At 33.0% G+C, this 144,179-nt stretch overlaps 1 protein-coding gene across 2 annotated transcripts; it reads left to right on the top strand.

Moving 5' to 3' along the window:
- The first annotated feature begins 41,912 nt into the window (after window positions 1-41,912).
- Window positions 41,913-112,874, top strand: LOC149568977 (agamous-like MADS-box protein MADS1). Of its 2 annotated transcripts, XM_089817669.1 has the most exons (9): window positions 41,913-42,204; window positions 42,356-42,579; window positions 77,100-77,184; window positions 110,904-110,965; window positions 111,044-111,143; window positions 111,258-111,299; window positions 112,275-112,316; window positions 112,411-112,592; window positions 112,669-112,874. In XM_089817669.1, exons 2-9 carry the CDS (start codon window positions 42,398-42,400, stop codon window positions 112,670-112,672), a joined length of 699 nt encoding a protein of 232 aa, XP_089673795.1. In that variant the 5' UTR covers window positions 41,913-42,204; window positions 42,356-42,397; the 3' UTR covers window positions 112,673-112,874. The 2 variants fall into 2 exon arrangements, with proteins under 2 accessions (XP_089673795.1, XP_089673797.1); XM_089817671.1 differs by lacking the exon at window positions 112,669-112,874 and having other exon boundaries at window positions 42,064-42,204; window positions 112,411-112,596.
- The last annotated feature ends 31,305 nt before the right edge of the window (window positions 112,875-144,179 follow it).

Below are 144,179 nucleotides of genomic sequence, written 5' to 3'. Positions count from 1 at the left end.
GAAATTTTGAGCAATTGTCGGCCTTGCTTAGGATAGTATCTTTGGTTTCCACTGCAGTAAATCATTTAGGTGCATGAATAGGCTTAGAGATAGTCAGGGTATATTTGTTAAGAAGGAATCCGTAGGTAGCTATAAAAGTCAAAAATCACAAAAAGAGAAAAATCCATCAACCATTGAAACCATACCAAGCAGTGAAGTTAAAATCTAGCCATTCTCTTAATTTACCTCTCCTACTACACCTTTTGAAACTGCTAAACAATTTGCAAAGTCATAGGAAATTAGGTGTAGTAAGCCTCCAGAGCCTCGAGAACAACCCTTTAAAACATATTTTACACCTTGGGCAACCAAAGTTTTAGAAGAAATTATGGCTGACAACGTGGAAAATAATAATGTAGCGGGAAATAATGTTGAAAACAATAGGAATGAAATTTTTCAACATAATACCATGTTGAAATTTCCTATTTAGCCTCCCCTTGATGATGCCCCTATGAAAAATATCCCTCACTCAGCACTTCCTATATTTCAAGGGTCAACCTTTGAGGATCTTGATATGTTCCTATTCGAATTTGATGTCCTTTGTAATAGCTATGATTATCAAAGTGATGCACAAAAATTAAAGCTTTTTTCAGCTACTTTGAAAGATGCTGCATTACGATGGTTTATGAGTCTTAGGGACATTAGGACATGGAACCAAATGAAAGATGCTTTTCTATCAAAGTATCAAGAGTACTATAAGACCAAGGAAGTATGGGATGAAATCTTTCACATGACTCAATGAGAAGAAGAGTTAGTTGAAGATTTCTTGGAACATTTTTCCTTTAGCTAACAATGCTCAGGGCATCCTAATTTAAATTTAGAAACCATCAAGATGCTTTTCTTAAGAGGAATACGCGATGAAACCATGGATGCCTTAAATTTAATTGGAAAAGGTGATATTTCTAAAATATCCTTTGAAGATATTTGCGATATATGTAGGAATTATTCACGGTCTCATCGATCTATTTGCAAGAATTCAAGTAAGTTTTCTACTATGGGTAATGCATCAGGTATTTCCAAGCGTGAAATTGGTAATTTACTTGAAGATCATAAAACTAACTTATTAAATCATATGGGCAAACCAATTGACACATTGTATTCTTGCAGGAAACATGAGGAAGCTGAAAAGGCCTTAGCCATATATTGTCCAACTTGTCATAAGAGGCATGGACCAGAGGATTGACCTTATAATTGGACCCATGTAGCATCACTTGAAGAAGCTAGTAAGACTTCAACGCTATGAACTCTTCCTGAAGGGATGATTCCTATGGAATATACCTTAGCAATTCTCTAACCAAGGCCCATGGTATGGAGGTTATCAACAACCTCAACCTTATCAACAATGACCCCAAAGCTTTTAGCCTAGTACACAACCATGGCATCAAACATGGAGGCCGCAACCTGCATATCCACCTCCTCAATCATCATATCAACCTTCACAACTATGCACCTTATCTTCCACAATAGTCCTTTCCTCCACCACCATTAATAAGCCCCTACCAAAAACCTCAAAAATTCCTTCTTCCCATACCTCCATCTTCTTCGAACCCACCTTCAAATCCACCACAACCACCTAAACCCACATCCATGCCAACTCAACCAAATCCAAATCCCAATAATAAACCTCCTCAACCAATCTATCACACTGAAGTGACTAATTTTCCCACCTATCATGTTAACTCAGTTGATTTGGATGGTGTACAGCTTAGATTTGGGAAAGCTCTTAAAGGACCTACTATCATAGAGATCCCAAATGTACCTGAAGAGGAACTAGAAAAAGAACCACCCTTTCCTAATCGATTCATTCATAAGCCAGAGCCTAAAGAGCCAACACATCATGAGTTTGATATTTTAAATGAATTACGCAATGTTAACATCAAAATTCCTCTTTTGCAGGCTCTTAAGGATGTACCAGTATACAATAAGACGATACGGGAACTATGTATTAGACGACCGAAAAAGAAGGATCCAAAAATTGTGGAAGTTATTGGACAACTTGTAAAATTAATGTTGGGAAATATTAGCATCCCAAAATATGTAGATCCTGGCAGTCTTGTTATCCAGGTAAGTATCGATACAATTGTTATTCCTAATACACTTTTGGATTTAGGTGCTACCATAAATGTAATGAAAAATGAAACAAAAATAAAATTATACTTAGAGGGACTTAGACCTACTCCTACAGTGCTTCAAATGGCTAATCGCTCCTTAGTCAAACCCAAAGGGGTTATAGAAGATGTCATTCTTTCCATTGATAGTTGGGATTATCCAATTGATTTCATGATCCTTAAGCCTAAAGCTAAGTTGGGGGGATATCCTCTCATTCTTGGAAGACCTTGGCTAGCAGCCACCAATGCCCACATTAGTTGTCGATTAGCTAACATGATTATTTCTAATGGTGAGAAAATAAGAGAATTAACCTTATATCCTCTTACTCAACCATTATTGGATACCGAGGACCCAACATGGGTTAGCAGTGATTCGGATGACTATGTTCCAGTCCTTACCATTGGGTAAGTACAATATTTTGAACACCCAATTGATGAGGCCATTTTAGTAAATTTTCTTCAGAATAGGTATGAGTCTAATTATATCCTAGAAACTATGGTTTTTCCTTCTCACGTGATTGTTGACTATCCTTTTGGGAATTTTCCTTTAGTTAGCAATCCTAGATCCATTCAACACTTCCTCACATTACATCAGCTTTTGCCACATTCATGTTTATATAGTCCATTATTATCTTTAGAAAAACTAGAAACATCATCAAGACCTACCTCATCTAAACCTATGGAAATCCTACCTAGGTGTACCCTTAATACTAATCCACAATTAACACCAGGTCAGGTTAAGGATCTCATAAGTATGCTTAAAGAACATAAAGATGCTTTTGCATGGGAATATCAAGACATGCATGGTATTCATCCTGACACTTGTACCCATCACATTTATATTGAGGAGGGAAGTCACCCAGTCCGACAGCTGCAACACCGACTCAATCCTTCCTTGCATAATATTGTCAAAGAGGAACTCCAAAAACTTTTGAATGTTGGATTTATTTATCCAATTTTGGATAGTAGGTGGGTATCTCCCTTGGTTTTCATTCCAAAGAAAAATGGTAAGTGGCATATTTGTGTTGATTATTGAGCTTTAAATAAGGCTACTAAGAAAGATCATTTTCCATTACCTTTTATTGATCAAGTTGTGTTTCTCTTGCAGGGAAGTGATTCTTCTCCTTTTTGGATGGATTTAGTGGTTATAACCAAATTCGCATTGCCCCAGAAGATCAGGACAAAACTACTTTTAATTGCCCATGGGGAACCTTTGCATACAATGTTCTTCCTTTTGGGTTATGTAATGCTCCTGCAACATTTCAACGTGATTACTAAGCATCTTTGCTGATCTAGTTAATGATTGTGTAGAAGTCTATATGGATGACTTTACTGTTCATGGAAATACCTTTAAAGAAGCCAAAGATAACTTAGAGAAAGTTCTCAAACGATGTATTCACACTAATTTTTCTTTAAATCATGAGAAATGTCATATGTTGATGACAGAAGGAATTGTTTTAGGTCATTTAATCTCATCAAAAGGTATAGAGGTTGATCACAAAAAGATCCAAATAATTCAAGATCTCCCCACACCTTCAACACAAAAAGATGTTTGGAGTTTTCTTGGTCATGCCAGATACTATAGGAGATTCATTCAGAACTTTAGTAAAATTGCTTCTCCTTTGTTTGCCTTGTTAGCTAAAGATGTTGTTTTCACTTCGTTCCTCGAATGTCAAGAGGCCTTTGAAACCATTAAGAACAAGTTAGTAACTACTCCTGTTCTTAGAGGTCCTAATTGGGGATTACCATTCCATATCCACACTGATGCTTCTGACTTCTCAATGGGAGCAGTACTTGGACAAAAGGAGGACAATCTCTTCTATTCAATCAACTACATTAGAAGGAATTCCATTGGCGCTGAGGTAAACTATGCGATAACTAAAAAAGAATTTTTAGTTGTTGTTTATGCTATTAATAAATTTTGGCACTACATTACTAGTTATAAGGTGTTTGTTCATACTGATCATTCAAAAATTCAATTTTTGATGAATAAACCTATGGTAACCGGTAGGGTTATTAGATGGTTGCATTTATTACAAGAATTTGATGTCACTATACTTGATAAGCCTAGTCGAGAAAATATGGTTGCAGATTTCTTGTCTCAGATACCTCAATCAGATAATGAAGTTGTTCCTATTGATGACTCGTTCCTTGACGAACACCTCTTTGCAATCTCTGCCAACAGTTTGTGGTATGCCAATATTGCCAACTATTTGGTTACATGAAAATTTCCATCGCACTTCTCCCCTCATGAGCATAGTAAGTTGGTGGGCCTTAATGGATAGTATACTTGGATTAATGGTCTTCTATTTCGAACTGGCATTGACAGTATCATGGGCCACTGCATTCCTGAGGAAGATGTCTTTGACATTCTTCGTGCTTGTCATACTGAACCTTGTGGAGGACACTATGCTACTCAACAAACTGCTCACAAGATTCTCACTGCAGGTTATTACTAGCCTACGCTCCATAAGGATTGCAGACGTTATGTTCAACATTGTGACCAGTGCCAATGCATGGGTCATCCTACATAATCAAATGAGATGCCACTTCACCCTCAGCTTTCTATTGAGCCTTTTGAAAAATGGGGTCTTGATTTTGTTGGACCTATTAACCCACCTTCCAGAAACAAGGAATATATTCTTGTTTGTACAGATTATGTCACAAAGTGGGTTGAAGTAGTTGCACTAAAACATGCCAGGGACACCAAAGTTGTTGAATTATTATATTCTAAAATCTTCACTCACTTTGGTGTTCCACGAAAAATCACTACCAATCAAGGACCTCAGTTCACTTCAAACCTCATTTCTGCATTAATCAAGGAATATGAGATCTGCCACAGAAAATCATCACCTTATCATCCTCAAGTGAATGGACAAGTTGAGGTAACTAATTGAGAACTAGAGAATATCCTTACCAAAACTATTACACTTCATAAGCGTGATTGGGCCACACGCCTTCCTAAAGCTATGTGGGCCTATCATACTATGTGGAAGACCACCACTAGTCTAACCCCTTGTGAATTGGTTTATGGTAAGAAGGTTTTACTTCCTATTGAGTTCGAGATTAAGACTCTTTGAACTACACTTGAACTCAGATTGAGTCTCTTTGATGCTCAAAAGGAATACCTAACACAACTCCACTCCCTTGATGAGTTACATCAAGAGGCACTTCTTCATACTAAACTTGTTCAAATTCAACGAACATTGTGGCATGAAAAACACATTTGTCAACGTTATTTTCAGCCTAGCAATTGGGCACTTTTATACGACTCCCGATTCTAGGATTTTAAAGGAAAATTTCATACAAGGTGGCTTGGACCTTATGAAATTGAACATGTGTATGACAATGGTGTGGTCCAACTTTGCACTGTGGATTCTGAACATCGCAAGCTTCTTGTTAATGGTCATTGATTGAAGCTATATAAGAGGCCTCTCTCAAAGGACACCTTCTTTTTAGAGATTGCCAAGGAATTCACCATGATTCCCTTTGGTCTCCTTCAATATTGATAGTATATATATATCCTATACTATATATATATATATATATATATATATATATATATATATATATATAATTAAAAAAAAAAAAGGAAAAAAAAAAGCAAGATCCAACAATGAAAACCAGGTCTCTGGCATTGTTGGCCAACTACTTGTTGAAAACTAGGTAATCCAATGACTTGTAGTTGATCGACTTCCTGGACATGAAAACTGGTTTACCAGCACTTCCAGGTGGCACTTGATTGAAACCCAATTTTTTGGCAGTCTTGTGTCGTAAATAAATTCAAAAAAAAAAAAAAGGTGCTAGTTGCGATAGGAGGTTTCCTTGTTCCTGTCACACTTCTTTTTTCCTTGTTGGTGGTGACAACAGGTTTTTAGCTCCTGTCACCATTCTCTTGGTGTTCCTCCAAAATGGACCTCTTGTCGCTTTGCATTCTTCGGTGGCCTACAATGCCATGTATCTTTCCATTATGGTTCCTTGCAAATCTTTTTATGGTGGATTTTTCTTCCGCCTCACGTGCCTATTGTCATTTTCCTCACGGTTGGCAGCTCTGTCCTATTCTACTGAGATGATCTCCTTGGATTTGTTGATGCCTTCACCTTTCCTTCCTCACTGTCACCACGTCAGGAAGTATTTTTTTACCTTCTACTTTATTTTATGTATTTTATTTTATTAATGATTATTTGGCATGCTCGGGACAGATCAGCTGCTTAAGCTGGGGGGGGGGGGGGGGTTATGTGCCATGTTATCATATGCCCTTATTGAGTCATCATTTCCACACCATTTATTACACACTCCTCTCTATTATTCATGATTCTGCACCACATCACTTATACACAAGCCTTTTGTCCTTACCAACTAATTATATTTATCATGCCATTATTACTACTTTTTATGGTATTATCCTCATTTCCCTATTGCTAAATCTATTTCATATTTCCTGCCATTTTCATTTTCGCCGTTGTTTTTTGCTTATTCTCCACTGTGATAAACCTTTCAAATTATGTTGCTTGTCATGGGGGTAAACATCTTCTCTTTGAGCCAGAATCTTTGGATAAGTTGTATGCTAATGAGGAAGCACTAAAATTGTTTACTCATGCTAGATGGACAACCTTCTTCAAATGCCTGTGTCGGTTTGATGTGACCATAGCCATAGAATTTTCCTGAGGATTTCAAAAAACTCATGCTACTATTTGAGGATTACAGTTTCCTGTGAACATAGGGATAGTTGCAAAAGTCACTAGTTTACTCCAGATTGGTGACCTTTTCTTTCCTACTCCATCATCTAGGGTTACAAATTTGAAGCCTCACAAAAAGCAGTTTTTACAGTGAGGAGAATTAGTTGAGAACGTCCAGGGGCAAGGGGTAGCAAGGAAATCACTTCCAAAGCCATGGGATTTTGTTGCAAAATTTTTAATTCATTACATCACCAGCGAAGGGCGCTTCAAGTATGTATTTGCCCACCATTTCTGCTTAATGTTACATTTTTGATATGGTGTTCTTGTCAATTTTCCCTATTACCAATTTTTTTCCCTTAAAATGGTCCTATGACCAATACAATGAAGGGCATACTAATTCCTTGGCCCACCATGAATTAATTAAGCTCATTGTCAACCATAACCTTCACCTAGCTCAACCAGCTCTTGAATGGGATACATTTGTGAATCAGACCCCTATATAAAATCCTCATCATCCTGCCACTGATGATACCCTTGAAGCCAGTTCTTCCAAAAAGCGGTGTTTAAAACCCTCAATCCTACCAAAAGAGAAAACCTTAAAGCTTAAAGGAAAAGTGGAAAGGGAAATCTTGAAACTCAGCCCTCATCCCATGATTACATGAAAGAAACAACATACCCCTAATAAGTTTCAAGGTTTAGTTGAAACAATAGAATTTGTAGATGATATGGAGATTTTGAGAACAAAAGAACCCCAGGCAAAGAACACCCAACTTTTAAGAAGGCCAAGGAACCAGCAGCATAGAAATAAAAAACAAAAATAGCAAAAAGAAGATTCTACCCATGAGAAACCAATTTCTAAAGAAGAAGAGCCACTTGAACAAAAAAATGAAGAAGAAATTGCACACCAAGATACTAAATTTAGTGAAGTATTTGGTGAAGAAGTTGGGGAGGGCACTAATGTTGAGATTAATAAAGAAGAGGGCACTATGGAAGATCAACAAGAGGATCTTGACACTACAAAATTACAAAAAGATGTCCATGAAGAACATGCTCAACAAGAAGAGATCATAATGCAAGAACACTCCAATACCCATACTAATATGATCCTTTATTAGGGTATAAATGTTGAGCATCCTCTTCCTGAAACTATCGTTGCAATGGTTGATATCAGTAAAGATAAACTCCCTGTTGCTCTTACAGTTCAGAATGACCCTAATCCAATTGCTACAAGAACAAGTGGAATTTATGACATTCCTGATGCTAAATAGGGTATGTCACTCTCTTCTAATGCACAATTATGGCAAATGGTCACTCAACTCCAACAATCTAATCAACAGTTGCAGTTACAGTTACAAGCACTCGTCTCTCAAGAAAAGGGAACCACTGGTGCAACCAGAGTTGAAGCAGATACAAAGATACTTAATGTGAAGCCTATTGGATCCAGCCAAACACCTCAATTGCATGAGGACATGCAAAACCTTTAAGCTGGGGGGAATGATGGGTGTGCAAACTGCTTTTGTTTTTGTATACTCTTTATAACTTTTGCCTTGTCTTAAGCCTGTCTAAACCCCTGTTATGCCATTAATTATTGAGGAATATAATGAATTTAATAAAGTCTTAAGGTTTGAAATATTTCTTGAAAAGAGTGGATGTTTAATGTATACATATTGATATATTTTGATCTATTATGCTACAGGAACTAAAGATGTGAGAATATGGAGTTGGCCATTCAGTTGGAAGAACAATTTTTGAAGTTGTCGTTTTGTTACATTAAGTAAATAGTTTCAAATGGCTCTATTTTGGCCATATGTTATTTTAGCCAGATTGTTTTATAAATTTTTATGTGTGGCCAGCGGCCAAAACAAACTACTATCCATGTTTAGGAAATAGGCCAGCGGCCATTCTAGGTAGTTTTAATATGGTTAAAGATTTTAGGCTATATAAGTGAATGTGAATTAAAAGACATATCATTGATAATGTATAAAAATACTCTGTTCCAGATTACCTCTGAATTCTTAAAGCATGGTTTTCAATTAGCAGTTGGTGTTTTATCTCTCACCTTGTGAATTAGAGGAGGGCCCCCTCTCGAGAAACTTGGTGAGACTCTAGTAGATTACTTTGTAAGTATTTCAGTATTATTGATTGCGCGCGTTTCTCTCATTTTTGATTGTGTGCATTTCTAATAAAGTTTCTATATATGTTTGCTAATCAAGTTCACATAGAGCTTGTTGATTAATCATGAATTCAATTGTTTGATGGAATTATTTATTGCAACAGTCTCATAAAGGAATTGTTTGATGTTAATACATAAATCTGTTATATAATACTATTTGTTCTGTTCTTCCTACCACTCCCACTTAGCCTTGGTACTCATAATATCATCTTCTGTATTCCCCTTACTGTATCCTTTTGGTCATTAAACCATAATATTTATCATACTCCCAACTTTCTGTCGCCATTTACAATATACCCCATTACCCTTTATCAACTTCCTACCGCATCTTGTATTTGAAACCAGCCCTTTGGAAACAACTTCCTATCGCAGTCTAAGAAGATTACATTAGACAAAAACTCTACAACAAGCATTCGTTAAGATTAATTGTTTAAAAGACTGTAACTAATTTTTAATAGTATTTGGGATCAATTAATTAAGGGAGTGTTAAAAGTATTTGTGATTAATTGTTTAAAGTGTGTTGATAATATTCATAGCATTCATAAAGACATTGTGTTTTGTTTCCAGGTGTGAACTTTAGATTAGAATCCATTTTCAAAGGTAGTCTTAGATCTGTGCTAATTTAGATAGTTCAATTTATCGACAAGTATTAATTGCATTCATAAACCTCTTGATTTATTATCTTCACCCCTTGAGCAAACAGTCGTGATATCTCTCACAAGTCCACGATTCTTGGATTGACATTTTAGGGGTAATTTTGTATTCAAATATATCCATATAAAGACCATCCAATTGAACCTTAGTTTTACCCAACACCTATCATATTACCTTGGCCAAATTTCCAACAACTTGTGGAGAGTTGAGAACACCTTCAAAATGGTGGAAATAAGAAGGAAGCAATGTACAATACCTCAAAAATTTGACCAATTCCACCCTAGAAATTCTATGGATTCATATATTTGGATAAATGGTAAAAAAAACCATGAAAATCAGCTTCCAACCTCATTCATTATGTTAGAAATAGGAAATACTGAGGGGGAGTGAATCATTATTTACAAACTTTTTCCCAAAACTGGATATGTTAAACAAACTTATAACTTGCATATGAAATTAAACTAATTATTTTGGACAGTAAACACACCCATAAACTAATTTAACTCATAAAACCATATTTTCTTAACTAGAAACTCTAGCCAAGGAAAAACCCCGATTGGGGTGGTACCCACAAAATGATCTACTCATCAAAGGTATCTTGTGAAAGATATTGACCCTATCAGAAATCTGTTACATCCATATAATGTCTTAGTCCTTGTTAGAAGCCTTAACCCTTTTAGGAGTTGTTATTACAACATAAAACGTATGCAAGATGAGCCCACTATCCAAACATGCAATATACAATAATATTTTGTAATACAAGAGATAGATACGAAAACATCTTCATTGTGGTTGATATTTCAAATATTCAATTTAGCCTTTCACTTGTCTTTACAAAAATTTATCAAAATTCACACTACTCTAATATTACATCATAATTCTCATCACAAACATATCATTATACACACTTCAAAGTTCACACAACTTCATATTCAAAATATTTTCCCTTATACCTTATTCCTTTAAGTTGTCGGCCTTCTTCACTTTACACACTTGCTAAAATACAAAATCAGATAATTCCCACTTAGGTTTAACATATAAGATATCATCCCTAATTGTTTCAATAATTATTTTGATAAAAAAAAAAAATTCCTTATTACAAAATATTTGATTCCATACCTTTTACTATGTTCTGTTTGCTCAACATTGTCACTGTAAAACAAAATACCATTGTTTGTACTAATTGTAAATCTTTATGCTCATGCATAGATCATCCTTACATTCTTTAATACCTCCATATAAGAGAACATGTGTTGATCTTCCCTTAATGAAGCTCACCACTAAAACATGTACCTCTACTGATAGGAAAACTAAATAAAACTTAGACAATTCTCTAATTCTATGTATGCTTCTGGGTGTGATTGTGTGTTGTTTTAACAGCATCACAGCGATGCTGTTAAAACAACACACAATTGCACCTAGAAGCATACATAGAATAGCATGGATTGTGGAAATCTGTTACAATTCTCTAATTCTTTAAATCAACCTTTACCCTTAAGATGCTCACTCAATCTTGATTATATGTTTCCATAAATAAAAACATCATATTGAGTAACCTATCCAAATTTACAATAATCTCTCCATTTGGAATTGATGGAAACATATGGGAAAATTAGGAAAGTCCAAAAACCAAAACTTCAAAACTTGTAACATCAACTACATGGCCATTACAAATTTTTCAAAATTTTTTGGATCATCATTATTTACACCATTTTTTCCCTTATATCTCCTAGTTATAATATAACTCCCTCTTTGATTATAATCCTCCTCTCTATTACAATTTCTACTTTACTCCCCCTTACATGTATATACATGCAATTTTTCTCACTTACTCCCACTTTGAAATCAACGAAGAAGGTGTCAAAATTGTGCTAATACTTTTACCTTCATGGATGTTAACTAGATATCCACAAGATGCAATTAGAAAAGTGTGTCTTCAAAATGGAAAAATCCATATCCCATTTTTCCTTTACTGCATCTGAAATGTTGAGTAATGCACATAGTGCATATGAAGCGATCTCTACTTCTTCCAAGTTAGTATAAGAAAACTTCTCATAGGAAGCCTTGGCTATTAGGCATTCCTTCAAATGACTCTATACAAGGTCAATTTTGGGGGTAAGGTGATCCCTTAACATTCAAAATATTTTTAATGTCCTTTCCTTGTGTGGATCTAAAATCCCAATTTCATTATGTCTCTTTCTTATTTTATTCTTCAATTCCACAATTTGTACAATAGGATTTTTCAACTGATTTACAAGAGTCTTTAACTCTTCAAGTTTAACATTCAATTCATCTAGAATATCTTTGAAAAACATGTGTGAAAGGGAACATTTACCATACACTTCCTTTCCTTCTTCTGATAAAAAATTTTCAAATCTCTGATGTTTTCACAAAATTTTCTAAACATTTCTATATCATGCAAGTTTTGTGCCTTAGTAGTTGCCACTTCTAATAAGTGGGTAAATTTAGTGTCAAAATCCTTGATCACTACTTTTTCAATATCCTAGGGTCTAGATTTAGTCATTTTCCCTGATATAATGCTCTATAATTTATCTTTCACTTCTATCAATGAGCTTTGAAGATATTTTACCTTTTTTCTTTTCTCAATAATCTTTCTTAGTGATGAGATCAATTCAACTTGATCATTCTCATCTAACTCAATTCCTGACAAGATCACCAATGTAGATTCAAGTAGTAACCTAGAAGAACTAGGTTCACTTTCCTTTGTTTTCTTATTGATTTTTGCTTCTTCTTCTTCTTTTATTCCTCTTCTTTTTCTTCCTTCATTTTCTTCTCTTCTTCTATCTTATTTTGATCTTCTTCCCTCTTCTTTCTTTCTTCATCCTCCTCCTTTTTTTCTTCTTCTTCTCTCTTCTTTTTGTCTTCCAACTTCTCCTTTTCTTCTTCCATCTTCCATATTCCTTCTTTATTATTCTTTTTTCTTTCTTCCTTTTTAATTATTTTTCTCTTCTTCTTTATTCTTTTCTTCTTCCTTTTCATTCTTCTTCTCCTCTTCTTCTTCATTAGAGTTTGGGTATTATACCAAATTGTCAATAATGTTAGTGTTGAAAGGAGATTGTTGAAGTAAAGAAGATTGATGAAATCTATCATGGAACAATCATTATTTTGTCACTGATGTCAAACCTAGTACTTGTTGGTAAGAAAATTTCTTACTTTGGTCTAAATATTATCAATTGATTGATTGATGAAGAGGATTTGAAAAGAAAGGATAACAAGAGAACCTAGAGAAAAGTTGAGTTATATGGTATATACAAGGAGAACTAAGACCAAGTAAAAAATTGATGATATAGTGTATTGTTTATTTAATTAAGGATATAATGAAAGGACACATGAGAAAAGACTAGAAGAAGGCTAAGTAAAGAAACGTGTCTACCAAGCTTGACCAAGCAAACAGTGCAAGTCAAGAAAAGTTAACGCAGGCTAAGAATAAAATTAGTTGAAGCCAAGTAGTAAGTTTAGTAAGAGCCAAGCAAGAGAAATATAGTTGGTGCCAAGTGAAGAAAGTTAGTATGTGATGACCACCAGTAAAGACTTAGTGGATGATGAGCAACCTAGTGTTGGTTGAGCATCAAAAGACAATGTCTGCCAAGAAAACAAAGTGTTATTATCGACTGCCAATAAAATGTGTGGAGGTTGTGGAAGATAAATATGATGAGCTGGTGGCATAGAATTCAAGACAAATCATTTTGAGGTGAATTAAAAGAGGATTGTAGAGGAAGTATTAATGTGAGCATGGTATGATATATGATATAAGAGAGGGAATATAGGACCTATCCTTAATCCAAATTTCCAGAAGGAAAGATCCAAATGGATTAATCAAAAAGAAGTGATTAATGCACCAATGAATCAAACAATGGAGAATATGAAGAAAGGAGGAAATCTTATAATCTACTATAGAAAGTATGTACTTGAAATATTGAATGAATAGAAGAAAAATACTAACCTCAAAGTAGGGAAAATCTAGAATTTGCTTATTTTTTATGTCTGTGCACATTTTTGGGGAATTTTGAACCCTACACTAGACTGGAAGTGTCGAGACAGAGAAAACCCAAAAAAAAATTATCCTTCTAAGGTGAGGTTAACTTTGTGTTGGATACAATTGATTAATTGTGTGTTTTCTTTGATGTTACACAAATGTCATATCAGTTGATAGTTAGTGTATGCTGAGCTCACTTGGTCAATGAAGACAATTTTCCCAGTCTACTGAGCATTCCTAAGTTTACTCTGTACAGAAGGTAGTTTCTACTGAGCTCACTTAGGTGTTGAAGGAACTTAAGCAGAAAAGAGTGTTAACTAAGCTCACTCAGTTAACAAAGGGAAATTTGAACAGAGTCAATGTTAACCAAGTTCACTCAATTACCAAAGGAATTTTTTAATTTCACAATGTTAATTGAGCATCTATTGGTTAACATAGGAAATCACTTCAGAATTAGTTTCTACTGACCTAGGTCGGCTATCAAAGGATTTTCTTATTTTGGCATATAAAGCTTAATTAATTTACCTACTGATTCTAGTTGGCTAAGGTGATGAATATTGGTTATTCTAATTTGTAATTCAGTCGACTTGACAATCTGAAACATATAAGTAAAAGGTCAAGTTATTATTTCAAGGTGTGCAAGATGAAAGTTGAATAAGTTGGAAGAGATAAGAAGAGGAAGTGAACTTGAAGGATAAGGAGATATCCTTATGGTGCAAAAAACTATTATTCAATCAAGAAGGATCAAGTATAAACTATAACAGAGATCTATAATTAGAAATTTAGTTGCATCACAATCAGGTCATTTCATTGTTACTCTCTAACCATTGTATTAGTGATCTAAAATCTCTTAACAAAGTTGGATTAACAACCATTTGTAAATCCTCTAACAAGGTGGCAATTCCATTGAATTGTTTCAAGACCTTTTTGAAGGCCACTCCTAACAAGGTGATTAAATCCTTTAACAAGCTCACACCTAACAGTGTATTTTGTAACCTTTAACAAGGTTGTCTCCTAATAGGACTCACTTCAAAAAAGTGAAAAATAGTAACTAGTTACATTGGTGGTTTTTCCCAAATTGGGTTTCCATGTTAAATCCTAGTGTCTCATGTGTTCATGTTGTTTCTTTCATGCTTGCAAGTAATTACTTATAACATCTTAAGATTCACTAAAGTAATTCACACTTTGCATTTATCGAGTTACAACAATTTCTATGTGTTTATCAAGTAACAATAGTAATTTGTTTTATCAGTCTGAATTTTATAGTTGACATCTAAGGGATTTGGAATATATTTCTGTGGTAACTGATTCACCCCTATCCCCCTCTTAGTTACTCTTATATTTCCAAAAATTGGTATAAGTGCATTTGGTGCTTGTAGAGAAGGTTTTAAGGACCTAAGCAAAAAATAGGATGTCTTACAAGAGAGAGATTCCAAAGCTAAATAGAGATAACTTTGTAGCATGGCAAGGATTTATGAGGCTTCATCTGGCTACCATCAATGATTTAGGATGCAAACATCTTGATGAGGAATATAAAACTCCCACTAGAACATTATTAGTTGATGATATTACTGAGAAGAAGAACCATAAAATCATGATGATTAACATTGCATCTGCTCTCAGTTATGTTGGATTTGATAAAGTCAAAGATTGTAAAACTACTTTTGATATGTGGAACAAGCTAAAAGAAATCTATGGAGGTGATGAAAATGTAAGAAGAGCCAAAGCATAAAGCCTTAGAGGACAATTTGATCAAATGAGGATTAGAGAACATGAAAATGTTGCAAAATATGTGGAAAGAATCAAAGCCAGTGTTAGTGCAATCAGAGCATCTGGAGGAGATATCAAAGAACAAAATATTGTAAGTACTCATAAGTTTTCTTCCTATCTATGCAATTAGAGTATCTACTATTCAAGAAAATAGATGTGATCCAAATCACAAGTTAAGTTTGGATACCCTAGTAGGAAGATTGACAGCTTTTGAACTAGACAACTTTGACAACTATGTTCCTACTTCCAAGACTATTGAATCTACATTTTAAGCTAAACTCTCACTCAAAGAAAAAGAAAAGAAAATAAAAGATAATCAATCAAAAAGTGAGGAAGAAACTGAAGAAAGTTCAGATAGTGATCTTGAAATTTTTGAAGCTTTACTTGCAAAAATATATTCTAGGAGTAGAGGAAAGTACAAAGGTAAAATCCCTCTAATATGTTTTTCTTGTGAAGAAATTGGTCATATTGCTGCTAGGTGCCCAAACAAAGAAGGCAAGGAAGAGAAGAAAAGCCACAAGTACAAAGGCAAGAAGGAATTCAAAGGTCACAAATCCTACAAAGACAAAGGTAAGAAAACTTGTTTTATGGATAAAGATTCTAATAATAGTGAAGATGAAATAGTATATATTTTTGTAAAAGATGAATCTAATGATGAAGGAGATAAGATGGCACTTCTCTCTCATGTTAGCAAAAATGACACATGGATCATAGATAGTGGATGTTCTCATCATATGATTGGAGACAAAACTAAGTTTGAACATTTTGAACACTATGGTGGAGGTAGTATAAGGTTTGGAAATAATGAACCTTGTTGCATAAAAGGGAAAGGCCAAATCTCATTAACCAATGAACTTGTATGTGACAATGCCTATTGGGTTGAAGGACTAAAACATAATTTACTGAGTGTGGCACATCTGAACAACATTGGATTCAAGGTAGAATTCATGAATGGAAAGGCATGATTACTGGATAACTAAAGAAATCTAATTGGATCAGACAAGAAAACAAAAGGTAACCTATTTTATCTTGATCTTGGTGATTGTTCATGTTTTATTGCTCAAGTAGAAGAAAGTTGGTTATGCACAAAAGACTATCATCTAAACTTTGATAATATGGTCAAGATCAACAAACTTAGAAGAGTAAGAGATCTTCCTAATTTGAAGAAACCTGATGTTGGATTATGCAAAAATTACCAAATTTGTAAAATGGGAAAGAATAGTTTTAAAAGAAAAAAACTATCAGTTAGAAGATGTCTTGGAAATTGTGCATATTGATTTGTGTAAACCCATTGGAATAGAAACTTATAGTGGAGAGAAGTTTTTCATTCTTTGTGTTGATAATTATTCTAGAATAATGACTGTTATGTATCTAAGCGAAAAACAAAAGCTTTTGAGAAATTTAAATGGTATCTTGCTAAAGTAGAAAAGGAAACTAGAAAAACATTGAAATGCTTAAGATTAGATAGAGGTGGTGAATTCATCTCAAATGAATTCAAAAATATTTGCATTGAAAGAGGAATCAAAAGACAAGTATCAGCCCCTGGTACACCTAAGTAGAATCGAATAGCTAAAAGAAGAAATAGATCCATCATGGATTGTGCAAGGACACTAATGATTGAGAAGAATGTTGCTATCAAATATTGGAAGGAAGCTATCAGCATTGCAGTTCATACTTTGAACTGATTTCAGTTGAAGAAGGACTTGAAAAAAACTTCCTATGAACCATGGTATGGCTACAAACCATATGTAAGTTACTCGAATGTATTTGGCAAAAAATGTTATATCTTGAAAGAATCAAGAAAAGGAAAATTTGATGTAAAAGGTGGTGAAGGAATATTTCTAGGATATTCCTATAGAAGTAAAGCATACAAATCTCTAAATTTGTCTACTCACAAAATCATAGAAAGTGCACATGTGAGAATTGATGAGTTTGCATAAAAGACTGAAGAAGAAAGAAAAAAGGAACCAAAATATTATAGAAGATTTGTCTACTACGAACTTGATACATTTCCAAACACATCTAAAAAAAAGGAGACTTCATTTCCCAAGCTCTCCAAATCTCCATCAACTATCAAGTTGTAGGAAGTTTGAACTGAGTCATAGGGACCTAAGTCACATTTAGAAACTAGCGAGTTAGTGCATAATGAGTCTAAAGAACCTAAGCCATAGATAGAAGGACCCAAGCTAGAAGTTAAAATTCAAAATGAAGACAATTTAGTTCATTCAAGAGTCAAAGAACCTGTATTGGCTAAATATATTATAAGGCATCATGCATCTGATCAAATAATTGGAGACAAATCAGATGGAACAATGACAAGAAGAAAACTAAAAGGTACATGTTTACTTGCTAAATTTGAACCTAGAAGTGTTAAAGATGCATTGGAAAATGAAAGTTAGATTGAGGCTATGAATGAAGAAATAGAATAGATAGAAAAGAATAAAACTTGGACTCTAGTACCTAGGCCCAAAGATTTAAATGTAATTGGTACAAAATGGGCATTCATAAATAAGCTGAATGAAGATGGAAAAATGTCAAGAAATAAAGGTATGTAAAGGCTATTCTCAAGAAGAAGGTATTGATTATGGTGAAAAATTTGACCCTATTGCAAGATTATAAGGTGTTAGTACTTTACTTGCTTATGCAGCTCACAAAGAATTCAAAGTATATTGGATTGATGTTAAATCTGCATTCTTAAATGGAATTCTTGATGAGGAAGTCTACATTGAACAACCAGAAGGTTTTGTTGATCCTGACAAAAGGGACATGGTCTACAAATTACACAAAGCTCTATATGGTCTTAAAAAAGCTCCTAGGGTCTAGTATGAAAGACTACATAACTATTTCATATAGATTGGTTTTCAAAGAACAAATGATAACAATAGCCTATACATCAAGGAAGGACTAGACAAGAAGATTGTGTTGGTATAAATATTTGTGGATGATACTCTATTCATAGGAAATGATGACTTATGCAAAGCATTTTTAGAAAAAATGAATAAAGAATTTGAGATGTCCATGTTTGGTGAAATAAAATTCTTTGTTGGATTGCAGATACAACAAAACAAAAATGGTATCTATATTACTCAATCTAAGTATAACAAAGAGATACTTAAGAAATTTGGAATGGAATATTCAAAACTAGTTAGAACCACCATGTGCACTAGACTTAAGCTTACCAAAGTTAATGACTCCAAAGAAGTAGATCAGACCTTATATAGATCAATGATTGGGAAACTACAAAATGTAGTACATACAAGGCCTGACATTGCCTTAGCAGTTGGGATAGTGGCAAGATTCTTAGCTAAACCTAGAGAAAACCACATGATGGCAATAAAAAGAATCTTAAAATATCTAAAAGGTACTAAAGACTATGGCTTATGGTACAAACTTGGAGAAAACCTTGACCTAAATGTATTTATTGATGTTGATTGGGCAGGAAATCTTGATGACAGAAAGAGCACCAGTGGTGGAGCATTCTTTCTTGGTAAAAGGCTGGTATCTTGGACAAGCAAGAAGAAAAACTACACATCTCAATCTACAATAAAAGTAGAATATGTAGTAGCAGCAATGAATTGCTCTAACATTGTTTGGTTCAAATAGTTGTTGGATGGAATGAAGGTAGAAATCAAAGAACCAATAGTAATGTATTCTGATAACACCAATGCAATTAACATATCAAAGAATCCAATGATGCATTCGTAAAAAAAGCACATTGCTATCAAATATCACTTTGTAAGAGAATTAGTTCAGGACAAAGAAATCAAATTGGAATATGTGCATACAAAAGAGAAAATTGTAGATATATTCACAAAGCCATTACCTAAGGATGCATTTTTGTATCTAAGAGGTAAGCTACAGGTCATTCCCCTATATGAAGCTCACTAAATAAAGTTTAGTGATGCATCAACATGAACCAAGTTGAAGATCAATCAATTGATGCAATATTGACAAGGACATATTGCAGATGAATATGTACTCAAGGTACATTGACACTAATCAAAATTGTCTTTGGCAAGTTTTGTCAAAGAGGGAGAAGTTTACTATCATATCTTTCTAAAATTTTGCAGAGGGAGAAGTTAAGTAGTTTCTTCACAAAGGAAGAACACTCTAAGAAAAGTTTTCTACATAAAATGAAAGAGACAGAAACTTGTTCTCAAAATTTCATTATGCTATGACATTTTGTGTTTCCATCAATGCCAAAGAGGGAGATTTTTAGATACAATTGATTAATTGTTTTTTGTCTTTGATGTTACACAAATGTCATATCAATTTACAATCAATGCATGTCGAACTCACTTGATCAGTGAAGATAGTTTTCCTAGTCTATTGAGCATTCCTGAGTTTACTTTGTGCAAAAGGTAGTTTCTATCAAGCTCACTTAGGCGTCAAAGGAAGTTAAGCAAAAAAGAGTGTTAACTATGCTCACTCAGTTAATGAAGGAAAAGTTGAATAGAGTCAATGTTAACCGAGTTCACTCAATTACCAAAGTAATTTTGTAAGTTTGTAGTGTTAACCAAGCATTTGTTGGTTAACATAGGAAATCGCTTCAGAATTAGTTACTACCAAGTTGGGTTAGCTAGCACAGGATTTTCTTATTTTGGCATATAAAGCTTAATTAATTTACCTATTGATTCTAGTCAACTGAGGTGATGAATATTGGTTATTCTAATCTGTATTTGAGCCGACTTGATAATCTGAAAGGTATAAGTAAAAGGTCATGTTATGATTTCAAGGTGTGCAAGATGAAAGTTCAATAAGTTGAAAGAGATAAGAAGAGGAAGCAAACTTGAAGGATAAGGAGATATCCTTGTGGTTCAAAAAAGTATTATTCAATCAAGAAGGATCAAGTATAAATCCTTGTGGAAATAAAGTAAATGGAACTATTCACCTTTATTATGTTGAATTCCTTTTGGAGGATTCGAAACCTCAAATCCACAAGTATGGATGCTCCAAATGAATGTAGACTTATGTGTAGGATGTCTCAAATAAATGGCATTAGATCTTCAACACCAATCTTGAATGAATCTTATCTTAGGAAGAGGCTTGAATGAATGTGGATGGATAAATCTTCAACAAGAGGGCTCCATAGAGATTGAATCCTTCAATGGATAACAATGGATCTCCTTGATGAATTGAATCTTGAATAATTGAATGCTTGATCATGAAATTGGATTGTTTTATATCATAATGTTCATTCTTCTTATTTTACATGTTCTCATTCCTATTCTTGTTTTTTGTTAGAGAAAATGAGAGGAGGCTTCCTTATATAGTGATCTAGGGAAAAAAATTATAGAGAGTCCAACATTGGAGGATTAAATCCCAATTAACCTTAACCCCTAGAAATGGACCTTGATTAAATGAAATTCAAGAGTTTACCATTCAGAAACCCAAAACAGCTGATCCGAAAGTGGGAAAATGAAACTTTCTGAAATCTGATATACTAAAACCTCTGAAACCTAAAATTTGGACTTGGGGTCAGGATTGAGGTTGGCTCTACCCTAGGTTAGAGTCAAGGTCATCCTTAACCTATGTTAGGATCAAGGTTGACCTTGACCCTTCATGTTATCATTGACCCAAAAAGTCAAAGTATTTATTTTCTTAGAGAAAGTTGTTAGGAAGAGGCTAGAAACATGGGGAGAAAAGAAGAATAGGGGGGGAACAACCAAATCCATTCAAAGACCTATTCAAGGCACTTGGCATGACCCCAAACCACTTACTTGGAGGGCTAAATGTTCTTATCATGGAAGTTCTTCCAATTTAAGATGATACATTAAGCCCCCACTTTAGCAATAGTATGGACTCAATGCAAACTCATGGTAAAGGAGATCACAATGAAAAGATAATATTATTAAAATCAAAGGGACAAAGAGATCATCAATCCCCCAGGGACTCAAGTCTTTTTCAACTCCAAGATCACAATAAGAGAGAAATCTCTAGAAAAAGAGAAAGAGTGTGGTTATCTTGCCCAATGAGAACTTGCATCCCATTGTAAACTACACAAGGAAATGGTGCAACTAGAAAGATGGATTTGAACCACCTAGTGAATGTGGCTACTCACTAGGAAAGCCATCAAGAATTCACCCTTAAGAATATTCTATTCCACAAGAGTAAAACCAAAAAGAAAAAGAGATCTAATCTTAAGAATAGCTTCGATCTTAAGGGATCAATTTTTTTGGAAACTGGATTGATCAAGAGATCCTAAAATATAAATCCATGCTTTAAGGATTAGTCACTAATCCAAAAAGAGAGAAAAGGTATCTTGAAAATTAATATATGTGCTTTGAAAAGTGTTTGTGTCCAATAACTGAGAAAAGTGTATGCCCCCTGTTAAAGTCATTGCTAAAACTTTAACAAGAGAAATGGCTTCAACAAAAATGTAAACAACTCGATTGATTACATTTCCACTATGAGATGCCCCCAAACAAAGAGAAATCAAGGGAAATACCACATAAAAATATAGAGAACACAAGGGATTTATATATATATATATATATATATATATGATATTATTGGAGACCAAAAAAATTAGTGGTACCAAATTTTAGATCCAAGCAGATTACACAAGGAAACATTTATGAACAATAGCATAGGTACAACATAACATAAAACAACATATGGAAGAATAAAGATACATATGGAGGAATAATACAATAGGTTTAATTCCTTTATCACCTTACACCAACAAAGAAACAAGTGTTGTATAAAAGAATCTAACAACATTTAGCAAATACATCATGATAGAAGCACAGTACAACAAATAAACATACAAAAAAATACCATAAAGGACAAGCCAATCAAGTGTGTTTCTTACTCTCCCTATCTCTCCCTATATCATTCTATATCATTTAGGGAAGGTGGGTAGCTCACAAGAGGGACTATATCCAACATTGTAGGAATGATAGTCAGTTCCAAACAAGGATACTCTTGAGAATCACAATGTTCAATACTAGGTGTAAGTGTCAATTGGAAGGAAAACATATTAGGTAAACCAATGTCAATGTCAATAGTTTCATATTCATCATTAACATTATTAGTATCATCAAGAGTATCTTCTTCATCTATATTAATCTAAATAGGATCTAAGATACAAATGGAATCATCCTAATCATGCATCTTAAGATTATTATTAGCAACAAATTCTTCTAACACACCATGCATAGGGTTATCTGAAGAAGGTAATAATTTTTGAGGAATAGAATTATGAGCTTTAGCTTGAGCATGATTCTTCTTACAAAATTTATTAGAAAATTGATTACATTTTTTCTTGTTTGAAATATGTTGCGAACTAGGAGGATAATTTATTGGATCCTTCATAGGTTCTATAGGAGGATTAATAGGATTATCTGTAGATGCACAAGTAATAGTAGGAGCTTGATTTAAAAATGTTGAAGTAATAAATAAAGGAGGTATAGAACCTATAGGAAAAAGACCATGATTAAGTTCCATAGGAGGTAAACTTAACTCAAGAATCTTCTGATGCTTATAGGCTTGATATGAGTAGAAAAGATGATTAGGTTGAGAAGGACATGAATTAGGTAATGAAGGCTAGAAGAAATCAAGGGTAGCACAATCTCTGGGCCTAGAAGGTTGATATAAACTATGATTAACCATCTTTAGTTCTTCATCATGAACAAATTTAATACATTTATGGATAGGTGAAACAACAACATGCATGGGGTTTAACCATGGAAAACCAAGCTTAACCTGAAATTGATCAGAAGTAGGAACGACAACAAAGGTAGTGTTTACAATTTTATCACAAACTTCAACCAGTAAATAAATAGAACCAAATGATGGATAAAGAAAAACATTACAAGTTTCAATCCACAAATTAGATGTATCATAAAAATTTTGTTCTAAGTTTTTTATAAAAATATTTTCTTCAGTAATAACACTGACTAAAGATGTAGGATCAACAAGACAACCATGAGTAGGTGTCTAATAAATCCTAGCATTAATATAAAGGGGACCATCAGGAGCTTTAATAGTCTTAGAATCATCAAAGGTAATCAAAATTTTCTGAGGTCTTTTAGGTTATTTTCAATGTTTAGGTTGAGTCTTCAATTTTGGTTTAGATTTTAGTTGAGATTGAAGCTGAGGTTGAGGCTGAGGTGGAGATACAGATTGAATAAAATGCTCCACTTGATTGACAATTTGATTAAGATCATCCATCTTTGAATCATACACAATATCTATAGAAGATTGTTGAGCAATGGTATTAGTATCATGTTGAGGTAAATGACTCATATAGATTTGAAGATTTTGATTAGGAGAAACATATTTGTTTCCACTACCATCAAAATTATCAATAGATAAGGTATTAGAGTCAATTAAGTCTTGAACCTTATATTTTAAAGAATAACATTTCTCAGTATCATGACCATTTTGATGATGATATTGACAAAAATATTTAGGATCAAAGGATTTATATACAATCATAGTAGGTAAAAGAGGTCAAATAGGAGGTGAAGTAATCTTATTGGTAGTTAACAACCTATTCATAATAGAATGCAAAGATTTAGAAAGAGGAGTAAATGTACAATTTAATTGAAAAACAATGGATGTAGATGTGGCATTATGAGATGCAACAACAACTTGATCAACAATTTCATTCGCTTGTTTTTTTTAATCTTTCCATAGTTGTTCAATTTTTGAAATTTTTTTGAGTTAGGAGTGGCATCACTTTTATCAATAGGAATAGGAGCCATTGGAGTGTTGCTCTCAAATTGACTCACTTGTAATTGATAACGATGGAGCGGTGCACAAAGTTATTGAAAAAAGGTAAATTCAATAAGTAGAATCTTATCTCTAATATCCTTTTGCAAAATTTCAATAAATATATGTTGAATATCAATATCAAGATCACGATAGGAAATCTGAGCATGTAAATGCTTAAATCTCCCAATAAATTGAATCAATTTTTCCTTAGCACTTTGTTTACAATGCATCAAATCAATCAAAGACACTTGTGGGCCAATGTTATTTTGAAATTGTTGAATAAAAGCATTGGCAAGTTGTGGAAATGAATCAATAGAATAAGGAGGCAAGGAACAAAACCATTGTAAGGTCTTGTCATGAAAGGTTCTAGAAAACAACATGGTTAAAATTCTATGGTCATGAGCATAATCACTACAAAGGATTTGAAATGTTTTAACATGATGAACAGGGTCTCCCTTGCCATTGTAATTCTCAAGATGAGGCATATCAACTTGCTAAGGAATGTGAGTAAGAATAATATCATGGGACAAAGGAATTCCCACATCACATGTAGGTACTAAACTTTTTTTAAGTCAAGGATGCAATTTTTTGTTGTTAAGATGACACAATTTGAGCTAAACTAATAATTGTTGAATCATTAGAGGAAATAGGAGAATGAGAAACATTAGAAACACTAGGTAAAGTATATGAAGTTGTAGGAATGGAAGACACAACTAGAGAAACACTTGGAACTACAATTGGTAGAGGATAAGTAAAAGGAATATTATGATAAGAAGGTTTTGATGTAGGAAGGGGCACATGAGGAATGCTCATAGGAATATAAGAGGGAACCATCATAGTCACCAAAGAAGGAGTATAGGTAGGAATACTAGGTAAAGGAACAGAAGAAGGTTCTACACTAGTGATAGGAGGAATCAACCCTAAATCTTGAGCTTCCTGAGATAAAGGTTGAACGTTTGAATGCACAAGGTGAGTAATACCATGCAAGAGATTAACACCTTGATTAGTATCATGAAGAACTTTCTTAAGAGCCTCTATGAAATAAATAAAATATTGATTATGGTTTTCTTGTATGATCCAATTACCCATTTTATCAAGTTTGGTTGAAAATATTTGGAGTTGTTCAGGAGGAACTCTTAAAGCATCATCCTCATCATGAGATGAGTGGGAAGAGTTTTTCTCCATAATAGGACTGCATCATGATTATTCAAATCATCATCTAGGATCCTAAGAAAAGGAGAAGAAGACTCAAGATCAAAGGCACCCATAAGTCAATGACTCAGTCTAACTAGAATATTATATGTAGGACTACAAGTAGTAAATCTCATAAACCAATGCAATACAAATGAACTAAACTAATGAAACATAAAGCATGAATATTTTTGTATTTGGAAAGAGAGTTTGCAAATTTTTTTATTTTTATTTTTTGAAATATAAATACAAGAAATCTAATTAGCATGCAATATTTAACATAAAAGAAAAATCTAACACCAAGAAGATAATATAAAAGGAAATCTAATACCACAAAATACAATAGGGCATCTAATTCCACAAAAGAAAAGAGGGTAAGTGCATCAGGTTCACCAAAATGAATATGATAAAAATGTGAGTGTGGTATGATATATGATATAAGAGAGGGAATATATGACCTATCCTTAATCCAAATTTCCAAAAGGAAAGATCCAAATGGATTAATCACAAACAAGTGATCAATGCACCAATGAATCAAACAATGGAGAATATGAAAAAAGGAGGAAATCCTATAATGTACTATAGAAAGTATGTAATTGAAATATTGAATGAATAGAAGAAAAATATTAACCTCAAAGTAGGGAAATCTAGAAAATGCTGATTTCTTATGTTTGTGCACAGTTTAAGGAATTTTTGCAACCTGCTCTAGACTAAAAATATCGAGACAAAGAAAACCCAAAAAAAAATTTGTCCTTCCAAGGTCAGGTCAGCTTTGACCCAAATAGTGGGGCTCAATCTTACCCCTCACTAAAGGTCATGCCTGGCCTGAATAGCTCCGACAAAAAATATGTTCATGGATCTCAAAAGTTTGCTAAAAAGGATATCCAAATCTAAACTTCAATTTGATGTCCTATACCTATACCTACAAGAAAAATGATTTTTTTGTTTGGATGGGTAGTATGCCTTGGTAAAACCCAAATTTGGAATCAACCTTGAAATTTAATTGAATTTGCAATATGTATAAAAAAAGTAAATGGAACTATTCACCTTGCTTATGTTGAAATCCTTGTGGAGGATTTGAATCCTTGAATCCACAAGTTTGGATGCTCGAAATGAATGTAGAATTATGTGTAGGATGTCTCAAATCAATGGCATTAGATCTTCAACACCAATCTTAAATGGACCTTAGCATAGGAAGAGGCTTGCGTGAATGTGGATGGATAAATCTTCAACAAGAGGGATCCATAGAGATTGAATCCTTCAATGGCTAACAATTGATCTCCTTGATGAATTGAATCTTGAATTCTTGAATTTTTTAATGATTGATCATGAAAGTGGATTGTTTGATATCATAACATGCATTCTTCTTATGTTATGTTCTCCTTCCATTTCTTGTTTCCAATTAGAGAAAATGAGAGGAGGAGGCTTCCTTATATAGTGATCTAGGGCACAAACTTCGAGAGAGGTTGAAATTGAAGAATTAAATCCAAAATTAACCTTAACTATTATAAATAGACCTAGATTTAAAAAAATTAAGATTTTACCATTCTACAACCCAAAATGGCCAACCCAAAAGTTAGAAAATGAACTTTCTGAAGCTCGGTATCTTGAAACCTTAAGAACTTGAAATTTGGACCTAGGGTCAAGGTTAAGGTCAATTCTACCTTAGATTAGAGTCAAAGTTATCCTTGAGCTAGGTTAGGATCAAGGTTGACCTTGACCCTTCAGGTCATCATTGACCCAAAAAGTCAAAGTCTTCAATTTCTCAAAGAAAGTTGTTAGAAAGAGGCTAGAAATAGGGGGAGAAAAGCAAAACACGGGGAAAAAAACCATATCAATGCAAAGACCTATTCAAGGAGCTTGAGATGACCTAAAAACACTTACTCAAAGGGATAAATTTTTCTATCATGGAAGTGCTTCCATTTTAAGATGATACACCATTCAGCCATTTCTTATAGTTACCTTTGAAATGTGTCTTAATGCAATTATCTAGAATATGCCCATCCTCTCCACAATAATGTAAACTATACCATGTTTTATAATCCCAATTGTAAGAGTTACCTTTCTTAGAGGCATGTGTTTTCTTTTTAGATGTCCAATTAGATTTTTCCTAGATCTGCATTGATCAACTCTATGTCAATATTTCTGATAGTTATAACAATGTACTTCAACTCTAAGTGTAGTGGGTGCATCACTTTTCTTTGATCTACATTCATGTGATTGGTGTCCTTTCTTCTTTCTATTAAAATAATTACCAATACACTTAGGTTTATGGTTTTACATACCATTTTTTCTCCTACATATGTTAACAGTGTGTCCAAGTTTACCACAATGATGACGAGTAAGTTTGTCTTTGGATTTTGTATTTCTTTGTTCTTCATTCTTTGATGACTCTCCTACCTCAGTAGATGTAGAGTACTTTTCATTTCCTAGACCAAAAATATCACTAGAAAACCTTGGTTGTCTCATTAGTTCTTCAAAGTATTTGATAGCTTCACTTGGTTTATTCATTATTTCTAGCATTTCCTTTCTAGATCTCAAATCATTTCTTAGTTGGTCATTTTTGTAATCTCATTTTTTGATCTCCATGTCCTTTCTATTCAACTCCTAATTTTCAAGTAACAATTGGTTCATCATCTATTCAACTCCTAATTTGTAAGTAATAATTGGTTCATCATTTCCAACTAATTTTTTTGAGATCTTTTGTACCTCAAATGATCTTTCTTCAATTCTAATAGCCATTTATCTTTTGTCTTCCTTAGTCATGGATTTTTCTTCTTCTACTTGCTTCTTTTTTTGAGTTACCTCACATAATCTTACTGATTAAATTTCTTTTTCTCTCTTGATTTCTTTGAATTCCTTTTTCAGAATGTTGTTCTTCTCTAGTAGATCTATTATTGTTGAATCATTGACATCAGTATTCCCATTGTAAAGTAATCCTTGTGTATCATCTTCCTTTTATTGTGTATCATTTTTCTAAATGGTCATTTATTTTCCTTTTCTTTAAGGATTTCCTTAACTCTTCTTTTGTGCCTTCAATTCATTCCAATATGATCTAGATTTCAATCATCTGGTTCTCAATGATTTTTCCCATTTTTTATTCCTCCATCTTCAAGATATGATCCTCTCAAGCTGCTAGAATTTTAAGAGATTTGAGATCAGATACCAATTGTTGGAAATCTTAATGAGAAACAAGATACTGAGAGGGGGGGTATATTAGGATCTATAACACTTTTTTTGATAAAATAATTCACACCTAATCCATTTCATATCTTAGATCTTATACCATAAAACATAAACATGTAATGCTAAAATGAAATCTATCTAATCATAACATCCATGAAAATCATCAACACACAACACAATGATTTTGGTTACCCATAAATACTTCAATGCAAAGGTAAAACTAGGATGGGGATGAAACCCACAAATCTTCACTATTGCAAAAACAAATTTAACATGGAAGGGTTACAATTTGATCATATCAGATGATCTACCCTATAAGGGTTTTTCTCTGTTAAAAGTGTTTAAGCCTGTTAGGTCTTACCCTCTTAAAGGACTTTACAATTACACCAAAGTAAGGACTTTTTTAGGAGACTTGAAATAGGTCTATTAGAACCACTCTATTAAGAGATTTTCCTTGACTCAATTTGTTAAAACTAATTTAGTACTTGACCCTTCAGTTTTCTCTAAAAGTTGATTATGGATCTCCTCTCTTCAAAATATCAATTCAATCTCCTTATCTAATATATATGGTATGTCCTTCACTGCTCTGGTTGCAATGTCTAAACTTCTTTCATACTTAGCCTTCTCTCTATGCTTAGTTTTTTTTCTCCTTCACTTCTCTTCCATACGCATACATGCACTCCTCAATTTCTCTCACACACTCTATTTTTCCTAGGGTAGGACCCCTTCTTAAATGGGTAATCCTTGAAAGTTCTAGATTAGGATCAACAATCCATATTTCATCTTTTTTCATTTTTCTCTTATCATTTTTTGATTGGTTAATATGCTTTCCTATGGATTAATACCATCTGAAAAAATGTGTAATCTCCTTAATTGCATCTTTGATCTTTAAGAGTTGTGTAGAGGTTGGATTGAATGACTTACATAAATATTTATGCAATTCTAAACTCATATGTCAAAACAAGTTTACTTGGCACCTCAATGTTCTAACACTTGGTTTCTAAATACTCAATATATTATGCCACTAAAAAATAAATGACTTATTACTTTCTCCATCTCAACTTAATTACTCAACTTGTATGCTTGTTGGGTCTCAACTAGGGTGCTCGATAACCTTTAACTTGCTTGGCATGTGTTTATAAATAAACACATCCTATGTAGCTTAGCTTTCTCTAGATGGTTTAGTTGTATTCATGACCATCCAACACTACCTTAGAAATGACTAAGTGTTAGACACTAATAGAAAACTTAGGATTATAGATCAACACATATTACATCAAAGAATGAAGAAACCAAGAAAGCAATAGATAAAGAAATTTGACTTCGAAGAATGAAGTACATAATGATAGCGGATCATGAATCCATAGAAAATTAGTAGTAGAACTAGATATTAGGAGAGAGAAAGATGATATCAAAACTCAAGATGAGCACTAATATGTTGAGAAAAGAAAGAGCCAAAGCAAGCAGATAGACCAAGAGAAAATAGATAGCCATAGGAGAAAAACAATTAGCAGCACTGACAGATTATTCCTACCCCCTTGGGATCAAAATTGAAATGTGATAGAGGAGATGCAAAAATATGTTGAAATGATAAAAATGAGATAAATAAAATTCCATGATGACATATAAAAGATTAAGACCAATTAGTGACCATCAAGCAAAGGATATATGCCCCAATGTGAGATAGTTTGGCCAAGTAAGATAAAGCATCAAAATTAGGTCAAAGTGAGAAGAAAGATTAAATGAAATTAAATTAAATGAATAGGAAGGATGAAAGGGAGTAGAAATGAGGAAGAAACGATGAATTCCTTAGAAATATTGAAATATTAAGCCTCAAGAGGTCATCCACTTGTGCAAAAGGAGGAAGAATTTGAAAACTATAATTTTGATTAGCAAGATGAACTCAATTTTTTATTTAGATCACAAAAATGGATTCAATACATTGAAATTAGGTAGAGGTTCAATTTTTGCACAAATATGAGAAGTTCAAAAAATAGGTTAAAACTAGGTCAAAATTTTATATAAGGGGTTTAAAGGATAGATATGGTTATGAGATTAACTCATTGTGATGACATGAAACAAAAGAGATGAGTGAAAGATAAGAAAATATGACAATTTTAAGAGAGATGAAGACATGGTTGAGACATGGTTGAGAAGAAACAAGAAGATGAACACAGTTAGCCAATATGTCTATGAAAGATAAGAGGACTTGCTCAACACACAAAATCCAAAGCTAAGCTAAAATGAACCCTAAAAATGAAAGCTAGTATGCAATGGTACAATTTCAAGATAATATAAGTAGGCCCTATATTTTATCATCTAGCCTTATTAGGGACATCTAAAGATCATAAATTCATCACTAGTATAACTATGAGGATATGAATATGATCTATATTGGATAAAAATGTGGGAACCTAGCTTGTGCATCAAAGACATAGAGCTCAAAATGACTATGCAACAAGATTTGCTAAGTTTAATATAGAAAGAGTGCACCTGTATCAAGGCATAGGTTCTAGGATAACCCCCAAGTGTAGTCTAGCAAAAAATAGACAAGGATGATACTTTGTATATCCTAAGTGTCAAGTAGGACATGCATGAATGCTCAATACAATTAAGATCAACAGAGTATACCCATAGGCAGAAAATAAAATAAAATATGCCCCATGCCCCCAGTCCTTTAGTTCATGAAATCCTTGAGATACTATTAGGGAGGGAACACTCAACAAAGAAATCATCATAGACAACACACAGAAAAATAAGCCAACAAGTCTCAACTAATTTTAGTGCTTAAGTGTGTTTGTGGAAGCCACATGACTATCTCTTTAGGACTCAAGCTTGTTAATGAGAAGTATCATGATGTCCTTGACTATACCTAAAGTATCTGAGAAGTGTTCATAAACACTCGATGTTAAGGGATAGTGTTGAAAAACTCTATCAAGAGAGTTTCCAAAGAAATATCAGTGCAACAAGGAGAACCTGATACACTATGTAGTTGGTGGCCCCTAGACCTAGATGAGAGTTAGTTTCAAGCTAGGAAAGGAAAAAGAAATATGGATTGAATGGTGTGTGATTGAAAAGTAAGACTGATAGATATAGTTGCAAGGGTCTTAAGTAGCACCTATTTCTAGGTTTTCACCACTTGGTAGGATTAACTAGCTCTTAAGAAAGATCACATCATTTTTCCCCGGTGTCAAGCAAGGTAAAGGGAATGATGGACTAGTAAGCTGATGGATAAATAGAGATGAAGAGGAAAGAAATATTAATTGAGTGAAAGTGATTCTCAAGGACTGACTCCTCAAGAATACCCAAGCTAGGGAAAGATATCCATATGAAGCATATTTTGGATAAGCCAAGAAAGTCATGAAAGGGGAAAGAAAGTAAGATAATAAGTTAAGGACAATAATATAAAGAACATATAAGATAAGAAGTAGGAACCAATAAGTGAGATACCATATAGGATAAGCAGTGAAAGTCAGCAAGAAAGATAGAATAAAAGTGTGTAATCTAAAAGAGTAGGCATGTCAAAAGGCCTATGAAATAAGGGGTCAACTAGATAGGATAGTGATAGGATAGAGAAATAAGAATGAACCTAGGTATGGAGGCTATAAGCGAACAATTTAGGATAAGAAAGCTCATGATATCATAAGAAATAGAGAATATAGCCAATGCTCATGGATAGATCACTATTCTCAAGATCAAGGAAGAAAGATGAAATAGATGGATGATAGAATAATGATGCATGCCACATTTGAAAGGTTTACATCATGGTAATAATCAAAGGCACCAAGGAGTTTCTTTCACCATAGGATGAAATAGTTTATGTTTACTTTTTCTACCAAGGTGCTTGTTTACCAAGTTTTCACCAAGGAATATTTTTCGTTTTAAAATTTTTCTTTTCTTTTTGAATGTTTAGAAAGAGTTCAAGATTTTTTGATTTGGATAGTGCTCCTATTAGAAGGAAATGTCATAATAAATCAGGGCTACATAAATGTATGCTCAAAGATGCTAATAGGGTGCTGGTAGAAAAGGTATATGGAGGATAAGAGTTTGTACCTTGGAAAGCTAGAAGGAGTATGGATACTAGGTAAGTGTAAGTTTGAAAATATTGTATAAGGGTAGGTGAGAAAGTGGGAAAGATCAATATTGACACACACCTTCAAGGGTGATGGAATGATCAAGGAATTGTGAATGAAATAGATTGAGGTTTTGATGTATGAGGTGGAAAGTTTTGCAAGATTTTGAGGAAGATATTTGGAAGAAAGTGGAGTGGAAGCCTTTGGAATCTTGAATGTCAACTTTGATTTATTTTCAAGTTTCAAGTCTTTCAAAAGAGACTTGGGAATCCCACATAGATTTTGATTTTTCTTTTTGTTTGGATGGTTTAGAATGTATTTCTTCAATAATGGATTTAGGAACCCATATTTGATTTGATTTTCCTCTTTGGTTAGTGGACCTTTGTGGTCTCTTGAATATTTTTTCTTTCTTTGTATTCACATGTCAATTAGATAGGACATATTGATCTTCATTTGTAAATGGATTCTAGTATTTATTCTTAAGTTGATCATTGAAATTTCTTCTAAAAGACTTGGTATTTGTGGATGAATAAGGATGAATCGACTGGTTCATATGGATAGATGAAAATTAGTCAAGGATGAGTGTCTTTGTCTTTGTCAATCTTGAGGTATAATAGGAGAGCTAGGAAATAAGATAGGAATGGAAGTAGGATATGGAGGAGCATAAGGACCCAATATCAATAAGAATTTTGAAGGATTTAGCTTAGATGGATAAGGAACAAGGATAGACTTAGGAGATGCAAAGAGATGAGAAACAATGATATCAAAATCTTTTAGAGTGAGAAATGTGACCAAGGCCATCAATAGACTTATGGATAACTTTGATAGGAGAAAAACTTTTGATAGAAGAATTTGAAGCTTCAGCATAGTTTTGAAGTGGATATAGAGAAGTTCAACAAGAGGGGATACTTTGATCTTGACAACTTATTGTAGATAGTATAGGCATAGAACTTTTCTCATGATTTTTAGTAAGCTCAATGGAAGTAGTGGAAGTGGTATCCTCATTGTATTTGGAAGGTGGGAGAGACATAGGACATGGAAGAGTGACATCTTGAAGGATATGATAGGGTGTTTAATCTTGATCTTTACCTTTTTGAGAGTCCTCTTGACATGGAGCCACTTCTAAAGACAAGGGATAATATGAGGTTTGCATGATAGACTCTTAAAGAGATAGTGATGGATTATTTGGAGTGCACATAGAAGGCATATCATTGCATGGCAATTTAGGATCTTTAGCCTTAGTAGCATTGAAAAGGGTTGTAGCCAAATGTAGATTAACTGTAGTTTCTGTTAGAGGTAGCCCTTGAGGGTATGCATAGTTAGTGCAAAAAGCATTAGGTTCTTTATTTGATGAAGGAATGTTGGAAAGCTTTGACATTTTAGGAGCTTCATGAGTGTTAGAAGAAGTGGAGGTGTCAAGGAAACCATCACTAGACATAGCTTTACCAACATGATCTTTCTCAAGAGAAGTATCCTTATCACATGAGTCATTAGGGTTCCAACATCAATGATCCCATTATCAATAAGATCTTGAATTTTATGTTTTGACTCAATAAAATATTTGATTTTATGACCTTTTTTTCTATGGTGTTCATAGTACAGCCTGATTTGTCTTGTAAAGCTTGAGTTGGCCTACTTGTGGAGAACTTGTACTCTTGAAAGAGAGGTCACAAGTTCAAATTCCACTGGGGGTAGGGTATGTACACCTCATTTCTAGTGTAGTTAGGTACCTCCTAAAAAGAAGTATGAGGTAGTCCCATATCTTTGTCACCGCATATAAACCCAAAAACTATGTCTATTGTCGTAGACTATAAAATCCCCTTTCCTTTCCTTTCACGATAGTGATAATCTTTGTACCATGGAGGTTTTACTTCAGGTTCATAAGGTCTAGATTTTTATGGTAAAGTAATGATCTTGTTTTCAACTAAGGTCTTAAGCATAGTCATATGAAAATCCCAAAGGAGTAAAAGTTCTCTCAAAAGAATGCCTAGGCTCTTTTTGTTCCTTCTCAAGTTAATAGCATGCATCGAAGTCTTCATCACAAAGGTCAAAGATAGGTTTTTCATGAAATTTTTGCATAGGCTCAAAGGATGTATTACTTACTTTCTCTCTAAAGAAGTCTTTTGATCTAAAAGATGAAGACAATTGATGTCTTGGAGTAGAATATGTAGACTTTGAAGAAGATGACTCACATTTATGTAAAGGTCTTAAGGAAAATTCATGTTAGGATTGTATTATTTCCTCTAACCTTTTCTCAATTTTATACTTCTATTATGTGCCTAGTGAGACAAAGGTAGGAAAGAGCATTTGTCTTGTCTAGTTCTTTATATTGAGCGTATATGTCTTGAAAAAATTTAGCAGTATGGAGGAGCTTATGATCATGTAAACTTAGTTGAGGAAAAATATAAAAGAATCAAAATACATAGTGGTAGATAGAAAGCCAAGCATGAAGGAGACTAGAAGAAGCTAATAACGTGACACAAAATAACTTGATGTCCAAACTAGAGAGTTAGAGTGTTCACTTACCAAGATAGGTAGAAATGAGAGAATGACTTATCAAGAAAAGTGTCCAAGCAACTTACAACACTAGAAAATTAATTCAAGGTCTAGGCAAGAAGCAAAAAAGCCAAGAATATAGATAAGAAAAAAAAAGTGAACAACTCTCCCAATTAAGTAGTGTAGTTTGGAGATCAAGGTAACCTTTTCAGCAAGAAGAAGGTCATGGCAAGATGACATAGACCAAGAATGTAGAAAATACCAAGAGTAGTAAGACCAAGAGATATTTTAATCAAGTTCAAGAAATAGAGACATAGAAGAAAAGGTCAAATGATGGAACTCCCCCTAGCAAGAAACACAAGAAAATTGTTTAGAATTAAAGTTTTGACTTGGAGAATTTTTTTTCGTTTTTTATAGTTTTTTAAGTTTTTTTTTAGTTTTATGAATTTTTTTGGATTTTCTAAATTAAAAACACAATGAAGTCATGAAAAAGAGAAAAAAAAATTCCCATAGTTCAATTTGATGGATGTGTCCTCATTTGTTCCAAGTGGGGAAGGTTTTAAACATTAAAGCACATCAAACACACCAATAACCTATTCAAGTTTTCTACAAGGATGCACAAGCTCAACTAGGGGATTCCCTCAATATACACAAGGCACATGAGGCCCAAATCCATAGATGAAAGAGAATACTACCAAATAGTTGGGAGGAAATGGTAAACCAACCTCTACCTATACTTCCCAAAGGTATAAATTTCTTTGGGGCTTAGCCAAGATTGACAATATTTCTACTTCCAAGAGGCATGTCTTTAGATTCAAGCCACACTATTTATACTCTGTCAGAACAAAGGAGTTGAGGTTGTCCCCTAGAGTGATCACTTCTCTAGGAAGGGCCCCTAAAAATAAAAATCACTATCATTTATTTATGTTTCCCTCAAAATCCTTAAGAAGGATGTAAGAAGAAAGCATAAATAAGAAAACCTTCGGGATTAAAAGACAAACGGGTTTATTTTAAGCCCAAATCCAAATGTGAATGATTGATTTTAAGCCCTTTTTCAAATGTTAGGAAGACACACCAAACAAGTTGACAAAATAAGAAAATTATTTTACAATGAAAAAGAAGGCAATTGATCACTTTTTATGATTCAAATGAAGAGGTTTGGAAAAATACACCTTGATTTCATGCTTCCCAATTTTTCTCCATTTTTTGCTCCTTTGACCTTCAAGTTGCCTTCACAAACTTCAATCAAGTGTACATGAAATCATGAAGAAATAGGAAAATTCAAATGAAAATACATTTAACTAAGTTATTCCATAATAAGTGATCACTCATTTCATGCACTGAACTTTATGCAAATAAAGTGCAATCCAATCACCAAAATGCCTCTTTTTATTCTTTCCTTTTTGACCTAGTCAAAAAGATTGGGTTTGTATGCCATGACCCTAAAAATGAAATTTCAAAGAAGACATCTATAGTAGAAATGAGTGAGATTTCCAAAAGTACAATACTTTTAGCAATATCTAAAAATTTGTGCCCTAGGGACACATTTTAATAAAATAGACCAGTTTTGATAAATTGACCTATGGAAACTTCATATTTTATCTAAATCTAAAACAAAACTTAGAACTAACCCCTTGTAGAATTCAAATAACTTTCCAAAAATGTAATTTTAAAAGAAAAAATTGCTGATTTGTGCCCAAAAAGATTTTTCATGAAAAAAAACTTGAAAATTTTTGAATTTTGGACTAAGACACTTCTAATTCCTTAGAAACTTATAAAAATTATTTCACATCCGAACACCAAGCCATTTGAGAGAATCGATAGAATCTTTCAAAACTTAGGGTTTTGGCCTTCAACTTGATTTGCACAAGGGTTAGCCTTAAAAAAAAAGTTAAAACCTTGCAAAACCACTTGATTAGACTCAATATGATGTTGTAAAAGAAAATAAAAAATGAGAAATACAACTAAAATTTTAGAAATTCAAACTACTAAAATCAAAATATGCAAGTAAATTGAGCTATAAACTTGGTTCAAGCCCCACAACGAGCATGACAAATGTATGTGAAAAATGTGGACACACCTCTATAAACCATTATACTAGAGAATACCCATGATTAAGAGAATATCAAGAGGTATCTTATACCTTCCTATCTATGACATGAAATAGCAATTAGATTGTGGCTCTCAAATGAACCTATCTTAAGTAAACCCTTGGAAGGTGCATCATAGAATGGAAGATTAAAATGGAGATGCAAACTAAATGAAATGTAAGATAGTCTATAATGAGATATGTAATGTAGGGAAATAAAAGTCTAATCTACTAGCAAGAAAGTAAATATCTATGTTAGAAATGAAAGAGGTATTCTATGATGAAGAATATGCTATGATGAGATGCAAGAAGGGCCAATTATACAAGAATGCCAAGAGAGTGATGATTGCTTCAAGTGCTCCAAAAGCTATATGAAAATCTATAACATGAAAATAGCATAAGTGTATGAGATATTAGAGAGTGAGGAGATAGCCCCTTTTAAAGAAAAACTGATAGTTGTGTTTAAGAGGCAAAATCCAACAGTAGAGAATAAGTCTTAGTTGATCCATGTGCATGCATCTCTTAAGAGGAAAAATAAATGAATGTGTTTAAAGGCAAAAGAATGACTAGTTGAAACTAATCTCACTTTAATTAAGATAAAGAAGAGGATTTGAATAAAATTTAATTTAATCCAAGTGGGGGATTTCTCTCATCTTTTATTTTTAGAAAAGTGATTTTTATGTGCACATGGAATAAAGGGCATTTTTGATTTAATTAAAAGGGATCAAGTTATTTTAATTAAACAAAGACTTAGGATAAGGTGGACAACCCATAAGCTATAATCAAATAAATAATAAAGTGATGATTTGATCAAAGATATCGAAATAGTTAGAAAGGGGGCTCATAGTCTAGATGACCATTTTTGGGTGATTACACTTATTTTCTTAGTCATTAGAAATTATTTGATATTCCATGTAGAATGGAATCTTAAAGTCTCATCTTGAATAGTTAAAAGGATTAATTTCATTAGTATGCATGTTGGTCTCATCAAGCTTCCTCAAAAAAATAGAAGACTAAAGATCAAAGGATCCCACAAGTCTATGACTTCTCCTTACTAGAATTATATAGGTCAGCCTCAACATAGTAAAACTCATGAACAAGAGAATAAGGAGAGATAAATATAATAAAAATGATTAACCCAACTTATTAAAAGTGGATATAAAAACCAAATCAAAATTTATTTAATAAGTTGGGTTAATCATGAATGTACAAGGCTAAATTAAAAAGAATGTATAGATGCATGTATCACTTCTCATTTTTATGAATTACAAATTTAGAAGGAATATGCCTTACTAGGTTCAAGAGGAGAATTAAAAGACAAGTGGGATAATAATATTCCTTATCTAAAATATGTGATTATAAAAATTAAAATGATGAAATGAAAATTATAATCAATAAATTTACTAAAATTTTTGTAAATAGTTAATTGATACAAACAAATAGAGAGCTAAAACGTAAAATAAATGGAAACTAGAAAGCATATCTTATCCATGGCTAAAATATGAGATAAGAATGCAGGGATCAAGATGATAATGGTAACATGTATTGGGACATGACAATAAAGGTGAATTATCCATAAAGTTTTCAATTAAAATTTTCAAGGATCATCTAATTATTTCTTACATCTTAAAAATACTTTATGACCTTGTAGCCTACTATTTCACACAGAAAAAGAGGGAACATCTTGTCTAAAGCATTTTTCCTTGGTTAAACCCGTCACCTTTCATAAACCATCATGAATGAAAGTAGAAATTATTCATAGCCATTGAGATTCTTGAATGCAGTTTAAATCTATACATTATACCTTTTAATGTGATGTAGAATCATAGATTCCCTCACAAATGCATAGATCTATGAATTTCATTCCTTAGATATGTTTGATAATTCATTAAAATGAAGGAGAGAAAATTTAGGTTGAAGAAATTTCTTTCTTGATTGAGAAATCCTCTACTTGGCTATCATGGGTGAGAAAAAATCTTCAACTAGATAACATTTTCTTTTACTTGTAAGATCTTCAATAATTGATGCTTGGAAGACTTGGTCTTGTATACTTTCCTTCAAAACATGAATCAAAATGCTTAGTTTCTCTTTATTGCTAAAAATTTTGATAGCTTGATCAAAAAATTCTTGAGTATATAATTAATATAAAAATGAGGAGAGATAGATGTATTTTATAATCAAAACATCATTTTGGGATTTTAAAATGATCAAGGTCAATAAGAAAATCAAATATCCCTCTAATAGCATGACATCAAGGCCTAAGAAAAATTTGGGCCTCAATCCTTAGAAACATGATGCCATTGGTGAGATGTGTTAAGGGCATTTCATTGTTAGTGATATGTCCCATGAAAAATGGGCCAAAATTTGGATGAGAGGTTATAATTGGTGAATAGGCAAGCAAATCATAATTAGCATAAGATCTAAAAATTACCAAAATGGTAATAGGTCCTAATATAGACTAAAATAATGGCTCCTAAAATTTAATATGGTACACTTCTCTAATTGAGTCTCTGATGAAATATTTAAAAAATAGGGATCTCCATTTATAACAAAGATTTTATCTTCTTCTTATATAATTTCTACTTATAGTTCACCCCTAGTATAGAGCCTAATAATTACCTTTTAATTGGGTAATTAAGTAGCTTTGTGGATAATTCAAAGGCTTCCCTTTATTTAATGGTCTCTTCTTCCCTATTTTGACTAGGGTTAATCCCCCTAGGAAATCCAAATTGAAAGCTTGAGGAAAGGATAAAGAGTTGGAAGAAATCACAACTTTCTCTAAGAATTCATCTTCCTCTTGGTGTATTCAATCAAAGTTTACATCATAAAAAATCAATATTAAATACACAAATTTGTATCCTAATATCCCTTACACTATTTCAACACCCTAGATCTATAAAGGTGATCTTTCTCTTACTATTCCCATGAGCCCAACTTTGTTGATGATCTCATAGTGTCTCCTCTCTTTGATAATTTCTTATCCAAACACATCGAAAAATCAAATTAGAAAGTAAGAAGCTATTGATGGGGAAAAGAATTAAATGAGAGGATGGTCTTATACCAATGTAGATAATAGTGTGTGGGACATTTTTGATGAACTATCTTGGAAGTCAGATAATTGGAAAATAAGAAGTTGTCCAAATGATCTATAGGATTTAATTCTCTTAGAGGAAGAAAAACATGAAATGCTTTGGGCTCTACACAATGTCAAAGCCAACCAAAATTAGATTAAAAAGAAGTTGAGATATGTGATCAATTTTAGCAAATTGATCATGGACAAAATGACTTCCTTCAACATTGTCAAGAAGGAATTAGAATAGGGGAAGGCTAAAAGAAGGAAGTGTGAGCAAATTACGTAGGTTTCTTAAAACTAGAGGAAGAAGGGAAACTTAATCTCCATTATTTTTAGTCTTGTATTTGTTTGTGTTGGTCTTTTTTTTTGTTGGTTTATTTCTTATTTTTTCTTGTGATTTAATTGGTTGAGTTCACTTCTTGTGAATTTCTCTTGAACTACCTAAAAGCTTGATGTGATTTTCCTCAATAAATTTGAGTCATTTCCTAATTGATCCTTTCAAATGAGTGAATGGTATATCTCATCTATTTTCCCTTGATACACTTTCTTTTTAGTTGTTTGGTGTTTATTTAAAAATAATCTTTACAGGGTTCTTGACTTCTTTTGTATTAGATTTTCTCCTTTGATACCAACACTCAACAATAACACTTACATGGGGTTTGAATTTTGATTATTGGAACAACATGACCACAACTTAACTAATGTGCTATTGCAACATTGACTTGAAATGGCTCTTTATCCTCACACATAAATAAATAAAATATAATTAATATTTTTAAAAACAAAATTTTTAGTTATATATCTTAATTTTATTCATTTAACTTAAAAAATTAATATAATTTTAAATTCATGCTCAAATCTATATGTTTATTTTATTTTTCAAATTGTAGATTTGTTATCCTTCTAATTATTATATAATAAGTACTTTAGCTTCAATGATCATATATATGTTATCATTTCACTTATTTAATATTGAACAAGTTAACATCAATGATCATATATACAAACAATTGCTAATATATGTACCATGTTTTCAAATAATTCAAAAAAATTACAACACTTCAACATCAACAATCACACATACAATTGATAATAATATGCATTATGCTCTCAAATAATCCAAAACTTTGCAATCAAATTATAAGAAACTGCCATTAATAATAATAGTTCTACACTTTGATGAATGTGTCATCCTCCTCCAAATATTTAGTACCCACTTATTTCAACCTAGAATCCTAGAAAACATCTAAAAGATGCTCTTTGCTTAACTTATATTGAAATTGATACACTACAAACATATAACTTCTAGACCCAATTTCAACTCATGGCAACAAAAGGTGAAATGTCACCTATGTATGAAATATACAACAAGGTTCTCGGTATGAATCTAATTACCTAGGAGGTCAGGCTCATAATGCTAAATAGACGGTTGGTGGAAGGACATGGATTAGAGAGATAAATGGATAAAAAGTAAGGAAGAGAAATGTCATTTGGTATGAATGATGATATTCTATAAGTGTAAAGGTTGCAGGTTCCAAATTTTTACTAGAAATGTAAAGTGGGGTCCTCGTTCACATGGGTTTACAGGTGGTGTCATTTTTGTTCTTGTGCAGTGCCATGGAAGTCGACTTACGAGTACACCATTCATTCATTCATTTCTCACGTAGTATTAACTCTCTCTTTGTAGTAATTCTCTCTTTGTGGGTTCAAAGTACTCTTCCATCTCCTCTCATTTTCCCTTTCCCCATTCATGGCATCACAGTTTGCTGCTATATCATTATCACCGCTTGGGAGGGTTTATGATCATTTTCTCCAAGCTCTTATGTATTGATATATAACAACTCTTTAACCAGCTGTGAAAACCCCAAATAAGATACTTCTGTGATAAAAACTCTCCCCAACATGTTTCCACATTGAATCAGTGGTCCTCACCTTGGCTGAGATTTCTTGATTTGGAGGTGATTAAATCGAGAAAACTGCCCACTTTAGTTGAACCCATTTAATGGATCATCTGAATAGTTTTACTTTTTTCTGTCATGGATTCTTCAGTTCTTTAAGTCTGGCCAGGTCTGTGGGTCAGTTCACTTACAGATTCATTTTCTTTTGCAGCACGTTTTTGAGTTGTGTGGGGCAGTTGAGTTGTAGAAGATCATGGGTCGTGGGAAAATTGAGGTTAAGAAGATTGAAAACATCACAAACCGTCAAGTGACATTCTGTAAGCGTAGACAAGGTTTGCAGAAGAAAGCCCAAGAACTTGCCGTTCTTTGTGATGCTGAAGTTGCTTTTGTTATCTTCTCCGCCAGAGGAAAGCATTATCACTATTCCAGTCACGAGTAACACTGTTTAACCCTTCTTTTTCTCCCTCTTTGCTGATTATCTATGAGTAAAGTAAATGTGTTTATATACCGATTTATTAGCCACTGTGATTTCTCTAGTTAATGATGAATTCAGTAATAGTAGTTCTTGATATTTATGTTCGCTTCTGGTTTGGTTTGAAGGCATGGCAGAATTTAGTGTGTATGCTGTTAAATAAGTGTGATCAGTTATTTTGCTTTGAGGACATGTAGATCGTTGAGTTAGCTAATGTATTTGAATTCAGTACTTCATCATGGCCATTTAGATAAAAACTGTGATATTGTTATTTTTACATTAGATTGTGTAAATTCTTATGTTTTTGTTACCTTTTTATGATCTTCATCATAGATCATTTGTTCTTGAATTAGATTTGTAAGTTTCTGTGTTTTTCTTTTACGTTTTTTTTATCTTTAAAGATTAGATTTGTAAGTTTTTGTGTTCTCTTTAGTTCTTTGATATCCTCATTATAGATCATTTGTTTGTGGATTAGGCTGTGAAAATTGTTATATTTTCTTCACCTGGTAGTTCTATTATTGTAATGATGAACTATTTAAGAGTATGATCTGTAATGTTGATGAAGAAACTTACACAATCTAATCTAGAAACAAAGATCAAGACTGTGATTCAAAGCTTTGGTCAAAAACACACACAGAGTTCTTATTTTGTCTTTCGCTCTCTATTGTTATTATGATGTTGGATCATGTGTATGTGATCTGAAATGTTGAAGGAAAAACTTACATGAACTAATCAAGAAATAAGAATCATTTGTGTGATCTGCAGCATTGATAGAAAACTTGCAAAGTTTAGTCTAGAAACAACCACCATAAAAATTATGAATTGTAAAAACCTGAGATCATTAAATAATCTATCATTAAAACTTAGCAACAAACAGATTAGAAGACTTTATGTCACAGAATGAATTTGAATTTAAGCTGTCATTGTGGTTGTTCTTGGATTAGACTAGGTAAGTTTTTATATTCTCTTTAGTTTTTTATTAACTTTGCAACTGATTACCTTTTCTTTTTAGAATAGACTTTGTAAATTTAAATGTTCTCTCTAATTCTCTATTCTTGTACTGATAGATCACTTGTTTTTGGCTTAGATTGTGTATTCTTCTAACTTTCTGTTATTGTGACAATGAATATTTTATTTCTCATTTAGATTGTAGTTATTATATACTATTTATTTCTTTTTTGTTCTCCTAATAGGTCGGAAAGTATAATCCCAACATTTATTAAAAAATGTATAAAGTGTGGTCTGAAATATTGATAAAAAGGTTCTCAGACGGTCTAAATGGTCAAACAATAGTGATTAACATATGATGACAAACTGAAACAAAAAGTTATGCATATTTTTTAATAGATAAACATAAAAAATTAAAAATAAGAAATGGGATCTGAAAAGCTTGCACACGATCTGATTAAAAAATAAGAATTATGAATTGTTAAGATTTAATATCAATAATTAATCCACCGTAAAAACTTAATGACAAACAGGCTAGAAGACTTTTAGGTTCTACTTTTTTTGTGTCGACTGAACCGCTGGTATGCTGGGCTCCGCTTTGACAGAAAATCTCGCGAGTATTCCGCTAAAAATATTCTACTATGATATACGGCTTACTTATTATTATTAGGTTAAACATTGTCAATACATTTCAACCGCTACAGTCCGGTAGGGAGCGGTATCGGAATTATTAGGTGGAATACCGCTTTTCGCATTTTACAGTATTCTACCGAAAACCACTAAGCGAAATACCGCTTTTATGTTTTAACCGTAAATCGCTAAAATTTGAGATCATTCTTCATTTGACTCTCTATATACGTATTTTTTCCTTTATTCAATATTTCAGATCTAATAGAAGATTCATCATCACAGTGAGACAATAAGAAAGGAAAGATAAATATATTCTTACTTTCAACGAAGTTGTATGATATATCTATTTCTTCTATGTCTCCCACTGTACAGACATGAATAATCTGTTGCTATTATGTCCTTAGTTGTATCACATATCTCTTTTTCTTCATATTTCAAATCACATTTTATAACTCATCATTAACGACTGGAACCAAAATCTGAATATTATATTATTTTACTAATATTTAAATTATCATTCCATATTCCATTTCCAGCTTCATCAACATAAAATTAAAAATTAAAAATTACAGCAACAACATTTTGTTATTTTGTTTATCTCATAATATTGTTTCCCTTTAATAAAAATGCGTATTTAACACAGTAGATATTTCATCTCTTGTTCCAGTTACAGAGATTCAAATATTTCATAAATACTGTATTATTAATTTCTTTTAAAATATTTTGTTATCTAAATAGATGATCTATCTGGTTCTAAATAATGTGTTAAGTACAGTGTTATGCAATCTTGTTTATGAATTTGATTGTGTATGTTTTAGTATCAATGTTTCCTATCACACTCTGTGATCCATCATCAGAATAAGAGAATATAGAAAGCTGATAATGCTAAGTACAGTGTTGTTTGGCTGTTTATCCAACAAAATCAAATAAACGTGAAATGTATAAAATTAATCTAAAATACAATTTCCTTATATAAAAACCAGCTGAAATTTTACTGGTAGATTTTGTTTTGCACAGGATAAGATAGTACTTACTGTTTTCGCCTTTCACCCACCTTTTAAAATTGATTTTGTAAAATAAATTTAGTTTTTAAAAATAAATATTGGAGAAGATGGTGTGTAAGACATTTCGTTCCAACTATTGATTATAAGAGCTTCACAAATGATTTAAACTACCTTTTAATAATTGTGCGTATAGACTTAAAAAATCAATATTTAGAACAAACAATTTAATATTAAATATTTGTGTTTTATATTATATAATAAGATAATATATGTAAAATTATAATTAATTGAATATATATGTGTGTTATGTTTGAAGTTATGATATACGATATATAATTTATAAATATGAAAAAGTAATTATAAATAAATATTTGATCAAAAGTTAAAATTAAAGTTTTAAAATTATTATTGTTTAGTAAATATAGATCTTTATTATTAATAAAATATTTATTTTATATTAACTAAATTGATTATTTATTATTTAATAATATACTATTATGTATATTTTGAAAAAAAATGTGAAAAGAATTACACTTATCTAAATTCATAAAATTAATAAAAACAAGTGCCATATAATGGCTTAGTACTTGCCATAGTTTTAGTAAAAATTTAGTTTTCTTTTAAAAAATTTATTATACTATATAGAATATTTAAATTAAGAAAAATATTATATATCATTTTTATAATAATAATAATATATAATAGTATTTCTTAAAAGATTGTATAATATATGTATATATATAATATTGTTAATTGAGTGAAAGAAAATTAATTTGTAAATTATAATATTAAAAATACAATACACTTAATAATACTTTAATTTGTTACAATACATCAACTCGACAACTAACTTCATAACTTTTTACAAAATTAATTTACAAAACTATATGTGTTAGCTTATTATTACTTGATGAAACAAAATTAAGGAACCAAATAGGCTTAAATAATAATCCAATCAATAATACATTCTACACTATACTAATAAGAAATCATTTGAAACTAAAGGTTTTCATAGTAATATCCAAACTTTACCTTCTCCAATCATTTCCATTTACAGTTTACAAATTGAAGGATAAAAACATTGATTATTAAGATAAATGACAATATGCAAACAATGTATTCTTCCATACTCATTTCTAATTTACAAATTGAAAGGATAAAAAAATTGATTCTGTGCTTTCTATTATCATATTTTAAGACAAGTGAGCCATAAATAGTTATAAAAATTTTATTTTTATTTAATAAATTTATTATATTATATAAAATATTTAAAGTAATAAAAGTATTACATAGTTATATATTTTTTAAAATATATTAATAAAGAATTTTTTTATTATAATTATGTAAATAATTACCAATTGTTAATTATAAAATATAATTAATTTAAATTTAAATTTAAATTTTATTTGTAAATATATTTATTAATAGATATTTTCTATTGCATATATGTTATAAAAAATTTATAATATCAAAACAATAATAAAATTCCTAATAATAAAATATAATAATATTTCTTAAAATATTGTATAATATAAAAGTATATATTATTGCTTTAGAATTTTTAATTGAATAACAATTTAGTTATTTCTAAAAAAACATGATCAAAATTTAAACTAACTTAGCACATTTACAATTATTAAATATTAATGAATCATATTATGATTAATAAAAAATATCTCTTTCAAAAAGGTATTATGTTTTAAAATTTATGAGATTGTGCCTATATAAGAGTGAAATGGATTCATCCAATCAAATCACATAAAAATATTTTGTAAACATTAAAAATTTAAAAATCTTGCATCTATGCTAAAACAATACAATAGTTTTATCAAAAAACTTTAAAATGATTAATTCTAACAATCAAAATGAAAAAATATGAATCATCAGTTAACACATGAAATCCAAAAGTTGTCACAATAGTACTTAGCCTACCGGCAAGTACTAATAAGACATTGAAAAATGATATTTCTACTTAAGGTCTCTGTACATATATTATTTTAAAGATAGAAATTCTATTAAAATTCTTTATATTCTTTAGCTATATACTATCTTATTATCCAAATTATTTAGCTATTTTAATAAAATTGTGAAAAATAATTTTAAAATATTTATTATTTAATAGGTAAAATTAAGCTATTACTGTTATAAAATTTCAATTTTTTTATACCTCAAATTTCTATATATCATTTATTTATAACATATTTATACATAAGTGGACGATACCATTATTTTCAGAAAGGGGTATATTCACGGGTATCATAAAAGAAACATCACCATTTTTTCGAATGCAAATAACTTGCACAGTTTAGAGTTCATGAGAATTGTGGAAGTTGATCAGGTAAACATGACGGGTGAGAGGAGCAGAAAGGAGCCGGTGGGGGAAGTTCAGAAGTGGAAGAACAAGGCCAAAGTTTGGAGAGAGCTGGAAAAGGGTGGGGTTACTAATTTCTTCGAGAAACTTCATGGCTTGGATCCTGAGATCACTAACAGCATGGTGAATTCGTGGAATAATGGTAAGGTTAAGGTGAACGGGGTCTACTTTCAAATTACTGAGGATGTGGTTGCTGAAGTCATGGGGATTCCGATGGAGGGGCATAAATTCTTCAGAGACAAGAAGATGTCTTCTAATGCAATCAAGGATTTTGTGAAAAACACTGAAGAGCTGAACAAGCTGGGCAAGAAATAGACATTTTTTGTAGCGGATACTATAAAGAAGCTCTGGAGGTATGTTCTCTACACTGTCATTGAATATATAACCCTAGACCCCAGGTTTGATAGGGTTAGGACTCACCATTTTGTGATTCTGAATCATTTTCGCCATGGTAGTAAGATCTCCTTCCCGTATTATCTTTTTAACTCGATGAACAAGGCCATTTCTAGTTTTAAAAAGAAAGCTACCGTCAACCCGGCACTGCATGAGGGTCTTCTGCTTCTGATTCATGAGCATTTCCACGCTCAAACCATTTGCAAAAACCCTATCCAGGGGGCAGATGTTGACAAGAGCAGCTCCAGTTTTTCCTCAGATTCCGACGATGTCGAGAGCATCAGCTCTGATGAGGTTTTTGAGCATTCAGGTAAGAAGACTAAAAGCCATAAGAAGGATTACCCCTCTATCAAATTACCCAGCAGAAAGAGCCCTAGAGGTCATACCCCAGCTAAAACTGGCTCTCCTGAGGTGGAGGAGGAAATGGATACTGATGATTCTGACAAGGTTTCGAAGGAGGAGCTGGATGAGGAGAAACTGAGAAAAAGACAGAAGAGGGAGGGAGAGAGCATGGAGCACTCCAGTAGTCAGGGAAAGGATTCTCTTCCCATTCCCCTCTCCCCTATACATCCTCAGCCTCCTTTGGAGGAAAATGACAACTCTGGACAGATTGAGGGGGAAGTGCAAGTTAATAACAGAAGGAAGGCTTGGAAGAACTTCAATGTGAGAACGGCCACTATGGGAATCTACAGAGAGGCGATGAACCCCCAACTCCTGGTGGACGACCTCGAGAAGCCTAGACTCAATGAGCTAATTGACCCGGCTATGGTGGCTATTTTTGATAATGCAAGAGAAACGGGCATGAATCTGTTGAACAATGCCCGCAATAGCATGATCGACAACTTCAGATCAATTAAATGGCTTTTCCATGAGCTTGAGGATGTCAGAGATAGGGTTTCCCAAATGGAAAAAATCAAGAGCAAGACAGGTGCAGAAAGCCAAGGCGACCGGAACAGCTGGGAGACTCTGATGGAGAGGAGAGTAAAAAATATTGAGAACTACAATCACAACCTGGCAAGTCAAATGATCTCCCTCCTCGCTTCGATCAACGACAACATCCTCTCTCTCTTGGAAAATCTCAAAGATAGGAACCAGATGGAGGAAGATGATAAACAGAACAGAGACAAAGATAGGCTGGATGTGGATAAAGCCAAGGATAGCACTATGGAGCAGGATTTGACAAACGCCCAAGATCATAAGGCAGAAGAGCAACAAGGGTGCGCCGAAGCTGCCCAGACCATGCTCGAGATGGAGAAGTAGTCTGCTAGGTTGGGTCTCTGTCCTTTGGTTTTTGTTTCTCCTGGCTTTGGCTTTTTGTCTGGTCTCTGTTTTTCTGGTTGGTTCTCTGGCCTTTTTAGTGGGCAGTTGTTTCGGGCTGGGCCTTTGGGCTTATTTTCAGCCGTAAGGCTTATGTTTTGGCTGGGCGTTTTTTCGCTTATTTTCAGCCTTTCTTGTTGTTAAACTTATGGGTTTCAGGACCCCTTAAAACCTGTTTACCTTATCAAAAACATATTTATACATAAGTTTATAATACATTAAATAGTCAAATTGTAATATATTATAGCATTAAATTAAGTATTATCTACTAATAAGATAAGTTATATTTATATACATATAAAATATTTATTAATCATATCATTAATTATATCCCTTAATATTTTATGTTTCCAAAATAAAATAAAACTAAAAGTAAGGGTCATGTTCCTTACCCTTGCATTTAAGTCTTAGTTTACCTTAGGGAAAGTCTGTAAAGGATACTAAATTATAGTAGCTATAGTAGATTAGATTAGTATGGTTGAGTTTTTTTTTGGCTAAATGGAGGGTGTTCCCATGACCTAGGCCAACAAATAGCAACTTGTATCTTGGGTATCTATGGAAGCTATAGTAAGACTAATTCCCCTCATTGGTGAGAGAATCCACTTGGAAGTTATGTCACCTCTTAATCTAATAGAAAATTCAAACCCAAGACCATGGGAGAAAACCCACAACCTCAAGATGGCTTCAATACTATGTGAACTTAAAAATTTAAAGATAGGGATGTACACCCTATGCAAAATGAATATATTCCACTCCACAATTTGAGAGTAAATCATGATACACAATCTTGGGGGCCTCTCCATTGTTGACACAATAGAGGGTAAGTATACAATAAAAATTTAATTTTAAGATGTACACCATTGGAAGAATGTAAAACTCCTAGAATCCATACGCTGCAGGTAAATAAAGATACAATAACTTATGAGCCCCATAGTTGTTGATATGATATAGAGTAACCCTGCAAGGTTTAGACTTTGGTTGTCAAAACTAAAGGAAAAAATCTCCACCATTTCACCAAAGAGTTGACTTGAAGAAAAGTTGATCCTTAATTGTAAGCTCTATAGGCAAGAAGCCTCACTCATTCACCAAGGGTCAATGGTAAACAATCAATTTCTAACATGGTAGAGAGCAAACTCATAGAGACTTAAAACTTATTTATTATTTGTAAAGGAAACTCCCACCATTTCACCAAGGGGTCATACCCTAAAAAAATTAAACCTTGGTTATGACTTCTATAGAAAAGAAGCAACACTCAATTGCCAAGGGTCAAGGGTAAAGGCTCACAATTTTTAACATGATAGAGAGAAAACTTATGGGGATATATTTGAAAAATATAGAACTACATAAATAAGTATTTGGTATAGTTTATATTAACATTTCAAGCAATTAGGTAGAAGTTGCTAGTCTTATTTGGGGTTTGGAGATAGCTATTGACTTGTGCATTCCAAGATTAGTGATTAAGGGTCACTCTCTTCTTGTCATTGAGGTCATTATAGGAGAACAAAAGATGAGTTGGCATGCCACAATGATAATTAGAGATGCTCAAACATTACTAAATAGATTTAATGAAACCAATGCCTAGCATGTGTATTGTGAGGGTAACCAAGTGGCTGACAACTTAATAGCATACAAGAATGGGGTTTTAAACTAGCAGTTTTAGGAAAGGGAATACAAATGGTGATTTTATTGCTTGTGAAAGAAGAAAAAACATTTAATTTAATGATGGTCAGTTCAAAGAGTGGATTGTGAGTGACAAAATCAATTTGGCACCTTACAAGGCGGATGGTATAATTATGTTGATTTCAAATCATTTCTATAAGTACCTTAATTATTCTTCTTTATGGTAAGAGTAGATCCATAACCCAAGGTAACATATGGGTTGATATTTTTCAATCCCCAATGACAAGACTTCAAATTATTTGTGGCCTAGTATGCATTATTTATTGCATAGATACAGAAAGGCTACAAGGTTGTGAGTGGGGAATATTAATTATTCCTTATTCACTTTCGATAAACCCAAGTGTTAGCATAAAGTTATTTGCCATTAGTGACAACACTTTTTCTCACAGTATTAACCGAGTAAAGAAGAACTCAGTGTTAACTGAGTTCAGTCGGTTAACATAGAACTCAGTGTTAACCGAGTTCAGTCGGTTAACATAGAACTTAGTATTAACCGAGTTCAGTCGGTTAACTAAGAACTCAGCATTAACCAAGTTCGGTCAGTTAATTAAGAACTCAATATTAACCGAGTAAAGACAGATGCAGTGTTAACCGAGTTCGATCGGTTAACATAGGACTCAGTGTTAACCGAGCTCAGTCGGTAAACAAAGAAGTTTGTTCTATCGAGTTTGTTTTGCTATTTGGCCGACTCAGTTAAATTTTGTCTACTTTTATTCAGCCGACTATTGCATGTAATTTTAACTTGGATGGTATATATATGTAATGTATTGTATCATTCTAAATGAAAAAAATGCGAAGTATGTGAAATATATGAAGTATGTGAAGAATGTGTGTGAAAGCATGTAAGCTGAATTTTGAAGGTTTTCAGCAAGGTCAGCATTGGAGCAGAAATGTTTTATCTATCATATCAAGGACAATCAGAGCGTAGCGGATCTTATCAGCAATCAGTTGTATTCAGATCCACTGTTTCATTCTAACAGGTGAATCAGTTTTTATAAATCCTTTAACAGGGTAGACTTAACAGTCTTTGTACTAAATCTCCTAACAGAGTGCATACTTATGAAGTATGTTTCAAATCCTTTAACAAGGTGGATATAACAATCCTTTATGCTCATAACAGGGTAGATCACCAGAAGTGATCATTGTATGCCTTAACTGGCTAACTTCCTACTGCAGTAAAGAAGATTTGTGGGTTTCATCCCCACCCCAGTTTTACTTTCTATTTTGGAAGGTTTCTGGGTCACCAAAATCTCTGTGCTTATGTGTTATGAATGTCTACATACTGCAGATTAGGTGATTAAATATTTTACTGGTTAATATGAATTGATTTAAGATTTTATGTTTACTGATTCACCCCTCCCCTCTCAGTAAACTGTTATATCTTGAATATTTCCAACAATTGGTATCAGAGCTAACTTGGTTCTCAGGACAAAGCTTGACAGCTTGAGCAAAGATCAAAGTCAATGGAGATATTTAGATTGGAGAAAGTTATAGAAAATGAAAAGTTAGATCTTGAAATGGCCATGGTTCAACTTAAAGAAGAAGAGGAAATCAAGTCAAACAAGGAAAAGGAGCCTCAACAAAAGAAAGGCAAGGTGATCATCACCAAACCTAAAAGGCAAGCCTCTGCAGTCTTCTCCAGGAGAACAAGACAAGGAAAGAAAGAACCTGTACTTGTTAAGCCTCCACTCACATTTGAGGATAGATTGAAGTAATTAGAAGCAGGTGCTAGCTTCACAAACTTCAAAGCATTGAAGTTTGAAACCAGAACAGAACAAGAAAAGATGCAGATTGAGGAACTGGTACTAAACAAGATGGGTAAATGGAAATACTCACCGGACCAGATAGCCTCCCAGATCTCCAAAGAACTATTGGAGAGGTTGCAAATCAGATGGGAAGCTGCAACCAAGACTGTAAAAGACATCTATGAGCAGACACTGAAGAATCTCCTGCCGAGTTTCACTAATGCTGAAGTGAAAGCATCGCTGAAAGATCACAAAGGCAATATGATGATTAGATTCCACACCTGTTTGATACTTGTCAAAGACATTGAGCATGTGGTAAATGATGCAACAAACATGTGGAAAAACATCTATCATCTACACAAATCCAGTGATGATACTGATGATGAAGATAATGATAATATTGAAGATATTCCAGGGGATCTTCATTCAATCATGTTAGAAGTGGAAGAAGAGGCTGAGAAAGAATTAGAGGAAGAAGAAGCTGAAAAAGAAATGGAGGAGAAAGAAGATGATGATGATATTGAAGATATTCCAGGGGATCTTCATTCAATCATGTTAGAAGTGGAAGAAGAGGCTAAGAAAGAATTAGAGGAAGAAGAAGCTGAAAAAGAAATGGAGGAGAAAGAAGATGAACAAGCAAAGGTGGAAGAAGATCCAGTACAAATTGCAGCTGAAGTCATTGCATCTCTTCCACACTCTCCATCCGAAACAATTACATCAACTATGGAAATAGCTTCTACTGGTAAGTCCTCTCAGCTCCGTGTACCATCTATGCAAGTGCCAATCACTTCATTAACTGAGCTGCAGCCACCTTCATTAACCGAGTCTCCATCAGTCTCTGCAGTAAGTTCATCATGCACATCAATCTCTACTACAGAATGTATAATAAGTGTACCTACAGATACTACAATTTTGACTTCTCTTAATCAAATTTTGGCAACTATTAGCTCTTCCACTCCATCCTGTACAGCAACATCAATTTTTGATACCATTTGCACATCTCTTAGTCTTCCTTTACATAGTCCTATTCCAGTCTTATCAGCCAGCCCTGCCTCATCAACTATCGTCTCAGTTCACAAGGGTCAAGATGAAGTCTTTGCTGGAAAAGAAAAAAGATACATGTTTTCCAGCAAGACACTGGATGAGGAAATTGATTTGGATAAGGACATTATCCTTCCTAAAATAGATCTTGATACAGCATCAGTTGATGAAATGAGAATGCTCAGTCAGCTATTAGAGCAGAAGGCTAGGCAGAAACAGCTACGGCATGAAAGAGATCTGGAATATAGCATCATTGAGAGTGCTAAAAATATTATAACATAGGCTATAGGTGTTGAAGTAGATTCTACTCAACACATTTTGATTCAGTTGGAAGAGGCTGTAAACAAATTCAATGAGGATATCTCCGGCCAAGAAAAGTTGATTGAAAAGGCAGAGAAGAAATTTGACAATAAGGTGCTTGAGCACATTGCTCAGCATATTGCATTAAATCAGGTAGAATTGTCTACAATTTTGAATAATTTTGAGAATTCTTTTAATAATGTAACTTCACTTTTTGGAAAACTCTGTGATGTTACTAAGTATACAAAAGATATGAAAGAAAAGTTGAATAAAATTGATGAGGATGTGAAGGTCAGTGCCCAAGTGCTGCAATCTGACCTCAGTACAAGTTCATCCCATCATCATAAAATAAGATTTTTGTCGGAGAAACAGGCAGAATTGCTGAGAGAGGAAGCAAGAATCAGGTCTACTCTCATAGATATCCAGAATATGATTCTTCCTGTCATGACTTCAATGCAAAAGCATATTGCTCATTCCAGAACATTGATTCATGACAACAATTTCTCAGTTGCAGATCATATGATTGAACTTTCTGCAGAAATTCAAATTGCACTCTCCTCCAGCAAAATTTTGCAAGAAAATTGGGATAAGACTTTGGCTCTTATTCTCAAGGTACATTCAGAATTTCTCTCTCATTTTGAAATCTCAGTGTAAATATATGTTATTTGGCATTATTGTCAAAAAGGGGGAGACAGAACTTCAGAACTTCAGAGCTATCCGTGCAAAGATATATGTATTGATCTGTAAATACTGTGCATATTGTATGGGGGAGACATACATATAATAAGATCTACAATTTTGGAAACTTTTTGAAATGTATGTCAATTTCTGTACATAAACTTTGATACATAATTGTTTTTGTCACTAATGCCAAAGGGGGAGATTGTTGGCATAAAGTTATTTGCCATTAGTGACAACACTTTTTCTCACAGTATTAACCGAGTAAAGAAGAACTCAGTGTTAACCAAGTTCAGTCGGTTAACATAGAACTCAGTGTTAACCGAGTTCAGTCGGTTAACATAGAACTTAGTATTAACCGAGTTCAGTCGGTTAACTAAGAACTCAACATTAACCAAGTTCGGTCGGTTAATTAAGAACTCAATATTAACCGAGTAAAGACGGATGCAGTGTTAACTGAGTTCGGTCGGTTAACATAGGACTCAGTGTTAACCGAGCTCAGTCGGTAAACAAAGAAGTTTGTTCTATCGAGTTTGTTTTGCTATTTGGCCGACTCAGTTAAATTTTGTCTACTTTTATTCAGCCGACTATTGCATGTAATTTTAACTTGGATGGTATATATATGTAATGTATTGTATCATTCTAAATGAAAAAAATGCGAAGTATGTGAAATATATGAAGTATGTGAAGAATGTGTGCGAAAGCATGTAAGCTGAATTTTGAAGGTTTTCAGCAAGGTCAGCATTGGAGCAGAAATGTTTTATCTGTCATATCAAGGACAATCAGAGCGTAGCGGATCTTATCAGCAATCAGTTGTATTCAGATCCACTGTTTCATTCTAACAGGTGAATTAGTTTTTATAAATCCTTTAACAGGGTAGACTTAACAGTCTTTGTACTAAATCTCCTAACAGAGTGCATACTTATGAAGTATGTTTCAAATCCTTTAACAAGGTGGATATAACAATCCTTTATGCTCCTAACAGGGCAGATCACCAGAAGTGATCATTGTATGCCTTAACTGGCTAACTTCCTACTGCAGTAAAGAAGATTTGTGGGTTTCATCCCCACCCCAGTTTTACTTTCTATTTTGGAAGGTTTCTGGGTCACCAAAATCTCTGTGCTTATGTGTTATGAATGTCTACATACTGCAGATTAGGTGATTAAATATTTTACTGGTTAATATGAATTGATTTAAGATTTTATGTTTACTGATTCACCCCTCCCCTCTCAGTAAACTGTTATATCTTGACATTATTTATTGCATAGATACAGAAAGGCTACAAGGTTGTGAGTGGGGAATATTAATTATTCCTTATTCACTTTCGATAAACCCAAGTCCTACAATAAGATTAAGGACCTTAACGTCATTGTGATTTTTTGTTGCTTAAGAAAAGGTGTTCTTCTCGATTCTTAGTGCATTTCACTTAATTTTTTTGGTTTCTTAGTTGAGGATATGATAGAAGTTTTGGAAGATTTGGTGATCAAGTTTGGAAATGATGAAACCATGGAGACTAACAATTCTCACATCAAGCCACCAAGAATTTAGGAATTCATCAAAAAGGATAGAGATGTGTGGAGTTATTTTCGAGAAGGTAGTTTGATTCCTTTTATGGAATGCATTGAGGGTCATGATGAGAGGGTCTCTAGTCAACTGGTTGATTCTTGGAAGGAGCATTGGGTGACTATGAGTGAAATGCCATTTTAAATAAGTGATGAATTCATTGTGAATGTCATTGGTCCTTACCTAAAAGTAAAAAAATGGAGAAAAAAGTTGAGCATTGTAGATGAGGCATGCTTGAGAAATTGCTTTAGACTTAATGAGGCACTTGAATGTGTCTATCCTGGTTTTTCTTGTCTAAAACTTTTAGAACCTTGGATACAATCTACTATTAAATTGTGAGGTACATTATTCTTAAAGATAGGTTTGAGGTGATTTGCTATTATCATTTTCATATCCTTAAGCACTTTGGGAAAAAAAAGATTATTTCTTTTCCTTACTGGTTATTACATTCCATGGAAGATTACATGCTTGGAATGTGTGTAAGAAAAGAGAAGAGGGTAAGAAATTTACCATTTATCACTAGGCCCTAATGCTTTTTCTCTTTAAATTTCACATAGGCCTTAACCCTCAGGTGCAAAGCATGACCCCCTCCCCTCTCAAAATCATTGTTTCTCCCTGATCTTCTTCCCCTTTTGAAAAATCCTTTGATGATAAGGAGCCCTCTGCCACTACTAAGAATATTAAAATGGAAAAGATAGAGTTCCTTGATGAGGAGGGTACAAGTGATAATACCATGAAGGAAAGTTATAGGTCTAGCAAGAAACTAAGAGACCAATATAAATTGATAAGTTTGGAATCTACTAAGAACATTGAGAAAAAAAGGTCATTCTAGACCTAAAAGGAAAGCCACTGGGAGAAACTATGGGGAAGAGGAGGAAGACGAAATGAGTAGTGAAGAAAAAAGATAGGATACAATGGTATGGGTTTAGGATAGTGCTATGCCATCTTCTATGTTAGATACCTTTAAAACTGAGACTAATACCCTTGAGTCTATAACTGGGCAAAAAACTAGAGATCAAGAGACAATTACCTTGTTAGCATGAATGTTGATAATATTCCTTTTGGGGAGTATCCTAAGCATTGGTGAGCTTTTTAGCATGATTGATAGTTTACATTCATGACTATGTTTTTCATTTATGTCAGCATAGTATTCTTTATGTAAAGACTAGTAGAGTAGTAGATAGAGAATGAGGTAGTATAGATTGTGTATTGATAATGATAAATTCAAGAACAGTTAAGGATATGTTCTACACTATGTCCTAATGAAGTGGACAAATATGCATATAGAGAGTCGAAGACATTGAATAGTTATTCAAGAATTAAAAAGGATAGTGTGTAGACAGAGTATATGATAAGCACTTTTGATGTTTGGATTGTATCTCTTAATAGGGATAAAACATGATGAGTGCAGTTAGATAGTGATAGTAGACAGATAGAGTATGATATCAAAAAGTCTACAAGTTCAGAGGTCACACATGTGAGAAGTTGTAAAGACTATGAGCAAACAATGTTGTATAATTATATAATTATTCTTATATCTTAATGAGGTCCTATTATAATTAATGAAAAAAGCCTCAAGGTCAACTCAAGGATTTATTTTGAGAATATGGTATAAGGAATATTATTTTCCTTATGGTAATGTGTGCTATGTATGATAAAGTGTGAATTGGAGAAGTGATTTGTATATTTGGTAAATGCATGTAAGCGATCGAAGGGATTATTGGATGTAAAGTTGGTGATCTAGTATTGGGATTAGAAGAGGTTTGGTCCAATCAAGAGGACAAATGAGGAGTTCAAATTATTCATATATATTATTTTAGAAGGAATAATATAGAGATCATTTAGATAGTGTGTTTGGTGGTCTTTTCCTTGAAGTTGTTTAGGCAATGGGTCCATCTACCTTCTACAACTCCTAACTAGGTTGGCACAGCTCCTAACAGGGTTGGAATCTCCTAAAAATTATTCAAAGTGTCCTAATAGGGACTAATATGTGTTGAATTCATTTCATTGCCTCCTAATAGAGTCCATCCTCTTTAAAGGAAATTTTATATTAGTACATTATTTTGTGGGTACCATCCTCATTGGGTTTTTTCTTTTGATCAATGGTTTCCCTAGTTAACATATCTTGTGTTATTGTGTATGTGTATCTTCTTATGGTTGTTGGTTATATTTTTCACATGGTTAAGGATTACTAAGGTTGATAAATGTTTTAATGATTGGAAAGCTAATTCACCCCCCTCACCCCTTTAATTTCAAACAATTGTTATTAGAGCATTTGGTCCTCGAAGGAAAAGTTTTACATCTTAAGGAGATCAATGGTGGGCACTTTAGAAAAAAAAAGTCCTAAATTTGATTGAGTTAGCTATGACAACTAGAACAAGGAGATGATTCATTTTTTGTGTATGGGTCCAAGGTATTGGCTAATGACAAAAAATGAAAAGAAGATTGTGGAAGAAAGAAGACTTGAGTAATGTAGTGAAGCCAAAAGAGATCTATTTATGTCCAATATTATTGCTAAATAAGAATTATTATAAACTTTTCCTAAGAATGAATACAATCAAATAACATCCTTAGAGACATCTCATAAAATTTTGAAAGCTTTAGAAACTAAATTTGAAGGTGATGTGCATGCTGAAAGAATCATATTGTAGAATTGGATATGCTTTGTTTCAAGATGCTAAAATGATGGAAGATGAATCTGTGAGAAGCTATATTGGTAGAATGTCATAAATTGTTGTAGGAATTAAGTCATGCAATGAATCTAGAACTAAAGATGGGATTATCTAGAATATTTTCTAAACTTTGACTCCACCATTCAAGAAAACAATGTAGATGATTGAGTTAGTAATACCTTGCCTTGAGAATTTTACTAGAGAGATTCTACTTGGAAGATTAGAACTAGTAGAAGTGAGCTTGAAGCAATCTAGAGAATTTCCTAGAGTGCAAACAACTTTTAGTGCATTAATTGTTAACCCTTCTTTATCAAGAATTGCAAGCACTAGTGGAGACTAAGTTAGCAACAATAAATCTAGATCTAAAGAGGATAGAAGAATTGAAGAAGAATTTTTCCTATTTGTAAGAAGAGAATGATATGGTAAGAGAATCTTAAAATGTTGGACTTGCACTGAATTTGGTCACTATGCCTTTAATTGTCCATAGAGAGAGAGAGAGAGAGAGAGAGAGAGAGAGAGAGAGAGAGAGAGAGAGAGAGAGTATAAGAAGAATTTGAAGTCTAGAAGCCCTAGAGATTATTTGTATGCAAATGAAGATGATGACTCTGAAGAAAGAGTTTAGAGTGAAAGTGCTGATGAACTAGTATTTGTAGCTATAAAAGAAGAAAAACCTCAAAAAGAAGTCACAGAAGAAAAAGCCCTAATTTTGCAAGTTGAAAATAAATATGATTAGATTATAAATAGTGGTTTTTTGCATCATATGACTAGAGACATGAATACATTTGTTAAGTTTAGTAGTCATGATGGAGGGATTGTCAGGGTTGGTAACAATGCAACTTGTCATATCAAGGGAATGGGATCTATTAATCTTGATGAAATGACTAACACTGATGATGTCTATTTTTTTGATGGATTAAAACATAACATTTTGTGTGTTGGATAGTTGTTTGGTAAAGGTTATCAATTAAAATTCATAGAAAAGTCATGCATTACCAAGGATAAAGATAGTAAGTTGATTTGCACTAGTACAAGATCTAGAGGTGATGTTTTTCAATTGAACCTTACAAAGATGACATGTTTGGTTGTAAAGGTGGATAACAGTTGGTTATAACATAGAATTTTTTTTTCATATAAACTTCAATAATATTGTGAAGGCTAGTAGTACATTTTCTATTAGAGATTTACCTAAAATTGTGAAGCCTACTAATGTTGGATGAAAATAATGTGTTATGGATAAGTAGAATAAAGTTTCCTTTCCTAGAAAGAAGTTCACTACCACAACAAAATTGGAGATTTTTCATATAGATTTGAGTCATCCTATCAAATTTTTGATTTCCTCTAACATGCTTTCCTCCTCTTCTCTATGTTTTCTCTTTCTCCTTTCATCTTCCCTTTTCCTTCTCAAGGAATCTTTATAAATACCCATGCCTTCCATATTTCTTCCTACTATGGTGTCATCATTGGTGCCTCTCAAACACAAAATGAATAACACCTCAACAATAAACTAAAACAACTCTTTCCCACTTCTATCAAACTTCTGCAACCAACACAACTAATGTTTCCAATATGGTGTAATCCTACTTTGATACCAAATATGTTGCAAGTATGATGAAAGCAATAAGTATGTTTCACTTACTAATTCTAATTACTAGGCTTATTCCTTTCCTACCAAGCATATCATATTTTATCCCTTAGGATTCTCTAAGGTTAGAGACTAGGTGATTGGCCTATTCCTTGTGCCACTTCACCTATTCCAAATGTCTCTACCTAACCCTCCACAAACTCAACCAACTACCTCTCACAATAACCAACACCTCCACCACCTTACACCCACTAGGATATTTCACAACACCATACCTTAAACTTCTTCCAAAAGACTTAACACATTGTCAATTAAGTGATTTCAATCATTGAATATGTTCTACATACCTTGGTGGGCTTCAAAACACCAATTCTTACAATCAGACCTAATAGGGCTCTCCCTAGTAGCCCTTCCTTGGGATTTAAGAAAGAAACTAAAACCCTTCAAACATATACCAAAACTAAAGTCAAATTTAGGCACCCTTTACTAAATTCTATTAGATTACAAAATCTTAGGTTCTAACTTGCTCATTAAGACACTCAACTTGCAAGAAAAAATCTAGGCTAATAGGCTTAAAGAACATACTCACATAATAACTCTCAACACTCTCAAAAAACTCAAAAAAATAACATTCAATATACCATTAACTTATCAAAAAATTTCCAATTGTTATTTTTTGGGCTCCTATCTATTGAGGAGATCATTAAACTTTCAAACCCTTGTATTGATGAGGGTTTCACTACTGAATAAGGTAACTATCCTTTTTTTAACTCCACTGCTTTGCTTACTTTACTCTTCCAAATAGTTATTCAACCTCCTATGGGTGAAAAAAATCTTCCAACATGCATGCAGATCATACACCAACCTATGTCATGTTCTTAGTTGTTGGTTCACTGTATTTTTCTTTGTAATAGCAAGTAAATTTTTGAATCTCGGCCAACTCTTAGATATGGAACAAGGGAAATTTTTCAACTCCTAAGATGGTCATCTAAATAACCAAGGAGTCTTTAAATATCCCCAACCTTCATACAATGACAATATGCAGTTACTCTAATCAATTAAACCAAGAGTGCATGTAGATTACTGTTCAAACTATGACTACAGAGAATTATTCCTATAACCCATGATGTTAGTAAAACATGCAGCATTAGTATCAATACTAAACTTCATTATCATATATAAGGAAGATTAAAAATCATCATAACCATGAATTCAAGGAAAATATGTCAAGGTAGCATTCAAATACCAATATATGTGCATATTTTTCACCAAATACTAATTTATTATACAAAAACCATACACATGCTCTTCACCTTTATTCAGCACATATCCTCTATATTTCTCCACATGATATTACATTGTTTTATACACAAAAATGATATTTCACCTCCTCTAAGAGGTTCTCCAAGATGGATAACTGTCCATCTTCTACCATTTGTCATTTTTTTCAAAAATTGTTGATAGCAACTTTTTGACAATTTTACACTTTTTTGCATATTTTGCATTTTATGCTCTAATATAATTTATTGGAACCTTAAATAGGTCCAAAGGTTTTTCATGACATCTTAACACTACATTATACTCCTATTTATGCCATTGTATGGCATTTTCCACGTTTTGACTCACTTTGACCCATATTGCTTAAAACATGAAATTGGTCAACATGAACTTAATTGAACACTTAACAACATGAACTAAAATAACCGGTCCTCTAATCTAACATGACTCACAAGCATAATAATTATGACTCAAAGTTCCATTGGTATGGTCAAGGTGCTCGTACACCATCATACTAGAGAAAGAGGATTCTATGGTGAAAGGTACTTCATGATTTTTGTTGATAATTTCAATAGAATGATTTGTGGGTAGCATTTCTTTAAAAAATTCTAAGGTATTTGAAAAGTTTAATTTATTTAAGAATAGAGTTAAGAATGAATCTAGAGAAAAGATAATTTTTTTAAGATTAGATAGAGGTGGAGAATCTACCTCAAATGAGTTGAACACCTTTTGTGAAGTGAACGACATCATGAGACAACAATCAATACCTAAGACTCCTGAGAAAAATGGGATTGCTAAAAGAAGAAATAGATCTATCTAAGAAGCAAAAAGAGTCATGATGTTTGAGAATGATGTATCAAAAACATTTTGGAGAGAACCAGTCAACATAGCAGTATACACAATCCGTAGAGTGCAGATTAGAAAAGTTACAAACAAGACTATTTATGAATTATGATTTGGACATACAACCTCAATAAATTATTTTAGAAATTTTGGAAGTAAGTGTTACATAAAGAGAGATGACAATACTGGTAAGTTTTATGCAAGAAGTGATGAAGGTATGTTTCTTGATTACTCATTGAAAAAAAAAACCTTATAGATGTTTTAATCAAAGAGCTAATAATATTGTTGAGTAAGTAAATGTAAAAGTGGATGAAGAGTTTGGGGTTAAAGAAAGAATGTTGTATTGTAATTTTGATGAAGAAGAGGATAATCCTAAACCTGTTATAGAAAATGTTGAAGTTTTCTTTGAGACTAAAAATGATTTACAAATTAATGTTCAATTTGTTGAATGAAGAGAAGAACCAAATGTTTAACTTAGAGATGAAGTAAGAGTTGAAACAATAATGTTTACACCTAGCATAATTTTGATAAAGAATCACCATGCTAATTAGATTATTGGAAGCAAAGGAAAATGATCTATGATAAGAAATATAGTACATAAATAAAAAATTTTAATTTCTAATGTTGAACCAAAGAGTGCAGATGAGGCATGCAAGGATGATCATTAAACTCAAGAAATGAAGGAAGAACTAGATAAGATTGTGAAGAATGAGACATGGGAATTGGTTTCTAAACTTAAAAACAAGAATTTTCCAAGAACTACATGGGTTTTCAAAAACAAGATGACTAAAAAAGGTGAGGTTGTGAGAAATAAAGAAAGATTTGTATGCAAAGGATATTTACAACAAGAAGGCATAGACTATGAAGACATATTTTCATCAGTTGCTAGAATTGAAGAAGTAAGAATGTTCTTGAATTATGTAGCAACTAAGAATTCTAAAGTGTATCAGATGGATGTAAAGTAAGAATTTGTTAATGGAGCTTACAATGAGTAGCCTAAAGGATTTCCTTTGATAGAAGAAATGGAAATGGTGTGTAGATTGAAGAAAGCATTATATGGCCTAAAGCAAGCACCTAGAACCCAGTATGCAATATTAGACAAGTATTTGGTAAAGTTGGGATTTGCTAATGGTACAACAAATAGTAATTTGTATCTAAAAGATGTTGAAAATAGATTTTTGATTATTGTGCTATTTTGGGATGATATAATCTTTGGAGGTAATGATGAGGAAATTGAAAAATTGTTGATGAGATGAAGAATGAATTTGATATGAGAATGACTAGTGAGATGAAATATTTCTTAGGTCTACAGATTATACAAAATAATGATGGTATCTTCCTATCATAAATTAACTATTTAAAAGACTTGCTAAAAATATTTGGCTAGGGAAGTTGTAAGCCCATTGGTACACCTATGATAATTGGTCACAAGTCATCTAGCAAAGATGAAACACCTACAGCTAATCAGAAGAAGTACAGATCCATGACTGGAGGTTTGCAATATATGAGTCACAGTAGACCATATATAGAAAATGCAATTGGCATAGTAGAAAGATTTCAAACATATACTAGAGAAGCACATTAAATAGTAGTAAAGAGAATATTCAAATATTTGAAGGGTACACCTTATTTTGGATTGTGGCATGAAAGATAAAGTGATTTTATTTTATGTGCACATAATGATGTGGATTGGGCAAGCAGTATGGATGACAAAAAGAACACCAGTAGTGGAGAATTTTTCCTTGGAGGAAGATTGGTTTCTTGGCTAAGCGAGAAATAAGACTATCTCATTGAGTATAACAAATGCAATTTATGTAGCAAGAGTAAATAAATGTAATTAGATTTGTGGATGAAGTAGATGTTGAAGAACATTAGGATAGAGTTTTCAAAACCTATTATCATTCATTATGATAACACAAGTATAGTAAGTATCTCTAAGAATCATGTGTTGCATTCTAAAACTAAGCATTTATCCATTAAGTATCATGTCTTGAGAGAGAAAGTTGCAAAGAAAGAAATTAGATTGGAGTATGTGAATACAAAAGAGGAGATTGTAGATATCTTTATGAAGCCTTTTCCTAAAGATATATCTAAGTATTTGTGAGGTATTCTTGGGGTTATGCCCTTGCCTACTTTTGAGTGAAGATCACTATTATTTGTCTATATTGAATGCTAAAGCTTCCTATATGGGGGAGTATTTGTGATGAGAAGAGTCATCAAGGACTCATGGTAGTTGGTATAAAATAGTGTTATTAGACACTTGAGCTGGTTGAAAACTTGAAGAAAATGATTGACATAATGAAATCTTTTGTCATTGATGTCAATGGGGAAGAGATTACATCAGAAACATCTTCTATGTATGGGGCAGAAGTGTTGTAGATAGGGGAGCAATTGTGTACATGAAATATATATTTTTATAATATGTGGGAATGTCTGTATGAAGGAGGATTATTCATGAAATGAGGAGAACCATTGATGCTTATATCAATGGGGTAGAAGTGTGAACAACTGATTTTCATCCATGCAAAAAAGATAAGAATGGAGATTTGTTGCTATGAGTTAGAGTGTGGAAAAATGATAATAATGCTAACAATAAAGAAGCATAGATAGAATAGTGTATGACATCCTAATCTTGGGAATCTCTCTTCTGCAATCTCTCTTGGGAATCTTGGGAATCTCTCTTTTGTAAGACATCCTAATCTTTTAGCTTAGGTCCTTGAAACCTTTTCTATGAGCACCAAAAGCTCTAATACCAATTGTCATAAATATAAGAGAAGTAATATAGAGAGGAGGGGTTAATAAGTTACCACTAAAATAAATTCTAGAGCCCTTAAATGTCAACTTATAATATAAACTCTAAAATATTGTAGCTCAATAAACACTAACAATATGTTGTAACTCAACAAGCACTATAATATCAACTATTACTCAACAAATATTAAAATGCAAATATTAAGATGTTAAAGTTGTGACTAACCTTAATTAACTTAGTTGCATACAAATGAAAGAAATAGCATGAACAAAAGTAACACCAAGATTTAACATGGAAAACCAATTTGGGAAAAACCACCAATTGCAACTAGTTACTGATTTTCACTTTTTTGAAGTGAGCCCTGTTAGGAGCCAACCTTGTTAAAGGTTAAAAAACACATTATTAGTTATAACCCTATTAGAGGATTTAATCACCCTATTAGGAGTGGCCTTGTTAGAGGTCTTTAAACACTTCAATATAGAAATGCCACTTTGTTAGAGGATTTACAAATAGTTGTTAAGCCAACTCTATTAAAAGATTTAGATCATTGCTACAATGGTTAGAGAGTAATGACGAGATGACATGATTTTTGATGCACCTATATTGTTGATTTTAGATCTCAATTCTGGCTCAAATACTTGATCCTTCCTAATTGAATGTATCTTTGTAGCTCCTCAAGGATATTCTGCTTATCCTTCTGATTCACTTCCTCTTAGCATCTTTTATTCTTCCATGTACTCACACTCACATTCAATCCTCCACTTGACTTTATACTTATATCATATCCATTGTCAAGTTAGCTTGAATACAACTTAGAATAATTAATATTGATCTCCTTAGTTGGCTAGAACCAACAAACAAATTGATTAGACTCAATATGCCAAAACAAGAAAATTCTTTGTTAGCCGACCTTGCTCGGTAGACACTAACTCATGAATAATTTTCCTATGTTAACCAAGTGAACTTGGTTAACACTACATCTTCACAAACTTCCTTTGGTAACCGAGTGAGCTCAGTTCACACTAGTTCCATCCAACTTTCTTTTGTTACTCGAGTGAGCTTAGTTAACATTCAACTTCTGCGAACTCCTCTTCAATGCTCAAGTGAACTCAATAGACACTCAACTTCTATGAACTCCTCTTCGATGCTCAAGTGAACTTAGTAGACACTGCCTTCTGAACTTGGCAAGCATTAGAATGCTCAATAGACATAGGAAACTATCTTCATTGCTTGAGTGATCTTAACATACACTAACTAGTCAAGATATGACATTTTGTGTAACATCAAAGACAATATACAATTGATCAATTATTTTCAACAAAGAGATGGCTATATTTATGAAATTACTTAGAAAGATGTTGAATTTGAAAATATGAATACAAGAATAATATATATGTGAAAAGGAAAAAAATGGGGTTGATACATAAGAAAGCTTATAAAATGGTTAAACCCAACATCTATGAAAATTAAATGCTTTTAATTTTATGTGGTATTACTCCTTGATAAATCTAGAATTAAAAAATAATCCTAGTGGCTATGAATACTGATCTAAAAATATAAGTGTATTATATTATGTATACAAAGGAAATTTTGAAAATGAAATGTTTAGTAATATCAATAGGATAATTTTGAAATCTTGGAACAAAATTGATAGAGATGTTTTACTTATGTGAGCATCACCTAGATTTAATGAATGTTAAGTGCACAAGGGCTTCACATAATGAACGTCAATCATAAGACATGCATTTGTGGCACACTAAATAATCTCCCTATTTACAAAATGCTTTCATTCCCTCTATTTGAAAAATATATCACCCCCTTTTCTTGCCCTTCTAAAATTTACCGATATGAATACATGTAGTATTGTATTACTCCTTATGTGAAGACCCTTTGGCTAAGTTGTTCATTCATTCTCATGAAGTAAAGGTTTTGGTGCACTACTACTCATTAAGTATAGATTAATAAATTTGATTTAAGAACTACCCAATTGAATTAAGATAACAATATCACAAGATGAGTTAATATTTAAATTTTAAAACAAGTGTAACTTAGTGATGTTGTTGTCTTATGTTTAATCATATTTGTATTAATCTTATGAAATATAAATTGTAGTTTACTTTAATTAAAATATTCTCTTATTAAAGAATTAAATTATTGATACACCATTGTTTGTAAGTTGAATGTATCATTAAAAATTTATTGAGAAAAGTGAAAAATAATTTATAATTAGTATAAGAATTAATAGATATTATTAAAAACTAAAAAAATGTACTTCCTTGGAGTCAGAAAGTTCAACATAACCTTTTCAGTAAAGATTGCAACACTAAATCAATTTAGAAAATCATAGAATTTGTATAATATGTAAAATTGTTGGTAAACAGATTTGTCACTTGAAAATGGCCCAATGGAGTGTATGTGGCAAATTGTTCGCAACAATTGGATAGGCCCTTGATATATGGCCTTCCTCTGCATTTAGAGGGACAACTCCCTTGTATTATATAATTTTGGAGTTTTTCAAATAAAAAAATATAATTAAACTTTAAAAGATCAAAAGAAAGCCATTGATGATGAATGCACCAGATGATTCCAATGCTTTCCTAGACAAACTTAAAATTGCTAATAAAAAAAATCAAGATCTACGCTTGAGAACTATTACTAGAAAAATGTTGATACAAAGATTCATAAACATCTGCACAATACTATGAGAATGCTCACTGCAAAGAGAATCAGTATTTCTAACAATTTAGATTCAAAAGAAGAGAACTCAAATTGCAGATTCCTTTATTTTCTTGAACCAAGTACCTAAGAGGAACTTTGGATTACAAAGACAAAACATGTACACACTTTCCAAATAATATCTTCTGATCAAAATTTTAGCATAGTATTCCCTTTTCCTAAAAGTCCAAATAGTCCCTTTACAAAGCCAAAAATGACTCCTTATATAGACATAGAGGTTAAGAACTAGCCCTTCATGGTTAATAACTAACTCCAAAATACATAATTTTGGAGAGGTTAATTAACCTCACTAAAAATTAACCAGAGTGATTCTAGAGATAAACATTTTGAAAATAATGTTGAATGGTCAATCTTGATGGTAGCCATCAGATTTTCTCCTTTTCATCTTGGAAGTCTGAAGAAGAATCAAATTTAGCCTGATCTTTTGTTCTCAATTTTAATAGTTCACTTTATATGGCCATATCCTTACATAATTCCTTTATGCTTTAACTGTATATTGATATCTTGCTTTGGACTTCCCTCTGAACTTTGATGATTTTCATGGCACACTCTATGCAGGAATTTGATAAAATAAATCAACATAGTCAATCACATTTCCCCACTTTGATTAGCATTATTTTCTATTGACAACTATTGTAAGCAATGGTTCCCCCTTAATCATATCCAAGCAGCCCCTTAAACCTCAAAAACTTGAAATTTAGGAGCATTTATGTTGAGAAAGAAATCAAGCCTGCATTGTTATGAATGCTTCAAATCAATGTCCACTACCTTTGCACCATCACAACCAAGTAGAGCTAGGTTCTTCAGCATCCAATATGTAAGAAACATATTAAAAAGAGCAGTATCTTGGGCATGAACACCAACCACTTCCAATGTATGAAGTTTTCTAAAGGGATTCCAAGTTGGTAGCTGTTTCAAGAAGCCACTCCACAACTTAAGACTTTCCAAATAAGGTGTTCAAATGCATTGTAATCAAGTATGCTGGGGAAATTGGGTCCAAGGTTGGATATAGTAGAAAAATTCTCCTTTCTCAATACTTGTGCAGAGTGGTGTGGCCTTTGAAAGCCATGTGTTGACCATGTTTATTCCATCATCTTTCACAATCTATAGAACTAAAGGTGTCATGAAAAAATGACCAACAACAAGTGACTTGGTTGATCATTTATAACCTTCTCTATTAGTGATTCTATTAGATCAATGCCATGTATTTCTATGCCTTTGTTATTTGTAATATGATATGGTTCAGATTCGCTATTCATCACTCTAGTACTTTTAGGAATTTTGTCAAACAAATAATGTGCAATGTCCATGTTTTCATGCTCTAGGTTGGTAGCCTTCTCTACACACGAGTTGGAATGCTTGGATGAATTACTGGTCTGACATTCCACACATTCTATTTATGATTGGGTCAATCAATAGTCATTTTATAGCAATTATTGTGTCTTCTTCTTCATGCATGATCAAGATGCCACAAACTCCAAACTTTCTTCACATGGTGAATTCAATTCAGTTGAAAGTGATTTAATAATACCATCCAATGTGTCATAGGCTAGAAGTTAAGTTCCTTTGTTTGATAATTATCATGCTCGATCTATCTGTCTTATGTTTCTTGCCAAAGCACCATTATAGAGTGGGGTCTCTTCAATATATTTGCAATCAGCAATTTGAGAGCTTTGTAAAACTTTGGACACCTTTTCTTTGACTCTGCATTATACCCATTGTCTCTACCTTTCATTTCCTTTACTTTTATCAAGTGAAAGGTTAATAACCATCTCAAAAATACATTTTATGGAAGTTAATCTTAACCCCCCTTTTTTTTCTATGAGAGGTTAAGGTTAATGATCAAGTGGAAAATACATGTTTTGGAAATTTATCTTAACCTCTTTTTGATGGAGAGGTTACGATTTCAAAGTGAAACACGTGTTTTGGACCTCAAATCTTAACCTTTTTAAAGGTTAAGAGGATAAGGTTAATGGTTTGGAATATATGTTTTGGACCCCAAACCTTAACCTTTTTAAAGGTTAATGGTTAATGATTTTATTTGAAAATATGTATTTTGGTTCCTTCCATTAGCCTGTGATAACTTTTGACTCGAAAACCAAATTCCAAAAATTCAAAGTGCTAGACGAAGCCAAAGACAAAAAAGGTGCATCAAGATGAAAAAATCATTCAAAATAAAATTTTTAATTGGTCCTTTTAAATCTTGAAGTTTGATACATTCAAACTTATTTTGATTCAAATAGAGATGGATTTTTCACAATTTGGCAAGCATAAGAACCATGGCAAAAGTTGGCTCTAACTAGGGACAAGGACTCACAAGGACAAAGCTCGAACCTAGAACAACTAGGATAGTGCCTTATCTATTGGGCTATAGATTCACATAATGAACTACTTTGCAAAGGGGGAAGATGACACCAAAAATGGGACAACTCAAAGGTAGACTAGGCACAACAAAAACTCCTAACTAGACTATGTATAAGGTAGGTTTCCCTACCTCTAGTGAGTCAAGGTATAATCATGAAAATCCATTGACAAGATGGGGAAAATAAATATTGTGGCATGCTAACATATGGAAACTTTCAAATTCTTGTGGACTCAAATATAAGCTGGCTCCTAGAATTCCAATTCTGAGATTCATAGCATGTTGCACCTCTCTAAATAAAGGGACACATCCAAATAATTAAGCTTCATCAAAGATCTCAGACTTCAAAAGCAATTATGCTTCATGTTGCATGTCATTGATGACTTCATTTTGAAAGTGTTGAAGTATAAGGCTCTCAAGTTTCTCAATGCATTTTTTATCTTCTCTTGTGCTTGGCAAACCCTCTTCTTAGGTTTCTAGTAGTTGGTCATTATGAAGTCCTAAATTCATTTTTGACACCATACAGTCTTGATTTTCCATTATCATGATCATGGTTGAATCTTCTATAAAATTATTCCAATTTAGATGCACATCCATGTTAGGTTGATTCTTGCCATGATCCATTACTTCTTCCTTATCTTCCAAAAGATCATCTTGAATCTTTAGGCATTTCTGAGTTGCATTGATACCATCTTCAACATTACAGGCCATACCTTCAAGTTCCTTTCCCTTAAGATAAAAAATTTCTCTATGAATGACTTTATGATGGTTGAGACTAGAAGATATCAAACCTTGTATTGGATTTCCTTCATATAATATGTGGTATAAAGCAACTTCTGGGGTTATAGCCATTGAACCTTGTCTTTGAATACCAACTTGAGAATCATCAATAAAAATGCCTTCCTCTAAGAATAAAGGATTAAAGTAAATAGTTTCTTCATAGAGGAAAGTACCATCTAAGGCTTTTGAGCACAATCTTGGAGTAAATACATCATAAGATTTTGCTTCATGAGATCACTTACAAACTCATTTCTTATTTTATCATGGTTATTCTCCTTGACATAGGATCTCCTATTTGATGAAAAGACTCAAAAAGAGGATTTCCTTGAACTTTGAATGATCCATATGATTTTAATTGCACTTCCATTGGATTAGAGGAACTTGTCTTCATATCCCTATAACTTTCATTTCCAAGATGTTCAATGATATCTATGTCCTTTTGAATCATCAATTCTTCTCCAACACATCTTTCATGAATGTACAAGTTGGTGTACATGATAAAGAATGAATGCTAGATGGTTCATCTTCTTTTCTTTGAAGCTAATTTTTATCTTGGTCATCAACTAATTTTTTAATCACAAGTTCGTCAATGTCATCAAATATAAAGGTCTCCATTCCCATAGGGAAAGTAGATATTTGTAGAGGTTCGTTAGTGTTTTTATCTCCATCAATGGTAATGTTTTTAGATTTTGCTATAACATCTAAAGTATTGATGTTGTCAATAGATCCTTCACCTTGAATGATCATGGAAGGATGAACAGGAAGATCTTCTCCATATAGGAAGCCCTCATTTGAAACATTGAGGTAACAAGTAGGAATAAAAGTAGGTTGGAATTCACCTTGATCAACATTTTTCTTATCTTCAATTATATGTTGTTGTGTGGTTTCTTCATATTTTGATATTTCTTTGTCTTTCTCATTAGGATTAAGATGATCAAATACATACTCCTAGATTTGGAAATTTTCATAGTCATGCCTTGATACATTAGTAGACCCTTCTTCTCTTTTCAACTCCATTTCTTGACCATAACCTTGATTAGACATAGATTCATTGTCTTCTTTCATGCATGAAGAATTAGATGAATCCTTTCTAACATTTTGATTTGGAGATGTTTTGTTATCAAGAAAATAATTCTTGTATGGGTCTTCTTCCTCAAATTCTTGTAGTGTTTGAAGTAAAGAAGGATGTACTTTGCCAGGATCCAACTGTGCATTGCCATAGAAGCTTTTTAAAAATTCAACTTGATTGGGATCAATGGAAGTATGATTTTGATGTGCAATTGGTGTAGGCATGGGGACACCTTTTTAATCACCATTATCCATCCTCGATTCACATGAATCATTTTTGTAAACAAGTTCTTCCTTATGCTCACATGTGGAACTTCTTTCTAAAGATGATTTTGTCTTGTGAGAGAAAAATTGATCATCTTTACCATCTTCTTCATCTATCCTTTGTAAAGTTTGGAGCAAAGATGGATGGATCTTTTCTAGATCTAGTTTTCGTCCACCATAGAAACTCTTCAAGAAGCTAGTCTGCTTAGGATCAATGAAAATCTGATTTTGCTGAGATACAGGGGCATGAGAGACATTTTTAGTATTCTTCATCGCTGATTTAGATGAAGCACATTTTTCAGCAAGGCCTTCTTCATATGTTGAACCTTTTTCAAATAAAGAATCATGATCATGAGAAAGAAACCCATAATCTTTTCCATCATCTCCTTTGATCTTTTGGAAAATTTGTAGTAAGGATGAACCATTCTAGGATCTAGGCTCCTATCACCATGGAAATTCTTCAAGAAATCTATTTGTAGAGGTTCATTAGGAACTTTTTTATTTGAGTATGAAAAGTATTCCTTGTCATTGTCACTATCACTATCACTTTCCACTTTCCCTTTGTACCAAACCATGTTTTGAATTTGAACCTCAGATAGAGTTTCCTATATTTAAACTTCAAAATAGAGTTTCCAACCTTCATGCAAGTGAAGGTACCTTTATCACCCAACTTACTGATTATTATTCACTTAACCTTGGATGTGACCAAGATTTTGCCTATTCCTTCTTGGAATAGCAACTATTCTTTCATTGACTACAACATTTTAACCAATAGGAGCTCTTTGCAAGATTTCTCCAAATTATTCTTCTTCTCCTAGAACTTGATTTACTTGATGATATTGTTGTGCACTTCATCTAAACCTCTAGGCAAGAGTGTTCAAATCTGAAATAATATCTTCCTATGTGTCCTAGAAGCCAAGATTCAGTTTTAAAATTGGAAGCACATTCTCATGCGATAATACCATGTTGTTTCATTATAGGAAATTGATTAATATTTCTTGTTTTGGCCCCTAGTAGAGTCTCTAAAAATCTGTTGGTAAATAGATTTGTCCCTTGAAAATGGCCCAACAGAGTGTATGTGGCAAATTGTTCACAATAGTTGGATAGGACCTTGATATGTAGCATTCCTTTGTATTTAGAGGGGTATCTCCCTCATATGATATAATTTTAAATATTTTCAAATAAAAAAATAAAATTAACCTTTATAAGATCAAAAGAATGCCATTGATGATGAATGCACCACATGACTCCGAAGCTTTCTTGGAGTAACTTAAAACTGCTAATAACAAAATTCAGGATCTACACTTGAGAACTATTACTAGCACAATGCTAATCCAAAGATTCATAAACATCTGCACAATACCATGAGAATGCTCACTATAAAGAGAATCAATATTTCTAACAATTTAGATTTGAAAGAAGAGAACTCAAATTGCACATTCCTTAATTTTCTTGCACCAAGAACCTAAGAGGAATTTTTGATTATAAAGAAAAAAATTGTACACACTTTCCAAATAATATCTTCTAATCAAAATTTTAGCATAGTGCTCCCTTTCTCTAAAAGTCCAAAAAGTCCCTTTACAAAGCCAAAAATGACTCCTTATATAGACATAGAGATTAAGAACTATTGCTTCATGGTTAATAATTACCTCCAAAATACATAATTCTAAAGAGGTTAATTAACCTCACTAAAAATTAACTGGAGTGATTCTAGAGATAAACATTTTGAAAAGAACATTGAATGGTTGATCTTGGAAGTTTGAAGAAGAATCAAATTTAGCATGATCTTTTGTTCTCAATTTTAACATTTCACTTTATATGGCCGTATCCTTACATAATTCCTTTATTCCTTAACTAGATAGTGATATCTCACTCTAGACTTCCCTTTGAACTTTGATGATTTCCATGGTACACTCTACGTAGGAATTTGATAAAATAAACCAACATATTCAATCACATTTCCCCACTTTGATCGGCATTATTCAATATTGACAGTTGTTGTGAGCAATGATCCCCCCTTAATCATATCCAAGCAGCCTCTTGAACCTCAAAAACTTGAAGTTTAGGAGCAGTTATGTTGAGAAAGAAATCAAGCTTACATTGTTCTAAATCCTTCAAATCAATGTCCACTACCTTCACACCATCACAACCATGTAGAGCCAAGTTCTTCAACATCGGACATATAAGAAGCATATTATAAAGAACAATGTCTTGTGCATAAACACCAACCATTTCCAATGTATGAAGTTTTCCAAAGGGATTCCAAGCTAGTATCTATTTCAAGGATACACTCCACAACTTAAGACTTTCCAAATAAGGTGAAGGTGCATTGTAATCAAGTGTGTTGGGGCAATTGGGTCCAAGGTTAGATATAGTAGAATAATTCTCCTTTCCCAATACTAATGTAGAGTTGTGTAGCCTTTGAAAGCCATGTGTTAACCATGTCTTTTTTGACATCTTTCACAATCTACAGAACCTAAGGTGTCATGAAGAATGACCAGCAATAGGTGACTTGGTTGACCACTAATAACCTTCTCTGTCAATGATTCTATTAGATCAATGCCATGTCTTTATATGCCTTTGTTATTTGTAATAGGATATGGTTTAGATTCACTATTCATTACTCTAGTACTTTTAGGCATTTTATCAACCAAAAAATGTGTAGCATCCATGTTTTCATACTCTAGGTTGGTGGCATTCTTTGCATGTGAGTTGGAAAGATTGGATGCATTATTAGTCTGACATTCCATGCATTCTATTTATGATTGGGTCAATCAATAGTCATTTCATCAAGTAATTATCGTGTCTTCTTCTTCATGTATGATCAAGATGCCACAAACTCCAAACTTTCTTCACATACCGAATTCAATTCATTTGAAAGTAAATTAATAATACCATCCAATGTGTTGCAAGCTAGAAATTAAGTTCCTTTGTTTGATAATTATCATGCTCGATCTATATGTCTTATGTCTCTTGCCAAAGCACCATTACAAAGTGGGATCTCCTCAATATATTTGCAATTAGTGATTTGAGAGCTTTGTAAAACTTTGGACGTCTTTTCTTTGACTTTGCATTATACCCATTGTCTCTACCTTTCATTTCCTTTACTTTTATCAAGTGAAAGGTTAATAACCATGTCAAAAATACATTTTCTAGAAGTTTATCTTAACCCTTTTTTTTAAGATGAGAGATTAAGGTTAATGATCGGGTGGAAAATACATGTTTTAGAAATTTATCTTAACCTCTTTTTGATGGAGGGGTTACAATTTCAAAGTGAAACACATGTTTTGGACCCCAAACCTTAACCTTTTTAAAGGTTAAGAGGATAAGGTTAATGGTTTGAAATATGTGTTTTTAACCCCGAACCTTAACCTTTTTAAAGGTTAATGGTTAATGATTTGGTTGAAAATATGTATTTTGGTTCCTTCCATTAACCTGCGATAACTTTTGACTTAGGAACTGGATTCCAGAAATTCAAGTGTTGGATGGAGTTGGAGATGAAACAGGTGCATCAAGATGAGAAAATCATTAAAAATACAATTGATAATTGGTCCTTTCAAAGCTTGAAGTTTGATACATTCAAACTTATTTTGACTCAAAATAGAGACGGATTTTTCACAATTTGGCAGGCACAAGAACCATGGCAACAAAAATTTATAAATGAATAATAAATTTGATTAAATTAATTTAATTATTCAAAAAAAAATTTAATGTACTCATTATCTTTGTTAATGTAGATTGTTTATGTCATATAGATATTTTCAGTGTATACTGCTTGAATAAGAAAAAGCAAAATGTTTTATAGGATATTTCTAACCTTTTAATTGTATTTTATAAAAATAAATTAGAAATCTTATATTTACAATTTTGATAAAAGAATATTATTAAATTAATTTTATTTCTTATATAATATAATAGAAAAAATAGGTCGTAATATGTCGACAATGTAGTACATAAGAAAATCACGGCCATATTGGATTTCCATTAAAGCGTAAGCAGTAGAAAACAAGTATAGTGTTTTAATAGGATGAAATCAAAATCAGAACTGCCCACTTATCATTTACAACTCTCGAAAGTCTACACTTACAAGAACAAGAACAAATCTAATGTAAATAGTAGATTTATAGATAATATGTAATATGTATAATTACAGATGATCTTGATTTACTTTATATGGACAGAAGATGATTAAAGACAATGGATCTTAGGAGAAAATAAGTAGCACGTTACACAATCTGCAATCAGATAAGAACATTGATCAAAACTTATAAGAAAAAAACATTATATTGGAAATCGACTGTAATAAGTAAAAGTCCTTATCGATTCGAACGGTTTTAATTTTCTGTGCTAGTTCTGAATTTCATTATGATATATATTTGGAAAACAGTAGCATGGTATTTCATTTTACAGTTAATATTAATTGCTGAATTCTAGTTTTTCTGTATAGAACAGTGAAAGCAAATTTTGTGTGTGCAGCAATATGAGGAGAACCATTGAAAGGTTCAAGAGCTTATCCGCTCAAAACAATAATGGATTCCCAACTACAGAGACCACAACACAGGTTCTTCTTTCTAGTTTACAGTTCACTGCTCATTGATATTATTTTCTAGACTAAATATTATAAGAAGTATGAAATGGATCACTCAATCCTGCCACATTACACTTAGGACGGCAATGAAATTGGAGATTTCTGTTATAGAAACCTAAGTTCATCATATGGTTCACATGATTTGGTCTCAAAGATATTGCAGAACTCTTTATTATAAGTGGTGGTTTGCAAATTAAATTAGTGTGGCTGTATTGGATACTGCATGCTTATTTTTGGGGAGAGAAAAAAAAATCTAGTAAACAAGCAAAGTTTACAATGGAATTTTATGTGAGAATTGGTTATTCTTAAACATCACATTAAGCGAAGAATTAAGCTGGAAAAAAAGTAAACTTCAACTATTTAACACCTTTGGTTTAGGAATTAAGCTTAGTGTATGATGTTTAAGCCGTCTCGTAAGAATCTTTCATGATAGGAATTTGATGGATGAAAAATATAAGGATCCATACTCATGACAATAAATAGAGAACATAAAATAAATGAGACTTTGTATAAAGAAAGGATAAAATTTATACATACAACTTTAGATAAAGTTGGGTCCTGTTAATGAGAAACATGAGTAATAGATCATTATAGACCATTGTTGGATTATGAATAAGTTAGTCTACATATAGACTATAATAGTATATGAAACATACCATAATAAACTAAACTATTATGTTTTCCCTTCTTAGATTGCACCTACATATAGACTATATTAGTATATGAAACATACCATAATAAACTAAACTATTATGTTTTCCCTACTTAGATTGCACCTACATATAGACTATATTAGTATATGAAACATACCATAATAAACTAAACGATTATGTTTTCCATGGTTAGATTGCACCATGGTATGAGTATTTATTGATGTTTACTTACATTCTTTTCTCCCCTAATTTTAATAGCTTGGATAACATGTGCATTTCTATTGTTAACTTCTATTCCATTGACTTATAAATTATTGTCTCTTTCATCATCCCAAGTATATAAGTTCTTAAGTTACTTAAATAGGCGATCTCATAAAATATCTTAGCAGTTTTGCTTATGTGTGAGTATTGATAGTTCTTAAATATTATCAAATTATTTAATGATCTTTTATAATTTCTAACTTTTTGTTTTATCATTCTCATTCATAGAACATAAGTAAAATGAGAATCACTCTACTTCTTTTGAAAACTTAATTTCTCTCAACTCAGGTTCTAATTACTACAATAAGATAGTTTTAAAGTGGCTAAATAAATTTTATAGTGTATTCATTTAGAGGTGTATGATTCTTAGACTTGTAGCTATATAAATATACAACAAATATAATAGATTACCCAATTCTATTGAAATAGTTCATTTTACCCAATTCTATTCAAATAGTTCATTTTAAAAGGCTTACAAAAGAATGCTATTTTTAGACAAGGAAAAAATATAAATAAAAGAATCAACGTTGTTTTAGTTTTATTCATTCACTATGAAGGATTTGATTGATTAAAATTTTCTTATAATAAATTATGAAAATATTATACATTATCTTAAATATTAGAGATGCAAGATTCAAAGATTTCTTTTTTAGAATAAAATATCCACATAAGACTTCTATATTATGTAGATTTGTTGAATTTTATGCACAAATTCAAAATCCCAACCAAAATTATATGGATTCTTAGGGACTTTTATACAATATTTCTCAAAAACTCAAATTTTAAAAAGGAAACCTATGATATGTCATCACTATGGTAGAACATGATTACCTAGACAAACCCATTCTTCATGAACGTTTGATGAGGTTAATTTTTGAATTTATGATGGATCATTTAATGAAACATCCCCATCATCTACACCTATTAAAAGAAAAACTAAACTAATAATCCAAGCAGTAGTGAAGGTAGGGGAAAGTAATTGATGGTAGAACTGGGAAAAGTGAAAAGGAAAAAGAAGAGTGTGAATTATAAGGAAATTATGATAGATTTTGAAGGAGCTAGTGAAGAAAATGCCAATACTTTGGAAACAAGGGAGGATGGTGAGAGTGAATATTCTAGTGGGTCAGTTGAAAAATTGTTCAAAGTGCCTAGCACTTGTCCTTCCCAAAAAAATTTTCACTTAGAGAATGTGAAGGAAAGCTTGCAGAGGAAGGAGAAATTGAAAGGAAAAAATGTTGAGACTGGTGATGATGGGGAGGATTTTTTATAAAGAGACCCCATATTTCAATGCTTTTGAGGAAAATATGACTTGTAATGTGTTTATTGAATCAGAGAATTCCCCTCTCAAAGTGGTCCTTGAATATTTAGAGGATAAGAATGAGTGAAATAGAGAAAGGCAATTTCCTATTGCCAATACTATGTATGTGGATGAGGTCAATGTGAAATTTCTCAAGGATGACCTTATAGGTATTGATATTCAATTTCTTCTAGACATGTTCCAAAAGGAGAAATATATTTCTATGTACACATTCATATGAAGAAATGGGCCATTAATACCATAAAAAATCTCAATATTAATTATAGATCTCTCAATGGAAAAATTGAGTAAGTTGAGAACAAGCTGAATGAGGAGCCTATGATTGGTATTACTAGGAATCATTTGGAGATTAGATTACAAGGGTTGGTCAACGAAATTGACAACTTAGAAATAAATACCTCTACCATGGTCATCAATTACTAGAAGTTGTTGGAGGCTTCAATGGAGAGTATGAATAAACTTACAGCTAATGTGGGCCATTGGAGAAGAACTAATTAGTGAGTATTTGTTAACCAGTGACAAGACACTATTCCTACCATTGGTAAATCTATTGTTTAAACCATTGAAGATGACAATGTCTAGATTTCACAATGATAAATAGAAGAAAGTAATTTTATTTCACACCAACACTTTCAATTGTACATATGAGAATAGGGAAACTAAACTAAGGGGGAGTGCATCATATTTGTTGTTTGAATTATGTTGTTTTTCCATCAATACAAAAGAGAAAGATTGTTAAAATTATGATGGAAGATTCATGTAAAGAATAATGAATATTTATGGTTTTCATTTATGTAAAATATGAAAACTATTTAGATAAAAAATAAGTCTAAACATGATTGGTGAATGAATAAATATGATCAATGAAAGTAGAACAAAGATGGAAGATAATCAATGATTATAGAAGAGAAGTTGATAACATATAGAGAACTCTCATAATAGTTGAGGTAGAAATAGAATCATGAGATATGATCATGTATGTATAATATACATATGATTATCCTATCTTATAGTTACGACCATAGTCAAATTGGTTAACAAGTGAAAACATTTGGATTATTAAAATTGGAAAAGAAAGAAAAGAACATTTGAGTTCTTAGAGATAGTAAAAATAATTGAGATCATCAAAATGTGTAGTATGAGAAATCCTAGTGGTTGATGTAGTAATTAAGAGTGAAGGTCGTGATATTATTAGTTGTCATCAATGGGATTATTGAATTAGTATAAGGGAGTATTAAAGAAGTGCATTGAGAAAGGTGATAAATTTTTACTATATTAAGTAATGGAAAGGAAAGATCTTGTAAAAGATTAATATAATTATGAGAACAAATATTGGTACATCAAGGTATGTGAAATACTAAAGGTGTTCTAGTGTGAAGCTTAAGGTTTAAATGAATGGTCAAGATTAATAGGAAAAAGTTATACCTAACCAAATTTCTTTTAAATATGGTATGTCATAAGAAAAGGGGGTGAATAGAGAGATAAGAGAAGTTTAAAGTTTCTATCATGTTGTAGAGCAAAGAAAATCAGATAACAATGGTTGAAGTGAAGAAAGTGAATTAGATTTGACAAGTGGGTAGTGTAATACTTAGATTAGATATTTAGTTTTATCCTCATAATTACAATAGGAAAATCCATAAATTGGATGATAGACCTTGTGTACTTCTAACAAGGTACAAATCACTCTTAATAGGGTGAACCCTTAGAAAGGGTATTTGTAAGCTCCCAATAGAGAAAATTATTTTCTAATATATTGACATTGTTGATATCATCCTTAAAATGGTTTTCACACTCTAATAAGACTTTCCATGACACCAAAATAATTATGTTATGAGTGATGGCATTATGGTGGTTTGATATTGTTTTCTTTTGTTTACTGGCTTTGATTAAATGTTTTACAATACAAGGAAGTTAATATTTTATTTTAGCTGATCAGTGGTTGAAATTTTGCATTGCATGTTAGTACAAATTTACCTCCCCCTACCCCTTATACCTAGGAATGCTAACAACCTATTTAAGAATCAACCTTGAAATTGAATCAACAAATGCTTGAAAATGGGAAGTTCACATTTTTTGTAGTGTAGATGCCAGACAAAATGTAATATCTTCACAACCCTTTTTTTTTCAATTTATTATACAGTTGACTTGAAATTATCTTTAGATTGTCTTAAATATTGATCTAGGATAGGAAGCGTATCCAAATTCCTTCACTGGAAACTACATCTAGAATTCAATCCTTATCTTCCATGCTTGAATCATTATCCTTGCTTTTAGAGCACTAGATATCTTCAATTCATGAACTTGGATTTATTGATTACTTGATAAGTGGTTGATTGATTATATATTCTTATGGATATTTCTTAAAATAGTTAGGATTAACCTTAGACAAAAATAATAGTTACATGCAAATATAACCAATATCAAAAAATAATAGATCGCACATAAGAGAACACAAGACACCAAGATTTAATGTGGTTCACCCAATCCGTGGGCTACGTCTACCAACAAAAAGTCCAATATTATTATTATCCAATGATTACAACCTAATTACAATCTATAATCCCTTACAACTCAATACTATTGCAAGAACCAATTTTTGAACCAATTTTTGCATCACACACTATAAAAATCCCTAACCCTAAGCCTTTTTATACAAGCTTTTTGTCACTTACAAAATTAGGGCTAGACTAATAGAAAAATAGTAGCCAATGCCTTTTACAATATAAGGTCATTTTTGGCTTCTAGGGTGCTGCCCCCAAAAACCCCCGCAGGGGCGTTGCCCCTCAACCTCACCTTGTACTATGATAGGGAGTGCACTTGGGGCACTGCACCGTGACCCTATCTTGGGGGCACTTCCCCAAAACCCCCGTAGAAATAATATGGGGAGAAAAAATGCATCAAATAAACCTCTAAATCTGATTAGGCTCCACATCACAACAAAAATGTGGGAGGGTAACCTTTATTTTGTTCATCACCCAACCCAATTGGAGTTTGAAACTTGAAAAGAGTTAACTAAGACTAAAAGCTTGATAAAATCTAGAAGGAATTTATAATTCTATTTTTCCCATAAGATACAAGGTATGGGAAAGATTTCTAGTTATGGGGAAAATTAGACTCATTGTATACCAATAAAATTCCCCTATATCAATAATTTAAAGCTCAATTCAAATTGGGAGTCAATCTAGATATTAAGATTTTAAAACTATACTTAAAGTTGGTGCTAAACATCCAACAAAACAAAAGGTCACCCATTCTTAAATAGGGTCAATGTTTGCAGGAGGAAAAAACTAAGAAGAAATAATTATAGCAATATGTCTAAAATTAAGTTATTTTTCATAGAAATAAAATTGTGAGAGAAGAAAAGTTTGAAGAAATATTAATAGAGGTATGTCTAAAATTAAGTGATTTCATAGAAAAAAAATCACAAGAGAAGAAAAGTTTAAGTATATGCAAGCACTATACTAAGGTTTTTCATGTTGTGAAAATATTTTTAGATTTATTTTTTGTATTTTTTTGTTGGCATATTGTGATTGTCATAGGATTTTATAGGGTTTTATAATGGCTCCGGCCAATATTGACCTAATAGTTGGTACTAGTGCTACAGTTTCTATGACAAATGCTCATGATGCCTCCTCTGAGAAAACACCCTCACAAGTTTATCCTGAAAGTATTTCATGAGGTAAGCCATTTCCTAATATTGTTCTTGATATTCAAGAGTTTGATAATGTGAGTGATTGGCTTGAAAATAATACTTTAATGTGGTAATTTTTGGTTTGAACTCCACCTAAGATGATTGGGTTGCAAAAGCCTAGACTACTCATGGAGTTTGGCTTGATGGAACTCAAACCCTTACAAAGGTATTTTTTTTCTTTATGTCTCAAACCCTACCCAAAAAATGCAGTGTTAAATTGTGGACCCTAGATAGTTAGGTCTTATATATTAGTTTTCTAGTATTGGTCTCAATAATTTATAGTCCATGATGACAAGAAACTACGAGTACCAATTTGGGTTGACCTTCTAGGTCTTCCCCTTCCATTTTGGTCATTCATACAAATCATTGCACAAACCCTTGGTAATGTGGTGTGCATGAAACATGACTGATTTTTTAATGCTCACCCCTAATTGAGGGTTTCTTTTGAGGTTGACCTTTTATGAAACCTTAAAGAAATGGTTGATAGTGAAGTTGGAGCCCACACCTTTACCTTGAATGTGCTATTCATTAACCTTCTTAACACCTATTATAGGTGTCAATCAACTTAGTATAAAATCAAGGACTACCTCATAAATATTCCTCACATGAAATATCATCTTAATGATGGTCCTTCCAATCCTATAGAGGGTTTAATAAAAAAGATTAATGAATTTTTTTGGTGTGAAAAGGAAAAAATGCCTTGGCTACTAAGAAAACTTTAATGTCTATGGCTCATTCATCAATGAAAGTCACTATTATGGCTCATGTTATGGCTCTTATTACTTTGGTGGTTCCACTTCTATTACCAATTATTCTGAAACCTATTTCCTATGGATGGAAGGTATGTGCAAGTATTTCTTAGCCCTCTTTGGTTTATACTATGTAGGAGGCTTCCATAATGGTGTCTTAATCTTTGCAATAATCTCGTAGCACATATGGCCATGCTAAGATTTTATATGGTAGCATGGAGAAGAAGAGAGTCATCTACAGAGGAGATTCTCCTCCTAGCTTCAAAACTAGATTAGATTTATTCAGTAATATCCTCTCCTTTTTTGGGGATGAAGATGACGTGTACAAAGTTTTATCAATAATTATCTCTCCTAGAATGTTAGAGGTATCACTAACCTCCCCAAAAAAAAAAATTTTAAGATACTAGATGCAGACTTGGTAACCTAGATGTTCTCTCTCTCTCTATAAGTTAAATTTTTTGATTTTATGATAATGTTCCTTGCCATGTTATTTGACATAATCTAGCTATGTTCTCTTCACAATATGAAGCTAGCCAAGCTAGTGTAGTTACTCTTCTTTCACCTATTTTAATTTCTTCTATTATTTCACTTGGTTCAAACCCCATGGAGAAATTTTTTTAGATTTTGTTATCATTCAATAATCATTCTTTTGGCATAGTTAATATTTATGCTCCCAAAGTGTTGTTGAAAGATCACATTTGTGGCGTTGGGTGTTGGATCAGCTATAACCAACCACCTGGGTTATGTATGGGGATATCAAAATAGTTGAGATGGATTTCAAAAATATGGGGTTTTGATATTTATATGGAAAACTAGAGAAGGATAAGCTTAGTACACATACATAATAAATTGGGTCTTTTTCATCCCAATGCCAATTGTTGTCATTCTGTTGGGGTTTGGATCACTTTGTCCAATTTTAGTGTTGAATCTAACAAGATATTTAAGTGGCTTGATTTTTCCATGATTACTCGTAAATATTTTTTCTCTTTCTCTAAAGATCTACAATTAAGTGTCTTTATTTTGATTGATGTGATTTTGTTAGATCACTATCCCATTCTCTTTACTATTAAATGGAAAATATCTAAGAGGTGTCCTTCTAAAATGCAATTTTTCTTACCATGTCACTTCTTAGTCATGAAATCATTCAAAATCATATATTGCATGTCTAGAATTTGGAGCCTAGGCACAACAATGACTCTAGTTAGATTCAATGGTGGAATAATGCCATAACAAATATGATGAGGTTTCTTTGCATTTATGAAAGACAACTTGTGACATGTACTATTGAGGCTCATATGACACAATTACCAAAGATCTATCTACATTTCTTTTAAGGCTTTGGTCATGAATATGTTTGATATAGACCTACAACTTTCACTTACTAATCTCCATTTCAAGAAATAATTTTTAGACAATTATGCTGCCATGGGAGCTATTACTGACTTGATGTGAAAGACCAAGCTTTCCATACCTCTACTAGTATTAAGAGGATCAAGGAAGGTCAAGAGATTCTTTCTCAACCTTTTGAAAATATTTAAGCTTTTTTCCAACATTATCAAAAGGGACCAAGCTTTTTGTGAGAAAATATTCACCATCAATGACCTTAGCTTGAAGACTTCTTCTCCATGGAAAATAACAAGGATCCTTGGTGTGATGGATTTTTGTGTGAATTTTTCAAAGCCTTTTTGTATTATATTGTTCATAACTTGTAAATGGTCTACCTAGAAGCCTTTCATTCCAAATATCTTGGGATTTTATCAATAAAGGAAATATTAAATTCATACCTAAAGATTGAAATACCAAAAGGTATTTTTAATTGGAGACCACTGATAGTGCTTAATATCCCTAACATGATTATGTCTAAATCCTTGGCTCTCAAAATACATCACATCATGTCTCTAACTGTGCACCCTCAAAAGACTAGATTCAAAAAGTCTTGACATATTCTAGACAATATTATTGCAGTTTGGTAAGGAATGAAGTGATCCAAGAAGTCAAAGCAGTAAGTTGTCTTCCTTAAGCTTGAATTTCCCAAGGCTTATGATTATATTGAATGGCCCTTAATTCTTGAAATACTTCAAGCCCTTGAATTCATTCCCACCTTTATCTAGTTAGTTCAGATTCTTTTTAGTGATGCATCTTCTAGTATTACCATTAATTGCAAATAGTATGAGTCTTTTTCCATATAGACTCATGTGTCCATATTTGTTGCTCTAATGTGAATGGACGTAACTTGAGTGGCCTTCTTTCCCACAAATATTAATGAAACTAGCCATTATAGCTAAATGTCAATCCTTACAATATCGATCCTTCAAACAAAATTAATCAAAATTCACCATAATCCTAAATATCAACAACCAAAACCAGAGACCAAAGACTATACCTTCAAATAAGATGGCTTTATTTTCCAAATAAGAGATGTTAGTATATATAAAGTTAAAAGAATCTTGATAAAAAATTTGAAATCTTAATAAGAGATTTTAGTTGTATTGTTCTCCACTTAGTGTCCACTGAGTACTCATATTTGGGAGCATGTATCAATATCTACTATCCATTTGAGAGGTTTGGGTATGAGTATCTAGATAGGCTAATCTCCCACAAACAAGTACCAAAGACAAAACAAAGTCAATTTTATTTTTTTTCCAAATTCACAAATAATATAGCGATTTTTTTCCAATTTTTTTTTTGTTTTTTACTACAAACTATGGAGATCATGAAGATCAAATGCTGAAAATTTCAAAAAAATCCATAATAGTTTCGATCTTTTGAAAATTGGTCAACTATACATTTTTGTGGAAGACAGCCATGTCCATGAGTACCAAGGAAACTATGACTTTTCTTTATCTATATATAACATAGCTTTTATGTGTTGTTGAGATGGTTTATATATAGCACCCTAAATTGTAAGCAGTATAACTTTGATCCTTAGCTGAACTTCATTCTAGTGTTGAAGATTTTTCTTTTCACTATTTAATTTATTAATAGATACTATTTGTTAACAAATAAGTCTTTACTATTAAATTAAAATATTAAAGTATATATTTACAAAAAAAAGGACTTAGGGATACATGATCACTATGTAGGAATCACATTGCGATAGGTTGAAAGGCTACACAACTATTCATTAAAAGTAAAACCCACCTAGGCTTCATGTGTCTAATTGAATTCTACCTTTTAATATGGACACATGAGTTTGAGGTATGGAAGTAAGGGTTTTGGGGCACATTGAGCTCAAGGGTGAGGTTCGTTTGGGCTTAAAGTGCACAAAAAAGGTGACCCCCAGATTTAGTACAAAAATAATCTAAAAAATCAAACCCTCTAAAAGAAAAAAAGAAAAAAAAAAAAAGATTTGAAAGCCAAGACAAACCTATCATAAATAGAATAGGGGAATGAAGATTTGTGGCTCTGATACCATGTTGAAGTTGATGAAATATTAACCCCACAGCCCCCAAGAATCACTTTCATAGAAACACCTATTGTAAAAAGAAAGAAGCAAAAGCTATGGAGGCTTGAATTCCTAGATCCAAAGATGAGACATTCTCGATGAGTGAAAAATAGATTTCTATTCTCAAAAGTGAATCAATGAATTATAAAGAGAGATCATCCTTATAGAGGAGATCAAAACCCTAACATGAGTCTAACCTAGGTTGCATGATAATAACTAATAAAGAATTAATTATTATATGCCCAAAGTTTAGCTTAAGTAAACTAGAGATAATAAGTGACTTAATAATTAAATCAATATGATTTAATTAATAAGAAAAAACTTTATTACTCTAAAAAATACTTTATTAAGTTTAATAAACTCAAAGGGATTTAGATAATTCTAAAATGGATCTACATGATCAGTTCTTTTGGTTGGGAGATCAATTGGTAAAGTTTAAAAAGTAGTTAATTCATGGTGTTTCTAGATTCATTTCTATCAAAGAAGAATTAGTGTTAAAGTCTACTAAACCAAAATTCGTAAAGGAATTAATAAAATCTACATTGGATAGAAGGGAAATGAGTTTGAATGACATTATTCAGCAATATGTCAAGTGAGAATCAATGATTCTTGGTTTTAAGTTTTTATCGAAACAAAAAACTTTACTCAATTTCATCTATCATAATACACATAGATTATTGTATGTTTAAAGAAGACAATTAGTTTGATAGTTGTGAATTATAAGGAAATAAATATCAAAAAAAAATTATAAGATTATGAGAGATATATCACAACTATTCATCTTAGGTTCCCTCAATGTTCATATATTTATCCATCTAATGAAACTTATGCTTTGTATAACATTACAAAAGGATAGCCCTGTAACACTTCAAATTTCACAATTTTAATAGATGCAAGATAAGGATCAAATTGATGTATTGATCTCAGGCTAGTTTAAAATGTTTCAAAAGAGGATGAAGAAAAGCTAAAGGATACCAAAGAATATAATGGAAAAAGTATGCTAATATAGTATGCTTTATGGTGAAAATATATCAATATTTCATGGAGGTGGTTAAAAAAAAGGAAAATATGAATAAAATAAATGAGATATGAAGTAATCCCAACTCTTGTTGTGAAGTATGTTAATGAAATTCTAAAGATCCCAGCTAATACAAATTCTAAAAGGTTCAACACTTTTTAAGAGAAGTATGTACAAGTTTTGTCTAAGTTGACAAAGAATGTGACAAACAAAAAAGAGACTTGATGGTTGGAAAGGTTAAATAAAACAAAGGAATTAGTAAGAAGGAAATTACTAAAGAAAGGAAGAGATAAGGTAAGCTAGAAACTATTACTATTAATGTAGACAAGGATCTATCCACTACTTTACCTATTCTTGTACTAAGGGAAACTAAGAGTTTTGTTTGTGGCACATCTTCACCTCAAGTAAAGAAGACCACTTCTTCACCAAAGGTTGAGAATGTCAAATAAGAACCAGTGAGAAGAAGGAAAAATTAGAAGATCAATTGATATCTAAGAGTAAGTAAATGGATAATAACAATTATTCTACATAATTAGACAAATCTAAGAAGAAGGTTAAGGTTGAAGGTGCTACAATAGAAAAAGTTGTAGCTAATAAGTCAATGTGTATAGGTAAGGAAAAATTATATTGATAAGATACTTAATAAGGTTGTTAAACATGATAAATTAGTTTTTAAGGAAACATTATTAGTTATTGAACGAGGAAAAAATAAGAAAATTAGAAAAAGGAGTAATAGATCAAATGATTAATCTTAGTAGCATTTTAATATCCAGATACAAGATCAATTACCTAAACACTTGTATAATTTAGTGGAAGACAAAACATGATTTCTTTGGAAAAAGATTAGTTGAAGATTCAAGAAGAATAAATAGTTGTGATGCTCTTGGTAATGAGAAGAGGAACATCCTATTAGAGGAAGATGAGATAAGATTTATTCCTAAAAGGAGAATTAATCTTTGAAATAGTGGAAGGATAAAAACACATTTATGAGATAGATAATGTTATTAAAAGGATTCTCATGGATGTGAGACTATTTTCCTCTAAGAAGAAAGATCCTAGAACCAAGAGGAAGGAAGATTAAATGTTGAGATGATCAATTCTTTTGTATAGGAAAAGAACTGAGTGTCTTAATTTAAAAGGAGTCCCCATATTCATTGATGCACAAGAAGATATTAGGTTTTAGAAAGAAGATATTCAACAATTGAAGATGAACCAAAGAAGGAGGCTGATGTACATAATGTAGATGTGATGGACACTTAGGTCACCTAAGAAGCAGAGGCAAGAATAGATGATCTTTTGGATGTGAAAGTTCATAAGGAAATAAATACGTTATATAATCAGGCGAAGTCTATTGAGATACCTCTAGAGAAACCAAATAAGATTGATCATACTCACACTAAAAAAATATGTAGGAGCATCTAGTGGTGTAAGGGCAACACTGTATCACCCAAATATATGCTTCGTTTTGGTTTCTATTTAATGTGTTTATATTTAAGGACACCCATTTGGGCCAAAAAGAGATTCCAACTCTCAGAGTTCCACAATTGATTTTTTGGGTTAGTGTTTTTTAGCTCCTCAAGATACATGACAATGTAGAAAATGGGTTATTTTGTAACTCAGCCATAATTATAATGATTTATAGGTTTTAAGTTGGAGGGATAATTTTAATTTTAATTAAAAGTATTCTAGAAAAAGAATCAGGTCAAAAGGCTTTACGATTTGAAAGTTATTGTAGTTTTAAGTTGCTTGGAGACCCCCAAGAATACTTCAAAGTCAGATTTGAGGCACTAAATAGCCTCATACAAGCCCAAAAATATGGGGGACAAGAAAATATGGTTCATGAGGCTATAGAATGCTTGGATATTTTTTTGAAAACTGTAAATGGTTTGTCAATCGTAGTCCCAGATCAAAAGTTATGCCTCCCAGAAGTTGGACTACCATTTCTAGATTCTTCTAATTTTGCATCAACTTTTGACATGTCTTCTAGAACCTCCTACTTTGAGGGTGGATGCAAAATGGATTATTCCAAAATGTATTCCTAACCCTAAACCTAATTAGAGTTACTTAAGGTCATTTCTTGCATTGTAAAGTCAATTTTTTTGGAGTTTGGGAGAAGGTACTATAAGAGGGGTTTTTCTCTAGAATTTGATAACATTGTAAACCCATAGGTCATGTCATCAATTGATAGCATAGTGGGAGTTCTTGAGAGTGTAGATAAAGCATCAACTGCAAGGTAGTTTTCACTAGGAATATGTGGTTGTGAATTTTGAGATAGTGAGATGTTTCCCCTGAGGTTAGAGCCCTCTAGAGATAAGTTTAGGCATTGTGAGAGAATATTTGTAGAGGGATGAATCTTTCCATAAGGGATGAAAGGGATGAAAGTGAGGAGGAAAATAAAGAAGGAAATGTTGTGTAGGGAGGAGAAGAAGAAGTTCTTAACTAGGAGGAGGAGAATATTTTTAGAGCCATTTCCAAGATGGAAAAAATACCTAAACTTGAGGTCGGTATGTTTTTGAGAAGTCTAAACCCAAGTGAGTTGATCTACTAGATCAATGAGTTGGAGGAATATTTTGAGTATGAGGATATTAAGGACCCTAATAGGGTTAAGTTTTCAAAGGCCTAACAAAGGGCCATGCCAAAATATGGTGGCAAGATATTTAGTTAGAAAGGAGTAGAAGAGGGAAAGAGAAAATCATAAGATGGGATCACATGGTGGACAAACTAAAGAAGCAGTTCATTCTTGTTGACTATGAGCTTGATTGTTTGTGAAGATGCAATAAATATAAAGAAAGTAGGAAAAACTATACAGGAATATACAAAGGAGTTTTATTGAGTCCTTATTAGGATGGGGTATGTGGAAGAAAACAAGGAGAAGGTTGCCAACTACCTTAATAGGTTAAGACATAGCATTCAATCTGGTTAGAATGACCAACATTGAAGAGGCATACCAATTTGCCTTGCAAGTTGAGGAAGAGATAAAAAAAATCTTGATGGAAAGAAAAGAGGGCATAGTCAAGGAGGAAAGGGTAGTGGTAGTTCTTTTGGAGGCTAAAATGAGGATTAGAAGAAAAATTAAGATGCGGGTACTAAATAAAACCAAAAGAATGAGAGTCTCAACCACTCCCATGATCAAAACTTTGGAGACCAAAGAGGAAGAGGTAGATGATGTGAACAAGGTTTGGAATAGGAGTCTTTTGTGGTACATTTTATCACTACAATGAAGAAGGTCATTGAGCCTATGAGTGCCCTCAATGCCAAGGAAGTATAAATATGAGAGCTTATGGTCAAGAAATAGTTGCTCATGTGGATGATGATGCTAAGTCATCACATTTAGAGGATGCAAAAAGTGGAGAGGTTTCAATTAATGAAATAATCTTGATAAGCATTGAGACTAAATCTAGACAAAGGAGTGTGTTTCATACTATGTGTAAGTGTGATGGTAAATGTTGTGATGTGATTATTGATGGTGGGAGCACTGACAACTTGGTGTCAGAGGTGATGATCTCAAAGATAAATCATTTGAGATGGAGAAATACCCCATTCATATTGGATTTCTTGGGTGTAAGATGATAATAAGGTCATGATTAGTGAAAAATATTTTATAAAAATTGAGATTGGGAGTTACCATGACTAGGTTCTTTTTGACATAATCTTGATGGATGCATGTCATTTTTTATTAGGAAGGTTGTGGCAATATGATAGGCATGCTATACATGATGATCATGCAAACACCTATTCTATGAAAAAGGATGGAGTTTGTCACAAGTTGAAGCCCTTCATAAATGAGGATGAAAGGTATGTAGTTCTAGGGTATGTTTTGTTGATGGAAGAAAATTTCTAGATGGCATGAAACATCAGCATATGTGTTATGCCTTAATTCCTAAAAAGGATAAAGAAGGTAGTACTGAAGTTCTAATTGAAGTTTTGGGTCTATTTAGTGAGTATGGAGATATCATATTTGATAATGGCCTAGAAAGGTTGCCACCAATAAGGTAGATCAATCATAAAATAGATTTAGTCCCTATAGCTAGTTTTCTTAACAAGGTTTCGCATAGGATGACTCCTACTAAGACTAAGGAGTTGAACAAAGAAGTTTAGAAGCTATTAAGGAAAGGTCTAACTCAAGAGAGCCTAAGTTCATGTTTAGAACCTATAGTACTAGCACCAAAGAAGGATGGAGAGTGGAGGATGTGTAAAGACTCTCAGACTATAAACAAGATAACCATCAAGTACCTATTTCCTTTGCCGAGGATGGATGATCTTATGGACTACTTGAGTGGAGCTTAGTACTTCAAAAAGATAGATCTCAAGAGTGGTTATCACAAGATATGGATAAGAGAGGGAGATGAGTAGAAGACTACACTCAAGACCAAGGAGGGTCTATATGAGTGGTTAGTTATTCCCTTTGGATTTACCAATGCACTAAGCACCTTCATGTGACTTATGAATGAGGTACTGAAGAAACTTTTGGGAAAAAATTTATTGTCTATTTGGATGATATTTTGATTTTTAGTAAGTCTCTTAATGAACATTTTTTGTGCATTTCTAGTGTCATTGAGAGGTCGAGGGAAGAGAAATTGTTGATAAATTTGAAGAGGTGTACCTTTTTTAGAAAGGAGTTTTTCCATTTGGGGTTTGTTGTATCAATTGAAAGTCTTAAAATGGACCTAGAGAAGGTGAAGGTCATCATGGAATGGCCTACTCCAAGTTCTTCCACTAAGCTGAGGCCATTCCATGGTCAAATAACTAGTTTCTATGGGAATTTCAGTAGGAATTTTGGGAGTATATGTGTACCCCTAACTAAAACAATGAGAGGGGATAGAAAAGAGTTCAAGTGGACTATAGGAACTACAAGGAGTTTTGAGTTGTTGAAGAAGAAGGTGATAGAGATAATTGCATTGGCACTTCCTAATTTAAAAAATATATTCCAAGTAGACTATGATGCTAGTGGTAGTGCTATTGGGGCTATGTTGAGCCAAGAAGGTAAGCCTATTGCCTATCTTAGTAAAAAATTGAATGATGCAAAGAAGAATTATTATGTTTATGATTAGGCCTTAAATAATTGAGGTATTATTTGCTGCCAAAATAACTTGTCTTATTATAAATCATTAGGAATTTTACTACCTAAGTAGCCAATGTAAATTGAATTAGAGACATTTGAAATGGGTAGAGTTATTACAAAGGTATAAGTTTTTATTGAAACATAGAAATGGAAGATTTAATAGGGTTGAAAATGCATTAAGTAGGAGATAATTTTTGTTGATAGAAATGCAAGTTAAAGTAGTTGGGTTTGATGAACTCAAGAATTTGTACCCTGAGGATCCTCACTTTGCATAGGCTCGAAAGACTTGTAAAGAACTTGTTACACTAGATAGGACTAGATGGTTGGATTAAAAGATCCAAGCTGGTATGTTGTTGTCAAATTTGTATTCCAAGGAGTTTCATGAGGGATAACTTGATCAAGGAGAAACATAGTAGAGGGATGACAGGACACGTCTATCAGGATAAGACCATTTCCATTATTAGTGAACATTATTTATGGCCTCAATTGTTATAGGATGTGAAGAAGTTTATGTAGATTTGTCAAGTATATTAGACAATGAAAGGGGTTCGTCAGAATATGAGACTATTAGTCACTGCTCATTCCATCAAAGCCATGGGAGGACATAAGTATGGTTGTTTTTCTTGGGTTGCCAAGCACACATAGGAGTAATGAATTAGTATTTGTGGTGATTAATAGGATATCCATGATGGCACATTTTATTCCATGCTACAAGACTCATGATGACATTCATATTGCAAATTTTTTTTTCAAATAGATGGTGAGGCTACTTGGTCTCCCAAAAACTATTGTTTCTGATAGAGATACTAAATTTGTTGAGTATTTCTTGAGGACATTATGGAAGAAGTTGAAGACAGAATTAAATTTTAGTTTGACACATCATCCTCAAACTATTGACAAACAAAAGTGGTGAATAGAAGTCTAGGCAATTTTTTGAGGTGTTTAGTAGGAGATAAGCCCAAGTGATGGGTTTTTATTCTACATGAAGCAAAATTTTCTTAGAATTTTGTGCATTAGAGTACTTGTAGATCACCATTCCAAAATGTGTATGGAAGTAGTCTAAGGGATACACCAGAGTTGGGGAAGATAGAGCAAGGAGAGAGGACTAGTAGGGAGATAGATGACTTTGCTAAACATGTCAAGAACCCACATAAGGAAGTATCTGCACATATTACCAAGATGAACCTACACTATAAGGCTAGAGAAGATCAAAAGAGGAGACATAAGGAGTTCCAAGTTGCGGACCTATTTATGGTTTATTTAAGGAGCAAATGATTTCCAGTGGGCACCTACAATAAGCTAAAGATGAAGAAAGTTGGTGCCTGTAATATTTTGAAGAAGCATGATTCAAGAAATGCATGTGAAGTGGAGTTGCCAGATGGGATCCATATTCTCTTGTTTAAAATATTGAACACTTAATAGAATCTCATGAAGATGGTGTAGAGGAGGAGAGGAGTTGATATTGGATCCATGTCCCATTCCTACTTTCGAGAAGGAGGAGATTGAAGAAATTTTGGATAGTCATCTAGGCCAGAGTACCAGAAATATCTACTATGAGGACCATCTAGTGAAGTGGAAGAGATGACCACTAGACTATTCAACCTAGTTATCCAATATGAAGGTTTCCCATTTGATTTTTCCTTTTTCAGCTATAAAGTGACAAGGTCACTTTAAATTTAGCCTGGGTGTGTCATGTAGGAGTATCCCATGGTGTAAGGGCAATCCTGTATCACCCAAAAATATACTTATACTTAGTTTCTATTTAATGTGTTCATATTTTTGGAGACCCATTTGGGCCAAATAAAGATTACAACTCTCATAGTTCCACTATTTTTTCTTAGTTGGTGTTTTCTAGCACCTTGGGATATGTGCTAGTGTAAAAAATATGTTATTTTATAATCGAGTCATAATTATAATGAGTTAGAGGGTGTAACCTAGAGGGATGAATATATTTTTAATTTAAAGAATTCTAGAAAAATAATCAAGTCAAAATGATGTATGGTAAATGAAAGTTATGACAATTTTAAGTTTCTTGGAGACTCCTAAGAATGCATCAAAGTCATATTTGAGGCACTAAATAGCCTCATATAGGCCTAAAAAATGGGGGACAATAAAAAATGTTCCATATGGATATAGTGTGCTTGGAGAGCTTTCCAAAAATGTAAATAATTCATCAATCAAAATCTTAGATCAAAAGTTATGCCTATGAGAAGTTGGGCTACAATTTCTGAATTCTTCTAATTTTGCACTTATTTTGACGTGTCTTCTAGAACCTTCTTCTTTGATGGTGGATGCCAAATGAAATATTCTAAAATTCATTCCTAACCCTAAGCCTAATTCGGGTTACTTAAGGTCATTTCTTGCATTGTAAAGACATTTTTGTGGATTTTGGGAGAAGGTACTATGAGAAGGATTTTTCTCTAGAAATTTGATAATATTGTAAGCACATAGGGCATGTAGTTGTGTATATTTTAACTATACACTAAATGTAATAGCATATCATTTCTATTAATAAGATTCTCCTTTTCTTAATGTGTTCATTTTTTCTTGGGTTGTTCCCTCATCAAAAAAGGTACTTCTTCTAGTGGATTTGGGAATAAATTCATGATTTGAGATACTAATGAGGTAGTGCAATAAATTGAATAAGTCATGATTATTTTTACTAAGTAATATATGATTTCATACCGAAGGATGGTGAAGGTGGGAATCAAAAGGACACTAGTAAGTATGAATTATTAGATTAAAAAAATACGTCATTCTAGGCAACTGATGAGGAATGTAATATATTTATTGAAAGAAAGCCTATTACATTGGAAATGCAAGAATAAGATGATAATAATGAGAAAGAAATACTTTTAAAAATGTTCCTATCATCCATATATAAATGATATTTTTGGAGGTATGTTACTAATCAAAAGGAGGATACCAATACATGAATTATTGATCATGATATTGAAGGCATTGATTAGTTTAAAGGAATAAAGAATCAATCAAAAGTAATAGATTTTGATAGTATAAAAGATGATGAAGACAAGTTAAAAGATAAAAGTATTTAGTTAAACATATACACATGATTTAAAGGATGAAATAGTGAAAGCAACATACATTTCAAAGGTAGTGAAAGGATTAATGGATGATGAGAAGTTAGATATAGAAGATAGGAGATATTAAAAGGTAGAATTCAATTAGAGACATGAAGCCTACGTCTCATTTATCCTAAGTAGGCTTCTTTCCCACAAATATTAATGACACTAGCCATTACAGCTAAATTTCAATCCTTACAATATCGATCCTTCAAAAAAAATTAATCAAAATTCACCATAATCCTAAATATCAACAACCAAAACCACTATAAAAATACTACTTTTAAACCTTAAAGTCTCCTAGCTAGAAACAATATTGGTGCAATCAAGGTCCATGCCTTGAAAACCAACTTGTACATCATACTTTTGAAAGAAACATGACAAAAAAAAACAAAAAAACCTATTGATGAATGGATTGTTCTGGGAGCAAAGCACTTAGGGTTTCTAGAGTTGGCAACTCAAGAAATGGAGATAGAGATGGGGAATCGAAAGAGGATGATCCATATGGGGGAAGAGGTTTGTTAGGGCTTACCACCCTTGGGTGGATTGCATCCAATATTAAGCTATGGGTGGCTTTGTGTGATGTGGAAGTTTGGCCCCTAATTTCTTTCATGGATGAGAGGCTTTTATGGTGCATGCATTCTCTTCCCCCTTGGTCTCCTAATGTGAGGTCTAGTTTGGAAAGCTTTGGTTTCTTTGCTAAGAAACTAGGGTTCTCTGTTATCGATAACCACTATGATCCTTGTGTTCAAAATCCTAGTTTTCATCACCATCTCCACCTCTTGGGAGCATGGTATGGATGGGCCTCCTTTTTTTAGAAGCAATGTGGTTTTATTTTCTCTGATTTTTTTGGACTCATCGGTCCTTTGGCCCTCTCTTTGGGCTTTGGAGATTTTATAATACTGATGTGTTTGAGGCCCTAAACCCTCTACCTATACTTTTTGTGTGTTTCTAGGTGGGAGGTTTTTTGTGGGATTATGTCCCCTTTGTTACTGATTTAGTGGCTTTGAAGACCCATGGTGATCTTGGTGTTCTCAATTCTTTGAGGATGTCAAAGTTTTATGTCTATGTCTTCTCATGGGTTTTCTTGTTCCTTGTTGTTTCTCCATTTTGGTAGATGAATGCTTGTGGTTTGAAAGGGCCCTCCTTGGATCTTAGCTATATTTGGTTGAGTAAATGTTTCCTCTTAGGGGTTCTTCTCCATTTTAGAGTCAAGGGCTTCTTAGTTTTTATTATTTGGTGGACTCTAAGATCTCTAATTATACCCTTGGAGACTTTTATAGAGGTTAAGTGTCTCCTTTTTCCCTTGTGGTTTCCTCTAGAGGTTTTTGGCATGAGGTTTATTTTTGGTTTGTAAATGGTGTAACCAACCATTGAGGTAATAAGGACTAGGAACAGAGTCCCAAGGTAGGTCTAGGAGTTTTGGATAGGTAGGATTTGGAATGTGAGTCAAATATTGTCTATTAGGTCCTATAGGCAAAATTGCTTTTAAATTGCTCAAGGAGGAAAAATGTGCAAAAATACCTTAAAAGGGGAGAATATGTGTATAAGAGTGGTCCTTAGGTGTTTCAAGGTCATTTTAGAATGTCTAGAAACAAACTAGCCAAGTTCAAAGGCTCAATCTGCAAAATTGCAAAAGTTGTCAAAAAATTGCATTGACAACTTTGCAATTTTTTGCATAGTTTTTAGGAACAAACTACTCGGGTAGTTATGGCTTCAATAAAAAGCCATAATGAATGATGGATTATATTTAAACCTTCTTCAACTCATTTCCAAGGTTTGGATAGTGACTTGTATGGACAACACATGTAGTGGAGCAATTTTGAGATCAGAAACATGGTTCTAAAGGATTGAATAGAGAAGGTGGATTGAATAACCTATTTTTTTGGATGGAATAGATTCTTTGGATCATGTTTTAAATCTGTGCATACTTTTTTTGATTCCAAGAATTCATTTACTAGGGTTTTAATAATAAATTAAGTTTTACCTTCCTGTTGTCCAGTTTTGTATTTCCACCATTCAAATGGATATGACTTGAGATTCCTTGGTCTAAACACCATGGCCTTTCGAAATAAAGAAATAGCCTCTGTAATATAATGATTTTAGGTTTTTTGCAAGGCAAGTAGCTAATTTTTAAAGTGAGGCCTATGCAAGTAGTGTAGGCTTGGCAAGGTACAATGAAAGGTTGAATTGAAGTTTGAATGAGAATATTGGATTGGTACATGCCAATATATAATAGGCAATGAAGGAGTATAGTGTTAAGGGTTCATAACTTAGAGGAGGAGGTTGGAAGTGTGGTTTGAAACCATTGGTGAATAATTCAATGTCATTGCCTTTGAAACCCTTAAAATTAGGGTTTTCTGAAGCTGTACTATATGGTCATCCCAGGGGCCTAAGACCTAAAAAAAATTCAAGTTTAGGTTATAGAGAATAACATTTTTGAAGACACCAAATGGCCTTGTTAATTTTTTTGGGATTTATAGCTCGTTCCTTGTTTTTAGGAGGTCTAGCAGAGGCCTTTAGGGATATAAGGCTAATCAGGGTAATTTGGAGATGTGGGAGTGTAATACTCACAAGAATGATGTAAAATGGTAAGAAATATGTCAAGAACCTCAGAATTATGGCTCAAACTTGATTTTGGCCTTTTAGATGCACTTGGTGAAGTTTAGGCATTGTAGGTCAACTACTGCATAATTAGAGAACTGAAGGGAGAGGATGGAAAACTAAATTGTTGTGTGAGTTTCTTGGTGAAAGGGGATTGGGAAGGGAATCCTCAAGGTTGGAGTTTTGGAATAGTATCCCTAAGTAGGCTAGGAGTATCCTTGGGAGAGAAAGAAAGCTCTAGAGTGAAGAAAATCCCCATCAAAGTGATATCAGATCCATAAGACTGTGGCTTGTGGTGTAATTATGTATTCCACTAAGTCAAGTGGATCTTCAAAGATGGTTACCAATGTAGAATTAGAAAAGGAGGTAGAAGAGAAAAAGAAACTCATAGAAGAGAAGAATAGGGTCCTTGATGAGGCCATAGAGGAGATGAAATATAAGATAAAGGAGATGGACAATGAAACCAAAGCTAAGGAAGATGAAGACTTCATAAAGGGTAAAGAGAAGGTGAGTTTGGAGGATGAGATACTTGAACTAGAGCCTCCACTTGGTGAATAAGAACCATTCCTCAAAGACCTCAAGGCTTTTGGAGGAAAGAGCCTAGAAAATGTCTCACTTTTCCATAGCAAGATGGATGTAGAGGTTATCGTAGAATGGCTTGAGAGAATTGAGAAATACTTCAAATGTGAAGGGACAATGGAGGCCCAAAAGGTGAGATTTGTAAAATCCAAATTGAAAGGTCAAATATTGACATGGTGTAAGTTTGTGCAAGAGGAAAGAGAGAGTGAAGGGAAGAAACCTATAGCTAATAGGAAGGCTATGGTGGAAAAGTTAAAATAAACCTATTTACTAGAAGAATATATAATTTAGATTCACAAGCAGAGGCAAAATCTCAAGTAGAAGGATCTTGACGTGGCTACTTATATAGAAGAGTTTCAAAAGTGAGCTATAAGGTCAAGGGTACAAGAGGAAAAGAGCATCAAGGATTCAAGATGGAAAGGTATCTAAATGGCCTTAAATGGCATATTTAGGAATAGTTGAGTTTTTTTAGTCTCGCAAAATTGCAAAGCTATTTTCAAATGGCTAGGAAACTGTTTAGTCTCACAAAATTGCAAAGCTATTTTCAAATGGCTAGGAAAGTGGAAGATAAGACAAGGAAGAAAGGGGACTCAAGATCTAAGAAAAAAGGTAGAGGTAAGGACTTTAGAGGTGGCTCAAGAGGAAGCTCTAGTGGAAGAAAAGCTATGGGGAGTTGAAATGAAATGAGTAGGCTAGTGAGACCAACTAGAAGGGAGGCTCTAGTAGAGAAAGATGATCCAAAATTGGTGGTAGAGGTAGATATAGGAACAACATAAGAGGCTCACACTTCAATAATATCAAGTGTTATAACTATTACAAGTGGGGGCACCCTGCCTATAGATTTCTAGAGAAGACATCATCATCCTATCAAGAGAAGAAAATCACATATGTCCAAGAGGAAGATAACTAGAAGGTAAGTGAGGTGGACCTTGATGTAGAGAAGGGTAAGAACCTCATGTTGAGGAGATCCTTGGTTAAGGAGCTAGTAAAGGATGAACCCAAGTAGAGAAGGGAACTATTCAAGACTACTTGCAAGATACTAGGGAAGGTATGCAAGGTGATCATAGACTTAGGGTCTACTAATAATGTACTATTAGAGAAAGCATTACAGAGGCTTGGACTAACAAAGATCCCACATGTGTGTCCTTATAAGGTGACCTGGTTGAACAAATGGTAGAATATCCTAGTGAACATGAACAAGTTTGGGTAGACATCACTATTGGGAAGTATCAAGACAAGATCCTATGTGATGTGCTTCCCATGGATGTTTTCCATGTACCATTAGGAAGGCTTTTGCAGTATGACAAGGAGGTAGAACATCATGGGAAGGTTTATAAGTGTTCTTTCAAGAAGGATGGGATCACTTATAGGATATACTCCATAGTGGAAGAAGACAAGGTTGAGAAGGCTACTACCAAGACATTGTTGATGAGTGGGAAAGAGTTCCTCAAGGACTCAAAGGAAGGTGAGGGAGTAGGGCATGCCATAATGGTGAAGCCCAAGGAGGAGAAGCCATGTTCACAAACATCCAAACCTCCAGAGGTACAAAACTTATTGTATTAGTTCAAGGATATAATTTGTGATGGAGCATCACCAAAGAGAGCCATAAGTCATCAAATTGACTTCATCCAAGGAGCATCATTACCAAAAAAAGTTGCATACAAGATGAATCCAAAGCATAACAAGGAGATTGCAAGGCAAGTCCAAGAGTTGCTTGATTAGGGGTTGATTAGGAAGAGTGTCAGTCCATGTGTCATACCAATTATCCTAGCACCTAAAAAAGGAGGCAAGTGGAGAATGTGAATTGATTTTAGAGTAATTAATAGAATCACAATTAGTTATAGATTTTCCATTCCTAGGATAGAATATTTGATGGATTATCTAGGTGGAGCTAGGTCCTTTTCTAAAATTAATCACAAAAGTGGATATTATCATATTAGGATGAAAGAGAGGGATGAGTGGAAGTATACATTTAAGGTCTCTATGAGTGGTTGGTAATGTCATTTGGTCTTACCAATGCACCAAGTACCTTCATGAGAGTCATGAATGAGGTCTTGATAGACTACATAAGAGTTTTTTTGTTGTTACTTAGATGACATCCCCTTCTTTAGCAAGACAAAGGAGGAACATATGAAGCACTTAGAATTGGTGTCAAGGAAACTCCAAGAGGAAAAGTTGACAATAAACCTAGAGAAGAGTGAATTCATGAAAGAGGAGCTAGTGTATTTTGGGTTTGTAGTATCCCAAGGGAATCTAAAGATGGACAAGGACAAGGTGGAGGAAATCTTGAGTTAGCCTACTCCTAGATCTGCTACTAAGGTCATAAGCTTCCATGGTCTAGCACAATTCTATAGGAAATTTGTGGGGAGGTTTAGTGAGATTTGTGCACCCATGAATGACACCATTAAAGTAGGCATGAAGACCAAGTTCACATGGACCAAGGTAGTAGATGAAAGTTTTGAGAGGTTGAAGAAAGAAGTGGAAACACAACCAATATTGGTTTTTCCTAGTTTTGAGAAGCCATTTGTGGTGGAGTGTGATGCTGGCAACATAGCAGTTGGGGTAGTTTTGGGTCAAGAGGATAGACCAGTGGCATTTTTTAGTGAAAGGCTTACTGAAGCAAAGACAAGGTATTAAAGATATGACTTAGAGCTCTATGCACTTGTCCAAGCCCTCAAGAAGTGGAGGCATTACTTATTTCCCAAGGTGTTTTTGGTCTTCATAGATAACCAAGCACTAAGTTTTATCAACTGACATGGGAAACTAAGTTTGAGGCACATCAGATGGATGGATTTCTTGTAGTCCTACACTTTTATAATAAAAAACAAAAAGATGACAAACAACAAGGTGAAAGATGCTTTGAGTAGGAGGTTTCTGATAGTACAAGAGGTCAAGTTGAAGAGCATAGGCTTGGATGGATTCAAAGACCTATATGAGGAGGACACTAATTTTTCAAAGGCCTAAAAGGTATTTACTAACTTTGCTAATCATTCTCATAGTGAATTTGCTAAATACACCTTGCAGAATGGGTTATTCTTAAAGGGATAACAATTATGCATCCCAAGGGGATCTATGAGGAAGAATCCCATACAAGAGAAGAACAATGGGAGCATGAGTGGGCACTTTGGTCTTGACAAGACTCTAAACCTTGTGGAGAGGTCCTATTACTTGCCTAAGATGCAAAGGGATGTAAGGAGGTATGTGGATAGTGTGGCATATGTTAGAAGGAAAAGGGCACTTCATCAAATGCATGACTCTACCAACCTCTACACATTCCTAATAGGCCTTGGGAATGCATCAACATGGACTTCATAGTGGGATTTCCAAGAACTAGGATAGGGTTAGATAGTCTATTTGTGGTGGTGGATAGATTCAACAACATGAGCCATTTCATCCCATGCAAGACAACACATGATGCGAGTAATATTAGCAATCTATTCTTTAAGGAGGTGGTTAGGACACATGGATTACCAAGGAGCATAGTTGCTAACAGAGATGTCGTGTTTATGGGGCACTTTTGGAAGACCCTATGGAAGAGGCTTGGAACAAACCTAGCACATATTTTTTCCTACCATCCTCAAATAGATGGGTAGATAGAGGTCATCAATAGGGTCCTAGGCAACCTATTAAGGTGCCTTACCAAGGAGTATGGGAAAAGTTGGGAACAAGTCATCCCTAAATATAAATTTTCCTACAATGATAGTAAGAACAAAACAATAGGGTTAAGCCTTTTCTAAATAGTTTATGGGACTCACCCAAGGGGCATCATGGACCTAAGGGACTTACCAAGCCAAGACAACATCAATGGCCATGTAGATGACTTTGTTCTATCCATGAAAGAAGTGCATGATCATATTAAGAAAAACTTAACGGAAACAAATTAGAAATTGAAGAAGAAAAAGGATTAGGGAAGAAGAGAATTGTAGTTACAAGTGGGAGACTTGGTGATGGTTTATCTAAACAAATCCATGTTTCAAAATGGCATCTTCAGTAAGTTGCAGATGAAGAGGATTGGGAAATACAAGGTACTTGAGAAGTATGAACCCAATACCTACAAGGCAGACTTACCCAAGGACATGGCTAGCTCTCCCATATTTAATGTCAAGGACCTAATACCTTATAAGGGTCCTAATATGGATAAAGTAGAGTATCAAGAAGAGCTAAGTAAGGATGTCTCAAACCTGCAAGTGCCTGAAAAGGAGCAACCACTAGTAGAGAGGATTTTGGATTCTAGAGTGAAGAAGGGTACAAGAAACAAGGTTTACAAGGAACATCTAGTAAAGTGGTTGGATACACCTAAAATTAAGGCCACTTGGATTGTTAACAATCATTTCAATAAGTATGGCATTAGCAAGGAATTCCTCTCTCTAGTAATATCTTAGTCTTTTCTTGCAAGGGGAGAATGGTGTAGGAGCACCTAGGGGTAAAGGTGAAAGCAAAGTGAATTGTTGGTTTGTAAATGGTCTAACCAACCATTGAAGTAATAAGGACTAGGAAAAAATTCCCAAGGTAGGCTTAGGAGGTTTGGATAGATAGGATTTGGAATGTGAGTCAAATGTTGTCTATTAGGTCCTATAGGCAAAATGTGGAAAAATGCCTTAAAATGGGGGAAGATGTGTGTAAGAGTGGTCCTTAGGTGTATTAAGGTCATTTTAGAAGGTTTGTAAATATATGTCCAAGTTTGAAGGATTAATGTGCAAAATTGCAAAAGTTGTTCAAAAGTTGCATTGACAACATTCCAATTTTTACAAAATTGCATAGCAACTTTTTGCACAGTTTTTAGGAACAAACTACTTGGGTAGTTATGGCTCAAAAAAAAATCTAGAATGGATGAGGTAGTCTATTTAAACCTCCTTCAACTCATTTCCATCGAGTGGATAGTGACTTGTATGGACAACACTTGTAGTGGAGCAAATTTTGTGACTAGGAAACGTGGTTCTAAAGGATTGAATAGAGGAGGTGGGTTCAATAACCTACTATTTTGGATAGAATAGAGCCTTGGGATAATATTTTAAATATGTGCATACTTTTTTTTTAATTCAAAGAATTCATTTACTAGGGTTTTGAAAATTAATTAAGTTTTACCTTCCTGTTGTCCAAATTTGTATCTCTAGCATTCAAATGGCTATGGCTTTAAATAACTTGGTCTAAACACCATGGCTTTGAAGATCAAGAAATAGCCTCTATAAATAGTGTATATAGTTATTTTGGGGTTTGTGCAAGGAAAGTAGCTAATTTTTCAAGTGATTCTTAGGCAAGCAATGTAGGCTTGGCAAGGTGCAATGAAAGGTTGAATTGAAGTTTGGATGAGAATAATGAATTGGTACGTGCCAATCTAGACTTGGTGATGAAGGAGTAGAGTTTTAAGTTTTAATAACTTAGAGGAGGAGATGGAAGTGGATTTTGAAACCACTGGTGAAGAATTCAATGCCATTGCCTTTGAAACCCTTAAAATGAAGGTTTTCTAAAGTTGTACTATACAGTCATCCCAAAGGCCTAAGACCTAAAGAATCTTCAAGTTTAGGTCATAGGTAATAAAATTTTTGAAGAAACAAAGTGGCCTTGTTAATATTTTTTGGGAGTTAAAGCTTGTTCCTTTTTTTTTAAGGAGGGATAATAAGGGCTCTTAGGGCTATAAGGTTAAACAAGGTAATTTGGAATTGTGGGAGTGTGAAACTTGCAAGAATGATGTAGAATGATAATAAATATGTCAAAAACCTCATAATGATGGCTCAAACTTTATGTTGGCCTTTTAGGTGCACTTGGTGAAGTTTTGGCATTCTAGGTCAAATAGTGCATAATTAGTCAATTGGAGGTAGAGGATAGAAAATTGAATTGTTGGGTGAGTTTCTCAATGAAAGGGGATTGGGAAGGGAGTCCCCTAGGTTGGGGTTTGGAATAGTAACCCTAAGTAGGCTAGGAGTAGCCTTGGGAGAGCAAGAAATCTCTAGAGTGAAGAAACTCCCCATCATGCCTCCTTTATTTTTTCTTGGAGAGTCAAATTCTTTACCAAAATTGATGGTGTCATGTTAAATTTTAGACTTGACATGGAGAGGTTATCCCTATCCAAGGGATTCAGCTAGCTAAAGTATGTTTAACATGCTTTGGTTTGGATAAGTGGCCAAGTGGTGAGAAGAAGCCCAATTTTCTAATGAGATATGATATTGGCTTATTTGACTAGTGTTTTTGTTCCTCTAAGCCAAAAGTTCAGGTGTGGTTTCCTGCTTCACTTGGTAAGTTGTTAATTCAGCATAATGCTTCCTTTATCCTCCTATTTAAGAGATATGTTCTCTTCAAGATGGTGGACTTGGAGAGTGTTTTTTGCTTCCTTCATGATCTTTTTTGATGGTGAGATTGTATCCTATAGAGGTGGAGTTCAATATTGTGATTTTGGTGTGAGAGGTGATCTATTCTGAAGGAGATATTAGTTGGGCTACTAATAATGATAGAACTAATTTTTGGAAGGTTAAGACCTTTGGCTATGATGGGGAAAGAAGGACAGGCTATCTATGGCCTAAGGCAGGTTATGGGACTTTTTGAGGATGTTTTTGTCTCCCCCTTTTTATTTATTTTTTCTTGTGATCGAGTTGTTGTTGTTAGTTTTAAAGGGCTCATTTGGGTCCCTTGTTCCTTTTTTTGGTTAAAGAGTGATTCTAGCATGGGGGCTTTTCCCATGATGATCTTTAACAATGTGGACCATAGTTGGTGGAATTTCCACATTTAGACCTTTTTTCTTTGATAGAGGTGGACCTTAGTTGTTGTTTCTTCTTGTTATTCGACATTAGGTGTAGTTAACATTTAACACTGCCTAGTGGCCACTATTTGTTCAATGGACTAGCACCCTCTTATTGCTTTCTTTATCACAACCAATACTAGTGCAAGAGTCCATACTTAAACTAACACAATTTATACCCATACAAAAAAGAGTAGAAATAACAACATAAAAATTAAATGAGTAACCCAATTTTTTCTTAAACAAAGTCTTTAAATCAAACATGGAAAAGAAAATAGTAGAGCCTAAACAACTAGGCTTTCTTAATGACTTTCCAATCATTGACCCAATCTTTAGGATCCTCAAAGCCATGTACATTATCAAGCTTGTGCTCCTTGAGCATCCCAACTTTCTTTAGCTTACTCTTCCCTCTGATAATATGTAAGATCACATTTCTCATCATTTTCCTTGAATTTTTTACAAAGTAGGCACCATAACCCCAAATCTAATGCTAGTTTTGGCCTCAAGATACATATGATTCAAGGCATCAATCTTTCTTTCTACGTCCCTTAGGTGTCACATGAAATTATTTTCTATTTATCCCAATAACCTTTGTACCTTATCATTAGGATCCTTCGCATTGTTGTTGATAATAATATTTTTTGTTGTAATCATTTGTAGCCACCATAGAATCCCATTAGGAGTATTAATTAAGAATCCTTTTGATATTAATATATATGATGCTCATATATAAGAATAGCTATGTATCAGTTGATCGAAGATTTGTTTCCTTTCATTAGCAAGAGTTCCTTAAGATTTTGAGGGTACTATAGGAAATATAAGTTTTTTTCTCTAAAATTTATGCCAAAACTCCCATTAGGTTTGCAATGGTATTGTGTTCATGAAGAGTACGTTAAACTTTAAATATTTTTCAAGTTTTTTAACAATCTTACCATCCTTCATTAGACTCACTAGTTTCTAAGAAAAACCAACTTCCCTATTGTGACTTCAATTTGTTATCATGTATAATCCTTCCTTTTTTGAGATAAACTTTTATGGAATTTTTTTTTTTTGACTTACAACATAATTATGAAATTAAAATTAATTTAAACTATATGCCCATTAATATCTACATAGCTAATATAGTCCCTTAATATATATTTCAATTTTCAGTAATGTTGAAGTATGTTCCCACTACCACAATCAAGATTAAGAGGAACCACTACTTTAAATGTTTGAGATAGAAATGCCCCCTTGCAACATACAAGGACAATACATTTGAAGACGTGAAAAAAACCCCCATAACTTAGAGTAAATCTACTAGTAGTAAGGCATTAGAGTAAATATGGATTAAATTTTTCAAAAATATATTACCAAGAAATATGGTCTTATCTATGAATTAATCTACATGTTATTTTATCCTATTGATAAAATCACTACCATTTATTAAATAATTTATTAGCACATGTGCTATCTAAATTCATTACACAACATTAAACTTTTTTGACCTACACAATCAATTCTTGATAGATATCACTTGATTAACTATTGATTTATACTTGATATACTAATATATCAACCTCTTAATGATAAATGATTAAGAAATGAATACCTTTCTCTGTTCGAATATTCAATACAAAAAGACTTAATGCAAGCTGATATATATTGGAATGCAATTTTTCTATAAAATTTATTTCAAATTTGAAGATTGATAATAATAAAAATCATTTATGAAATACACTTCATTAGTCACAAACCATACATGAACCACAACAATACATCTATTAGCTTATATGTGCATCATCTTGTATAAATTGCACAACAAGGCCCATTGTAAGAAAATGCTATATTGAAAGTGTATACATATCATAGATTATAAATGAGAGTTATCTATAAAACTTGAATTATTAGTATTATCACTTGGAAATACCTAAAATACTTTACTTAACACATGAATTTGAGCCCACATGGTCAGGACAATACTATTGGCTTAACTATGCAAGTTTTATCTTCTTCTTGAAAAAAAAAATATTTTGATGCTTGTGAGATTTTGATTTCTTACTGAAAAATAGATTTTGTTTTCTATCCTCTATAGGAATATAGAAAGGGTCTAGGTTGTTCATTTTTTACTTTTGTTGCACAAAAAGTTAGTTAACCCTTCTACCAACTTCTAAAAAAAGGTTGGATTAGATTGTTTATTTGCCTTGAACAATAAGTTAATGAATCACCCCCAAGTAGGTATAAGTCTCTTGTATGATTTCTAGTTATTGTGAAGGGGGGAAACCCCCTTAAATTACCTCTATTGCCTAGGTGAAAGGATGAAACCCCCATGGTGAAACCTCCATGAATCACCTAAGTTGTTTTCTAGGTGAAGTGATAAAATCCCCCAAAATCACCTCTACTATTGTAGTTCAAACTAAATAATAAATTGTGTGCAATCTATAAGTTCAAATATTATTGTTATGTTAATTGATGTATGTTTCTATGAATAAATTAGTTTTAGAATTTGTATCTTCTAGTGAATCTATGTAATCACTATAGAATTTTTTAATGATCTATTAAAAAATTGGAGTCTAGTACAAGTGAATGTTTGTTTTCTTAAATATATATTTTATAAATAGTTTATTTGAAAATGTATTTTTTAAGAAAAATAAAGATTCAAATCGTATAGAACTTAACAAGGTCTTTATAGTAGTATCAAAGTCTTTGTATTGCTAGTTGTGGGTTCATTTTATGATTGAGAGGGAAAAACAATATCATTAAAGAGATAAAAAGAAGACTCGGTAAAGGAAGACTCATAGTAGAGAATTCAATGGTTAAGGAATTGATATTGTTGAATACACAAACCTAAAATTGCTCAAGGTCAAGGAATTAAGGGATAAGAGGACTCTAGGAATGTGAGGCCAGTTATTTAGATTATTTACTTTTCTTTCAAGATAAGGTAATGAATCACTTCAATTAGGCATGTATACAAGACTACCATTTTTTTTTGTTATGACAAATATTGTTGATGATGATGGGCACATCTAGGTGATGGCTTGAAACCACTATGAATCACCTTTATTGTAGGTGGAGGGATGAAACCCCCACGAATCGCCTCTACTATTGTAGTTCACAATCAATAGTACTAAGTTTTGTACAATTTGTAATCATAATTGCTATTGCTAAGGGAACATACAGCTTAAACATCACACACAAAGGCTTGATTTCCAGACTAAAAGTGTTAAATAGTCAAGTTTCCCAATCAATTTTCTATACCCAATATGTCTCATAATCAAGTTTCTATTCCCAAACCTTGGAGCACATTTTCACACTTTAGGGGAATTTAAGACATGAATCTAGCAAAAGAAACTAATTTATAATTTGATTAAATGTATATGATTGTGAATCATTATTATGATCATGGTGTAGCTATTATGTGATAAGTTTTTCCAGGACATTTGTTTTTGTATAAGTGTACTTGTGCTCCATCGCTCATATGATGTTTTTTATATTGTTTTGTTTTAAGTAGGTTTGATTTGTACTTGAATATGTAAGGATTATAGAAGTAAATCAGAGGGATTTATTCTCTGGCAATTCTTTATAAAATGGGGAATAAGCTGAATTAGAAATATTTCAGATGTCTAAGAGGATAAAAACTCTTTCAGGTTTGCAAGCTGCACTTAAATTTTTCGTAGTTGAGCTTTGGATTATCAGAGACTTTTGGTCTTCAAAGTTTATGTTTGTGGCTTTGATGAAAGGTTATATGGTTTTTCAATTTCATCCCATGGAGAACTGTTCTCCTGCTTGTCAGGGATGTCCCCGGTTTCTTGTGATGGGTTTTTCCCCTTTCCTAAACATTGGGTTGCTGGTTTTTATAAAACCAGAAGAATGTGTATCCACTCAAACATCTGGAATATTAATGATTTCAACTTATTCCCCATTTAAAAAATAAATCCTTGTGATTTACCTTATATAATTCAATATATTCAAGTACGAGCATATTACATAAGCGATGGAGCACAAATACACTTACAAGTGTCCTGTAAAAACTCACCACATAATAGCTACGCCATAATCATAATAATGATTCACAATCATATACATTTAACCAATGCAATCAAAACTACAGATTGACTATTAAATGATACCAATAGTTCTGCCAGTGTTTTCATTTTCTCCTTTCACACTCCCTAGAAATCAAATACCAATCTAAAATATCCTGAAAAGTCCTCACTAATTTGGCCTTTAAATATTATGTTATAAGGTTCTTGTTAATGGATTATATCCATGGGCTTCTTAATGCAATCATATTTATCTGGCCATCTTATAACATTATATCTTGTTAGGACTCTCTCTTTTTAAATCTAAAAATGGGTAAAAGAGAGCAGATTTGTATTTTGATCTTTTTAAGTTTCTCTGGTGTAAAATAGGATTATCCATCCTTTTATAACCTCTATTTTTCAAATATTATGCATGCATCAATTACTAAAGTTTAGGCTAAAAAATAACGTTTAAAACTGTCTGATGCAATGCAGCACAACAAGGAGGAGGCAAGAAAGCTGAAACATGAAATTGAGAGTATGAGGGAAAAACGCGAGTAAGTTTTGCAACTTTTAGCTGGCTTGTATTTGTTTTGGCAAGTGACTCATCTGAACCAGTCGTGACTTTGTATAAGCCAACTGCTGGGGGAAGGAATATCATCTTTGAAGCCCAAGGATCTCAAGCAGCTTGAACAAAAACTTGATAAAGGCTACGCCAAAGTGCGAAAGAGAAAGGTACCATCCAAATTCTATCTTTCTCAATGCACCTTATTTACTTTCACAATGCCATGGTTGAAGTTGAACTTAATCAGACAGATTTCTTATGAGAAGCATTACCTTCTGGTTCAGGAAGAGGCTTTATTTGAGGAGATTGAGAGAGCACGAAAAATGGTATGTCATTGATTTTCTTAAATCTGTTAAGCCATCATTTGAAATCACATTAGCTTCCTTAATAGGATCCATTTATTAGATAATTTTAAATAAATTACATTGTTTTTAATTAATATTAAATTTTATTAGGTCATCTCAAATGGCACCACTACAATAAAACTCATTGATCAGTGCAAATTTCAATTGAACCCACATGATATTTTTCACTTCTTAAACTTCAGTCGAATGTTTCTTTGACAGATTTTCAAGTGAACTCACATAACATTTTCTACTTCTTAAACTTCAGTTGAACTCACCTATTAACACAATGTCAAATGATGTCTTCTTTGACACATGTTGGTTTCCTTTCACGTTGTTGTCTTATTGACCCCCCTTTCTTCAGTTGTTTTCCCTCCTGAGGGGGGCCTCCTATCTCTTGTCCCCTTTGTGATTATCTAATGCTCCATTGTGTGGACTGTTCTCCACAGTCCAAGGAGAAGGAAAAGGTCACGTGTTCTCTTTTCTACCTCTTTTTAATGTTGAAAAAACCAATATTTGTAGGAAGTTGTGACTTTTCTTTCTTATCAGTTCAAAGCTCTAGTGATTTTTTTTTCCTTTGTTATGATCAATTTTATTTTTAGTAGTTCCACAACTTGTGATTCCTTTCTAATTGCTTCTTACTTAAAGAAATTACACCCTCTTACAATTTATCCAATCAGAATATACCTCAAATGAACGATCTAAACAGGTCATCAAAAATTGCATTAGTTTATCTAATAAACTTATTTATTACTCTAGTTTAGTTTCAAATGAATCACATCAATTTTTACTAGTTGATGTTCAATAGAACCCACTTATGAAAATAGTACCAAATGAGACACCTAGTAAGACATCTGGAATTGCTACATCATTTTTGCTGGTTCAACTTTGGTTATAATTCTCATCAATATAACAGTTGTAGTTTCATAATGTGAATGCAATGGTCGCATTGTCCAGGAAGCCCACATACAGCAGCAGAATGAGCAATATCGTGCAATGGTATGATTTCTTGAGGCCATTTGAATTTCATAAATGATAATGGTTACCATATATATTACATTTCCAACCTTTGAATATTTTGTTCCTTGGCCAGATAATGGATAGCCAATACAACCAGAACATAAAGATAGTAGAAAGCCAATTTAACCAGATGACAATACCCCATCCTGAATACGATGGATTGCAAACTTATGATAATCCAAGTTTCATACATTCCAATCTCATAAATGCTGCTCAACATTTTTCAAATCACCAGCAAACAGCACTTCAACTACGGTAAAATTATTTTGATGGCTTCTCCTCTTTGCTTCTTTTCAGTTCAGCGTTGATGTTGTTTTATTTGTATTTTCAGCTGAAGTTTGAAGCAGTGGACACATCAAGTTTCTTGGAAATATGTTTAGTGTGAATATGAAATGTGAATGTATGTTGTTTCTCTGAACATGGGATTCTGATCTGTCCTATTAGCTTTGCTATTCTCTCCTGGAGAAGACATATTTATTAAAATCCATCTGATCACATCTTATAACTGTTAATTATATGAGAACAACGTTTACTGAATCTGTAATTTCAGGATCATTGTCTATAATTTTCTTGTTATTATTAAGCTCAATTAGGCAGATGGAGATGGAAATGGATTATTGCTTTGAAGTTACGAAAAGTGTGTAGGAGTGAAATTTGTATATATAATAGTTTATGCTTAATTTTATGTTTATTTTGAGAAAATGACTTGATGTGTGTGTATATTGTAAAATAGTATAGTTTTGTATAAGATGAGTTTTTCTTTTTTTATCTATAGAAGCTGCATTCTTTCATATGCTTTAATCATAATATTTTTTTATACACATTCTTTCATATGTTTTAATCATATTATATGTTTATATGCTTTTTATTTATTTTATTAGAACTTACAGGTAGGCTAAGTACTATTGTGATATTTTTGAATTTTATACTTTAATCATTTTTAAATTTTCTTATCAAACTATTACATGCATATTATACTCAAGTTTTTTAACTTTACAATTTTTCGAAAATAGTTTTTACAATTTGATTGGGTGAACCCATTTACCTCTTATATTGCCCGATATGATGGATTTTAAAAAGACTGTTTTTTTTTTAAGTTAATGTGATTCATTAATGTTTAATAAATTTTTGAATGTAAGAAATATTTTTATTGTAAGTGAAGTGATTTAGAATTTTATATTTTAATATTTTATTTTCTTATAATATAATTTTTGTCTTCAAAAATACTAAAAAAATTATATTATTTATATTATATAATTGTTTAAGAAATATTATTTTATATTATTATTATGAAAATATTACTATTTTCATATTATAATTGATTTAGAATATATCAATAATTATATTGATAAATAAATTTTTAAACATATTATAATAAATTTATTAAATTAAAATTAAATTTATATAAAAACTAAAGGCAAGTACTAAGCCACTATGTGACACTTGTATCACATTTATCTAGGCACGTACTTCCATCCAGGTATGTAGTGTTAAAAGATCTAATTATTATCCCCACAAAGACTTTGTAGTTAGAAATGTACCTTCTTCTTATATTTTAAAAGATTAAATGTTAATTTGGTTGAGTGTTCCATTTATCTTGTAGCCTTAGTCAACTAAATGTATGTTTCAATGATCATATATGTTAATGCATAAATCTATTGAATGTATTAGCTATAATAGTCAAGTAAGCACATGCAATCACTCATAATAAAGCATGAGAGAAACTAATGGTAAACTTGAATTTAATGCAAACATTGATCTATTAATGGTAATAGACTTGAATTTTTAAACATCGATCTTTTTTAAAATTATTTTAGGATAATTTAATTTCTTATAATGATTCTTTATTTAAGATATTCTAAATAGCATCGAGTTCCTCAATATATATTCCCAAAAAGTGGAATAGACATATATTTATTTATGTGTCTAGTATTGTCAATTTAAATAAAATTTATATTGATTTCTATATTATTTAAACAAAATTAAACTTTAAAATTAGACTTAACGGTCCTAAAGCTTCAATCAATCTTTAAAATAGGTGATTGCACTTGACTTCAAATTATAAATTTAACTAATATTTTTTATTATTTTTCTTTTAGAAATTGATTATACATATAAAGTTATATGCTTAGATGTTATAATATATAATATGATTAAAAAATTAAGCATTATATGAATACAACCTGATTCTATTTGTTCATTTTGAAATACTTTATAATATATGATATACAAAATTATTGTCTTACTATTAATTCTAGTAAATCTTATAGTATTTTATAAAGAAAGCAAGGAGAGGGCCCTAAATCCAAAGAATCCTTAAAAAAGATAGTACTATCATAGCCAAGCAGTAGGATAAAGCATCATAACATAGCTATACATCCTAAACCTTCCACAAAATTTATCTAAAACAACCAGAAAAACTAGCCAAAGCACACTAAGATTTTCCATAGTAAAAATAGACAAATTATTGTATAAGGAAACCATAGAGCTATGCCTATTAAGAATCTTACTTGAACTTTACTTAACCAAAAAATATATCTCAAAATATTCAGCCAGCAAAGTTCATTACTATAATAATTAACAAACATAAACATAACAAAGTTTAGATTTTTTTTAAACATAAACATCTCTAAACCCATAGATAATAAAAATTGACAAAAACAAAACAACAATAGAGTTTTCAAGCCTTCTTGATGGTGTTTCATTCCTTCTCCAATTGATAGAGCTCATACAACTAGTTGGTGATGTCACTAGATCCCTAGTTGTCATCCTTGTTGTCCACACCTATTCCTCGATCTTTTTCATCTTGATCTTGCTAGTCACAACACCTAGAGTTATTCTTTCTAGGATCTCATGTTGAATTTTTCAAGGGTGGAAGTCATGACTCCCAACTACATGTTATCCAATTAGCTAATTAAATTGGATTCCATGCCATTTATCCTTACCTAGAGAGCATCCATTCTTTCTTCTCCTTATTCATTTCTTCCATGTATTTTTTGGCTTTGTCCATAGCAGACTTCTCCCAGCTAGGACACACCACACCTAAGTCCACTTGAATGTATGCCTCTTTTTCTTTCATTTTTGTGTCCTTGCCCTCCCCATCATAGCTCTCTTCATCTTCCTCCATATACTCTTCATCCACAAAATCAATATATGCACTATTTTTGGACATTTCAATTTCAACTACTAAATATTTCAACTCTTCTTCTACAACTTTCATTTCCTTCTTGTTCTCCCTCATACTCATTCATTTATTCTTGTGGATGCATTCAGACCTATCTACAAAGATGGAATCCTTCCTTTTCTCTTTAGTCCTACCATCCTTAGTTTTTCCAACCTCTTTCTCAGACCCCTATTTATTGACATCAACAATTTCCTTTTCAATTTTCCTACATTTAGGGTTATGGCCTTAGGGATTATTTTGGGGTGACTTATTCCTTTTGGAGGGGTTTCAAGAAGAAGTGAGTGAGTGAGAGAGAGAGAGAGAGAGAGAGAGAGAGAGAGAGAGAGAGATAATTTGGGTTGTAAGTTTTAGGACTCGAGGGTTTCTTAATACCATCTTTTTGGGCAAAGGTCTCAGGGTAAGTAAGATTATTCTTCAGGGGAGAGGAGATAATTTCTTCAATCTTCACAAAGGAACTAGTGCCAACATCATCCTTTCAAAGGATTATAATCCTACTAAAAGAAGAGAAATGTGAGAAAACATGGTGGCAAAGCACAAAAATCAGCCCCTAGTGTAGCGGGGGGCTATCACCACTAGTGATGCTACCTTACAAAGAAGAAAATAAGAACAATTACACATTTATCTTTTCATTGTTATCTAGAAAATTAAGAAGAGGAAAATGATAAGAAACGTAAGGATTAAAATATCCTTCACATGTAAAATACTTCATGACACATAGACAAGTAATAGCAAATGGAGGAGGGAGAGAAAATCTATCATACCCATTTTTGGATTTTATCCTTTTTGTCTTCTCCTCTTTTTTTTTTAACAATTTCTTCTTGTAGAGGGTGTATCTAGCTTTGCTTTTCAATTCTACCAAAGACCCTTTAAATTTAAGACTAGTAGCTTCTACCATTAATTTTGGGGTGACCACCAACTGAATACTACCTCTTGTAATTGTGCCCTTGTTGCAAGAATTGGAGAACCTAGATGAGAGTTCACATTTGAAACTTCGCATGGCTTCAATGTAGGTGTTCAAGTCCATAATTTTGAAGTAGCTCCATATTTCCAGGTTCTTCTTCAATTCTTTTCTATCCCTTAGTATCACTTTCATCAATGGACCTCCCATGATTTTAATTTACCCAACTCCTAAGAAATTCTTGAATATCTTTCATTTTCTCATCTTTTTCCTCCTAGTTATTGGAAACTTTCTACTTTCTCATGGTAAAAGATATAGTTTCATACGAATTGTTACATTGAGAAGCTTCAGCATTCACAACTTTTTTCAAGTTTTTAAGGTCTACCTAAAAGTGATCAACCTTCATCATTAATAAAATACCCCTTAGAAAATGGATATCCTTTGGCTGGTTGAAATGACATAAATGCTTGTTGGAAGCCTTCACACAAATAACTTTTATTAAGGACATGAAGTAATTTATTAAAAAATTATACTTTCCTTCCCCCTTATTCTTCTAAAATATTTCTAAAATCTTTCCATAAAAGCTTCCATAGGCAATCTCTTTAATGATGACCTCAATAGAGTGAGTTGGTGGGTTACCAAATTTAGAGAGATGATAAACTTTTTAGACACCCATTTTAGAATTAGGAAAAGATTTAATACCTTTATTGAATAAAATATTTTTGGACACTTTGAAATTATCCTTCCTGCTTTTTTTCAAAACCCCTCTCTCATAAACAACCATTGGTAAAAAATTAGACTCACACTTTATAAAACTAAAATACTTGTTAATATCTTTCCTAGAGAACCAAAATAACATTCTCTTAACATATTTCTTACTTGATCTACATTTATGTATTATCATTGATTAAAATTATCTAGAGTTCCTTAGGGAAGTTCATACCTGACACATATCTTCCTTTAGAGTAACCTAGGCCCCAGTTAGCCAAGAAATTAGCAGTGCCATTTCCTTATCTCGAGCTATGTAAATTATCTTGACATTCCTAAATGAGGAAATCTTTCTTTTATAGTGCTCCATAAGACTTAGAATTCTCTAGGGGTAGGTTTCTTTACTTATGAGGATATTAGCAATGAGCTTTGAGTTCTCTTCCATTATGATAATATTAGCACCGAGCTCTTGAAAAATATTAATTCCTTTCCACATAGCCATTAACTCAAAATAATTGTTACAATTAACTCCTATGTCTCTAACAAAACCTTGGATAATTTATCCTTTATTATTTTTCTCCAGACCTCTTATACCAGAGATATCAGGGTTTCCCTAAGAGAAACCATCCACATTACATTTTCAACCAATTTGACTCAAGAGGGTGTCATTTAGCCTCCTTTCTCTTCCTTATATTATTCCAATTCATGCTAATTAGAGTTTAATTGATATGCAAAATCTATTTTAGAGTCAATTAGAGTGGGGAAGGTGATACATTTAGGATAGGTAGCAGAATTAACACTATACCTAACCAATCTTTTATCTATTTAAAATAAGTCTTGTGTTATTTTCCTCTCCTCTCTGAAAGTCTTATTATTCATTTCCTTCCATGAGGTCCAAGAAACCCTAGGAAGAATCTAGAGCCATAGATCGTACATAATAAGATTGTTTAAAGAAGATTTTTTTCAAAGCCAGATAATGTCTTTAACAATTTTTGGAATTTCCCATTGAGTTTGAAGATATTGGAACACTATTACCCATAGATCAATCACCATATCAAAGCTTAGGAAAATGTGATGAATTGAATCCTAATTATCCTTACATAGCACACATCTGTTAAGGAATTAGAAGCCTCTTTTGCTTAAATTGTCCAAGGTTATAATTTTGTTATGAACTACCACCCACCAAAATAGTTTATCTCAGGGATCATTTTGGAGTCCAAACTATATTCCATATAGGATTGGGTTCTATATTCGTGTCTTGGGATTAGAATTCATATTTAATGAAGAAGGTTCCATTATTGGTATGTTTCCAAATCCATGTATCCTTAGTACCCACTGAGAACAACTAAGGACATGAAAATAAATCATGTAGAGCTACCACATCATCTTTTCTTATATTAGGGATTCTTCTCATAGTATAGTGCTTTTCCCATAGATTATTTTGGTGTATCCATATAGCTTTACCCCCTTCCCAAACTAAGTAGTCCTCCACCTTCTCTTCAAATATTTTGTTCATTTGTTCCATCATTGGATTGTCAATGAACACTTCCTTCAATTGTATCTCCTATTTCCGTAACTTCATCTAGGGCCATGTATTTCTACCATTTCCTATGAGTTTTCTACTCCCCTTTCTGAGAATACCTTTGGTCTTATTGATAGTTTTCCAAAGGAATGAGTTTACATTAGTACTATTGTTTCTAGGAAGGTTCCAACATGTAAATGAGGTAAGTTTTTAGCTCTAATAATACTAACCCATTCTTTTTCTCCTTCCATCAACTACTAGCTTACCTTAGTTATAAGGGCTCTATTAATTTCTCTAAATCCTTTAATTCTAAGACATCCATGAGAAATAAGTTTACAAACTATCTCCCATCTAACCAAGGGCATTTTCCTTTTGTTCTCAACACTTATCCATGGAAAAGTATTTTTGTACTTTTTTTAGAGTTTCTACAATCTTAGTTGTCATGAAAGTATAGACATAAAAAATATAAGGATGTTCTGAAGAAAAGATTTTGGAAGTTGAAGTTTACCTCTAAGAATTAGGAGCTTCCCTTTCCACCTAGCAAGTTTCTTCTAGTATCTCTCTACAAGGCTATTCCAGAAGGATATAGGGGGGCTTGTTAAGGGAAAAGGGAAGACCCAAGTAAATTCCAAGGATAGGGGATATTTAATAGATAAGAATAGAAGATATCTAAACTTGTATGTCTCTTCTAGTATTAAATAAGAACAAGTTACTTTTTTGAAGGTTAATTCTATGTCCTAAGACTTTAGCATAATCATTTGTAAGAGCTTTCCATATTTTTGCTTCACCTATGAGAACGTATCCAAATATAGCCATGTCATCAATGAATTGTTGATGTATCAAGGGAGGAAGTCTAGGAGAAACTTTAATCCCTTTCAAATCTATAATAGTGTTCAATATACAAAGGTTTCTCCCTAGAACTTATGATACCAAAATAAAGAGGTAAGGAGATAGGGGGTCTCCTTGTATAATCCCCACCCTTGTAGAGAAGAAACTAGTAGGGGCCTCGTTGATTAGAATGACATACTTGGCAATTTTGACATAGCTCATAATCATATTTAGGAATTTCCCTTTGAAGCCAAACTTTATTAGAACTTCTTCCAAGAAAGTCCAATTAACCTGTTGGTGTTTTAAAGCTACTAGGTTTCTCTAAACCCAATACTAGGATGTAGAAGATAAAAACAAGCCTAATGACTAGCTAGATCCCATATTCAGCAGGATTAGTCTCAAATCTAGACCAACTTCAATAGAGTACAAAGACTCTCTACACTTTAGGCTCTATAGGGCCAAGGTAGGTGCACCTTAGGGATTTGGATATGACTTCTTTTATTATTTTCTCCTTCAAATACTTACTCATTAATATTCTTCTTTCATATCTATCTCTTATAGCTAAAAAATGGTCAATATTCTTCTCAATAAACTCCTTGATTACAATAGCTAACTATAACTCGGAGGAAAGCTATTACAAATAAGTAATGACCAACAATTTTAGTTCTTCATTACATAAATGGAAAATTGATTTTCATTGATACATGCATTGTGCAACCAAATTAATTGATTAGTGGCTTATCCATTTTTATACAGAGTCAAACCAATAACTCTAGACCTATTCAATTTCGTTGCAATTAAATTTGTCAACCATTAACCCTAAATTTCATTCTTATGATATCCCTCCCATATAACTAGAAACCTTATCAATTCTTGAAAGAATTTACTTAACTCTTTGAATTAAAATAAATCAATTATTAAGATATACAACCCATCCAAGCTGCATTAAAATGAAACAACTTTGTTCATTTCAATCGCAAAATTATAGATATATGAAAATGGAGACAAAAAGAGACACAAATATGTATAATTTTCCATTGTATTAATCTTCTTTGAAAACAATATAGTACTAGTATGAAGCTCCAAATATAACTCAAGACATGACAAAACCTATCATTCAAGATTCAATATATTCCTAGAATTACAAAAGATTGAATACACCAGATAATTGACACAAAAAACTAGATTGACTACAAATAGCAAAAAAATTAAAATTGTATAGACTTTGGACCCTCACTCCACATCTTGGAAATCCTTATATAGAAGGATTGAAACAAGTTTTAGATGGGAGGATACACATCAAAATCTTACTAGAAAAGCAAGTGGCTAGATATGTCTAAAATGTTACATTTAAAACATTCTCTACAGTCGAACAAAAATAGGAAAGTAGTTACAAAATTAGTAGGTGACACTTACTACAAGAGTCTTTACATTAATTCCTTTTATCCTCTATTGCCTTTAATCATGTAAAACTTCTACTTCCCATTGACAAAACCTTGATCTCTCTAACTGCCTCCTAGACATATATCTCCCTTTTTGTGGGCCATTCGATTGTCTTAACTTCATCTATGTCTGTGGTCACTTTTTTCCACCTAGCATCTATTATAGCTATTTATTATAGTGAAAATTTATTCAAGTCTATTTCAACTTTGAATAATGAATCAATCAAGTTATTGAGAGGGGTGTCACTACTATATTCAAAAATTGATGTTGTGGCTACTTGAGTTAGCACTAAATCAAAAGAATCTAGCCACACCTACCAGTCATTCAATTTTCTATTAGCATCCAAAATTGGAGGAATGTAGGGCTCAATCCTCTATGATAAGATTTACATCTTACCTTGTATAATTTGTGACTTGCTAGTAAAGAAGCCTATTAGTTCTTTTACTATCTCGAGGCCCTCCTTTACTATGATGATCTTATTTGGTAAATCTGGCTTCTCTTCCATCAACATGATCAACCTTTCTATAAATTGAGTATATGCCCCCCATAGATTAAAAGTGGGTGATAGCCATACAAGTGCTTCATTAAAAACATTCTCAACATCTTGTAAAGAAGTATAGATAGCATGAGTCTATTGATAAATCTTCTTAAGAGTGTCTACTTTGTGGCCTATCATGCTTTTCAAGATAGTTGTCCTTACCTAACCACCTTGTTCTAGAGATGGAGCATCAATGCTCACCCTTATAGGCTTTGTTTCCTCTACCTCTAGCTCCTCTATCTGAGTATTTATTTCTATTGTGATCCTAGTTGGTTTTTCCTAGATGCTTTGCACCCTATTCTTCTCTACATTAGTTAGTTGCTCTCTCAAAGATGCAACTTCTACCTCTAACCCTTAAGCTTTGGCTTATAATTCCTCTATCCTCTATTTATAAACATAGCTCTTCTTGAGTTGTTCCTCATAAAGTTTCCTAACACATATATATAATCATGGAATGATCTAGTTATTCTGGTCTCTATCTCCTGTACTTTGGCCTCATTCATGAATGAGAAGTGTTTCATTTCCTTGGAGAAATCTTTTCTTGAGGTACTATGCATGGTCTAGACTATTAGATTTCCTTGATTTATTCTTTGCACATCCATTAACTTAGGTTTATTGGTTGTAGGAGCCATGCTCCACATTGCTAGATACTTGAAATCAATGTCAAATCTTGATCCCTTCTAAAGTCCATCAGCTCTATATGCTTCATAAGATATAGCATTCTCCTATCTTCTTATCTAGTCAAGCATGAAATCTTGTTCTAGATCCTAGCTAGTCACTAGAAGCATACCACTTCTATGTACTAGATCTCTAGCCTCTTCTAGAGTCATCACCTCACTCTCTAGATCATAGGCATGAAGCTTGTTAACCAATTATTGCTTCTTCTCATCTGATTCTCTTGGCTTCATTTTCAATACCAGTTTACTCTATTTTATTTTTTAAAGGAACCTCTTAAAATTGATGGATTTGATGAATTCATCATCCTCTATAAATTATTAAGCATGGATGATCCAATCTTGCCACTGCTAGCTCTAAGTTAGTCAAAGAATTCTTTGTTGCATTGACACTATCATGTATATAGCTCTACCTCAGATCAACAAAATATTGGTTTTTACCAAGCATACTTTAAAGTTTCCTCTGTCTCATCTTTTCAAGTATATGGACTATCTTTTTCCTTTTCTTACCCTTGGTAACCCATGAATCCTCTTCAATTTCCATAGTTACATCTAGCTCTGGGCTATCAGGATTTACCCTTTCCTCTTCTCCAATTGGCCCTTCTGGTATTTGTGTCATGATCTCATCATGATCATTCACTATGTTGCAGTTCTTTTAGGTAAGGAACATATCAGGGATATTTAAACCTAATACCAGGAAGCATAAGATAGGGACAAGCCTAAGGATCAACTAAATCCTATATTCAATAGGGTTAAATCTTAGTTCTGGGCCAACTTCAATAGAGTCATTAGGACTCCATTCACTTTAGGCTCTATAGGGCCAAGGTGGGAAAACCTTAGGGATTGATCTGACTAATTGATATTCTTCTCTTCAAAACTATCCCCTATAGAAAAAAGTGGTCAACATTCTTCTGTAACTTGCTTATGAACTTCTTAATCATAGTTACTAACTATAACCAAAAGGAAAGTAAATGAAAATAAGTAATGACCAAAACTTTTTAGTTCTTCATTACATAAAATGGTAAATATATTTTGACTGATATATATTTTGCAACTGTATAAAACACCAAATTGCAACTAAAATTAATTGATCAATGCCTTATCCATTGTTATATAGAGTCAAAACTAGTAATTTTGGACCTATTCAGTTTATTTACAATTAAATATGTCAATAGTGGACTCTAAATCTCATTCTTATCATATCCTCCTTATTTACCCAAAACCCTACCACTTACTGAAAGCAATTACTTAATTCTTTGACTTAAAAGTAATCAATAAGAGATACATAACTTATCTAAATCTTATTAAACTAAAAGAAAGTTTCTCATTTCAACCTCAAGATCATAGATATGCAGGGAAGTTGACAACATTCAGATACATAGATCTATAGAATTTCCTTTTGTATTATTTTCTTTGAAAATGAACATAGTACTGGCATAGACTCATAGTATAACTCAAAACTTGGCAATTTGATCATTCATATTCATTGTATTCTCAAGTATAGAAGACTAAACACATTCATACAATCACAAAAATTGGACAGGCTATAAAATGACATAAGACTGAAAATTATATAGACGTCCAACCTCAACTCCCCATCTTAGAAATGCCTACATAGGATTGCAACAAGGTATAGATGGGAGGAGGACACATGTTAAAACTTGAATGGATGTAAAAGGTGGCAAGTCATGCCCAAAAAGTTATACAAGACATTCCTCAGTGTTCGATCCAAAAGAGGAAGTAGTTGAAAAAGTTATTAGGTAAAAATTTATGTCATGCACTTTGACTTTACTCCCCTTTTTCTTCCTCTTCCATCCACTTCCTCAAAAGTTTCAAAATTTTATATGCATATTTATGAGATTTTTATCCTTCTGTTGAAGTTCTTAGTGTATATGATCTTATCTTTTAATATTTTATTACCTTTACCCTTAATTTTTCTTAGCTACTCCTTGTTAGTAGAGCCTTTATTTGTCCCATTGCTTCCCATAAATATATCTCTTGGTTGGTGGGCCACTTTGTGGTTTAACCTCTTCTAGGTCCTTAGTGGCTTTAGTCCACCTAGCATCTTTGATAGCTTTAGACTCAACTAGAATTTTGTTCAAGTCTAACTTTTCTCTAAACAAGGAGTCAATTAATTTATTAAAGGGGGCATCACTATTGTCTTTAAAAATTATCGTTGTGGCCTCTTGAGTTAAAATGTTACCAAAGGAATTAGACCATCCCTACCAATCCCTCACTATATTAGTAGCATCCAAAACTGGTGGTATGCAGGGTTGAAATCCCTAAGATAAAACCTTCAACTTCCATTGTATGAATTGTAATTTCCTAGTGAAGAAGCCAAATAATTCTTTAACTACTACTAAGCCCTCCTTCACTATAATTATCTTATCAAAAAAATCTAGCTTTTTACCCATCAATATAATAAGACTCTCTAAGAATTGAGTATATGGGCCTAACAAATTGAATGTGGGTGATAGCCATGAAAGTGCCTCATTGCAAAATTGCTCAGCACTTTGTAAAGAAACATAAAAAGTATGATCCTATTGTGATATACTCTTTTGAGTTTCAATCCTATGGCTCATCACACTCTTAAGGATAGATGTGATTTCCTCATCTCCTTGCTAAGTTGGTGGAGTAACAATACTCACCCTTTCAAGCTCTATTTTATCCTTTGTATCCTTCTCACCCCTTTGGGTAGTCAACTCTAATGTGACTTTGGATGGTTGTTCTTGAACACTTTGTTCCTTTCCCTATTCTTTAATGGAAATCTACTCAACATTGGATAATTTCTCTCTAAGAGATACAACTTTAGCCTCTAGCACCTAGATCTTAGCCTCAACCACTTCAATATTTTCTTTGTAAACATGGCTCTTCTTGAGCTCATTTTCATAAAGCTTCCTCACATCAATGTAATCATGGACAAGATTGGTTAGTCTTGTCTCTATTTCCTCTACCTTTACCTCATTCATGAATGAGAAATATTTTAAGACCTTGGAAATTTCTATCCCAGAGGTTCCTTCTAAGGTTTGCATAATCATATGACCCTACTTTGTACTCTGTACATCCATCAGCTTGAGCTTGTTTGATGAGGGAGCTATGCTCCACACTAATAGAGACTTAGTTTTAATATTGAAATTAGTTCCTCTTTGCAAACCATTAGCCCCATATGCCTCATATGAAATGGCACTTTCTTGTCTTCTAATTTGGTCAAGCATAAAAGCTTGTTCCAAATCCCAACCAGGTACCAATAGCATTCCACTCCTATGAACTAGATCCCTTGCCTCCTCTAGAGTCATTATCTCACTTTTAGGATAATAGGCATGCAGTTTCTTGACCAACTCCTAACTTTTTTTAGCTAATTCATCTAGTTCCATCTTCTAGACCAGTTCACTCTGTTTGATTCTATACAAAGAGCTTTTAAACTCAACTAATTTGATGAATTCATCATCTTCTATGAATTTTTGGGCTTGGATGATCCTATCATCTAGCCTTGTTGCTTCTAGTTCCAAGTCAATCAAAGTGTTATTAGCTATAATGACTCTATCTTGGATATAACTTTGTCTTAAGTTAGCAAAGTACTGACTTCTACTAGATAAGATCTGCAATGTCCTCTATTTTACTATCTCAGGGATGTGAGAAATCTTTTCCCTCTTGTTTCCCTTAGTGACCCATGATGCCTCAAGAAGCTCATATTCTTCCATTTCTAAAGTCACATCAGGCTCAAGGCTATCAGGACATACCCTTTCCTCTTCTCTTATGGATCCCTCTGGCATTTGCGCCATGATTTCAACATGGTCAATGATGACCTTCCTAATCCTATGAGGATAGGGGATATCCATATAAAATCCCTTGAAATTGGGATCCATTCTCTTCATCTCCCTCTCTACCCTCAACACATCATCAAGTTTAGTAAGTTTTTCAACTACCTCCCCCTTTACAACAATATTAGGGATACCATCTTCATGGGGTAGCTCCTTGGTATTAGGCAACACATAGTTCCTAATTTCTTTGAGAGTGGTCCTCATTTAGTTATCAAGATCATATATCCTATATGAGCCATTTGATAGATTATAATGGTGGAAGAAAGAATGAATTTGGCCAAGGATTCTTTTCCAATTGAAAAGTCCCACACTTTAAAACACCTATACAAGAATGTGCCTTTGTGCAACTTAGGTCCCAAATATTCTCTACATACCAAAAATCGTTGCCACATGAATTCTATAATACCCAATCTAGGGGAAATGAATTTTAGCAATATGTGGGGTGGTTAGGGACAACCATATACTCTCATCAAGGAAAAAGTTGGGAATATGAAAACATCCCTCAAATTGTGATCTAACCTTTTATACTCAAGGAGCAGGGCTGGTCTCAAAAGACTCTTCAAAATTTCAAGTGCCCTAAAGTAAACTGGGTCTAGCATTTTCATTATAATAGCACTAAAATTATTAAAGAATGAGACAAAATTAGAGTAATGATAGGAACTATCCCATACTTTTTTCCATAGTTGAACTAATAACTTTCCATTTACATCAGAGGTGTGATCAATAAAATCTAGGATTATGTACCCCACGTTCTTGTATAGGATCAAGTGCATCAGTGGTGAGTAATGGTGGAATTTGAAATCTTTCATCTCCCCACTCTAGGCCAGTGCAATGTTCTCCTTCATCACCTCCAAAATATACTCGACATAATCATATTCTCCACCATGGCAGGAGTCTTGCACATCTCTGGGAACAATAAATTCAGCTCCATACACCATGTTTATTCCATCTTTACCCACCACTTTGTGGACACCATACACTATTTTTACAAAATAATTCTTGAATTTATCCAAAGACATCATCTTCTCCACCTTCTTAGGGTAATCACCCACACTTTTTAGGTCCATGGGAATATTTTGTAGCATTGATTTCCCTATGTATGCCTTAGTGTTTCTTTCAAATTTATTCTCTAGGTCAACCAAGTCTACTAGCTTGCTCATAGCACCATCCAACCTGAATGCATCAATAAAAGAGGCATGGTCCAGTTTGCATAGAATAGTTCCATCCTACCTTTGGAATGACTTAGTGGTCAAATTATATGATATAATTAAGGTCTTCACTAAATTGACATCCACAAAGTCCTCTAGGAAGATTAACTTTTGTAGATTCTTCTTCTAAGTGTTGCAAATAAGGATCTTCTTCTCTCTATTATAGTAGAAATATTTAGAAAGCTCAAAACCTATGACACTAGGGCATGCAACATCTCTACACAATGTGTAGGGGTTGGAAAAAGCACGATCATCTATTGCATTTGCATTTGAGGATCCTAGGAACAACTTTATCCACTCTTCAACAAACTGATTAGGCTTCCACTATCTTGTTTTCCCTCCCTTGGAAATTAAGGTCTCTGCAACTTCCATGTCTAATGCCTGAATCTCTTCAAACTCCTTGTTAGACATTCTGAAATAGCTTGAAAGCATTGAGAAAAACTATTTCTAGGCATTGAAATTAATAATTTACATGCACTGGAAACTCTGTAACTACTTAGATTTTCTTCTCTTTGTGAATAGTAAATTCTAACTAATCAATAGAATGTGTTTATAACTTAATGTACATCATCAACATCCTTTTGCATTGATTTTTAACATGCTCAAGCCTTAAAACTCAACTTAGTCTATCACCTCAAGGGAGTGTCATCATTACTATCCAATGTTACACTTTCTATACATAACTTTATCTCATTGGTTGAGAGCCCTTTTTCATTTCCGACTTAGAAAATGGAAAACATATTTTCATTTCAACTTAAGGTTTATGATCTTACAATTGTCATAGAAGTCAACATCCTTCATAGTATCATAGAGGGATCAATGGTTCTATGATCTTACAATCATTACTGAAAAAAGAGATCTCTCATATTATCATATGATGGAAAAAGAGGATCTAAGATGTTACGCTATCTTGAATTCAAACCCTTATCACACAATCACAAACCTTGAGAAAGGCTTTTATAATCTCACGATAGGTGGTTTACACTAAACAATGTAGCATCTTATTTCAATTTTCCTTGCCTCACAATCTTAGGATCATGGTTTAAATATATCATTTTGTAACTTTGGTAGTTACCCTTCAAACCCTTACGATACTCTGATAAAATGTTACCCTATTCCATCATAGCATTGTTGACATTATAATTCAACTTTACAATCTCATGACACACTGGCCTTGTAGCATCATAATACTTTATCTCTGCCCTTGAAATCTTATGATATAGTGTTTATCAAAACATTAGTTATTGCAACATGTTATATTAAAATAAACTTTTGGCCCCACTGGTCCAACTTGGCATCCACCTTATGTACATTACAACATTAACCAATCAGGATAGGACACATGTCACATTTCTAGCACTAAACTGCCACCTTGTCTTATCATTTGTTACCTTAGATCTTATGATCATAAGCCTTCTATAGCCTCATAAGCTTAAAACTTCTTTCTTATGACCTTGTGATACCTATTGCTTCGTAGAATCGTAAAGCCTTGAAACTGTTCTTGAGATATTATGATCCACTATTTATCATAAGATCAGAGGACATGACTAGCCACGTGTTGCAAAAATCTTTCTACTTCATTGCCTGGCCCCACATTGCTTTATTAAACTGACCCATATGATCTTACTTATCTCTTTATCATTTCATCAAACATCTCAAAAATTGCTCCCATGATCCTACAACTAGGGCCTTATCGTAACATCAGAGAACCTCTATAGCTTTGTATTTCACTCTTCTATGATCTTACAATAAACTAGTTATCATGAGAACATTTCCCTTATTTTCTACCTCTACGATCCTTCAATTGTCTATCTTTTGTAACATCTTACACCTTGGTTTAGAAACCCTTTCATCACTACTTACAATAATATGACACAAAGAAATTGTAAGATCAAGAGACTCTGATCTTAACCCTATGACCACTTGATGACCCATTTGATCATAAGATCATAAGGGAAGAATTAACAGACAAGAAATCTCCTGCTTAGATATAAAACCTAGGGTAAGGGCTAGATTGTGATTTTAATGAAATTTCTTGTGAGAAAGATGAAGACACAATCCTAGGCAATCATATTTCACACTAAGGAAAGGGAATTTAATATTGGATTAGGGAAAAAATAATAATGTTATGGCAATCCTCTAAAAATGAAAATAAATAAAACATGAACCCTAACATCACAACAAACTTTCTAAAACGTTTTCACCATAAAATTTGCAAATTTATCTTAGTGAAAATAAGGGCTATCACACTATATTCTTTATTCTTTGTTGATAAGGGATATCCATATAAAAACCTTTAAAGTTTGGATCTATCCATTTTAGCTCCCTTTCCACCCTCAAAACATCATCAAATTTTGCTAATTTTTCAACAGACTCCCCTTCAACTACAATGTTGGGAATTAGGTTCTAATATGGTAATTCTTTTGTATTTGGCAACACATAATTCCTAATTTCTTTCAAGGTATTCTTCATCCAATTTTCTGGGTTATATAGATTCTATAGGAAGTAGTTGACAAATTAAAGTGGTGGAGGAAATAATGGATTTGATCCAAGGATTCTTTTCCAATTAAAAAGTCTCCTATTTTAAAACATCTACACAAAAATGTGTCTTTATGCACTTTAGGCCCTAGATATTCTCTATTAACCATGAACACCTTCCACATGAATTAAATGGTGGCTAGTCTAGGAGGGATATATTTGGACAATATGTGGGGTGGCTGGGGACAACCATAGACTCTCATGAGGGGAAAGTTGTGAACAAAAAAATGTCTCTCCAATTGTGATCTAATCTCTTATTTTTAGGGAGGAGGGCTGGTCTCAAAAGACTTTTCAATATCTTAGGATCCCTAAAGTACCTAGGGTCTAACATCTTCATAATAATAGAAATAAAATTATTCAAAAAGGAAATAGAGTTAGAGTAGTGATAGAATCTATCCCATACTCATGTCCATAGCTGAATAGGCAGTGCTCCATTAGCATCAGATATTTGATCAATAAAGTCTGGGCTAACATACCCCACATTCTTATATAAGATCAAGTGCATCAATAATGAGTAATAATGGAATTTGAAATTACCCATCTCTCCCCTCTATGCTAGCCCAATATTTTCTTTCATATTCTCTAGAATATAATCTACATAATCATATTCTCCATATTTTCCTACCACCTTGTGGACACCATACATTGTCTTCACAAAATAACTCTTGAACTTATCCAGATGCATCATCTTCACTACTTTCTTTGGATAGTCCCCAACCTTCTTAAGGTCCATTGGGATGTTCTACAACATGGATTTCCTTGTATAAGATTTGGTATTTCTTTTTAACTTTTCTTGAAGGTCAACCAGGTCCAATGGTTCACTCATTGCACTATCCAATCCAAAGGCTTCAATGAAAGAAGCATAGTCCAATGTGCATATAATGGTGCCATTATGTCTATGGAATGATCTAATATGTAGTTTATATGACCTAATAAGGGCTTTTACCAAATCAATGTCCACATATACTTCTAGAAAGATGAGCTTTGTCAAATTATTCCTCCATGGATTGCAGACAAGGATTTTATCCATTCTATTTTGATAGAAATACCTAAATAACTCATACTCATTGACACTAGGGCATGTAGCATCTTTGCAGAATGCATAAGGGTCGCATAAATCATGATCATTTGTAGAGATTGCATTTGAGGATTCTAGAAACAACTTGATCCATTCAGCTACAATTTATTTCATTTTCTCTTCATGGTTGCTTTCCCTCCTTTGGAAGTAGAAGTCTGTGTAACTTCCATATTTGCAACTTGAATCTCCTCAACTTATTTATCAGACATCTTGGCTATAAGTTAAAATCTTGAAACTCTACAATTAACACTAAAAACTATAAATCCTTTGCATTGAAAACTCTACAACTATTGGAAATCCTTTCTTTCTACAAATGGTAACCTATTACTAGCCTAGAGAATGTTTTTATGTTGTGCATACTTCATCAACCTTCTCTATGAATTGATTTCATGCATGCTTGATTTTTAAATTCACTATGCTCTATCACCTCAATGGAGCATCAACATAACTTTCCATCTTTGCATTCTTTGTCTTTCTTGAAATTTCATTGGCTGAGAATCTTGACATTTTCCAGCTTAGAAAAGCAAAAAAAGCTTTTTCATGTCAAACTTAGGGTTTACAATCTTACAATCCACTTTGAAAATTTAAACCCTTTGTATCATCTTAGGAGAGGAACTTGTCCTTTATGATCTTACAGCTACCTGGAATTCAAACCCTTATCGCATTCTCATAAGTCCAAAATATATCCTTTACAATCTTACAATTTATCATTTTTTCGTGTCTTTGAAGAGGCCCTTTAAGTTTCTCATGATCTTACAAGTTATAGCTTATTGTAAGATCAGAATACTAGAAAAAATGTCTCTTTTTAGATTCATGAACTTACGCTGAACAATTTATAAACCTTTTCATAGCATTGCCAACATGTATCTTATCCCTTACAATCTTAAGATCATAGCTTTGTGTAACATCAAATTTCACCTTCTCGTGCTTTATGATCTCTTGATCATAGTAAACTAAGCCTCTTTGTATCTTTGGAAGCTTTAACTTTTACCTTTCTTTTAATCTTATGACCATACAAGAATAGTTTGGTGTAGCATCAGGATTTAACTTTTCTAACCTTACGATCTCTTGATCACAATCAACTAACTCTTGTCATGACCTTGAAAGTTTTCCTTTAACTCCTACCTCTAAATCCTAACCATACACTAGTTGTTACCTTTCTTCATTGTATATTTGGAAGGTTGAACATTTATCTTTACAATCTTACACCTAGCATTACTTCGTAGCTTTGAAAATATCATTATTTTTCCTCGCAATCTTACAATCTACTACTCTTTCATAGCTTTGAAAGTCTCTCTAGGAACACTTATTCTTACATGATCTTCCATTTTTCATAAGATCATAACCCATCATAACCTCATCATCTTACTTCCTTAAAATCTTATGATCCTCCCTCCTTCGTATGGTTGAGAGTCTCCTTTTAATTAGACTTTAAGATCTCATGATTACCAGTTTATTATAACATCTTATAACTTACCATTTCCCATGAGATGGTTATGATGACATGATATGGGATGATCATAAGATCAAATACTTTAAAATATATACTCATTATGTTATAATTATAAAGGATACCATAACATCAGGAGACTCAACACTTCACCTTTACGATCCTCTACTAGCCTTTACTTTGTATCATCAGGAGAAGCAAAACCTAGGCTTACAACTAGACACTAAACCCTTGATCATAAGATCATAATGAAAGATAGAAAATATAAAAATGACATATGATCTCCTTCTTGAACACAAAACCTAGGGTAAAGGTTAAAATTGATCGTGGGTTTAAGAAATTTTTCCATGACAAGGTAAAGACATAATATTAAAGACATCAAAATATCCTACTAGGAAAAAACTTCAAACTAGGCTAGGGAAAAGTTTTACTAGGTTAGGGTTTTCACCAAGAAAATTAACAACAATATAGAAAAAACCCTAATAATACAACACATTCCGAGGTATTTTCACAATAAAATCCAAAATTTTGGCATAGTAAAAACAAGGACTATCAAAAACCTGTCATAAGCTTTAGAGATATATAGTTTTAAATCCATTATCAGTTTCCATTTGGAGTCCACAAAATGGATTAATTCATGAGTAGTTATAATTATATCCATGATATTTCTTCCCAAGACAAATCCTTTATGTTCCTTGGAAACTAATTTATTTAGAATAAGTTTTAATATATTTACCATAACCTTAGAGATAATTTTATAAGAAGTATTGCATCGGCTTATAGGTCTATAATCTACCAAGGAATAGGCTTGTCATTTTTGGGAATCGGGGTAATCTACATATTTTTTAGGTCTTTGGATAGCTTTCCCATTCTAAATAAGTGAAAAAAAATATTAAAGACCTCATTCCCTATCTCCTAGTACTCTTGGAAGAAAGAAGGGGGAAGTCATTAGATCCAAGATACTTGAAGGCCTAAAAAGAAAAAGTGGTCATTATAACTTCATCTTACTGACTCTATCCATAAGATTATAGTTTTCATCCTTAGAGGCTAGCTAAGGAATGTAGCTAAGAAGATCCCCAAGGTCCTCAAGATTGTTGTGATTTCCCATATTCTGTCATGCCCAAAAATTAGGGCAAAAACACACCAACTATTTTATTTTATTTTTCAATAAAAAATAAATCTTTTTTTTTTGTTAACCACACTACTAAGCAACTATCAAGATGTTTAATCTACACTTAAAATGTAATCTAATAATCTAACTTAATTTTACCACTTTTACTAATATAAGACATTTTAAGATAACACAATACTAACTTTTGATTTAAGAAAAATATAAACACTTATAATAAATCTTGATTATTTAAGATAGATTAAATATGCTAACCAAACTTATCTTAGCCAACATATTAACCAAATAATGATACTAACATTTTCTTAAAATATAGAACTTTACTAAATGCCAAATTAACTTTATAATCTTCTCAACAACTTAATACCAAAATGTGAGGTCGACTCAATAGATTTAAAACACTTATTATTATCCACTATAACGTTTGACAAATCAAGTATTAATAAACAATATAAGTGAATTCTTCTAATAACATTTTAATTAAATATAACTCTAATTTTTAAGAAATCCCGATCATAGAATTAACTATATAAAATAACACCTAGCATAAAATTACCTGAACTTGATTAATTCAAACATAAACATGACCTCTAACCTTGAAACATACTTCGATATCCTACACTTAATTAATACTATTTATTACTTAAAAAGAATACTGGTTAAATCATGATTCACTAACATTAATACATCATCACTACCCTAATTACATTATACTCCCAATTATAATCCTAATTCTTTAAACATACTAGAAACTTTAATACATACTAATTTATAATATTTAAAGTACAGCCATACCCGTCAAAAAGTGCATGAAATACTTAAATTCAACTAGAATAACTAAAACTATGTACCATTTCAATTTATGAACTATTCAAAAGTAATGATAATAATGGTGAAAGTAATAATATAGCTAAAATTAAATTAACTAAAATCTACACTAAATTATACTAAGATAACTTTTATTTAAATCATCCATATTTGACTTTCTCCATTCAATAAAACTAAATTTTCTTATCAATAAAACTTTTATCAACATTAGTTTTAAATCTAATATTTATTCAAACTAATATTTATTAATGTATAAAACAACATATTACCAACTATATTCTAACAACTCTTAATATTAACAAACACTAAAAAAAATAGTATACTAAAACAAAACTAAACCCAAACATAATAAATACTTAATTTTTAAACTAATCAAACATTTAAAAGACTACTAAAGAAACTTATGATTACATTAATTAAAAATTTAAAACTTTCCAAATTTTAAAACTAAATATAAAACACCTACCAACCTAACTCCAAATCCAAACTCTTCCCAAGTCCTTTGGGTGGTTTCCAATGCCCTTGCGCTGACCCAAGCACCAGTTCGTTGTCCAAGATAGTAGCCTACCTTGAGGTACATGGATGTAGTAGAGGGAGGATGGTGATGTGACATGACACCCTGCCCAATCACCAAGCAACCATCAAATCCCATAGAAGGGTGGCATAAGATAGAATTTTCCATTCATTACTCCATAACCCAAGTCAATCGTCGGCCCCAAGGTGGTACGCATGGCAGGTCAAGGTGGAGTGGGGTGTGATAAGAAGTGGGTGACATGTTAATTGAAAGGGTTATCTCTTTTTAAACTCAACTATGATCTCCATTAAATCTTCCCATAACTCCTAGAACATGAGCGCTTACTTTGACAAGGGAGAGAATTTATTGGTCATGTGCAGTGGAAGGCAAGGGACAAAGAGGTAACATTATAAATTTTTATAGGTGGGAGAGTTAAGGAGGAGTCGCCCTCTTTAAAAGAATTATTTTTCTTTTATTAAATTATATATAATATAAAAAAATATTAAAAGGTATATTTAGGAGGATCTTATAGATGCTTTGTTGTAAAAGACAATTAATCCTTTCCTCATACAAAATCCAAAGAGTTTTCTTGCTCCTGGAAGTGTACGGTTTTTTTTTAAACCTATAATTTTTTAAGTGTTAATCCTACTAATGAAAACTCATCCTTTTTAAGGGTATATATATATATAATTAAATTTAAGCCAACCACATTTGATAACTCAAGGAAATATTATTGATTTTCTCTCTAATGTTGATTTTATTCATCGAGATCAAATATTTTGTTTAAACCAAAAACATAGGATTACTTTGCTTCCTAAGAATTATGACAATACCATGAAGTTCAATTCAACATTGAATTTCCTTTAACATTCTTTGAATCTTACATTGTATATCGATATATCATCATCCCATCAAATTAATCTAAATCAAGAGAATATGATTACCAACATAAGGATGCAAGAAAACATTGCTCAATCTTTTCTCTTCTATTAATCAACTTGGTTCAAGGCTCTGTCAGGAAAGAGCCAGTAAGAAAACCCGATATCCTTGCCATTTCAACAAGAGTTTAAATACACTTTTACATAACATTACAATACAATTTGAATTCTCTTCTTGATCCTTAACAAAAAATCCTTTTTAATAACTTCAATGCATCAAGGGACTCATGGAGAATACAAGAACTGCCCCAAAGGTAATACAACATAATATGAAGAACAATTCAAGCAAGCATCCCCATCCTGGTTTTGCACAATCGGTTCAACATTGAACCAGACTAGGGAGAAGGTGGATTTTCTCAATAGGAGATGTCAACCACAATACCATAACATAGCCCTTTCGAGGCTAGAATCTCAAGAACTTTCGTTCTTCTAGAAATGCCCTTTTGGGGCCAATAATACAAGGAATTTCATTCCTTCACTTCTTCAAATTTCACAATTTCAAAACATGGCATGTGATGACAAGTAGGGTCCCATAACACCCTACCCTCTTTCCCTCTTCTTGTCATGAGAAGAGACTCTACACTATTAGGGTCCAACTAAAGCCCTTCCCCTCGTACATGGTCACTTCTTTCCTATCCAAGGGTGAGTAATGCCAACACAACCCACAAAAATCTCTTCAAAAAACAAGCAAAACATGAAGGAAACCATTCAAGAAAACATGATACATACCCTCCCAAGCATACCCAACATACATACAAGCATTCCAATTAAAACCACAATAACATAAGCATGAACCAAGCATGAAAAACATGAGCAACATGAACACAAAGAACAAAGGAGATGAAGAACTCCTACCTCCACAATATGGTTATGGTAACAAGAATAAGTTGAGAAGAGCTTTTCCTTTCTTTCCTTCAACCTTCAAACTTCTCTCTCTAAAACTAGAGATTGGGCAACAACCAAAACTTCTCCAAGATGCCTCTAAATATGACCCTAACTCAACTAGGCACTAGGTAAACCTCAAGGTGGAGTCAAGGTTACCAACTCAAGAAGGAAGCAATCAATTGTCGCACTCAAGAAAAAATGGACTTTTAAAGTGACCATAAAAGTCAACAAAAGGGCTAGGGGGGGGTGGAAAATGTCCCCAACCCATACCCATACCCTTTAGGTACTTAGATTTAAAGATTTTAGGCCTTTAGGATTAATCAAGGACCTAAAAAATGCTAGGAAAGAATTTAGGACTTCACAACAACCCTTAAATGAAAATTAAATGCTAATTTGGATTAGGGTTAATTAATCTCAAGTACTAACTGATTCGCAAAAAGGGTCACTAACCTAGTTCGACTTAGATCTTTAGGTCACTTGGTTAACCCTAACTATCATGTTGGAATGCATATACAATTTACCAATGTCAAGAGACACTATAAAATCACTATTACAAAACATCAATATTTACTGATCACAGAATGATACATTCATTCAATCCATGACACAAATAAAATACGAACAATGGGGTTTGCATCTTTCATCAGATTTAACCCTAGTTTCCACAATCGGTACATAGGGCTCAATTTCATTTCTCCGTTAGATTTCCCAACTAAAATATCCTGCACACTCATTGCACACATCAGTAGCATAGAAAAATCACATGCATATATGTATATAATATATCAGGGGAATCACATAAATTAAAACATCCATCTTTCAAATAAATTAACTATTTATTTCATTTCTACTCACATTTAATCATTAGAACTCACTAAATCAACATAACATAACTTATTCATTAATCTAGATTAAAATACTAGAATAATCATCGTTAGGCATGCATGTACCTAATCATCATAACAACACCAATTAAAGGATACTAAACTATTTGAAGCATAAAACTTATTCATTGAGGTATCAAATCAACACCCTTATCATCAGGTGAAAATACTTCGCATCATCATTAGTGAAATTTTAATGTCTGTAACAGTTGAGCTAAAGTAGCAATTCTTGAATCATTAAGTATTAAAACATGGATATAACAACTACTATAGATTTCATTAGGACATTCACAAAATAACATTACTTCATAACCATTTTGATCCCCTATAATGATTTTAATGGAGAATTCATATTTTATAATTACATATGAGGAGGGTCCTTACATATTCATAAAGTAGTTGATGGTGAAGGGGTACCTAGGTAGGCTTGTGAAAGACCTAGGGCTCCTAGATTATTTTGGCTTTTATTGGTGCTAGCCATACCACTACATGAATAATAGACCTAACCTAGTCCTAGGTTGAGGTTAGCTAAGTTGAGCAAGTTTCACAAGGTCTAAATTGATCCTAGTTGCTTAATTAGGGTATTTAGAGCATTTTTGTGTTTTGGAGACTAGAAATGTCAAACATGTGTTTGAAGGGACTTATTATATATTTTATAACCACTTAAGGCCTTTGGGAAGGTTTGAAATCATTTGGAGAAAGTTTGAGAGTCGTATGCTCAAAAATGTGAAAATTGCACAAAAATTGTCAATGTTGCAATCAAGAAAATTTTTATTTGGATACTTGTAACTATCTAAATAATTTAGGATACATGTGGAGATTTTTTTATAAGGCCATCATCAACCTCTTGGCAGGGTTAGAATTTGGTGAAAATTTTGGTTCTACAGATAGAGCAACAAGTTTAATATCACTATTTTATGCTTTTGAGTTTGTTTAGAATTCAATGGATTAGATTAGGATATTTTTTGCTTAGAAGTGTTAGAGTATATTGATTTTGAATAATTTATAGTTCTAGTTTATGGCTTTGTAGAGTTTTGGTTACTTGAATAAATTATTTTGGTTTTTACTATTTTGTTGTTCTAAACCTAGTGATTGAGTAAAATGGAATCATAACTCCCTTTCCCATCATAGGATTTGTATGAGCTCATGTAATTTGGGAGATGACTCCTTGTACATATTGTACAAAAATTTATTGGTGATGTCATAGGTGAGCCAGTGATGCATGGCTAGGGATCAAAGTCAAGTGTAGAGGTGTTTGGATGATTATATGTGCATGATACTTCAATAAAAGCTCGGAATGTGTTAGGGGAATGTGTGAAGAAGGTCAAACCTTAATGGAATTAAATAATGGAAGTTCCATGTTGACAAAAATATTTTTTTTGCAGACAACCTATTAAACCTTTAAAGCCCTTATTTTTAGACACATTTGGTGACCATACTATATGAATAGTTTGAGAACCCTAGACCACCAAAATCTTTGAGTTCTCTGAAAAAGGTATCATTTTAAATATTTTGTTAAACCCCTTTTTAAGACTTTTTCTAGTTAATTAGGATTTCTTTTAATTTATAGGGCTAATTTATTGTAGCCCTATTACAGGCATTCTTGAACAATTTTACATGTTCCTTTGAACTCAATTAGGGTTTCAAGCTTGATTTTGGTTAAGGGGATTGAAGAGGGTTCAAAATCCTTTCTAGATGACCATTCCTTAATTGGAAGTATTAGTTGAGTGTTGGGTGGATTTTGGAAGTGTTGTGAAGTATACAAAAAGGCTAAGACAAGCTTAGAGAATGGTGTATAAGAGTGATTGTTCTTGCTAAATGGTGTGCACTAGTTGAAGAGTTTAAGACCTTAGAGTCAATATCTCAAGTAGAATAGGGTAGGAAGTAACCATGTTAGGTTAGGAGAAATATCTAATGTGTCCCTAGAGGAAGCTAGGGTGGGATCAAGACTAGTTGTCACATCTATAATTGGGTAGACCCTAGTAGTATGACAGAGAGGTAGTCTATGATGGCAAGCCAAATTCCATATCATTCAAGAAAGGAAGCAAAAGATTTAAAATCCAATCTTTGTTGGAGGGTGAAGAACCATAATCTAAGGTACCTAGTGTTTTTCTATGTAGTGGGAAGGAATTTTTTAAGGATCTTAAAGATGAGGAGAGTCAAGGTTATGCAGTGGTGTTGAAGTCCAATGGAGGAGAAAAGATGGTGAAGAAGCCATTAGTTATAGAAGTACAAGCATTGTTTTAGAAGTATAACAACATTATGAGTGATGGCACTCCTACTACCCTACCTCTTAGAAGAATCATAAGCCATTAGATGGACTTTGTTCCCAGTGCATCCTTACCAAATAAAGTAGCATACAATCTCACTCCACACCAAAATTTAGAAGTAGCAATACAAGTGCAAGAGTTGATGGACCAAGGTCTGATGAAAAAGATCTTAAGCCCATGTGTAGTCCCTATTGTGCACCCTTTCAATTCACCATTTTAAAAACTTTTAAAGTTGCCTCATGTAAAGAATTTCCCAAAATTGTTCCTAGTATGCTTAACAATGTTTCTATGAAGGATAAAGGTCAAAATTCTAATGCAAGTGTGAAAGTTCCTATGCCGCAATTCAAAATTCATTGCATCGGTTATGAATTATAGATTTAGTTTGATATGATTTATTATACTTCATCAGCTTCATGTTCATAATCTGACTTAGAAAAAGGAATACAAAGATCTCTTTCTAAGAAAGAGGTGGCTAGACATGTCAAAGTTGATGGATATTGCTGCTATATATGGACATGACCATTCAAATTTGACACAATTACTGGTTTTCAATTCTCTAAAGTGACAGCTAGGATTGGTTGACAATTTGGGAGGAGTGATTCCTCAACTCTTGTTTATAGTTGATATAATGGATCATCAGTGGTCCTCTTCCTTAGAGGTCCTACCTTCCTCTAGAGAAAATGAGAATTCATCAATTGAGCAACATCATGTTGATCTTTGGGAGGTATTGAACTTCACAAATGATGCAGTTATTATTCCAGATGCCTTTTTGGAAGCCTATGCTCCTACTGCACCATTATTTATCTCTTCAAGAGTTTCCAAGGAAGCACAAGTTGAGGATCCAGTACTAAGGAGTGAAATTATTGGTGAAATGGTTGTAAGATCTGGTAGTGTTGATAGGCTTAATATTTCTGGATCATTTCTCTGGAATCTTGATAGAAGACATAAACTTATGAACAAGGTTGATGAGCTTTATCAGAATGGATGGATGCACTTGGAAAAAGCACAATATGGTTATAAATCTTAGTTAGTAGGTAACTTAGAGCTCCAAAAGTTGAGAAACTATAAGATAGATTAGGGAACTCTTGACATTTCTAGCTTGACATTGAAGGACGAGTTCAACTCTATAAAAGAAACTCCAATTCATGAGTCAAAAATTAGTGAAATCAAGGACATTTTTCCTACATATGATCATGGTTTCTCAACTGCTTGTTTGGATGTTTATAATGATAATCCTCCAGAAGTCATTCAACACATTTTAGATGGGACACTTCATCCAGATTTGTTATCTATGGATACCATTCTTCGGTGTTGTGTGTTCTTCATAGTTAAAATGATGTAAATGCTCAACATCTGAGCTTACCCCATCATCTTCTCAAGGCTTAACTATTTTTGCAAGTGGTATTTTATCATGGTGATTATTTTTAGTCTCTACATAAGTATAATGAGCAGCGACAAGTCCTAATTTGATAATGTGTCCTTGAAATTTATAGCAAAGGCTATCGATATAAGCATCATGTTCCCTAGCCAGAGATTTCATTGATAAGACAATTTATTATTTATGTTGTAATGAGGAATATCACATTTGATGAAGCTAGGTATAATAGCTTTATTGATCTTCAAGATGGGCTCCACCATAATCTTTAGAAGAGGAGAAACTTGGATGCAGTTGGAACACACGACTTCAACATGTTACATGGACCTTTTACATATGAGGCATTACCACCATCCCATATTAAAAGTTTCTTTCCATTGAAATAGGTGAAGGAATTTAGAGCTGATGAGCTCATGGAATATTATAATCCTGACATGAAATTAAAGAAGTTTTTACATATTATTGAGAGCTCTTCTATATTTCTAGTGATTTATGATAACAAGAGGACAGTGGTGCCCTTTCCTCCTATAATTAATGTTGCACATCCTGCTATTTCTTTGAAAATAAGGAATGTATTCTTTGGATGCATAGCAATTGCCTCAAACAAAAGCATCTTCTCGAGGTAGTGGAGAAGACACGTGCAGACAATGTACATCATATAAAAATGAGGAGAATGATATGTTAGATCTAGCTTTTGGTCTTACTGAAACATCTTGACTGGGTTGCCAAGTGATTGCTAAGCCAAAGCTCACTGGAACTCACCCTATGCATGCACGACACATATACAATTTTTTAAAACCATGATTAGTGTTTGAGGCATATTTGGTCTCCAAGTACTATAAAGTAGGCATTAGACCCAATAAGTAAATATGGTAAATGCAAGGGACACAAGGATTGCACATTCTATCAAAACATATGAACTATTCAACAGAATGTCTTGAAAATGGTCTTCTTTGAATTTAGAACTGAGAACTTAAACTTTGAACACTTTATTCACTTTGTCCATGACAAATCATTATGTAGAAGATCATGATTTCCCTTGCTCGAGGGAGGAAGATAATTTGTAATTGGTGCTAGACTAGATGTAAAAGAATCTTGGCCAGCCAGATTTTGGAAATGAAGAGTCAAGGAATCCTAGCAGTTACCAATATTCAGAAAATGATTTCAAAATTTGAAGGATATTTTGCATTAAAACCATAAAGAACGATTTCATTAAAATGGTGAAGGTATTAAAGTTAAAAGAATGGGATTCCAAAAGATTGAAAATGGATTATCATTAAAAAATGATTAAAAACTTGGATTAGAAAGAATCAGTTATTTTGGTGACTGAAGGGCCACAGTCAGAAAAAGGAAATGTTAAATAGGAATTTGATGAAAAAGAAGGGGTTTTTGTTTTTCTACATACAGTCAGAGAGCTGGAGTAGAGGGGAGAGCATTTAGTTTTTTGCATTTTCATTCATGCATCTGAGATTGATATTGATGGGGACACAACCCAAGTACAAAATGGATACAATAGGAAAGGGAAAATTTTATTAACTGTGAAAATATGCTAGTACACTTAGTGTAGAGAAAAAGACTCCAAAACATGCCCTATGGGCTTACAATAGGATAAATCTAGAGATAAATTATTCTCCTAGTATCTTCTCTCAAACTCCACTCCGAACTGCCTTTTATAATGCCAGAAATGTTCTTAAATAGACCCTGGAGGGTTAAGAATTAGGAATACATTTTAGAAAGTGCTAGTTGGCATCCAGCAACCAAATAGAAGGCTCTAGAAGTCGCATTAGAAGTTGGCACAAAATTAGAAGAATCCAAAAATGGTAACCGAACTTTCAAGAGGCATAACTTTTGAATCGTAGCTTCGATTGACGAACCGTTTACATTTTCAAAAATCTCTCAAAGTGTTCTATGGCCCTATAGACAAGCTTTGCTCCTCCCCCATTTTTCAGACCTTTTATAGGTCATTTAATGCCCCTAACCTGACTTAGAAGCATTCTTAGGAGGTCTCCAGAAATTGAAAAACTGCAATAACTTTCAAATCATGGGGCCTTTTGACCTGATTCTTTTTTTGGAATTCTCTAAATTACAATTACATTCATTTGGAAAATTTACACCTTCTAGTTCACAAAAATGATGGCTCAATTACATACTCCTATTTTTTTGACATTTACATGTATCCCAAGGTGATTAAAAACTCTAACCCAAAACACTAAATAGTGGAACTGTGAGAATTGGAACCTTTATTTGACCCAAATGGGTATCTAGAAATGAAAGCACATGAAATAGAAACTAAGTCTAAGTACATTTTTTTGGATGACACAGGATTGCCCTTATACCTCTAGATGCTCCTGCATCAGATATCTTGTTCTTTGTACTAGATTTGGCTGTAGATTGTAAGAAAATGTAATCAGAGTATTATGTTTGTTGTGATTAAAACAAGGAAGGTTTTTTACGAATCATAGTATTTGGGGATCATTTTTCCTGATTATTTTCAATCAGAGTGTTGTTATGGCCAATTTTGAGCACTTTCTTGCATTCTTAGTCAAGTGGTGAATGGGTGGTAGATCAGAGTACTGTCATTTGTTCCTATTGCAAGGACTCAGATGTTTAATCTTTAGTTTAATTTCGTGTCACTGCATTTTCATAATTAACAACATTCTTGCATTACCAATCTTGGGGAGTCATAGGATGTGTGAGTTCTCGAAGTTGGCTAGGTTTAACATCTAAAATCTACCCGAATTACTCCTACCTAGGATTAACTTGGTTTCTCCTCTTCTATTCTCAGGTTAAGAATGCACCCAATTAGTTTAGGAAATAAAAAAAATCATTGCATATCATTCTATAATGGAGTTGTACCTTTCAATTCAAAGGAAATCTATCAACCCCATGATAGATTATCCAACTGTTTGCATCTAATTGTTCTTTCAGATTTGGGCATTTTGGGAGTTTATTCAGAAGAACAATTTGCTTACCAATAGCTAGCATCCAAGAAAGGAGGAAAATGGAGACTGTGTATAGACTCAAGGGCCATAAATAGGATCACAATTAGGTATAGGTTACCCATACCTAGGTTGAGGATCTCATGGATTGTCTTGAAGGATCTATTTACTTCACCAAATTAGATTTGAA

Source organism: Cupressus sempervirens, chromosome 3 (genome assembly GCF_028749045.1).
Source record: "Cupressus sempervirens isolate cs-2001-9-10 chromosome 3, ASM2874904v1, whole genome shotgun sequence".
Classification (NCBI taxonomy): Eukaryota; Viridiplantae; Streptophyta; class Pinopsida; order Cupressales; family Cupressaceae; genus Cupressus; species Cupressus sempervirens.
The sequence above is the reverse complement of the archived record's forward strand: the minus strand, read 5'-3'. Positions and strand labels throughout refer to the sequence as shown.

Coding starts and splice junctions, on each gene's coding strand:
- LOC149568977 (XM_089817669.1), top strand. CDS start 42,398: ATGGGTCGTGGGAAAATTGAGGTTAAGAAGATTGAAAACATCACAAAC. Junction 42,580..77,099: donor TATCACTATTCCAGTCACGA/GTAACACTGTTT, acceptor TTGTGTGTGCAG/CAATATGAGGAGAACCATTG. Junction 112,317..112,410: donor ATGAGCAATATCGTGCAATG/GTATGATTTCTT, acceptor TTCCTTGGCCAG/ATAATGGATAGCCAATACAA.